Source organism: Schistocerca nitens, chromosome 5 (assembly GCF_023898315.1).
Source record: "Schistocerca nitens isolate TAMUIC-IGC-003100 chromosome 5, iqSchNite1.1, whole genome shotgun sequence".
In the NCBI taxonomy this organism is placed as follows: domain Eukaryota; kingdom Metazoa; phylum Arthropoda; class Insecta; order Orthoptera; family Acrididae; genus Schistocerca; species Schistocerca nitens.
The window spans coordinates 118,803,861-118,948,039 of NC_064618.1; positions in this window are offsets into that span (position 1 = coordinate 118,803,861).

Below are 144,179 nucleotides of genomic sequence, written 5' to 3' on the forward strand. Positions count from 1 at the left end.
ACTGCAAAGGAAAGAGCGGGTAGGCGTAAGGAGTAGCAATAGTAACGACCTCTACAAGGAAAGGAACGGATCTATCAGGATAGTAGAACAAAATATATATCGATTTGGAAGGCTTGGACGACTGAAGATCTAATACATAAGGAATGAAAACCTTCGACAACGTAAAGTGCTACACATTTCATAAATTCTGAAAAGAAGAGGTATAATCTACAGGGAATGATGGGTAACACCCTTAGACAGTGGGACACCAGTAGATACTGTGGTCTGATACAAAGACCGCATTGCCACATCATTAGTTGGCAACGTGAATCGATACCACAGACATAAGTGAGGGCTCGCTGCTGTCAACAACGACATGTGGGAGGCGCAACCTGAAGATATCGCCTCCCCTCTCAGTACAGCAGTGCGCTCATGGTGAGGTCGATATAGCGTCCAGGTAGCAGCAGCTCTTCTCCAATTCGAACCCTCAGCTAGAGTAGTCAACGTCATCGTCTTCTACCCACGAATAGTTAACAGTTCAAGATGAGCTTACCGTGTTATTAGTATTGAACACTGTACCTCAAAAGAACAGTTCGTTAATTAGTGCATCAAGTGATGCTTTGCTAGTCCATGACCGTTGTACGTTATCCATTAGCAAGGAAGTGTCACAAAGTTAAGTATATATTTTATGCGTTTATGTAAAAAAGTGTACTAATATTTCAGGTGTTCTGCTTTGAGTATTTCATACAGAGTAATCGAAGAACCCACAGTTGCTGCCAGATAAATGTGGTTTCGCCTCGTCACCCCATGCGTTAGAGTCAAGAGTAAACGAAAGAAATTAAAAAAAGATTCAGAAGTGGGATTAAATTTCAGGGTAGAAACATGTCAATGTTACGATGTGTAGACGACACTTCTGCCGTCTGTAACAATGAGTAAGAGTTAAAGCACCTCTTGAATCCGATGAACAATCTGTTGAGCACACATTATGGACTGACACCACCGCAAAGAAAGACTATAGTATTAAACAGTAGCAGAAATGCGGTTAGTGACGAACCTAACATCAAAATTGGGGACTACGAAACGGCGCAAGTGAAGAAACTTTGATACCTCGGAAGCAAAATTACACATGACGAGCGAAGAAAGCATATAAAAAGCAGATTAACACAGTGATAGGGGTCATTACTCTCTAAACGATGTCTGTTCGCATCATACATATGTTTTAATTTCAGGAACAAATTTCTGGAACGTATTTTCGGTGCGCAGTATTGTATAGCAGTGAATCCTGGGCTGTGGGACAACCGGAAAAGAAGAAAATGGAAGCATCTCGCATGTGGTGTACTGAAGGATGCTGAAAATTATATCTACTAATCTCATAAAACGTTAAGTGGTCCCTTGCAGGAATGACAAGGAATTATAAGAAACAGTATGTTTTAAGGCATCAGATAACATCTTCCATGTTACTACAGCACAAAAATTGTAGAGGTAGACTGAGATTAAAATATATACAACAAACGATTCAGGACATTTTGTTTAGAAGCCACAGAGAGATGAGGTGACCGGAAAAAGTGAGGGAAACCGTGCCATGTCACATCGACCAGGCTGCTCAGACAGCAAATAAAGTTAATAATACCTTAACAATTTTACCGATTACGACAGATACTCGAAGCCATGCATTCCATAAACTTTTGCTAACCACTGTTTTGTCTTCAAAGTGTCCATGAAACTGGACGTTGATCGAAAGCAGTCAGTGTAAATGCCCCAAAACTTAGACGTTCACTTGTCGACTTTCCAAAACCGCAAAACAGTTGTTATTAGAATTTATTATTACTTCGTTGTCAGAGAAATATATAAGCAAAACAGTAGAATTAGCTTCGATTGCTTTTCGTAAACGGAATTGAGCTTCCCAAACGAAGCTTCCAATGTGAGTGAAATCATTAGTTCTCACCAGTTTCGACTTACGTCAATGAGGCATGGGTCTAACTTGTGAGGGTCACTCAAAACTGAGGATGGCTCAATGAGAAATAGATTTATATGCGACTTACTATTTGAAAGCTAAAAGCCGGTAAATTTGTCTGTGAATAAACTGCAGCAGAGACCTAATTCGACAAGCACAAAAAAATTAAATATAGCTCGCGGGGACATATATTCAGATGTGTGGAGAACTGAAATTTCTTAAAGCATTCGAAGCGGTAAGCAAAGACTCGAACGAGAACCTAAGGATAGCTAATATTTCACATTAGAAGACACGCGAGAGCAAAATGCACGAGGATCACTTAGGATCACAATCCTCTTTGAAAAGTCAATGAATGGCAATCATCCAAAAGTGGATGTTAAATGGCAGAGGATTGTGATGATGATGATATTGATGATCTGATACGAATCAGGGTCAAACTTTTAACAACTGGTGTCGGTATAACTAAAGCTATTCATTTCACACCCAACCTAAAAATCCTCCAAGAAAGTCTGTGGATGCGTCAGAGTCCAAGACAGTCCTAAATTACAGCCAGGTACGTCATCAGCCACACCCGTGTGATTGTCCTCTCATGTCATTTCCTGGCGGTAGGTGAAATCTGTCCTGGCGGTAGGTGAAATCTGTGGCTGTCATGACCTTAGGCTATCGATATCGCTGTTTGTACACTGGAACGATAGGAGAGATTTCATTCTGAATTAATGTAGTATTACTACTACTACTACTACTACTACTACTACCACCACGTGTTAAATAAACTCTTTACACTTTTTTTCTCACAAATTTTAATTTCACCTTTCATTGACTAATTATGCCCAGGGTAGAACCACTGCTTCTGCCCGTTGCGCCCACACATCTTTTGTGTACGAAATTATTGTTTGTTTTCGATCTTGTGTGTGTGGAACTGAAAACATGACAAATTTTTATATATCTTTGGGACGCCTGCCTATCAGCCCAGATACGATCGTACTTTAGTGTAAAATAGTTACAGTACAAAATATGGTTCACAAAATTCAATGCTGAGTACTGTCTGCTTAAAATTATTAAATTACAGTTGGACGGAACCTCAGTGACTATTGTACGACAAGTAGAGGTTAACAGCGAACTCAGTCATTTGTTAATCAAACACATATATCCCAGAAATTAAATAACTCGTTTCAGCAGGCTGTAGATGTAAACAGTAAACAGAGTCTCAAATGCTGTATTATTACAATCTGAAATTAAAGTTTATTGCTAAGATGCTTAATAATCCATCACTAAGGTAACTAAGTTTAAGTACATCCATTACTCAGTTTCACTCCCAGAACTTCTGAATACGGCAGCTGTGGACTCATGCGATTGTATGACGCCAAGAGTACAAAGTCCAGTACCTCGTCACTTTAATGTGTCTTGGATGTGAAATCCCTGGAATAGTTATATCGATTAGAAGTGGGTTTCTATTATGTAACTGTATATTTGCAATTATGGAGTGTGTATTCTGTGCTAGTTAGTTAATTTGTGACAGGAAATTTAGAATTGTGTAATATATAGATGAAAAAAGCAAAATGATTTGTTAAAATAACAAATTTTTAATATATGTGTATGTTTATAAAAAAAAGACAATATTTATTGAAAGTTGGTTCATGCTTAGGGCACGTGTAATTGTAGTATAAAAAAGATATGTGGAAGTCCCCCCACAACGGAAGTAGCAGGGAGCTATGTGAAAGGTGGTTTTGGCGGTCGAACTGGGCGCCTCCTTGGTGGGAACGGTACGCATTATGTGGCTAGTGATAGCACGGTACACTTCGGCGGTGGTAAGAGAGGCAATTGGAAGCTGCTTTGCAAAGGATTTCTGCTTCGGATGTAGATCTGGTTATTATTTGCTATTCTCAAAATGGCTCTGAACACTATGGGACTTAACTTCTGAGCTCATCAGTCCCTTAGAACTTAGAACTACTTAAACCTAAGGATATCACACATGTCGATGCCCGAGGCACGATTCGAACCTGCGACCGTAGCGTCTAGAACCGCTCGGTCACCCCGTCCGGTCTGCTATTCTCGGCAAAAAGGTATGGATGTAATATGTTGAAAATCCGACGCCAAGAAGATATTTTGTAGAGCATTCGAACATCAAGAACTGTGAGTACAATTAGCCGCCGTGTCGCTTGCCACCAAAACTTCGCCATTGCTTTATTAACTCCATAAATGTAGCTATGTGTGTGGGCATGAACCAGTTAATTGTGTGTGGTTTTAATAATAATCCAAATGTTATAAATCTGTGTCCATAAACACATCACGAAACTAAGCAGGGTCCTCACGTAACTGCTACTAAAACCAAGTGTCCCATTTTAAATGAACAATTCTTGCATTCAGGTGTTTAAAAGTGATTTTTTTGTCAAATGTAAAATGAGTAGTAAAAGTTAAAGTTAAAACCACAAAAGCGAATTTAGATAGAATTTTGCTAGAGTTTTCTTAGTTTATTGCAAAGTGCAGGTTTGCTGGAGTACAGTGCCAGATTGTGTAAATGTTGTGTAAAATACCTGCTTCACAGGTGATAAAAAGGACAAATTAGTTAAGCTCATTTTTTCGAAGTAAAATGAGCTCTGTGTTGAAATTTTGTCTTACAAAGTATATTATGAACTACTCCAAGTGAAGTGAAGGATTAACTTTGTTTGAATTAGTCTTTTCTACTGAAATAATCGTAGAGCTTGACTAGTGACACTATACTAGTTCATGGGTCCCCATGATATTCTCCACATATTAGAAAGAAAATTGAATTGTTTCTGCTGCTAAGGAAAACTGCTATATGTAGAGGAGTATAAACAGTGTATCTATGATATTATTTATCTTTATTTGTGGTTTTTTTTCAAATCTGTTAAGACAGAAGCCCCTCCTGTCCAAATTTAGTTCTGCACTTCATGCAGTAACATTTCTGTATTGGTTTAAGTTTTGATCTTGAGTGTAGCTTTTATTGGTGTCAGCTTGGTGCGAATTTGCTTTCTATAATATCTGGCGTGTGGGTTATTGATAACTGCTTCTACACACTGCTGGGAGTGTCCTGTGTCAGTTTGTATCCTGTGCGATGTTCAGAGGGAAATATCAACGAGAGTAACTTTAATAACCAATGTTCAATGTTCCGAAACATGTATTTCCAAATTAATGTGCCTAATTGGGCTGGCGGCCGTTCGTTTTTTTTTTTTTTGTTCACATATGATTTGTACCACTTTCATTAACTCCGAAGGTTAAAGACAGAAAACTGTCAGTTCAATCATATTCAAAATTATAGTCCGATACCTTTGTCCATTAGATACACCTGCAGTGAAAATTCGAAATCCTCTCACAGGGTAGCGTTAGCTTGTTTCACGTGGCAAGTTAGCGTTATACCACAAACGGGGCTTTCCTCCAGGACGCAAGTTTCAATACCCATAACGGCTAAGCATACTTGCTTCTCGTTGGTTGTAACTTCCACTGCTTCTCTTCAGTCACTACAAATTACACGAAATTTACAGGTTCAGAACCAATAGCCTGAGTTAAAATTTCAAAATTAATTAGTCGTGTGCTAATTTATTGCGTGCTTTAAGGTAAAACATGACACAGTTCAACTATTATTCATTAAATAAAAAAATAGAATATTGCACAGATTAGGTTAACGGTCATTACTTTCACAAAAATGATACTACAAATCTATGTATAGGTCATTTATCATTTGTTATTCATAGCATTTCGTGTGATACTGGAAAAACATGATTATTTTTCACTGTTGGCTGCCTAATCACCGCTTTAGATCGTAAGAGGGAACACAAGCCTAACTGCACGTAAACATAAGTCTACTGAAAGAAAAAGAGTGGAACAAAAAGTGTGCCATAACTGCAGAGTGTCGTGCGTTATTTTTATTTCATTTAATATTGCTCAGTGATTGCTGATGTTCTGTTGATATGGTGCGTTAACGATGATGAGTAAATCGCTGTTTGTCTACACTATTGTTCTGTAAACGGAGAGCGATTTGCAAGTGCCATCTTATTATGCCTTGCTGATTATTATATCTGCTTTAGTTGAGCAGTAATATTTTTACCTCTATAATATACTGCTCAAACAAGAATATTAATTGTAACTTTTAAAATAAATAATATGCCGTAATAATTCGCAGATCAGCGTTCGAGACGAAACGGTGCCACCAGGATATAGCGTCACTTTCCCGAAAGCCACTGATAACCGACGTTTAAGGACTGCGTGACAGCTGAGCGCTGAGCGAGGCCATTCAGTTCCTAGCGCCTAATACATCAGCGTTACAAACCGACAGGACTGTTAATAGAAAAAAAAAAAAATTGGAAATTTGTGTTAAGGACTGTGGGACCAAACAGCTGAGGTCATCTGTCCCTAGGCTTACACACTGCGTAATCTAACTTAAACTAACTTACGCTAAGGATAACACACACACCCATGCCCGAGGGAGGACTCGAACCTCAAAGGTGTGAGGTCGGCGGGGGTGAGGGGGATTAGCCGCGCGAACCGTGAAGAGGCGCCTGACACCACACGGCTCCAACGTGCGGCGATTGTTAATAAGCTGCAGGCTTCTCGACGCCCCAGGAACACAGAGAACACCTGAAGGAATTCTTTCTGTTTTCGCAAGAAAATTCGACGCTTCGGCTGCTAAAGGAACCAGGGGCGATTGGCGGCAGGTATCCAAATGGGACACGACGTGAGAGCAACGCCGGAATGCTCATGTAATACGCTAGCCGCCGCTCAGGAACTTTTCGAAGCGAGATCGGAAAGTTTGGCACCATATAAGACGACCGACGGGGGTGATTTCCCAGCATCGATCGTTCATTGGCTGACATTTTAATTTGAGCCCACCGATGACAATGACTATCTGACCGGAAATTTTGCGCACTGATTGACTCAGCTGAGGAAAATGAACAGAATTGTCGAGTAGGGCAGCCTCATGATCAGTTTAGACAGATTAGTTTGGGGATTCTTTGGATGAGGATTCGTTGAGTCAGGGTTTACTGAAAGGTGTGAGAGAATTCATATGCTGTATAACAAAAAGTGTTCAGCATTTGCCTTCTAGAGGCATATACCCAAACTTATATTCGGACTTTGAGTTTGATCCTTGCACTCATTCCGATGTCTGTTGTCGCTCTGCGACATCCGCAACTTCCATTCTGTGCCAGATGACAAACATTTCTGTGTTCCCCTCGTCTAACCTCCACTTCCGAATGCAAAATTGACAACGCCTCTGAGGACTAATTACTGCTCAAATCAGATGCAGCAAAAATGCTGAAAGGCCCCGTGTATCTGAGCCCAGGGAAGAACAATAGAACCACATCGGCAGATGACAGACATTTTATGCGGAGAGCGCTTAGGCCGTTAGTTTGCAACGAGGAGCAAGTTAAGCTGCTGAGACTGTCGTCTACAAAACATTGAGGTCTGAGCTCCCAGCTGTCAAACAATGGACTGGTGACGTCGAAAGAGATTCTGCAGGAAGTCGACACGTCACTCAAACATCACACCATCAAGCCACGTATGTAGCCTACGTAATCCAACTCCATCATGTGGTCAGGTAAAGATGCCGATTCCCCCATTTCTTTACCTGATCTCCTACAATGCTGTCCCTAATTCTTGACAGTGTTTTCGATATATTCCTTTCCTCGCCGATTCTGCGTGGAACCTCCATTCCTTACTTTATCAGTGTACCTGATTTTCGAAGTTCTTCTCTAACCGCAACTCTCATGTTCTGCAATTCTTTTCTGTTCTGGTTTTTCCACAGTGTATACTGTGCTCAAAACGCACATTCTCAGAAATTTCTTCCGCAAATGTTTGATACTAGTAGACTTCTCTTGGCCAGGAATGGCATTTTTGCCAGTGCAGGTCTGCTTTTCATGTACTGCTCCGTCCGACATGGGTTAATTTACTGCCTAAGTAGTAGAATTATTCAACTTCACCTACTTCTTGATCATCAATCCTGATGTTAAGTTTCTAGCTGCTCTCATTTTTGCTACTTCTCATTACTTTGGTCTTTCCCCGATTAATTCTCAATTCATATTTTGTACTTTTTACACTGTTCATTCCATTCAACACATCCTTTAACTCTTCTTCACTTTCACTGATGACAGCAGTATCATATTATCTTTGATACCCTTTCTCCTTGCATTTTAATTCCAATATCCTGAACCTTTCGTTTATCTTGACATTGCTTCATCAATATACATTCTAAACAGAAGGGGCGAAAGTCTAGATTCTTGTTTTACACCCTTTTTAATCCGAGAAATTTGGTCTTGATCGTCCACCCCTATTATTCCTTCTTGGTTCCTGTACAGATTATACATTACCAGTCTTTCCCTATAGCTTACAACTATTTTTCTCAGAATTTTCAACATTTTGCGCCATTTGACATCATCGAAGGCTTTTTGCAGGCCTACAAAAAGTATGAACGTATATGGGTTCTTGTTTACCTTTGCTTCCATTATCACTCACAATGCCAGAATTGTCTTCCTAATACATTTACTTTTCCTAAAGAAAACTAATCTTCATCTAACTGATCCTTAATTTTCTTTTCCATTCATCTGTACGTTATTCTTGACATTAATTTGGATGCATGAGCTGTTAATCCGATTGTGCGATAATTCCCGAACTTGTCACCTTTTCCTATCTTCGGAATTGTGTGGATGATGTTTTCACGAAAGGCAGATGGTATGTCGGCAGTCTCTTACATTCTTCATACCAACGTTTTGTTGCCACTTCCCAGAATTGCTTTCAAAATTCCATTGAAATGTCATCTATCCCTTCTGCCTTATTTGATATTTTAAATTATGATTAAAATACAGGATCACCTATCCCTTCCCTGTCGACTTCCGTTTATTCTTCTATCACAACTATCTTCAGACAAGCCTTCTCCCCGTAGAGCCCTTCAATGTACTCTTTTTACCTATTCGGTTTCTCCTCTGCATTTAACACGGGAATTCCCATTGGCTTGCCACTGTATGCTGAGCCAGTTCTTCCAGTCATATCTTTTTCTACTTCTTCACATTTTACATGGAGGCATTTAGCCTATTTATTTTATTCCTAAGTGGCTTGTAATTCTGTATTCCTGGATTTTACTGAACATCTTTATCGTTCCTACTTTCGTCGATCAGTTGAAGTAGTTCTTCTGTTACGCATGGTTTCTTCCCAGTTGCCTTCTTTTTACCAATGTTCTTCTGTCCCACATCTTCAGCTGTCCTTTTTTACAGGTGTCCACACCTCTTCAACCGAACTGCATAGTGATCCACTCTTTATGGCAGTATCTAAAGCCTCAGCGAACTTGAAGAATATCCCTTCATTCCTTAGTATTTCCTTATCCCACTTCTTTGCGCACTGATTCTTTCTGACCATTCTATTGAATTTCAACCAACTCTGCATTGCTAGTAAATTGTGATCTGAGTATATATTTCCTCCAACGCAACCCATGCAATTCAGTATCGGAGTTCGGAATCCCTGCCTGACCACGATGTAATCTAACTTAAATCTTCCCGCATCTCCCGGCCTTTTTCAAGTATACCTCCACATCTTATGATTCTTGAACAGAGTATTCGCTATTAGTAACTGAAATTTGTTGCAGAACTCAATTAGACTTTCTCTTCTGTCCTTCCTAGTACCAAGCCCACATTCTCCTGTAACCTTTTATTCTACCCCTTCTACAATCTCCCATAGCTATTAGATTTTCATCTCTGTTTATGTCCTGAATTACCCTTTGAATATCCTCATGTACTTTCTCAGTCTCTTCATCTTCGGCTTGATACGTTGGCATGGATACCTGAACTATCGTTGTAGGTTCTGGTTTGGTGTCGGTTCTGATGAGAACAACTCTGTTACTGAATTGTTCACAGTAACTCTATTTCTGCCCTACTTTCCTATTCATACAAACCCGGTTACTATTATACCACACTCTGCAGCTGCTGATATTACCCTATACTCATCTGACCAGAACGCCTGGACTTCTTTCCATTTCACTTTACTGACCCCTATACATCTAGACTGAGCCTTTGCATTTCTGTTTTCAGATATTCCAATTCCCCTACAACGTCCAAACATCTGAAATTCCCCGTCACGTCTTGTATAACGTTATCCTTTCGTTGGTTATTGAGTCTATTTCTCATGGTCACTTCACCCCCTTGGCCGTCCCTCCCGAAGATCCGAATGAGCCAGTACTCCTGAATCTTTTCACAATGAAGAGATCATCACGACTCTTTTCAGTTACATGCCAAATGCCTTGTGGATACACATTATGTCTCTTTAATGCAGTGGTTTACATTGCTGTCATCATCCTCATGCTGTTGATTGTTGCTGAATGTCACATGTGGTCTAGTTGTATCGTCTTTAGTTGCAATCAATACGTTTTGGGTCACAGGTTCACCGCTGCTTAAATTTTGAATAAAGCCATTAGCAATTGGTGGTCGAAGATTTATGGCATGAGAAGTCACCATCGTTCTGCCAACGGCCTTGTCAAATAGGGCGCAGGAGCGGACAGAGGCTCAGAGCACTCCCATGCCTTTAGGGGGGGGGGGGGGGGGGAAGGAAGGAAACTGCCCCTAAAGGCGGAAGAATGCCCCCCCCCCCATACATGCACAGTTATGAGTCGTATCCATGCGTAGTCACATGATTCCTCTTTCTGTTTTCGTATTGAAGGCATGTGACACATTACCATAAAAGGTAAGGTTTTCTTCATTTATCATTTTGAATTTATTACGTTTTAGTGCCCAGCGTGTGTTTATTTGAATTTCAATTCCTAATTTGGCAAATCTGCATTACATTTTCTATAAATCGGCGTTTCAATTTTCTCTTTTCCCTGCTGGAAACCATGTTGTTGTATTTTACACATTAAAATTATACATATATGTTTAGACAGCAAGTGTGTGTTAACTTACAGAGCCACATGTCACTTGGGAAACAATCATACCACTGCACAACTACGTGAGGGGGAGGAGGGGGGGGGGGGAATCTCCGAGATGTCCACCGTCGCCCTGCTCTCAGTCAGTTCGGAAACATAAAGGTTGGTTGATCACTAACAATCTCCGCTCCCTCCCCCCACCCCTCCCCCCCCGTCTTCCCCCCAGCTTTGAAACTCCTGAGTCTGAGGTCCTTTCACCGAGTTTTTCATTAACCTCATAGCTTGGTTGTAGGCGACCGTCCACGCCATACGACTTACAGGCTATATAATATCCAGAGATGTCGAATTCATTTCGTTGGCATCTTAGCGCTTCATCTGGATCACAATTCTTCACGTTATTGATGAAGCTTTTGGAATCCACGTAATTTCGATTTATCAAATTTATTATTTACAAATACAAATTGAAACTTGTACCTGAGCGGGATGCAACGGTTTTCTGTTATCTAGGAACATTGTCGTTGGCTGCAAAGCAAAATTATATTTTGTCTATGCTTTAATCCGAGTCGGGAATTAAATTTTAAGTAAAAATATCATCGAGATTGACGGCTTCGACTACCGGCATATGAAGTCATCCGCGTTCTGTCAACGATCTCATGAAAGTAAGGAGAGAAGGGTAGTGTTGGAAAACTTTCACTTAAAGGCCAGTTAATGTTGATCAAAGGCATGAGAATACGGGTTGTAACGGAAACCAGTGAATTAAAAGTACATAATGTGTATGAACAGAACATGTGGCCAGTTACTGAAAAAACTATCACTATGATCTCTGCATTGACAAAAGATTCTTAATTAGTTTTCCATTCGAAACTTTAGTAGAGTACTGCCAAATGGATCACGACTTCGGAAAAAAATGTAATGGTAACATGCTATGAGTTGCAGCGTGAAATGTCAGAAGTCTGCATGTAATACAGAAGCTTCAACTAATAACTGGAACCATAAGGAACTCAAAGTAAATGCTTAATTTCTTAGCTTCAAGTGTCATGGCGTATGCACGGTGCTACAAAATCTGGAAAGGGAAAAGTAAATACTCAGTCCATTCAGTTTTTGGTTACCGAAGTGAAATGGAAAGAAGGTATTGTTTCTGGTCAGATTAATTTCGAGTAATATCAACAGAAGCAGAAAAAGGTATAACTGGAACACTATTATTTATGAATAGGAAGCTATGGCGAAGATTGTGTTACAGTTCATTGATGCGATTAGTATTACCAGAAACGACAACAAACCGACGCTAACAAACAATATTTCAGGTATATATACCGATGACACAAGCAGCAGATGAGCTACAGAGAGTGTATCACGACACCGAATGGTTATCGCAGTACGTAAAGCGAGATGCTAATCCGATAACTAAGGACGAATGAAAAAGTGTGCTACTGGAAGGAATAGTAGACAAAGTTATGTGAAGCTATGGTATCGGTATTTGGAATGAGAGTGGAAAACATATAATTGAGCTCTGCAGTAAATTTCAGCTAGTAATATGGAATACACTGTTCAAAATTCACAGTAGGACTAGGTATACCTGTAAAAGACTTGAAGACACAGAAAGATATGGTTAAACAGGTAATTCGAAATCAGGCACTGCTAATACAGCAGCAATGAAGGCGTTATTTTCCTGAAGTGCCATTTCTTTGTGCTGTGTCTGGCAACTGCTACACCATTGTGAACGGGACTATATGGAAGAGATGTTAAACGTCGTGAACAATGTAATACTTCCGCAATTTATGTTCTATATTTAGGGAATATAATTCGAGATTCAGTGTCATAAGAAAGTTAATTGTGATTGTGCTTTAATTTCAGCAGTTAGTAGTTTAGATACTATTAGACTGTGAATGAAGCGTACGAGTCTGTCGCAGTTACACATTACTTTCATGAACTATAAATTATTAAATACACTTGCCACAAAGCATTAGCACAAGTAGAATATGATACTTATTGCTCCAATGGATAACTGTTACCTTAAGGAACTCAGTGTAAATGCTCAATTTGTTAGTTCCCAGTGTCCTGGCGTATGCACGGTGCTACTAACGGGATCAATACTGATGGCACTTGCACGGCCATGCTGGTGATACAGTGTCAATAGAAGCTTTCTCCATTCTCCACTTAATGTCATGAATAAAGACTTCCACCATTAGTCAAATGGCCTCCACTCGTGCGATAAGAACCATGGAGAGCTACCAACACCTTAACGAGATGACTATTCAAAATGTAAACGTTTAAAAATTACATACAAAAATTTTAATGTCTAGGAAATTCGTTGTTCTTTGTCATGACATAAGCAAAGTATTACAGTGGTATCCTGAAAACTTATTAGAGTTGTCACGTATCACAGGTGTGTATATTTTCTCATTCTGTACCCTTGTAACGTGAAACATCATTGCTTCCTTAGAGGTGATCAGCATGAGTTCTGTAAATTGTGAGTAGCTGATAAAGATATCATGAACCTTAGCTTGGTTTTCTTGATGGAATATTTTCGACGTTCTCCCTCTGCAATTAGACAAAATCAGTGAAAACGTGTTTTGCAATGGCCAGGTAAGAAAAACACTGTTGTACTGACGTGTGATGTACGTTGGTAAACATATATGCGAATTCAACCAGCTTATTAGAAAACATAATATATATAAATTTTGCTCTCAGTCCGGAATTCGGGGTGTGTTACAGGTTACATTCAGATTTGATTTACAGGACCAAACAAGACATACACGTAATAAAATTAACGAGGTACATTCATATTAACAAAAACGTTGAAACATGTAGCTACACAAGTAGCAATCTAGATATCACCTGTTATTGTTTCGATCATCATTGCTGACGTTTGTTGAAGCATTTATCCATTCCTGTTGGGTTTCAGATACCACTCCGTTTCATCATCTCAAACCGTGGATGATATACATTATGCGCGGTATGGCAGGCTCAGAAACTTTATTGATATTTATTTCTTTTTAGACTCCGTTCGTTGAGTCCTTGCGGGAGTCCTTTGCTTCTTACTTGTTCAGTGTATATGATCTCCAGTGGTCTCCGATATACGAATGTTTCATTTCGGTCTTCCCCATTCTCCCCGTCATATAGCTGTGGCCTGAATATAAGTTCCTACGAAACGTTCTCCAGTTTTAAGGTCAGTGTTATTGAATGTGAGTATGTTGTGACATCAAGACTCTATGCTCTACGTCAAGCGAATGCTTGGAATATGGTTGATAGTTGGAATGGGTACTTTTCTCAGAGAGAGAGAAAGCTATTGCTCAGATACCTGCGCCATGGATAGAGACAAAGAGTTTCCGAGAGTCGCAGATGAAGATAAGGGTGCTGGATGGGTGACAGGTTAGCATTTCACATGTTGGGACTATTTTAACTGTGATTCATTGTTGGCCGAATGTGTAACTTCAAGAATTAATCAGACTTGATCGTTTGATATCGCATGATAGCTGAACAAGTGTGAGCATTCTTTCAGTATTCCAATCGCCAACAATAAAAATTATATCTCAACTTAGAAATAAATGGTTCTTGTAACTCAGACACTTTCGATGTTCTGCTTCATCTATTAGCTGTGAACCTGTGAGTAGGATGGCAATGGGAATTCTGGATACAATTCGGCCTTTAATCCGTCGGTTTGACCCTTAATGCATTACATAATAAGTGGCCTTAAACTATTGGCTTGACGTTAAATGCATGACATCATCGGCTTCCACAATACCTACCGTCTAATCATAGCCCAGCAATCTTCCTGCCATTAAAATGAAACAGCTAGTCACAGTCTAGTATTTTACCATCTAACGAAACAACCAAACAGTATCTTTTCCAGTGCCATCATATTCTTTGTGTACCCAATTTGGCTCCATTACGTGACTGTATCAAGGTACCATTGTACTCATGTCATACAGCACTTTAAATTGTCTGTATTATTTATCAAAACATTAAAGATTTGTTCTAGAGGAATACAAAACATACTCTCCTCCTTCTTAGGTCACACCGCATACGTCTAAATTGCTGAACCAGAGAGAATAAAAGACAACACACACAAATTGAGTTCTCCCCGTCACTGCCCAGTATTTTATCACCCATTAAAGCAGAACAGCCAATCATTATGTACCACAGAGCTGCCATCTTGCTAATATTCGCATAAAACATGCATAGTTTTGTCTCCAGAAAACACACACACTCACACACACACACAGTTCTAGGCTACTACATTTCGATATTTGTACCCCATGTGGTGCAACGGACAGGGTCACTTCGTACAAGACACAATGCATCCCCAAATTAAATGTCACAGTTTTAGTTACTCAGCATATTGTTTTCGGCACATGTGTTTCTCATTCTTATAGAAAGTATTACATACCATTTTGATGCTGATAAATCATTTTCTCACTTAATCTGAGTGACGACAACCATGCTTTAGGTACTAATTCAATCTAAACGTTCAAGTTATACAATAATGCTACTCTTTCATTAACAGACATTTTCCATCGGGTTATGGGTCACACACACACACACACACACACACACACACACACACACACTGAGAGAGAGAGAGAGAGGTGGGGAGGGGGGGGGAGAGACAGAGAGATGCAGAGAAATAGAGAGAGAGAAAGAGAGAGAGAGTGATATCAGGTTATGGCACATGCATGCTGTGGGATTCTGGTGCTGGAATACTATTTCAATTCTGAATGCCTATATGTTTTCCAAGTATCACTGCCTTGCCGCTTATCACGTTATTTTAGGCACATGGGATTGGTACAATCACAAACGACTAGTGTGGAATGTTTAGATGACGAAATAACATTGTCCACTTAATTTGAGGCGCCTCAGTTGCGTTTTGGTGCTCCTTAATACTAATGTCACATACACTAGTAATGAAAATGTCCTGAGTCCTGGTTCGAACCTATCCACTGCTTAAATACGAATAAATGTTATCAGCAACGGCAACTATAGGCTTCCGGTACCAGAAGTCACCCTCGTTCTGCCAACGGCCTTGTCAAAATGGGTGCAGGAACGGACAGAGGTTCTGGGAACTCTCTTGCCCTTAGGTTGGGAAATTGCCCTAAGAGGCAGAAGATTCAGCAATTATCAGCTGCATGAAGATGCAAAAGGGAATGAAAACCACTGCATTAGATTCATGATGTGTATCCACTGGATATGTGGCATGTTAATGAAAAAAAGTGATGGAAATCGGAAATCGGAAATCTCTCCATTGGCAAAAGATTCCACCCTATTCCACCAACAAAAGGGAAGGAGACCATGAGAAGGTGAATAATCGACTAAGGGTATCAGAGGTGAAATGTTAGAAGACTGAAAGTGGTAGGGAAACTAGAAAATCCATAAACGGAATTGCAAAGGCCCTGTGTACATTTAGTGGGGGTCATTGAAGTGAAATGGGAAGAAGACAAGGATTTCTGGTCAGATGAGTAAAGGGTAATAACAACATTAGCATAAAATCGTATAACGGCTGTAGGATTACGTTATGAATAGAAAGGTAGGGCCGAGAGTGAATTACTTTTAGCAGTTCAGTGACAGGGTTGTTCTCATCAGAATCGGCAGCAAATCAACACCGACAAAGATATTTCAGATATACTAGCCGACGTCGCAAGCCGAAGATGAAGAGATAAGAAAGTATGCGAGGATATTGAACTTGTAATTCAGTACTAGACGGAGATGAAAGTCTAGTAGTCATGGGCGATTGTAAAGCAATTGTAGAGGAAGGAGTAGAAGAAAGGTTTATGAAAGAATGTGGGCTTGGTGTTAGGAATGAGAGAGGAGAAAAACTAATTCAGTTCTTCAATAAATTGCAGTTAGTGATAGCGAATACTCTGTTCAATGATCGCAAGACTAGGGGGTATTCTTGGATAAGGCCTCGATATATGGGAATATTTCAGTTAGATTACGTCATGGTCAGGCAAGGATTCCGAAATTACGTATTGGATAGTAAGGTATACTCTGGAAGAAATTTAGACTCACATAGAGTTTAACAACGATTCAAGAGCCTAGTCAGTAAAAATAAATGAGCAAAGAATTGGGATACGGAGGGACTACGGAATGAAGAGGTACGCTCAAAGTTCAGTGACATTATGGATACAGCAATAATGAGTAGCTCAGTAGCCAGTTCATTTGAAGAGAAATGGACATCTCTAAAAATGACAGTCACAGAAATTGAGAAGTAAAACATTGGTACAATCGAGGTATCGGTAAGAAAACTATGGGCAACAAAGAAGGGCTTCAGTTGATCGACGAAAAATTGAAGTACAAAAATGTTCTGGGAATTCAGGAATATAGAAATACAAGTTAATTAGGAAGGAAGTAAATAGGACGTGCATGGAAGCTAAGGCGAAATGTGAAGGAATCGAAAAAGATATGACTGTCGGAAAGACTAACTCAGCATACAGAAAATTCCAAACAATCTTTGTTGAAATTAAAATCCAGGGAAATTACATTATGTGTGCAATGTGTATTCCAGTGTTAAATGAAGGGGAGGTTCAAATGGCTCTGAGCACTATGGCACTTAACATCTGAGGTCATCAGTGCCCTAGAACTTAGAACTACTTAAACCTAACTAACCTAAGTACATCACACACATTCATACCCGAGGCAGCATTCGAACCTGCGACCGTAACGGTTCCAGAGTAAAGCGCCTACAACCGCTCGGCCAAAACGGCCGGCTGCAAGGACGGTAGTGGATACAAGGAAAGAGAACACTGGAGGGGTCTACTGAGGTGGAGGACTTGTCTGAGAATAAATGTGATAGAACCAGTGTCCATAGGGAAGAAATAGGGGATCCAGTATCCTAATCGTAATTAAACAGGGCTTTGGCGGTCTTAAGATCAAGTAAGGGGGTAGGGATGGATGACATTCTATCGGAATTTCTAAAATAATTGGATGAAATGGCAAAAAACGACTATTCATAACGGTGTGTAGAACGTATGAGACTTTCTGCATACCATCAGACTTTCGTAAAAACGTCATCCACATAATTCCGAAGGAGCAAGAGCTGACAAGTGCGAGAATGATCGCACAATCAGCATAACAGCTCATGCATCCAAGATACTGACAGGGATAATGTGAATGGAAAAGAAAATTGAGGTTAAGTAGGATGACGATCACATTCGCTCTAGGAAAGGTAGACGCACCAGAGGGGCAGTTATGACGTTGCTGTTGATAATGGAAGCAAGACTGAAGAAAAATGAAGACTGTCTTGGGATTGGTCGACCTGGATAAAGTATTCGTCAATGTCGAATTGTGCGAGATGTTCGAAATTCTGAGGAAAAACATTGGTAAGTTACAGGTAAAGGCACGTAATATACAACATGCACAAGAAGCTAGATGGAAAAATGAGTCTGTTGCAACAATAGCGAAGTACTCGGATTAAAAAGGGCGTAGGACATGAATATATGCTTTGGCCCCTACTTTTCAGTCTATGCATCCAAGAAGCAGCGACGGAAATGAAGTAAAGGTTCAGGTATGAGATTAAAATTTAGTGTGGAAGGATATCATTAAAAAGATTCACTGATACCATTGCTATCCTCAGAGAAAGTGAGGAAGAATAAAGGGGTATGTTGGTCGTGCTCTTCAGAAGTTTGTGCCTTGTAAGTGGATTAAGGACGGAAGAGTCCCACCTTAATTCTCCTGCCACTGGCATCTACACCCTCCCCTCTCCCTCCTCCCCCACCTTTCCCCCTTTTTGGCAGGTCCCCGGACTCGTACACGTATAGTGAACATTCAAGCGCTGGAGATCATCGCCTAGTGTTTGTGTGTGCCATCGTGTTCGTGTTCCAGTGTTTCATCGTTTGTGCTCCAACGTTCGCGTATGTCATCTCTGTCATCTCTGTGTGTGTCCACGTTTCTGAATGCTTTTATTTTGGACACTGCGCCCGTGAACTGCTCAGTGTGTGTTAATTTTGTGTGTCTACGTTTGTATATCCACCATGTCTGTTCTACGATTGTCTCCTTTTGTATCATTAGTCTTACCTGTGGCCGAAGAGCGGCGTAGTATGCCACTGATGGCCTACCTGCATCAGGTGTGAAAATAACAATAAAGAAAAAAAACAGCTTAAGTTAACCCTCGTTGCCTGTTGGTACTTAGTACGACGTCTTTCGATCCTTGTTTATTTGTATTAAGCACATGTATCCCAAACCCTGGGCTAATAGTGTGTTAAAGTACATGTCTTTCTTGAGTTGGTAACACATCAGCGCATTCTAGTTTGCTGTTGGAAAAGCTTGTATAATCTTCGTTGACAGCTGAAGATTAGATTAGGAGAGAGCATATTTTTTATGTACATTGTCGTTCAATTCTTTGCAATTTTTGTGTTTAACAGCATAGATAAGATGTAGGCTTCTTTATATTTTCTTCTCGTTGTCAAATCTATAATTTTTCTTTTGTTGCGTGGAAATAAACAGAAAACCACATGGTACTTCAGAATACCGTCTGGCTAAGTGTGCCTATTTTGTATACTGCTACACAAGCGTAGTTTTTTGCTTTCTTTGGTGATTTTAATCGTATTTTTCTAGCTTCATTGATGTACGTCCGTAAATATCAGACTCCTTTTAGTCTTTGTGTAATTATCGTTTTTGTAACGTTTTTTCACAGGTAAGCGCCAAATTTTTTGGTGAAATAATCAAAACCAATCACGCTAGTTAAAGGGGATACTAACTGTGGTGTACGAGTACTGAAGACAGAAACGCTACACTCTTGCTCTTGTTACTTATGAAGGGAAAAATGAAGCTCTTGAGCGGCAATTTCCAAAATTATACTTTTTGAGAATGGTAGTTTTAGGTTTATCGAAGAAGATTTGCAATGAGAACAGGTGACTGTACTATGATAACTTTTATACTTCCACTACCACACATGAAAGACTAAAAGTGTAGGAAAATTTAGCTTGTTGCACAATAAGGATGGACAGGAAATATTCCCCATAATGCTGGTCATTTACTAAGGAAATGAAAATGGATGACTTTGATTACAGACTGGCATCCATCGCAGTATTTTTGTGGAAAGAGAACAGAACTGTGTGTTAGGTTCCAGTTACCGTGGACCAAAAGTAACATTTGTGTCCAGAAAGCAGGAGGGTGGCACAAAAATTAACCCACTACCCATCTGTAATAAAGGACTACAGCACGCCGACTGACCTAGATCCGTTTATATGGTGGGAAGAAAATCCAACAAGCGGTGGCGATGCGTGTTCTGGGGCATAATAGAAATGGAATCTGTAAAGCTTTGTATATTGCACTGTGAGCTTCGTGGAATGATTTCATTCTTGTACGCTAGGAACAATATTTTTCAGGGGCTGATGATTAAGACGAAGGAAAAGCACATCCGTCCAATATCCTAGGCAAGTTCTGACAGAAGGAAATACACTCCTGGAAATTGAAATAAGAACACCGTGAATTCATTGTCCCAGGAAGGGGAAACTTTATTGACACATTCCTGGGGTCAGATACATCACATGATCACACTGACAGAACCACAGGCACATAGACACAGGCAACAGAGCATGCACAATGTCGGCACTAGTACAGTGTATATCCACCTTTCGCAGCAATGCAGGCTGCTATTCTCCCATGGAGACGATCGTAGAGATGCTGGATGTAGTTCTGTGGAAAGGCTTGCCATGCCATTTCCACCTGGCGCCTCAGTTGGACCAGCGTTCGTGCTGGACGTGCAGACCGCGTGAGACGACGCTTCATCCAGTCCCAAACATGCTCAATGGGGGACAGATCCGGAGATCTTGCTGGCCAGGGTAGTTGACTTACACCTTCTAGAGCACGTTGGGTGGCACGGGATACATGCGGACGTGCATTGTCCTGTTGGAACAGCAAGTTCCCTTGTCGGTCTAGGAATGGTAGAACGATGGGTTCGATGACGGTTTGGATGTACCGTGCACTATTCAGTGTCCCCTCGACGATCACCAGTGGTGTACGGCCAGTGTAGGATGCCGGGTGTTGGCCCTGTGTGCCTCGGTCGTATGCAGTCCTGATTGTGGCGCTCACCTGCACGGCGCCAAACACGCATACGACCATCATTGGCACCAAGGCAGAAGCGACTCTCATCGCTGAAGACGACACGTCTCCATTCGTCCCTCCATTCACGCCTGTCGCGACAGCACTGGACGCGGGCTACACGATGTTGGGGCGTGAGCGGAAGACGGCCTAACGGTGTGCGGGACCGTAGGCCAGCTTCATGGAGACGGTTGCGAATGGTCCTCGCCGATACCCCAGGAGCAACAGTGTCCCTAATTTGCTGGGAAGTGGCGGTGCGGTCCCCTACGGCACTGCGGTGGATCCTACGGTCTTGGCGTGCATCCGTGCGTCGCTGCGGTCCGGTCCCAGGTCGACGGGCACGTGCACCTTCCGCCGACCACTGGCGACAACATCGATGTACTGTGGAGACCCCACGCCCCACGTGTTGAGCAATGCGGCGGTACGTCCACCCGGCCTCCCGCATGCCCACTATATGCCCTCGCTCAAAGTCCGTCAACTGCACATACGGTTCACGTCCACGCTGTCGCGGCATGCTACCAGTGTTAAAGACTGCGATGGAGCTCCGTATGCCACGGCAAACTGGCTGACACTGACGGCGGCGGTGCACAAATGCTGCGCAGCTAGCGCCATTCGACGGCCAACACCGCGGTTCCTGGTGTGTCCGCTGTGCCGTGCGTGTGATCATTGCTTGTACAGCCCTCTCGCAGTGTCCGGAGCAAGTATGGTGGGTCTGACACACCGGTGTCAATGTGTTCTTTTTTCCATTTCCAGGAGTGTACATACATGAATTGAATGAATTACAATATCCAGTCGAGAAAGATGTAAGATTAAGAAATAAGGTGATACATTTACAGCAAACAGGGGAAGATGTGAGGTATGGAATAAAAGAAAGGTTCTCTCTAGATCACATCAAAAATATTCATTTTGTGGAGTATTTCTCTGGTATAATGGAAAGAAAATTATTTTACCAAATTACAATTCGTGACTGTGTAATTATCTTACTAATATCGGTTAATTTGTAGCCTTTGTTTATTCTAATACATTTTGTTTCGTTAGTTTCAATATGTGCTATACTATTTTGTTACTGTTTACTTCTGTGTTCCACAGAAAAAACTTAAAATTTTATGTGATTTTTAAAGTTCAGGCAGTAATAAAAACGAAAGAGAACTTGCCAATGACGATGGATGAAATTTAGTACATCTGTAAAGGAAATAACAACTACCACAGTACAAACCTTATCAAGAGATCGTGCTGAGAAACCGAGGATTCTGGCCATACGTAAAATCTTTAAGCGGTCGAAGACCCTCATCCAGGCACTCGTTAGCCAGTCTGATGAGGTAATAGAATATAGCCAAAGGAAACCGAAACATCAAATTTCGCATTTAAGAAATCGTTGACGACTGAGCATCGTACAAACATACCTTCGTTTGACCTTCCTAGAGACTCCCATACTGAGTACATAGTACTCGGCCTTCCTCAGTATGGAGAAGCAACTGAAAAAGTAGAAATCATGTAGGCCACTAGATCGGCATGTAACCCCAGTTCGGTTTTAAGCCATTAGCCCCTTACTTACCTTGCATTTATCGTGAATCCCTCGCTCAGCCCAGTGTCCCAAGCGACTGGGAAAAGGCACACATGACTCCTGTAAATAAGAAGGGGAAGAGAACGGACTGGTAAAATGACAGACCAAAACCTGTAACATCGGTTTGCTACAGAATGTTTCAGCATATTCCCAGTTAGAATTGTGAAATATACTGGACGGGAGCGGGCATTGGGTCCAATAAGTGCAGAACGGCCTTTTAAAATATTTATTAACCATCTATGTAATGAAATAAAACACAGTCACGTTTAAGCGTTAATTTGTAACAACAATCAAAGCTTTACTGACACAATTTGTGCTTCTGTACACATTACTTAATTCGAATTGAACTTTATAATCCTCCAAGTTATCTGGGTCCACAGTCACAGTACAATCAATGTAATTGGTTGCCTTTGCTGTATACAATTCCGCCGGCACGAGGCCGACACAAATAATAATAGAAATGATAATCAAGATAAGCTCATCTGGGAGGAAAGCTATATTGAAACCTTACCACAGAAACATTCAATAACAATTACCTTTGCTTGTACTGCCGGCAATTTCGTCTTTGACACAAGCATCTTGAAACCACGAAACCCGGGTTCCCGGGTTCGATTCCCGGCGGGGTCAGAGATTTTCTCTGCCTCGTGATGACTGCGTGTTGTGTGATGTCCTTAGGTTGGTTAGGTTTAAGTAGTTCTAAGTTCTAGGGGACTGATGACCATAGATGTTATGTCCCATAGTGCTCAGAGCCATTTGAACCATTTTTTGAAACCACGAAACTAAATTTCTCCCTCTCGCTTTATTTAATTTTTTACAGCGCAAAGCTAGTGGGAAGAATGTAACGTCAAATCTTCTCCAAAGTATGTAACTGAAAGAGAGAAAACTGTAGTAGTCGAACTTATTTATTTTCAGATCATTTATAGGCAAAATATGAGCGCATTGAATGTCCCATCATTCATCAGTCAGCCTATAATAACTCGTCAAAATACTGCGAATGTCAAAAGATAAAACAGGCAGAAGGAAGAAGACGGTAATAAGAGGAAGTTAGCTATAAGAGGAACAATAAAATTGTAAAACCAGAGAATGAGAAAAAATGGGGCCTTATATAGGATTTTGAAATTAAATAATGATCATGATAAAAGACAGGACGTAGTAAGAAGTACAAAAAAGGTGGCTGTTGAACAATATTAAAATGATTAGCGAAACAGTAAAAATATGTAAGAGTGCAGCTTACCACGGAGAGATGGATGGCTCATGAACTTGTAAATAATATGAATAAGAATTATAGGTTGCATGCATGAAATGTATACATAATGTTAATAACAAAGTGCAGTAAAATGACTATTAACATATTATAAGAATCAGTTACTTACACTGCAGTAAATTACTCACACTGCAGTAAATTAAAATTGCAGAGTCCATTTTAATGCTTCAACTCGCTTTGGCTGTTTAGTTTACATTCTGTATGACATTTCCTACTTCACAGAATCTCTCTCTCTTTTAGTACATTTAAAGTATGGCGTTTGGTCTGACTATACAATATTTTTAAGTTACTTGGAAAATGTGTGATCATGTAGTTCTGTTCACGTAAACGAGTGCTTACCCTAACATGGAATATGTCAGATTGAGTGCTCTCGTAACCCGATTTCAGAACTCCTACCTGTCTATCTTGCATACCGCCGCGGGCAGTTGTCTCAGTGAAGTCAGTAGCCATCGGCAGCAAATATTTGGGAATTATGACGGTCTCCCTACCTCTACACATGTCTTCAAACATATTAATTGTGAGAAATGCAGGAGCTATATACTCGTTTTATTAAAATAGAACCGGTCCAATCAGAAACCTTACCGAGATACAAAAACCTATTATAAATAGCCCCATCTGTATCTTTGTCAGTACTTGTCAGTGTGGTTGAATGACTGTTGTGGGAGCGGAGCCCTAACTTCCTTAAAAAGATTTTTGATGGGGTGTTGACGAAATCAGAATCTTAGCCATTGCTGTAAGCAATATACTGGGTAGTACGATATCCGAATGCCGTAATTTTATGTGTCATAGGATAGTTGCAAGTGCAATGAATTGCAAGATCTTAGTTATTGTTTTCTATATGTGTGTCAGATTCAAAAGTTGAGTTCGTAATATGATTCTCAAACGCAAAAGAGGATTGGTGCTGTCTATGTTATATCGTATACTGGATTTATCTGTATGATGAAACCCAGTTATCTGTCCAACAAAATTACTTCGTTCTTCCCTGATATCCTGACGTGTAGGAGGAACATCATTGACGCCGAAGTACGATCTTGTTAGTGTGATGAGGAATGTTAGTTGTTAGATCATACTGAAATGTGATCATAGATCTATTTACAGCACAGTAATCAAGTGGCGAACCCATTGCTAATCCTTCTTTTTAAATACATGCATCAATTGTAAATTTTAGTAGTTTTATTTCAAAGTGACATCTTAAAGAGCCAATACTTCGTTAATTTCATCAAGCGGTCTGTCACTAAGTCCATAAGTTGTAAGAGATGTTGTCTAGTACATGGCTTAAGTAAATGTTTGTATACATATTTTGGATGTCTAACGACATAACACACAGTCCAGAAGGGATAGATAATTATTTTCAACTTTTCAGATAAATGATCTCTGTTGTATATATTGTAGTGTTCGTAGCGCTGATAGTGTTTGTTCACATGGTCAGCTAATTTATTTTCATTGCAGTAGCCACCCCCTTCTCTGGTATTAACTGTAGGTCTCATTAGAACTTTATTTTTAAAGCTTAATAGTGGCTCTATGTTTCAGAGTAAAGGGCTTCATTGGAATGATGTTCTTTATTCTCTAAGCTTATCACTGAAAACATAAGTCTTACTGAGAAAATTTTGTAAATCAGCCAAATATTTAGAGGTGAAATCTTCCTTGCACCGAAATTTCAGCAAAGAATTGTTCATCATTTTCAACGTAGTTAGCTTCATTAATAACAACAGCTTTAATTTTATCTGCCTGAATGGCAGGTTCCAATCCTGCCTCTGGCATGGATGTGTGTGATGTCCTTATGTTAGTTAGGTTTAAGTAGTTCTAAGTTCTAGGGGACTGATGACCTCAGATGTTAAGTCCCATAGTGCTCAGAGCCATTTGAACCATTTAATGGGACGACATGGGCTAGGTCTGACTGGGTTCGCGAAGTAGCTACAAAAAGACAGATTGCCAAATACATCCGATTGGACCAGCCTTCTCAAGTGGACTCTGTTATTAGACGTCCTGTCATAAATTTGACGGATAAGGATTTGGACGAAGCTACGTTATCTGTCTTAAGTAAAGGGATAAATTTTGCCCCTACGCCAAAGACTTTGCCGATAACATCTTTCCTTAGTGCCATTGAAGAAGATGTCCGACCACTATTAGAGGACTCTGCTGAAGAAATCAGACGAGAAACCTGTCGAGCAATTAAAAAACGTCGTCCACAAAGAAGCAAAGTTTCCAAGGAAGAAAAATGTGTGGTACGAAAGCTGCGTGAGGATACTGACACAGTCATCCTGTGTGCTGATAAAGGTAATGCTACCGTCCTTTTGCCTCAGAGACTCTACAAGGAAAAGATACGTAGTCTGCTTAGTTCTGGTGCATACTGGAAGATTAACAAAGATCCTACTAACAAGGTGACAATAAGGAACGCTGCCTTGCTGAACGCTTCATCACTACCAAAGAAGTTTGAAAGTGCGAGGCGCAGTACCACCGAGATTTTATGGTCTTCCTAAAGTTCACAAGATGGGTAAGGATGAGCGTCTAGAGGACTTGTCTATGAGACCTATAACGAGCACTGGTTCGCCAATGTATTATTCTGCCAAATTTTTAGCTTTCTTATTGAAACCACTGGTAGGAAAATGTAGTCACCCCATTCGTAATTCTATGGATTTTATTCAGAGACATAGCAATGTCTGCCTAAATAGTACGGATATGCTTGTTAGTTCTGACGTGGTATCATTGTACACTAAGGTACCTTTAATGGACTCTTTATCTCTTATCGGACCACATTTGATAAGAATATTACTGCCTTATTTGAACATGTGCTTTTATCATCTTATTTTCAGTTTAATGGTAAATTTTATGAGTAGAGTGATGACGTTGCTATAGGATGCCCCCTCTCCCCTCTGGTAGGTAATTTAGTCATGGAAGACTTCGAGGACAAGGCACTGGTCTCAGCAAGTCTTGAACCATCGGTCTTCTGTTGGTACGTGGACGACACATTTGCGATATGGTCACATGGCATGGATGAATTACAACGATTTCTTGAGCGTTTGAATTCTATCCATGCTAGTATCAAATTTAATATAGAAATAGAAAAAGACAGCTGCCTCCCGTTTTTGGATGTTCTCGTTCGCCGTAAAGTTGATGGCACATTAGGACATGTCGTGTATCGGAAACCAACTCACACAAATATATATGTATATGCCAGTAGCGGCCATCACCCTTCACAGACCATAGGTGTCCTTGAGACCTTAGTGCATAGGGCGCATTGTATATCCGATGAAGATAATTTGCAAGAAGACCTCACATACCTGAGGAGCATTTTTAAATAGAATAGATTTTCTTCACAACAAATTCGCAGAGCATTCAATGCAAAACCTAGAATGTAGGTATGTGTTGGGGAATCATTAAATGATTTAAGTGGAAAATTCTATGTGCTCCTTCTTTTCATTTTTTGGTAAAAGTGATTACTGAGTATTTGCTATCTTTTCGGTAATGATGGATTTGTTGTTAGTCCGATTGTGGGAAGCTAATTTTTGTAGTGGTGCCTCCGTTTCGATGAATTTATTATGTTTACATTGCATTAATAATAAAAACGTTTTAAGTTTTGCAATCAATTTCAAGTAAAAGGATATGACGTTCCACCTGCAGAAATGTACGTAAACTAATTGATTATAATATTTATTTCAACAAAACTGATCTACGGTGAACCACAGCACAAATAATCGCAGTTTACACTGCTACTACAGTATGATTCAAAAGAAAAGAGTAAACTCATGCTATCAATAGTTTCTTAGGGGTCATTGTCTTGAATATTAGTTACTAATTGGAAACAAATGGGACACTGAGAGGTGGAATTACGTAGGAATGCTATATTTCATTATTGGCTTGAGTGGTCGATATGGCAATCAGTCATTAATTGTTCACGTTGAGATGTGATATTCGGACTGTAAGTATTGGTTCTGTGAAGGCAACCGTCAGACTGTGCCCTACTGCGTCTTAAACGCCAATGACTATCAGTGATGATTATCACTTATATTCAAAACCAAAGCCTTGAGTGACTTTCCAGTTGTAATAACTAAAGAGCCTTATTGAAAGGTTTGCAGAAAAACGTATTCACAGTACAACTATCCCTCACGTTTAATTTGCCAGTTGAAATTCTACAACTTCCAAATCAAATTATTTATTAGCAGCTGTTATTCCCATTACTAAATACTGTCTTTTCCTATATTAACGGAAATACTCCTCTTTTAACCAGAAACACATTTTTCTACTTCACTCACTGAAGTAAAAATCGTGATCTGATAACCCTCTATTCTATTACATCGCAAATCTTAGGAGATTCTGTAGCTGAAGCCAGAAACCAAGACAGTTTTGAAGACTTACCTCCAGCGTTATTGTCAAGTGTGATACTTTCGCCTGTCTTCAGGCCCTCCTAGTGCAAACACACTGTATCCCTGTAATGGACTGGCCTGCATGGAAACCTTACCTGAATCCTACAGAACACCTTTGGGATGTTTTGGAACGCCGACTTCGTGCCAGATCTCACCGACCGACATCGATACCTCTCCTCAGTGCAGCACTCCGTGAAGAATGGGCTGCCTTTTCCCAAGAAACCTTCGAGCACCTGACTGAACGTATGCCTGTGAGAGTGGAAGCTGTCATCAAGGCAAAGGGTAGACCAACACCCTATTGAATTCCAGCATTACCGATGGCGGCCGCCTCAAACTCGTAAGTTATTTTCAGCCAGGTGTCCGGATACTTTTGATCGCACGTGTAGTAGTGTCATTCAGTTCAAGTGGGTTTCATAAATCTTACGTTTTTCCTGAGTGACTGAAGGCACATTCATGACTCGAAATGTGTGATGTTATCTGCATGTGTAGATTTCATTCGTTTGGCGCGATCAGGCACTCATTGTAGGTAAGTTTCGAATTTTTACTTTATGTCTGAGTGACTTACATTGCTCTGTTTCTAGCTCTCCACGAAGATTGCTATATTTTCTTTTTCTGTTTGTGACTTGTAGCACTTCTTCTGCGACCAAAGTTTCCTTCTAGATGATGTATTAAGTTCTCTTAAAAAAACTCCTGTCTTAGAGTAGACACTGGCGACAAATTCGTATTGATCTTGAGATATATTACGAAAGACAAAATAAATATGGCATGCACCTGCTTATACGAGGGCTATTCGGAAAGTAAGACTCGAGCGGTCGTGAAATGGTAACCAATTTGAATTTTTTTTCCAACAGTTAGTTACACATTCCACCTACTTCTCTACAGAGTCACCGCTTCGAATTAGACATTAGTCGTAGCGTTCTACCAACTTTCCAATATCCTCATGACAGAATGCAGTCGGTTCTGCTTTCCGGTAATTCTCTACGCTGTTCCACAGTTTGTTGTCAGCGCGAGAATGTGGTCTTCATAGCCATTGGTTCACGTGAGCAGAGATGAAACTAAAGGGAAGCCAATTACCGGTTGTTTTGTGGTTCATCAAACAGTTCGCATTGCAAACGCTGCAGGAGTTTCCTCATTACCCTTTCACTGTGACGCCGAGAACTGGCACATAGAAGGAAACGCCTAACAGTTACGTTATGTGGGCTGAATGACATAAGGCGAAACCTCTCAGGAGGACCTCATACTTAGCGGCAGACAATATTTACGTAAGCATTTTTAAGTGCCCACCATGCGCTCAGAGCTGAAAAGAACGACGAGACGCGATCGACAGGCATAGTAGAGACGCTGCCCAACACATCTGTGCAAAGCCTCATCGGATTTTCACTGTGGTTTCTACTTCGCGCCGGTCAAATCACTTTTCGAATAGCCCTCGTCGTATTCTTATAACAAAGTAAGCTAAGGAAGTATCAGACACTTTGAAATAGGCTAATTAGAATACGTATGTATCTTTGTCATACATCGTGGATTCGTGCATACGTCACCACATGTATATTGTTATAGCTATATTATTACTTCTACAATCAAAGATATTACGTTACATATCTGAAAATAGAATCTGTTTATAGCATCCCCTCCACCATGGTCCATCTGAAGCGGAATAAGTAGTTGCACAGATCGACTAATATTTCCTCCGTCAGCTGTCTGTTGACTGATATGAAGAAAAACGAGTTGTATCTAAGTTGTTTGTGAATAATTATTGTAGATTCTAATATGCCAAGATGTATCTTGTCTTTTTCTGGTGGGCAAGATATAAGCTGTGAGTCAAGATTAGAATCTAGTTTTCACACTGAGATATTTCTAGATTACTCGTTAGACAGTACTGGGGCACTCTTCGCGCCATGGCGATGGTTCAAATGGCTCTGAGCACTATGGGACTCAACTGCTGAGGTCATTAGTCCCCTAGAACTTAGAACTAGTTAAACCTAACTAACCTAAGGACATCACAAACATCCATGCCCGAGGCAGGATTCGAACCTGCGACCGTAGCGGTCTTGCGGTTCCAGACTGCAGCGCCTTTAACCGCACGGCCACTTCGGCCGGCGCCATGGCGATGTTGCTGCCGGTCAGAGAGGAGAAACGTTACCAGTTTCAGAGGGATGTTAATTGATGTAAAGAAGTGTTACGATTTGAAACTGAAAATACAGACTTTTCAATTTCTGGATTTATGCTAGGATGTGATTAAACACACGGAGAACCTTGATGTTCGGAAAACGGATGGAGATACTTTTTCGTTGTATGCATTCCAGACTGATGTGGTCGAGGATTTTAGGGTTGACTGGACAACAGTATGTAAAAAAGTGAACGATGTGATGGCTCAGATAGTTTTAAAAGCTTACAACTGGATTCATTTCCCGTTTCCAATGATGGAAATTAATGCGGCTAAGTTAGAATGACGAAAAACATTTCTACTGTCAACTTTTATACGGGATTTGGATTGTGCCCAAACAGAAAGCAGAAGACGAGCATTACATGGCGATGAATACATAGGTCGCAAGGACTAAGTCCGTATTACTGTGCAGTTCACCGTACGCTGGTGATAAATTTACTGGCGCAAGTGCAGAATGGTATGCAAGCGTCCTGGACGCTGGAATATGGAGACATAGCCCAATTAGAAATGTAATTTCAGTACACAACGGGCATGCTTCCTTTTTGATAATTTAGTGTATGGTAACCTCTCCATGGTTAGACACTCCATTGAAGCCAGTAAGAAACGCTGATTAGCGACGATTAAATTTGACACATACCAGAAAAGTGCGGTAGTAACGTGCGCAGCACCGCACAGCAACTGTATGTACCTGAAAGATCGCTTCCAATATCATTTGAAGGAGAGGAAAGTCGCAGAAGAAGGAGGTGAGGAAGTAGAAGGAAAAGAAAACGAACACGAAAGTGAGATTTATGATGAACACAAGCCTACTGACAGACAAGTCGAAAGCAATGGAAACAAATTTCGTTCTTAACACAAGCGATAGCAAATGTTCGGATTTATTTAGGTTTTTTCCTCTTGGTTTAATTGTGTGATTTTGAGATGTAATAAGGGATGTACAAGTACTGTAATTACAATTTAAAATCACGTAATTCTAAGAGCACAAGAGAAATATCCAAATAATTTTTATTTATTTATATTGAGGAATAAAGAAAAGGAACGGAAAGGATGCAGCAATGCGAAGCGTTTGCAATACAACACTTATGTTTCATATCTTATAATCCGTTCGAGTAGATATCTCCTCTGCTAATTTTATAGCTTTTTCTTTCTGTTTTCTATTTGAAGATTATGTCAATGAAGACAAGTCTTTCGTTCCCTCAGTTCAATTTGCTATAAGGATTTTCTGTCCAGGTCGAATGTACAGGGTGATAAAAAAGTCAGTATAAATTTTAAAACTGAGTAAATCACGTGATAATGTAGATAGAGAGGTAAAAATTGACACACATGCTTGGAATGACATGGGGTTTTATTAGAACCAAAAAAATACAAACGTTAAAAAAATGTCCGACAGATGGCGCTTCATCTGATCAGAATAGCAATAATTAGAATAACAAAGCAAAGATGATGTTCTTCACAGGAAATGCTCAATATGTCCACCATCATTCCTCAACAATAGCTGTAGTCGCGGAATAATGTTGTGAACAGCACTGTAAAGCATGTCCGGAGTTATGGTGAGGCATTGGCGTCGGATGTTGTCTTTCAGCATCCCTAGAGATGTCGGTCGATCACGATACACTTGCGACTTCAGGTAAACCCCAAAGCCAATAATCGCACAGACTGAGGTCTGGGGACCTGGGAGGCCAAGCATGACGAAAGTGGCGGTTGAGCACACGATCATCACCAAACGACGCGCGCAAGAGATCTTTTACGCGTCTAGCAACACTTAGTTTTTTGTTTTCTTGCTTCTAATAAAACCCCATGTCATTCCAAGCATGTGTGTCAATTTTTACCTCTCTATCTACATTATTCCGTGGTTTATTATTCAAATTTATACAGAGTTTTTGATCACCCGGTATATTGAGGTAACCGGTTCTGTTTTCGGTCGAGCAACAATTGGGTACATACTAGGGTATGATACTTCCCACTAATCATTTCTTGTTTGATATGTGCTTGACACTAACCAAAATAGCTCCTGCAATGTTTCTAAAAAAGGATTTTCTATGCGTGGAATACCAGAAAATTCTTTTCCCAGATTTAAGTTTTATCGGTTTATTTCCTCTTCCCTTCATATAGATTTTCTTGTTTTATTCTTCATATCCGTGCACAGTTTATCAAGCTGTCTACCAGTGTAATGTTTGCTAAATCCGCGGGAGTATTGCTGTGCAATAGTATTCCCTGCATTCTTCTTTTTTGACACTACGTTAGGTATTTTGAATTTTTTGCAGCACAATCATGTGCTCAGATTGTTAACTGTCGTCTTGTCGGCATCTTCACTTTCAGTGGAACACATGTCGATAATAGACTCTTCAAGTAGCACAATACTCTACATGCGGCTAACATATGGTATGAGTACAAAACGTCGAGACGGTAGGGGATTGGGAAAGCTGCCTCAGAATAGCTGAGATTTGTCGCGAACAGGCGAACGCTGACTCACAGTGAAAAACAAGATGTATCTTGCCCTTGGGTTTTTCCTACTTCTGTAAAATGTACTTGCATTTTACCAATGAACAGGATACATCTACCTACATTTAATTTCTAATTATTCACTTCAGAAATAATGAAGTCCTATCGACTAATAAGTAGACTCCATGCTTCAGCTACATCACTCAGTACCTCTTCCCCTAGTCTCATCTCAATTAAGTGGGCTTTCATTCAAATCGGCTTTACGTCTTCCTGTAAGAGGATAGTATCTCCAACTCGGTATCTGACAGGCTGTCTCTCAGGACGTTGGGCTTCATGCTAGTTTCTGAGTTCGAGAAGTTATTCTTTCTTCCCTTTCTTTATTAAGTCTGTGACTAGTATCTCTTCAGATATTATTTAGTACAGTGGGTTTGGGATAGGTGGGTAATGTAGTCAGCCGTACTGAACAGTTTAGTATAGTCCTTTCAGTCTCATTTCCTTTTGAAATTTCACAGACCTTTTTTATCTTTCTCTGCTGTCGTGTCTAGAAATACTGTCGCACACGAACATTCAAATAATGTAGTGCCAAATTAGTCAACAGATGGCGCTATCTCGGATTACCGTTAAAGCGATCATTCAAAGACTGTATAACTAGACGAGTATTGCACGGCTTGGCACATGGTTCATTGTTTAAACCTTCTCTGATTCTGTTATCGATATTATCCTGTGCTTGTCTCCCGAAAACAATGCCCAGACACTACCACGTTAAACCGTTGGCGCTCTTACCTAGAGCCCGATGACGTTCTCTTCTAGGAACACCACTGAGAAAATTTAGAGAACGGCATTGGAAGAGGACTGCAGAACGATTCTACTGCCTCCAACATACATTTTGCGTCAGGACCAAGAAGACTGAAAAATGGGGGCTCGTACGGAGGTATATAGGTAGCAGTTTTTCCCTCACTCTTTTTGCGAGTGGAACAGGAAAGGAAATCATTAGTAGTGGTACAGGTTACCCTCCGCTAAGTACCGTATGGTGGCTTGCGCAGTACATACGTAGATGTAGATGTAGATTCCACAGTAAGAATGGCACAGTCGGCTTTGCCTATGTATGAACCTCACAGTAATTGTGAAGATCGCCGCGCGGGGTGGCCGCGCTATTATAGGCGCAATGTCACGGATTGCGCGGCCCCTCCAGTCGGATGTTCGAGTCCTCCCTCGGGCACGGTGTGTGTGTTGTTCTTAGCATAAGTTAGTTTAAGCAGTGTGTAATCCTAGGGACCGATGACCTCAGCAGTCTGCTCACTTAGGAATTCACACACATTTGAACAGATTGAATTGCGAAGTTCAATCAGCATGCATTTGCCAGAACACTAAAGCGCCCTATTTAACATCTGTGCCAATGTAATGTAACTGCACACTGCTCTGCTATAGCCGTCTCCGCCCTTACCTCTATCTGACTACGTGTCGCACTCGGCACTAGTTTTCCGTCTTGCAGCTGCAGTCCCACGCCACCGTAACACAGGATTCTGGGTTTCGACACCGTGTTATAAGTATTGTATTAACGAACAAGGCTTCACAACTATCACTTGCAGCTTTATTATTGTTTCTGTAGCTGAAGGTATTACTTTACAGATATGAATAATGAACAGAGAATTTATATATAGTCGTCAATTTACATTCGATTATAAGAAAAATGTGTACGTTATTTACGTTTTCTGTATCAGTTGATATATTTCTTGATTCACTGGTGGTTAATCATAGAAGTTGCGTCACAACGTGTGTGAAATAATTGATGAATCACTGCAGTTTGATGAAAGACTACATATATACCGAGGTATATGAAGCATTACTTGCCAATAAAAACTGGAACAAGAACAAAGGTTGTAAACAAAAGTATAGTCTCGCAGCCGCTGTATTGATCGCTGAGACAGTTTACTTAACAATTTATGAAGGTGCAATTCCTGGATTGGGCTCCTGAAGACAACGCCCAGACATCAACGAGTTGAGCCGTCGGCACTCTCTTATACTCGTATTTGTTGTACGTTCTCAGTACCTGTAACTATAGAATGTTGCAAATAATTTTATGCACTGATGTTGCCTATATTAACAATTTTAGTCACACCATTAATGCACTCATGCAACTTATCTTAACAGGTTTATTTTTAAGTAATTTCTGCGATAGCCTTGATATGGTATTTAGTATTTCTGATAACTTATTGTTTTGAGAAACTACATACCCTAAATGACTGTGTTCTATTCGATGCATTGTACTGGTACAGCACTATCGTTGGAACAAATAATGTCAGTCGCACGCGCGCTTGTGTGTGTGTGTGTGTGTGTGTGTGTGTGTGTGTGTGTGTGGGTGGGTGGGTGGGTGGGTGGGTTGGTGTGTGTGGATGTGTACGTGTAGGGTGGCAGGTGGGTTAGCTTCCGCAGCCATCGTCGCAGCCAGTAAAGTTTTTATGGGTTTGGTACTGCATTGTCAATATGTAAAACTACCGACGTTTCTTCAGCGTGTTTTCGTTTACTGGTAAATGATTTCTTTCCTTTCTTGTAATTTCATTCCATGGCTAGATATAGGCAGGGGAGGGCTGTCAGTGGCACAGTCCACCGTTCTGCTCTTCAGCCGAGGGACAGTACAAATAAAAAGATCGAGTGATATACATAAAAGGCGATAAAAATGGGGACGTAAGAACAGAAATAAGGGGAGACAATGGGAGTTAAAATATACACTTACTAGATGTTTACTGTACCACATAAAGATAAAAAATGCAGTTGGTGATGTGCATAGCAAAAAATTACACTGAATTCACATGCACAATTTAAAAGTTGGTCACAGTTCAAAACACCAGAACCACGACTAAAAACCGTTGCACGAGACGGAGCACACATGACGAATAGTAAAAACTGGCAGGAGTGACCTGTGGGATGAAAAGAAAGGGGGTCGAGAGGTGCACCAAGGGGCAGGAGACGGGCAGGGTGAGAGATGGATAGGGAACGCAAGTCAGGAGGGAGCGCAGAGATGCAGAAAGGGTGCACTGGAAGGAGAGGGGGTGGAGGAGGGAGGAAAACACCTCTCAGGGGAAGGGAAAAATAGTGGAGAGGGGGCCTGAAGAGAGCTAGGGGGGACGTTAGAGTTGATATGAGGGGTAGCTGTCAAGGCAAAGCTAATCATCCAGGAGGGGTAGGTGCTGGAAGTGGTGTTGGGTTAGGAGATGGAGGGTGTGGAGATGGAGAGAGGGCAGGACACGATGATAAAAGGGGCAGAAGGGGCTGGGGTTAGAGGGGCAGAAGACGCCAGGGGATTGGGGCGGCGGTTGATGTACAGGGTGCGGATGTGTTTGAGGAGAAGATGTTGGAAGGCGATGATGTAATAGAGGATCTGTGTGTGCGACATGAGGTGGATACAAAGGACGAGATACAGAAGGCGAGATGGAGTGCATGATGTTCAAGGATTTGGAAGGCTTTGTAGAATCTGGGTGGAGTGGAATTGTGGTGTCACCGCCAGACACCACACTTGCTAGGTGGTAGCCTATAAATCGGCCGCGGTCCATTAGTATACGCCGGACCCGCGTGTCGCCACTGTCAGTAATTGCAGATCGAGCGCCACCACACGGCAGGTCTAGAGAGACGTCCTGGCACTCGCCCCAGTTGTACAGCCGACGTTAATAGCAAAGGTTCACTGACAAATACGCTCTCATTTGCCGAGACGATAGTTAGCATAGCCTTCAGCTACATTTGCTACGATCTAGCAAGGCGCCGTATTCAATTGATAATTAATATTATGAAGCATGTACCGTAACGAGAGCTGTTCTACAATTGTGGATTAAAGTTAAGTATTATATCAACTACGTACTTTATTTGCAATTCTCAAGATATTGTCCTGTTCCAGACCTCACGCCAGTCAGCGTGTAATTAAACGCGTGCATTTCGGCCTCCTCTAGCAACCCAGTGTTGGCGCTTCTGCCAACACTACAGGAATGCTAGCATAACAGGGGATAGGGTGGATCAATGATTTGTGAAGGATGGTGGAAGGAAGCAATCCCCATATCCGGCCAGACAGGAGTTTCATGAGGCAGAATCTATTGTGGGATTTGTGTTGGATTGTAAGGAGATGGGGAGTCCAGGTGAGGTGGCAGTCGAGGGTGAGACCAAGGTATTTCATGGTAGGAGTGAAGAGGATAGGACGACCATAAATTGTGAGGTAAAAATCGTGGATTCGAAAGGAGTGGGTGCTACAATATCTGACTGGGTCTTGTGAGGGTTGATGTGAAGGAGCCACTGGTTGTATCAGGTGGTGAACTGCTCGAAGAGGGTTTGAAGGGTTCGTTGGGACCATTGAAAGGTAAGATAAAGGGCCAGGAAGCCGGTGTCATCAGAAAATTGGAGGATATGTACAGGCAAGGGAGGTTTGGGCAAATTGAAAGTATACAGGAGACAGAGGAGAGGGGAAAGGACATAACCTTGGGGCACGATGCCAGTGAGAGAGGAAGCACGGGAGTGGGTATTGTGGATAGTGACATAGGAGGTGTGATGGGAGGGGAAGGAAGCATTTAGATGGACGAAATTGATGGGAAGAACGTAGATCTGGAGTTTAAAGAGGAGCCTGGGATGCCAGACATGGTCGTAGGTGTTCTGGAAGTCAAGGAAAATAAAATAGAGCGACACGAGTTGGAGGGACAGAAGATTGGTAAGGTTAAGGAGGTGTTCGTCAGCTGAAGAGGAGGGTAAGGGAAAGGTAGTGGTGCTGCTTATGGTGATGGTGAATATGGCAGGAGAGGAGGAACTCAAAGACCTTACTGAACACGGAGTTGAGGTAGATGGGACAATAGGAAGAGGTGTCACAGGGGGGCTTGTTGGTTTTAGGGAGCAGCAAGACATAGGAAGTTTTCCACAGACAGGGTGAAAGCCAGTGGAAATGAGAACGTTATTAAGATACCAAGGACAGTCAGGAAGGAGGGGGGAAATTCCTTGAGGTGGCAGTCGGTGACACCATCATGACAAGGGATAGTGCTGCATTGGGAATCGAGTATGAACTTGACGTCATGGGCAGTCTGAGGGGCGTAACTGAACCAAGTACTGGAAACTGGGGGCAGGTGGCGGGACAGATATGTTGGATCGTTCAAGGACCATGGGGAAAAGAGAGTAATCAAAGTGAGGATCATCAGTAATGGAGAAGACCTTGGAGAGGTGGAAAGCAAAATGGTTACCATTACTTAGGTCGTCAGGGAAGGGGCGGTTGTCGTGGGGAGGGTGATAATGCAGGGTGGAATGGCTACCAGTGTGGAAAGTAGACCAGTACTTTGAAGAGCTGACAGGGAGGGCGGAATTGAGGGGTGTACATGTCTGGCGCCAGTCCCGGCGTTTCTTTGCTGTTAAGAGGTTTCGGATGTGTCGTTGTAATTGCCGTTGGCGGAGGACTTTATCCCGGTCACAGGTACTGACAAAGGAGCAGTAGAACCCGTGAGATTCGCGAAGAAGGACGGCCTGTGGAGGAAGAGTAGGGCGGTGAGAGTGGATACATTTCAGGAATGTGGGCCTCCACGGCATCAGGAATGGACTTCTTTAGGAAGGACGAAGGAGGAGTGGTGTCTGTGGGATGTTGAAAGCTTACTAGGTGTATTTCGACCTGTGAGACAAAGGGTTTCCGGTAGGCATCCCAGTCGACGCGGGTATAGTCATGGACGAACTACGGACGGGCAGGAGGGTGGGGGGCAGTAGGGGGCCAATGGGGAAAGGAGTTGCTGAGAAGGACTGGGAGGTCACTGCTACCAACGGGGTGGAGGACGTCCCCAGCGATACAACCATGAATGTTGGGGGAAGAGTGCTGAATGACAAAATAGTTTCTTATATACATGCAGACGTGGCTGTTATCTAATTCTGATAGGCTGTTAAGGATGAAAGACAGGGATGTTAGAAGTCCTTTACTGGTGTTTTTATTATTTCTTTTCGTTAGTGTAAATGCGACGTTTTGATTGGTGTTTGCGTTACTGCTTGTGACTGGTGGAAATCGGTGAATAAAGAACCAGGCGGCATTTCTGACGTGGCGTTGTTTTCCTGCTTTCTAGCGCCATCTGAGGCGCGCCAGTACTCTACGTACTCGTACTTGAGGCAGCTGCAGTCTCCCCCGCTCCTGGGTGTATTGCTTCACGTGAGTTGTCGTTCCATGACGCTACTACTGCTGGCAGTCAAGATGTCGGAAGGTGGTACCCGCCTTCTCTGTTCATATTGGCGGTTCGGCTGCCTATTTCTATTGCTTCTCTAATCTTCCTCCTGAAAGTAAGAGGTTGTTTCGCCACGATGCGAGCTTCACCAAAATCAATGTTTGGCGCACTCATCGTAGTGTTTCGCCACCGCTGACTTGGTTGTTGTTTTAGCTGGATATACCTTTCGTATTCAGTTATACGTGTGCTGATGGGTCGCCTCGTCTCGCCTACAAACCCTAATCCACATTCGCACCTGATCTCGTAAATTGCAGCAGCATGTAGTTTCTCAGCTACATCTTTCGTCGTACGAAGAACATCTTTTATTCTGTTGCTGCTTCGAAAAATCGGCTTGACGCCTGCTCGGTGGAGAATTTTGCCCACCCTGGAACGTATGGCAATAGAGCGATAGTTTGTGCCTCCTGCTCTCCTCTGTTGCCTTCATTCTTCGTCGCCATAGTTTTATCTACTGGTTTCATCCCATTCCCACTGACACTAAAACTCGAGGGTTAGTAGTTCATCCCTTAGATGTTCCTTATCGCTCATGCTGTGAGCCCCCTCCGTTAAAGTGTGCGTGGCGGATGATGAGTGGAGGCATGTAGGTATCTGTCAGTACTTGTTGGCTTCTTATATACTCTATGACCAAGTTTACCATCAAGCTTTCTCTAAACTTCCAAGTCGAGGGAAGACATCACCTCATTCTTTTCTGTCTCCATAGTGAATAGGATACTGCTGTGCTGCTGGTTGAGATGTTGGTGGAAATTTCTTAGTTCTTCCTCGCCATGTGGCCAGAGAATGAAGGTATCAACAACATATCAGAGCCTACATTCTGGGCGTAATGGTGCGGACTGGAGTACTGTTTCGTCAAATGCTTTCATGAAGATGTCTGCTGCAATAGGCGCGAGAGGGGAGTCCATAGCTACACCATCTGTCTGTTCGTAGAATTTCCCTTTCCACCTGAAGTACGTGGTCGTTAAACAGTGGCGCACTAACTCGCAGATATCGGGTGCTACGAGTTACTCTGAGATGTTCAAGGTGTCTTGTACCGGTACATTCGTGAATAAAAGCTTCACGTCGAAGCTAACCATCAGGTCGGTGGCCGGGATACATTTTTCTTTTAACAGTTCTACAATCGTTAACGTAGGAATTTGTGTGGGTCGGCAAATGTCGGATATTTGGAGCCAGTCCCTTTGCTAGACTGTACGTCGGTGAATTAATGGCACTCCCAATCTGTCTTAAAGCAAAGGCCTCTTTATAGACCTTCGGCACACCATATAACTTTGGTGCCTGTGGAACTTGTGGAATGAGTCTTCTGGCCTTGCCAAAATTCGTTCTAGTTTGCTTTAGCAGTGCTTGCGTCGATATGATTATCTCGGCTGTCGGATCTCCCTAAAGTTTATAATAATTGGGTTTACTCAGGAGATCCTCCATTTTTTCGTTTGTTATGATCTTCCGTTTCAACACAACGGTCGCATTTCCCTTGTCTGCTCGTGTTATTGCTAAATGAGAGGTGGTCTTCAGTTCCGCGATATCATGACGTTCCTCCATGCTGATATTTTGTGCTACATCTACAGCTACATGGTTACTCTGCAATTCACAGTTAAGTTCCTGGCAGGGGGTTCATCGAACCATTTTCATAATACTTCTCTACCGCTCTACTCTCAAATGGCGCGTGGGAAAAAGGAAACTCCCGTATCATATCAGTGACACTCTCACCCCTGTTGTGCGATAACACGAAATGAACTGCCCTTCTTTGAATTTTTTTATGTCTTCCGTCTATCCTACCTGGTAAAGATCCCACACTGCACAGCAATATTCCAGCAGAGGACGGACAGGTGTAATGTAGGCTGTCTCTTTAGTGGGTTTGTCACATCTTCTAAGTGTTCTGCCAACAAAGCGTAGTCTTTGTTTCGCCTTGTGGTCTTTCCAATTTAAGTTGCTCGTAATTGTAATTCCTAGGTATTTAGTCGAATTTACAGCCCTTAGATTTGTGTGAATTACCGTATACCCAAAATTTATCAGATTTCTTTTAACACACTTTTCTTTGTTTAATGCCATTTGCCACTTTTCGCACCATACAGAAATTCTCTCTAGATCATTTTGTAATTGGAATTGATTATCTGATGATTTTACTAGACGGTAAATTACAGGGTCATCTGCAAACAATCTAAGGAGACTGCTCAGATTATCACCTAGATCATTTAGGTTATTCAGGAACAGCAGAGGGCCTATGACACCACCTTGGGGAACGCCAGATATCACTTCTCTTCTACTCGATGATTTACAGCCGATCACTACGAACAGTGACCTCTCTGAGAGAAAATTACGAATCCAGTCAAACAACTGAGACGATACTCCATATGCTAGCAATTTGACTAACAGTCGCTTGTGAGGAAAGGTATCAAATGCCTTCTAGAAATCTAGGAACATGGAATCGATCTGAGATCCCTTGTCAACAGCACTCATTATTTCATGGGAATAAAGAGCTTGCTGTGTTCCACGATATTTTTTGAATCCGTGTTGTTTACGCATCAATTAGTCATTTTCTTCAAGGTGTTTCATAATGGTCGAGTGCAGTATATGCTTCAAAATCCTACTGCAAATTGAGGTCGGTGGTATGGGTCTGTAATTCAATGGATTACTTCTGTTTCCTTTCTTGAATATTGGTGTGACCTGGGCTACTTTCCAGTCTTTAGGAATAGACTTTTCGTCAAGTGAGCGGTTGTATATGATTGCTAAGAAAGGCGCTATTGTGTCTGAAAAGAACCTGATTGATATACCATCTGGACCGCAAGACTTGCCTTTCTTAAGTTATTTGAGTTTTTTCGTAACACGTAAGATATCTAATTTTAGGTCACTCATGCTAACATCTGTTCTGGTTTCGAATTCTGGAATATTTACTTCGTCTTCTTTCGTGAAGGAACTACGGAAAACCGTATTTAGTAACTCCGACTTAGTGGCACCATCATGGGTCAAATTTCCATCGCTATCGCTATTGACTGTCTTTTGCCACTGCTGTACTTTACATGCGACCAGAATCTCTTTGGGTTTTCTAGCATATTTTGAGACAATGTTTCATTGTGGGAACTATTAAAAGCATCTCGCATTGACGTCCGCACTAAATTTCGAGTTTCCGTGAAACATAGCCAGTCTTTGGGATTTGGCGTTCTTCTGAATTTGGCTTGCTTTTTTCGTTGCCGCTGCAACAGTGTTCTGTCGTGTTTTGTGTACCTTGGTGGATCAGTCCCGTCTCTTATTAACTTATGCGGTATGAATCTATCTAAAGCTGTCGATACTGTATCTTTGAATTTGAACCATATCTGGCCTACACTTACATAGTTAGCTCGGAAGGAATGGAGACTCTCTCTTAGGAAGGCATCAAGCGAATTTTTATCTGCTGTTTTACTTTGAACAATTAGTTCATGAGCCCCCACGAATTATAAACGCTTGCGAATACACACTTCACCTCTTAGCCAGAAATAATCCTGATCGAATAGAGAGCGTCATGACGGATACAGGGACTAGTGAACACAAGGTCATTGTAGCGAGGCTCAAAACCATACAAACCAAAGTACTAAGAATAAACGCAAAATAATCACAGAGAAAGCATTTAGTACAATTTCGGAAGATGTTTTCTGTCTACCACCGGCTTTGAACATGTATTTTCACCAACAAATCGAGGGTAGATTGAAGTCTCCACCAGTTATAACTGTATGAGTGGGTCACGTATTTGTAATGCATGAGGCAGGACCCGTACCGTTTATTGTCTAACCTTCTCCGCCCCAGCTTGTGGTAAATGACGAATCGAAGCCTCGACAGATTCGTTGACGCCTTCTTTCGGAACTCGTTTTGTGCCACTGCGAAAGTCATCCTTTTATCCAGAATTTGTGTGGCTGCATCGCTTAAGATGTGGCTGGAAAGGTTAACCACCGTCCGTCGGGTGCTCAGCATCAGCCCTTCCTCGCTGGTTTCCTGCTGTAGTTTGTCGAGCTTCCTCATTTGATGGGTGTCGGTACTATCGATCGATCTTGTAGCCTGTTGAAAGGTTAACATGCCGATCTTCTCCCAGTCATTCACGTCCAGACTTCCACCAAGGAAGAGGTGCAGTTTACAAAGTTTCCTGTTGTTTGTGTCAACACTTGCTCGAATGTGGCGGATCCTCACCTGTAACAAAGCTCTGCTGGCTTGTACACAGGTATTCTTCGCCTTGTTCGATTTTATATGGGACGTCAGCCATAAGAATTCTGACACTACACCAGTGTCCGTGCACCTCTTCAAAAAGGCAGTATCATTGAGCAGTTTACATCTTCTTAGACGCAGCGTTTCTAACTGCCTGATGTTTCGTAGACTTCCTGGCCATGCAGGTTGGTTGAATACGTATAAAAGTAGGCTTCCGTGGTCGTTGTCACAGTCAATAAATTTTTTCTGTAAATATGTAAATATGTAAAACTGAAAGTGACCCTGAAGAAGGTCACTTGTAACAGTGATCGAAACGTGGGTAGTTTCACGTGTTAGCTTGCGCGAGAGCGTTACAGATATGCTAAACAAACTCCAGTGGCAGACTTTAACGTTGTGCATCAAAGAGAGGCTTACTACTGAAATTTTGCGAAAACAATTTCGGGGAAGAGTCGTTTAACATATTACTCTCTCCCCCCCTCCGCCTCCCCCCCCCCCCCACACACACACTAACATCTCGAGACGTGAAAATTGAAGATATTAGAGCAAACACAGAGGCTTACGACAATCATTCTTCCAATGGTGGTGGCATGGGGAATATGATGTAGATGTATATGTAGATGACTAAAGTAGGGTCGCCAGCCTCACTTTGATCCGCGAGACAGAAGCTAAAAACGTTACTACTCATATATCAGAATATTAGTGTCCTGCAGCAACTCAATTGCATTCAAAATAATCCCAAATCAGGCCATGAAACTGGAAAACGAGCAACGCAAAAAACACGCTACACCGTGCTGAACAGCTACCGACAATGTCCTCCTTCAGAAAAACAGGAAAGCAACCTAATCTCAAAAAGGAGGACACACACGTAGACACCTTGCCGCAAGTTTCCACTGAAAAAATGTTAACTGATTCATGACAGAACAACTTCATAATTTTAAATGAAAAGCTGTTAATTGTTGACAGCCTACAGAGAAAATTTAAAGCTCTTCTATACTCAGGGAGTGAGTGTAGGGTAGCCGCTTATTCCGAGGTTATACTGGAGGTCGCTCACTATTGCATTCCTCCGACCTATTATGTTGTAACAAGCGTGTATCTTCGTTGTGTGGACGACTGTGATGGCTGCTAGCACAGTATAGCGTCGGGTTTTGTGTTGTGGTGGCGAAAAGAAGAGACGGTTAAACCGAGTGCCGAACAGCAGCTGGGAGACCGGTGACCTTAACGTTCCCTTCGACGGGCGGATCATCATCGACGGCGTCACATACCCTCACTTTATCAGACACTGCCGAGTGATTCTGAATTGAGTTGGAGTCATTGGCACAAACAGTGGTAATCAGGAACCTTACTCCATCACCTCTCCTTGTACTACCAAAAATCACAAATTTCTTCTTGGTGTTGCAATTTTAATGGCCAGTAGTGTGTATGAGGAGGTATCCCATGACTTTTCGCACCTCAGTATGCATCGTTAATGAAGACAAATGTAGGAATGACGTGCAGCGCACCTGGCGGCAGGAAGGTGAGCAACACGGTGCAGTAGGTGGTGACAGCAGAGACGAAGGTGATGACAAACCGCAGGTCCATGGCGAGCGTCCCCAGCAGCAGCGACACTGGGCGCCTGGCGGTCACCTGGCGAACTAGCAGCCGCAGCTCGCGGCCCACTGCGCCAGGTGCCGACCGGGAGCTCTCGAGCAGCAACTGGGAGCTCAGTCTAGCCGACCGCCGCGCCTCCGTCTTGGTGAGGTGGGCGGAAACCAGCTGCACGCACAGTAGGCTCAAGTTGTACGCCAGCCAGAAGCACTTCTCCCATGAGAGTGCTCTGCTGCCGAAGAACAGATCGTGTCTGAAAATCAGGTACAGCTGCGAGACAACCGAAAGTATCTGTGTGACCAGGTAGAGCACCAGAAAGTTTTCGTGAGCCGAAGTCACTACGAGAGACAGCTCACAAAGCATTGTATGTACTCGCCTCAGGGATCTGATGTGGAATGGCAGGTAGCTATAACCTGCGATATTAATGTGTCCCTTGTCGTATAATGCATATCTTTCCGAAACAGGTATTCGTCTGCATAGTGTACCTCGAATTACGTCTCTCACGCCAAGCAGACAAATGTTGAAAACGGAAGTTCTGTTCTTTACAATCAGCTGCAGGTTTGAAAACCTGAAAATCGTCAGAACCCCAACCGCATAAGTATTTATGGTAAGTAAACTACATAACACCCGGTGGGCACTAGTATTCACAGAGAACAGGCGCATAAAAACCCATAGACAGGGGAAAAGCAATTCGAATAACTGCATTTTTACGATCTTCCCAACCATTCCATTCTGAGGTTTGCTGTCCAAGTACGTATTCATAATCTTATCACATGACACGATCAGTTTAAGCATTTTTTCATATTTGCATCGATTTAATAAGTGGTCAGTAAGTACAGAGACTGCAGATAAGGCAGAGAAATTTAAAGTGACTGAAAAGTTAAAAATATCTATCGAAGATAGTCGCTCCGTAATACGGAAAAGTAAATACGGTAATCCACAAGCAGAAATTAGCTGATACGTGCAGGCAACAACAGAGATGACTAAGTCGCTCTTAGATGTCTTCAGCGATGCCGTTGTCGTATCCACTGTGAATGGCATTAGACCAAACATTTTGCTTGTCGTGATGAACAGTTTGCTGGCCACCAGAAGATGTCTCGTGTTTTCTTGCATTGGAAAAGACGTTCCCGTAGGTGACACCATCTGCAAAAATAGATATTGTCTGCTCAAATCTCGTTCTATGCTGTCTAAAACTCTACATCCTCAACATCTTTCACGATAAAAATTACAGTTTCCATCTCAATGGTAGTAAAATATCGTCATTTTGTTAAAAAAATTAAAGTTTTTGTACGGTTTTCCTAATTTATGAGCCTCTTACGGTAGTTATTCTTTTCTAGTCATCCATGATAGATGAAATAACGTGTACGTTCTGAAAATTTTTCAGTAAATGCATTTTCAAATGTTACCGGAAACTGCCAATATTCGAAACAGGAGACGATGCGAGCGCTGCTGTAGAAGTCACCACATCATATACTAAGACAGCTGGAAGGTTTCTTTTAATCAAAAATTAAGGCTATCCAACACACTGAGTTCAACCCGAAAAGGTATAATGTAGTTCAGCATCACATTCATGCACTTCTGCGTCACCTTTGATTCTAACAAAAAATGGCATTACTGGCTGTAGTCATTTCTGGCTACATACGTGCAATGAATCCTTCAGCGTCATTGTTTTATTTTCTTTTATCTTAAATGGAAACTTTTGCTGCTGGGCATTATTCTTGAGCTTCACGCTACTTTTCCTAAAGACATTTCCCACAATGTTTTCTTCTCGTAACACACAATCCATACGTATATATTCTGCAGTTCTAATGCTCCTACAGCGTATTCCGCTTCTTCTGTCCCTGTATTTAAGAACTCGTGAAGGCACATCAGCATACTCTTTGCGTGGCTTTGTACATAGCTCTGTCCTCCAGAGAGTTCACATTTCTCATGTGATTACCTACGTAGTCAGCATCGAGTCCAAGGTATTGCAATGCCTTTTTCCTTTCGTGTGCACCAATTTCACTCTCTGGCTACATCTTTTCTCGGCATTACTCTCTACCACAAATTCATTGCTGGCAAGCTGTTGCTTTATTTTACGCCACGTACGTCGTTTATGTTATGTAGATATAAGCAGTCATGTAATGTCAGTTCTGGGTCAAGGAAGGAGCCACCTTCCCTCCCCAACTATTGTTTCAGAACGAACCTCTTGTTCTGTAATCCCCTTGTACTTCTCGAATCCCCCTTTTAGGGTATAAATACATACTTTATAGTGTATTGATGTTTGTATTACATATCTCTGACTAGTAATGTAAATAAATCTGTGAGAACGATATTTGTTGTCCTGTCCATTTTTATGTTGTTGTTTTTGTTGTGGTCTTCAGTCCAGAGACTAGTTTGATGCAGCTCTCCATGCTACACTATTCTGTGCAAGCTTCTGTATCTCCAAATACCTACTACAACCTACACCCATCTGAATCTGCTTAGTGTATTCATTTCTTGGTCTCGCTCTACGATTTTTACCTTCCACGGTGCCCTCCAATACTAAATAGGTGATCCCTTCATTGCTCACAAAGTGTCATACCAACCGATCCCTTCTTCTAGTCAAGTTGTGCCAAAAATTTCCCTTCTCCCCAATTATTTTCAGTACTTCCTCATTAGTTACGTGACCTACCCATATAATCTTCAGCATTTTCTGTTGCACCACATTTCGAAAGCTTCTATTATCTTCTTGTCTAAACTGTTAATCGTCGGTGATTCACTTCCACACAAGGCTACTCTCCATACAAATACTTCCAGAAAAGACTGAAAGAGCACTCGTAACACGGTTCAGAACGGCAACTGATGAAAGAGATACACGAGAAGATACAGATTTTGAGCACTTTCGGAGTCGACTGCCAGAGACGTTTGATCATTTGAGAGTGCTTGACGATGCAGTTAATGATCTGCTTTCCGATACAATGACGCCGATGTCAATAGGTGCGAGGAATATGTAGACAGTTTTGAGGGCATCTACAAATACTAAGGTTAGTTTGTCATCATCAATTACATATCCGACACCAGCTTCAGCCGCGACAGTAACTCTCAAGACCGTGACACATAATGTCAAACTTCCGCCCATCATATCAGTGTTATTTTCAGGCGAAGTGGAGAAGCGGTCTCGATTTTGGAGACAGTTTCAGTCATGCATCGACAGCAGTCCTACGATTTCTACTATAGGCAAGCACGTCTTCCGCCGGTGATGTTTAGAAGATGAGCCAAAGAAATTGGTTGAAAGTATTTCCAACACTGTGGATTAGTATGAGGAAATGAAACTCTATTAGTATCTCGCTACGGAGATGAAATCTTATAATTCGGGTTCATCTCGATTACCTTGAAACTACGGAACCTATGTCACATACGTCAACAGGTACCTTAAACGCAACGTTTATCGAATGTAACAAACTCATACAAGCCTTACGAACCGTCAGGGAAAATGTAGACGATTATGGCTGCATGTTAGCACCCAAAATTCCGCTTGCGTTTTCGGAAAATATAATCAGTCGGTGGGTTACTCAAGCTAGCAGAGAGTTAATTGCTCAAAGCCACATCATGAAACCAATGGAATTTGAGTTGTAGCGTTTCAGATATATTCACATCCACAGCTGCGACTCTGGAGGTGAATACAACAGGGGAGAAGCCAGGTAGAAAGACGAAATGAGAGCAGTCGAAGTGCTCCATGTTTTGCGATTCACATCTTCATTGGGCACAAGAGTGTATATTCACATCGAGCATCAAGTATAGGATCGACAAATTTAAAACCTCACATCGGCGTTTTTTCTCTCCAAAGATGGGACTTAACATAAAAGAATGCAGCAAGAATAATCACATATCTATGGGCAATGAAGAAACACGAGTCTCAGTGGGAAAGATTAATGTTGAACTACCTCCCTTCACGTATCTTCAAACTGCCACTGTTTAGATCACAGGTCCGACTCAATTGAAAAAACGTACACGCTGTTTACTGGACGCTGGGAGCCAATGAAGCTTCATTAACACGAATCTGTTCAACAGCTTGTAATATGAGTCATCACCGACAGCCAATAGCTGTTTTAGGACTTGAGTGTCCATGTATCACGTCAGCAAATCACAGGCTTGTTCATTTCTAGCTGAGAGGAGTTTATGCCAAAAATACCTCCATTTTTTCCACCTTTGAAAGTGGGAACCAGTATTCATTACTTCCTGGTATTCCTCAAGATATTAACATCCATAAGCTGCAATTTGCTGATTCGAAGGAGGAAAAGAACAGATACTGGAAAATGAGAAGAGACGACCCACCAATACGCCTTACTGATTCGACATTTCTTCTTCCGTATAGATTTGGATGGACTTTCAGTGAGTGCTGGTCATTACTGTTAGGAATGTTAGTGTTAGCAACGTGCACCTCAACGAAGTTTCGACGTCCGTAGACAAGGACATGCATCGCTTCTAGGAATAAAAGAAGAACAAGAATGAACACTCCCACCGAAACATGCCGCCGTCTTGCAGATCTTTCGTAATGCGTTCCCAATGGCAGAAGGTTGGAAGGCTAGTTTCATAGCTATGAAAGGCCGATCTGATCCTTTCTTCAATTTTTTGCAACTCAGAAAGACCTTTTACGACGTTAAAAACAAAATTTTCTAGTAATCTTCATTTTCGTCACACGCGTTACCTTCATATTTTGCTTTATATTCAGAGTGAACACACTGGAAGCTACAGCATGCAGCATTCCTCGAATGATGTATTCTGCCTTCCTCACTACGCAGTGAAAAGGCAAAGGCTGGAAATTGAAAAATAAGGAATTGTATTTGTTGCTTCAACATGGGGAAATAATTCAACGCCATTTAATGACGCACTAGATTCGGGACAGAATTTGTTGCCTGAAATAGTATCAATTTCAATTCGTTCCAGGCTGTACCAAAAGGCTATTGTTGGAAATGGAAGTCAAGCAGTCTTACAACAGTCACTGAATGAAAAGGACAGAGATTTAACGCGATTTTCCTGGTTTTATGTCTAGAAGGGAGAAGATGCAATTTGCTAAACACCAAATGATGTCATCAATTACAGATTTACACGTTTACCATTTGGTCTCACATGTAGTCCATTTCTCCCATTTGCAAAGTTGCGTGAACTGGCTATAAGGTTTAAAAGCATTTATTGTATTGCAACAATAATTATAGATAAAAGCATTTCCATTAACCACTTAGCTGCCAGCTACGAGAAAGTCAACGTTCCACATCTGTATAGTATCAGGAGTCACGTATGTTCCAACAAGTAAAATTTCCAATGACCAAATGGACTACAAATTCTACACTGGAAAACGAAGAGCAGTCAGTTAAAGAACATACTACAATGTTACGCATCGATTGGGATACGGAATCAGATTCAAACCTCTTCGATTGCCGTTTCACTACCAATAAATTACAAGATGGATCCGCACCTATATGTGTTTTATGACCTTCTTGGCATCTTCTTCTGATATCCATAATAGGAACAACCTTATTTCAAGATACATGGTGTAAAGGCATACATTGGAATGAGACCTTGCCTCCCGACGTAGCTCCTCGATGGAAGTTTTCGACATCACAGCTTACCCAGACAGATAGACTTGTACTACCAAAAATCACAAATTTTCGCAAATTTATGTTTTTTTTGATGCCTCAGAAAGGGTACATTTGAACATCCGTCACTAAAAAAAATTGTTCCCTTGGTTGGGAGTAAAAACTATTTCTCCTGTCGGAAGGGTAACGCTTCCGTGGCTTGAATTACTAGCTGCTCTACTGAGTTCACGTCTTCTGCGATATTTCTGTCTGGCTTCCGGATTTGACATCGCAAACACAATAATGTGGAACGATTACATAGCGGCACTTGCCTGGATACGAAGAGATCCAAATCACTGGCAGACGTTTGTTGCTAGTGCAGTAATATAAAGGGTAAATTCACTGTCTGTGAACTAGAATCAGAAAAACGGAGTTGGAAGGGGATGGACCAGCAGAAAAGCTTTCAAGCGGAATGCCATGCGCTTAAAAACAAGATCGAGTTTCCAGCGAAGTGAAAGATACAATGTTACTGCCTGTTTCCTCAGGATGGACTCATACGACTTGGACGACCACTTCACTTTGGGGGCTTGAATATACTGGAAAAGCACCCACTACTCTTACAAGGTTCTCATCCATTTACACGGTTCTCATTCGAGAAAATCACATACGCTTACACCACACAGGAACTACTATAGTAGTAACTGAATTACGGGATGAGTATTGAATTTTAAAGTGAAGACAAACAGTAAAAGTAGTCATACACACTTGTCTCCCTTGTAAGACAGACAGAAGTGCCCGAGGATGCGAGAGAGAACCTCCTCTACCACCTGACCGTATTATATTCACTAAGCTTTTCGTCGGCAATTTGTTACGAAAATGCTACATGTTACTATTTACATGTACTAATACAAGAGCTCTGCACTTCGAACTTCAAGATATTCAAATGTTTGTGAATTCCTAAGTGACCAAACTGCTTAGGTTGGTTGGTTGGTTGGTTGGTTGTGGGATTAAAGGGACCACACTGCTACGGTCATCGGTCCCTAAAACTGCGTAGGTCTTCGGTTCCTTGACTTATACACTACTTAAACTAACTTATGCTAAGAACAACACACACACACCCACGCCCGACGGAAGACTCGAACCTGCGGCGGGAGGTCCGCACAGTCCGTGACATGGCGCCTCAAACCGCGCGGCCACTCTGCGTGGCTCACTTCGAACTCGTTTAAGATAACAGCACAGATAAATTTTTGATAGCCTTCAAAGTATTTACTGTAAGTAGACGAAGAAACATTTTGGACTTTATTAGCAGAAATAGAAACCGCTATCAGCTCACGACCAATCGCTTGTGGGGAAACAGATGCACTGAAACGAAGCCATTTCTTAGCAAGAGACCAGTTGACTACTATGCCCACACGTCCTAGACTTAGTCTGCAGAAGGATCTGAGAAGAGAAGCAAAGCTATGAGAAAAATAGCAACATGATTTTAAGAATAGATTTGAGAAACTGGTTAAACGCATAGTGGGAGACATTTTGCTCTTACAAGATGATAAGCAACCAAGATATACGTGGAAGCGAGAGTAGGGAGAGACGGAATGGTGTGGATCTTAACTCTTCGATTATTCGATGGAAGAAATATTACTTGGCCGGTGATACTGGTCATCTCACTGGCGATCCACCAGGTTGGGGAGGATGTTGAGGGTTAAATAAATACTCTGTATTGTATTAAACTTCATGTTATATACCTCTTCCTATAAGCTGTAAGAACTACATATGTTGGCCTGTAAGTTATTATACGATATATAAAACCCCTATTCTTCTCCAGTGTCCCTATTGTTCTCTTAAGTGCTTTTTCATGTTCTAACCTCCTCTGTTGTTCTGGAACAAAGGGTATTGTCATACAAGGTCACCCATTCCCCTTAGGTTTGCACTTTTGGAGCAAATGGTATTGCTTGTATTAGATAAGATAAATACTTGTTCCAAAGATCATGAATGCAACACTTTGTAATGATGTGGAATGTGTCTGTTGCCCCTCTCCCATTTATCTGACATAGGCCAATTGATCTATGTATGAAATGGTGGGAAATTCAAAATCTGGTCGGATTTCAAAATTATTCCAATAATTGTGCTAGTGGATTTGATGCATTGTAGTCATACACTTAAATTTGTATAAATCCCCCACAAAATGCATTGTCTTGCTGGATTTCATGATGACCGACCTGAGTAAGCTGATAAGACTCGCTATTTAAATATTTTTTTGTTGTTGAAATCACCCGCCTTCTCAGAACTCGCCGCTATGTCAATATCAAGATCGGACTGGAGCCTCCGGTCGCAGCATATCTTTGGCGAGTTGGCTTCCCCTCGCGCCGCGAGGTGAGAGAATGGAAGGGGGTGGCTGGAAGTTACCTTTGGACGGTGCGTGGGGAGCGACGACGTCGGTGTCGATGGGCAAGGCTGCTTGATCGGTGTGCCCGCGGAAGCAGTCGGTTGGGGACGGAACGGCGTGGGCTCGAAGATCCTAGTGTGGAGGGCCGGTGGGGTCCCGATGGCGGTCATCGTGTGGTCATTCAAGGGCTGAGAAGTGATTTCTTGATTCTGACTTCGGATTGGGACGAAGAATTACGCAAGTTTGGTGTATGAAGTGATCACAAGATTCCTAGAAAGGTGCGCGTTTGCGGCGCGTATATCCGTTTTGTGAGTGGTCTAAACTTTGTTTCGATACTGCAGACTACGCGGAATTGTGGAATTCCTAAAGACTGACCTTGCTCTCCGCTGTGAGGGTGATAATTATGACTGGTTTGCTTCCTGCGCGTGTTTGCGCCCTGCTGCTCCTATATCGGATTCGGTTCAGCCTTGTGTTGTTGTTGTTCTCTATTTCTGTGTCTGGCCATGTAATTCGAGGAGCCTTCTACTTGGTAATAGTGACAAAGTTGGTAACTGATGGAGTGTTTTAAATTTTGGGGTTTTGTAAACTGCTTTAATGTTTCATTTGTCATTATTTAGGATTTTTGAGGTATATATATATATATATATATATATATATATATATATATATATATATATATATATATATTGTCTGGTACGTTGTTCACTAAATCGCCAAGCTACTTTCTTTAGTTATACAAAGCCCGCAAGCTTATGCGTCTTACCAGGACCGGGACAAATCTTGCTGCATGTAGGGTTGTAATTCCAAGCCGAGCCTGCGTTTACATAGGAGAGCTAACAGTTGGTGTCTGCCATCCATCTATGTTTGCGTTTCATGTGACAGAAGTTTTTACGGCTTACGCCTCGTGGCGTGATATGAAGCTAAGAGTCTGCTTCACTATCAGGTATCAGGAGTAAGTGGGAGGTGGTTGCCTTAGCCATTTACCTTATTAACTTTTAGCAACTTTTCACACCTATTTTGTCGGCAATGCCAGTGTGTAATCGGATTACTAGTGATTTTACTTGTTTTACTTAATAAATAGTTCTCTGTTCATCAGGATATCATTGTACATTTGATATGTTTGCGACGTGTGGCGTTTTCCCACTAATTGCTTAGAAAAGGAGTGTGGTGAGCAACGTATCAACCTGCGCTGAAAAATTTCGGATCGAGTCGTCTGGATAACATTGCCTGACGTGTGGTAGTTTCATATCAAGGAGATCTAATTGTTTTTGTTCCCTTTTAATGAACCCCTTTTCAGGTAAAGTTCATTAATTACTTCTTGTGTTTTTATTCAAACACAATAAAGAAATGTTGTGTACTACCAAGTTGAAGACCGTTTTCTCAGAGTCTTTGAAGAGATTGTTGTGTAACTTTAATTGCTGAAATATTATCTTGCTTTTCTTCTTGTCTCTACTGTAAATATTTCAACAATAGTAATCAGTGGCACAAAATTTTTTATAATTTTTGTAGGGAGAAAAATATTTGTTGTAAATTTAAATTTCGCACTTCGTCTTCCCATGAGTGACTTTTGAAGAGGTGAAAGCAAGTATTTGAGTTAACATTCTAAGATTTTTGTTATTTGATCTCACTGAAACATTTTATGTATTGTCAATCGTTTATCAGTAATTGTCTTAAGTAATTTTATTTAAAATAACAGTTTCGTCTTAGTTTGGCAAAGCGCTGTTGGCCTAATGAATAAAATTATTTTACTGGCAAGTGTTAACAAAACTCTTGATGCGAATGGTGTTCAACCCTTATTTGTCCTGTTCCTTACACTTCCAGGTAACCTTACAACAGTAATGCATACCAGTATAAACACGGAAAGGAAGGCGGAGATAAAGGGAAGCCGAAGTCCCGCTTGCTCGCAGTCATCGTGGAGTGCCCGGTAGTCGAGGTGCTCGAATTGCCTAAGACCGCAAACCGTGACAAGAAGAAGAGGGAGGAGCAGCCGTCCCGCTGCTAGAAACCGGGCCACGTCGCCAAGTGCTGCAAGGAAGACGCGTGTATGATGTGCGTGCAAGTGCACAACACGCGAACGTGAAGGAAGACACGTGACGCCGCGCCGATCTGTGTCAACTGCGGTGGCGCACACAAGGCGAAATTTCGCGGTTGCAGCTACATTATGAGATGGAGCAGCGAAAAGAAGAAAAGTGCAGAAGAAGACCCGCCAGCAAGGCCTCCAGTGAAAATGGGGCGGCTCCCAGTGCCACTAAGCTCGAGGAACTGGCAACCGCCCATCCCAACGCCACCCTCCCACCACCCCGCGAGAAGGGGTGGTGGGCAGTGCCGCTGCGAAGATATGGTCGTCGACAAGTGTGGCATACGCCCTATGCCGTCTAATTTTATCGATGACGCAGTAGCCGCCCTCAAAGCCGCCATGACAGTAGAAAAAGCTGAACTGTAGGGATAAGTGGAAGCAGGTCTCATCCAGCTGCAGCAGCTGCAGGCGGAGCTTAGACTATCTGGACATCGTTAGTGTGGGACCGCTGATCAACAAGCTAGCCTCGTTCCTTCAGGACAGCGCCTATCTTCATCTCCTCAATCTCTACCATGTCACCTATCCCAAATAAACCTACGCTCCCGTTTCCCCATCATCCCAATCCTTCTATCTCTGAGCAGCAAGAGACGCTGCTTAGATTCCTCTCCATTAAATCCGTCATGCTGATCGACGCCAAGGCCCTCTTCATCCCGGCGGAGTGACAACACATCGTTGGCGTTGCGGAGGAGACTCTCCGAATACAGTAGATGATTCACCGCAACGCCATCCATCAGGAAGAGGCGACCACCACAATGGACGAACCTTCCAAGCAGCTGCTCATCGCCAGTAGTTTCGGTTTTACTATGATTTCAGATCAACAAAAGCCAACTCAACCAGAGAGGCCACAAGTAGCAACACCGACAGGATTCCTAGGAACAGCACACAAGTGCACCATCTGAGCCGGCCGAGGTGGCCGAGCGGTTCTAGGCGCTACGGTCTGGAACCGCGCGATCGCTACAGTCTCAGGTTCGAATACTGCTTCGGGCATGGATGTGTGTAATGTTCTTAGGTCAGTTAGGTTTAAGTAGTTCTACGTTCTAGGGGACTGATGAGCTCAGAAGCTAAGTCCCATAGCGCTCAGAGCCATTTGAATCATATGAACCACCATCTGAGGTTGAGGGTATTCCTGGCATTAAAGTGACCTGTGACTGGACGAGCAGACTCAGGTTGCACCAGATGAAGATAATGAGTCACAAGGTCGAAGTGTAATCTATGAATGATGTTGATATCTGGCAGAATACCCGACCCCTCATGATCTTAACAGATCGCCGGGGAAGTGCTCAGAACTACGCTCACTGAATCGTTCGCAGCGAGTGAAGTGTGATCTGGGTGAAGAACTAAGGGAATTAAGAGCACAAGGCGTATGTGATTACAACTTGGAGGCATTACAGGATGTGTTTATTGGCTTCGAAAATAGCAACTGTAAGCAGGAAGCAGTTTTATCGTCCATTAGGCAAGATACTGTGACAGTTAATGGGGAAGTTGAAACTCCTAGCGTTTGGTTAACGGAGGGGTTTCGTACTACACAAGATGGTACACAAAGTTCAGAGTCCATCCATACGCAGTTCTGTAGAAACGAAAGGGAAGATGGTGGATCTATAGGGCAAGAAACGAGCATTCAGAGTTTTGTGAGTCTGTTTTTGGGGGAAATGAAAGTCAATAAGGAACAAGGCAAGAGCCATGACAAAAAGTTGAACGAGCTTACTGCATATAAAGAAAAGTGCATCAGGTAATGTCGCGAAATGGCTGAATAACTTACCAACAAAACCGAGGAAATTAGCGTGGAAAAGTCGTTCCACACACTTAGAATTCAGGTGCGGGAAAAAGTCACGACTGAACGACAGGCGTTGTTTTCAAGGGTGTAGGACAGTATTGAAACAATGGAAGCAGACCAAATGAAGTTATGTGAACAGGTTAGAGCACACTAAGAAACAGTGCCACAGATGTTAGAACTTGTACATGACCGACGAACATGGGAGAATAAGCATTGGGAGGTAGAACATACACTGATCAGCCAGGATATTATGACCACCGAAATACTATCGATATAAATCCGCCGACGCGCTAGCAGCGAGATGAAGTGAGGAATGACTGCTAGTCAGAGACACGCACAGTGCATGGCGGAACTAACATCAGAGATGGGCAGAGTACAAGTGAGTCTCAACACACAGCGCACCAAACACTCCTAATACGGCCCTCTGCAGCCGACAACCCATGCATGTGCCAATGTCTGGGGAAAATTCATGTGGGCATCCATGGGTCCAGTGCTGTTCGTCTATGGTACCATGATGGCCAAGGAGTATCAAAAACTGGTTGCAGACCATATGAGAGTGATTTTATCTCACGCCACCCGCATTCTTCAACATGACAAAGCGGCATGTCACAAGACGAGAAGTGTGATAGAGCGTACAAGGCACACAGTGGCGAGTTCCAATTCATGTGCTGGCCCCCAGCTCGCCAGATCTGTACCCGATCGAATACGTCTGGGATAAGATTGAGTGTGGTGTCACAGCTCATCTCCTACCTCCCCGGAATTTACTGGAATTATGTGATTTGTGTGTGCAGATGTGGTGCAAGATCCCTTCGGCAACCTATCAAGGCCTCATTGCTTCCATGCCACGATGCATCGCCGCTGTTTTCCATGTCACATTTGGCATGTCTATTCGGTTGGTGATCATAATTTTCTGGCTGATAGTTGTATGTCATCCTGTTGTTTCCTTTGGAACCAACATTCACCTGGCAATTTTTTACTCCCACTACACGAACTAGCCCTTTCTCTTGAGTAAAAGGTCTTGTTACATTGCAATGCCCACAACAGCAGAAAAATTTTTCGCTTTGGAAAATTTTTTTGATGCAGTAGGGAATGACCAACTCTTGGGAAATAATATATTGCTCATTTTCCCACAACTCGACGCATATTTTGCACACGGATTTCTGGGGGACCGGGTATTTTAATCCCAAGGAACAGAATATATATACCGAGTGATCAAAAAGTCAGTATAAATTTGAAAACTGAATAAATCACGGAATAATGTAGATAGAGAGGTACAAATTGACACACATGCTTGGAATGACATGGGGTTTTATTAGAACCAAAAAAATACAAACGTTCAAAAATGTCCGACAGATGGCGCTTCATCTGATCAGAATAGCAATAATTAGCATAACAAAGTAAGACAAAGCACAGAGCAAAGATGATGTTCTTTACATGAAATGCTCAATGTATCCACCATCATTCCTCAACAATAGCTGTAGTCGAGGAATAATGTTGTGAACAGCACTGTAAAGCATGTCCGGAGTTATGGTGAGGCATTGGCGTCTGATGTTGTCTTTCAGCATCCCTAGAGATGTCGGTCACGATACACTTGGGACTTTAGGTAACCCTAAAGCCAATAATCGCACGGACTGAGGTCTGGGGACCTGGGAGGCCAAGCATGACGAAAGTGGCGGTTGAGCACACGATCATCACCAAACGACGTGTGCAAGGGATCTTTCACGCGCCTAGCAATACTCTTTTTTTGTTCAAATAAAACCCCATGTCATTCCAAGCATGTGTGTCAATTTTTACCTCTCTATCTACATTATTCCGTGGTTTATTAAGTTTTCAAATTCATACTGACTTTTTGATCACCCGGTATATCTTACGACCATACACTTGAGCCTCTTTTACAGTAGTACCTTTCTTATCTGTTTACAGTAATTAACGATGGTCTCTCTTTCTTTGACTTTTGACTAATAATAATTGAGAAAGTTTTCAATTATAATTTATTGTCCATTACCTTACGTTTAAATTGCTGATTAGAACAAAATAGGAAAAAATGGCTAAAAACAAAGTGTTTAAAGAAATACTTTCAAATTAATATCGTAAACAGAGCTCTTATTTAGAGAAAATTCTGTTTTAAATTATAGTTCAATTTAAAGAATAAAAACTATATTTTGGCTCCCCTTAAGTTCACAGTTGATAATATATCTAAATTTACTGTAAATTTCTTATTACTGGAAAAAAAAGTTCGTGTTTTGATAAACTTTCCTGATCTTCCTGTTCCAGAAACTTCAGACATCAAGTTCTATGTTACTTTAGACGGAACATCAGCTATCAGCAGTTCGTTAACTTAGTAAATGTTAGGCGTGCAATATTTGTATCAGTTGATTCACAGCTTTGAAATACGCAACTTCTATACTTGTCTGCAAGTTGATAAGTGTATTCCAGTTGTTTCTTACCAAGTGACTACTTTAATCAAGTATTTTGTATAAAGTGTTTTGGTGAACCAAGATTTTTGTAAACAGTTCTAATAAGTGAAATCGTCATAATAAAAGTTGAGAAAGAAGAATCGTTTGAGTATGTCAGTCAACTTCTTAAAACCCAGATGTCTATTATTAACAAAAAGGATAGTTATAAAAGTAGCCCACAGACACTGAAGCCTGAGCAAAAGGTAAGTAATTTTTCCATTATGAATTGTAGCACTCATTTCGAGAAAATAATGTTTCACATGCAAAAATTATTTACCACTAAAAGTGCATGCGAAAGTTACACTTATTTTGCCTGCTCAAATTTCTTAAGATAGGATAGATTTTTAGTAATGTACATATTGCAATCACCAATAAAGTATAATCAGAAATAGTTTGAAAAAACCTACTTATACAGAGAAGTATGTTAAGATTTTACTGTCATGCAACAGAGAGTGTATAGAATGGAAACTTCAAAGTGGAATAAAATTATAATTCACGAAATTGTCATTGGTTATTTAAATTCAACAATCATTTCTCCGTACTATTCAGATTCTCTCCACAGGCTCTGTATCTTCCACTCTGATGGCAATGGAATGTATAGAACATGTGTCGTTCATGCTAATAAACGTGTTATATATTTACTGCATAGCAGAATATTGTTATTTTAGTATGTACACACTGTAGCTAAGATTCCAACAGTACAAATAAAGGAAAGAATGCATAGCTCCTCTATTGGCGGAAGATATTCAAAAATTCTAAATTAAGTCATGGTGTTATAATATATTTATATAGCTTAAATAACATTTGGTGAACGTACCATGCAAGACGCTCTTTTGTGATGTAGCTACGTGTTTTCGTCTTGGTAGGCGAGTTAATCGTAATATCCCCGTTTGGTTTCCATGAACTCATTACTTCCTCAGAGCGCTTCTTCCGTATTGGTGCGTTTTAATGCCAGTAAAGCTGCTGAAATGCACTTGAGATGATGCCAACGATAACTGATGAGCGTCAGGTTTAACTGAGAAACTTCCATTAACTAATTACTTGTATCCACCCGATTACAATCGCTAACTTCTTCGACCTCCCTTTTTCCTCAACGTAAGAGCCTTGAATTACGGGAGCTCCCATTTAACATAGGTGCACAAGATTTATAGTATACCCACTTATCAGACAGCGAAACCCCTCTCAAGACGAACAACGCCTGTCAGCTGTTCTCTTAGATTGCTAAGTACTTTCTTTAGCAGTATATTGGACTCAAATGTGTTCAGAGTAGTCGATCTGTAAGAAGGAATCTATACACGCAGAGCAGCCAACCATATGTCTTTCCGAAGACTAAATGGGTGCTACTATTCATTTATTTGATGAAATACTGTGTCGATAAAGGAGCAATTTGCACTTCATATTATGATAGTAATTGACTGGGAATCATCACTTATGCAGCTATGTCACCGGTCACGACACAAAACTCTCTGGTACCATTACCCTCAGGCAGATACGTAAGAGCATGTGTGCCTTATCTCTTGTGGTGTTTTGAGCCATTTGAGAGTGGATAAGGTGAAACACGTGTGTGTTTTAACTGTCAGAAATGTCATTTTCGTCAGCAGAAAAATCATAAAGTCAATAAAGTTTTTCTAAATAAAATATTGTAGACTTTGAGTTCTCTTAGGGTTGAGATGGAATCATATTGTCAACCTGCAATGGGTGTTTCGAGTATTAAAAAGCAGTAGAGTATATTATAAATGGTACAACATGAAGAAGCCGTTTTTAAACAAGCAGTGGAGTACAACTGGCATAATCAGTTTTAGATGAAGAATGTATACACGATGACGACGCCATCCAGAGTAAATGCAGACATAATGCATGCATTGTGGTGTTGCAAGACATTTAAATACAGTCAGTGAAAAAAAATCCAGTCAGACTAAAACAAGACAGCCTGTTATTTAAAGTGACCTTTCCCGTTCAGTTCTGAAGCAAGCCCACAAACGTTCAAGAATCTGACTACTTGACCTTGTTTGCATCGTGGTTACGTAAATATCGCAACAACAAATTTAATGTAGCGAATGAAATTTTGCAGTTACATTTTTGTGGGTGACATATTGAAGTGATTAACAATGCAAGGCAACATGTTAATGTAAGCGCGAGATAAGCCATTGAAAATGTGAAATGTTGGTATACCAATAACCTTCGTAATCACCGGAACATTGAATGTAAGCACGCAGACATGCATACAATGTGTTGTACAGTTGCCGTATGTCAGTTTGTGGGTTGGAGGTCCATGCCTGTTCCACTTTTTCAGGCAATACAGGGACGGTTAATGTTGGTTTTGGATGACACTGGATTTGTTGTCCGATGATGTCTATTATGTGCAGGATTGGAGACAGATCATATTCCCGAGCAGACCAGGGCAACACTCGACACTGCAGAATATCCTGGGTTACAACAGTGGTTTATGGGCTACCGTTATCCTGCTGGAGAACACCCAGTGGAATGCTGTTCATGAATGGCGGCACAAAACGTCGAATCACCTGACTGACGAACAAATTTGCACTCAGGGTGCGTGGGATAACCACGTTAGTGCTCCTGCTGTCATACGAAATAGCACCGTAAACCATAATTGCAGGTGTAGGTGCAGTTTGTCTTGCAGGCCTTCATCTGGCCTCCTTATAACCAACACACGGCTACGCTTAATAAAATATTCAGCGCTATTTTGCCGTGGTCTAAAGGATTTCACTTCAAAACATGACACGGTTACGGCAGAAGAAATCCGCATGGAGGCTGTGAGAGTACTGTCTCGTGCAAGGCCTCCAAAAACTGTTGGTGAGGGGAATGCCTTAAAACGTCTGAATGAGGACGATAGTGGTATCATTCTCACCACTGACAAGGGAAATGAAACTGTTGTTTTCAATGCGACCTACTATCATAGTAAGATTAACGATTTATTGGATGCACAAACATAAAGGAAACTAAGTAAAGACCCCACTGACAAAGTTCTTAGAACTGCTACGCGGTTGATAAAGAAGTCCTCTGTCGAACAGAGCATTAGGAAGTCTGTTCATTTCAGTTGCGCCCGCATCAATAATTTATGGATTGCCGAAGGTGCACTAAGAACATGTTCCTCTAAGTTCAATAGTGAGTGCTATTGGTTCGCCCATCTATTCGATTTCCAAGTTCTTGACAACATTATTGCGAACGTATATGAGCCGATCGGATTCGGATATCAAGAATTCGGCACATTTTATCAGTTAATTAAATGGAATAGTCGTACAGCTGGAGGACATATTAGTTATTCAAATGGTTCAAATGGCTCTGAGCACTATGGGACTCAACTGCTGAGGTCATTAGTCCCCTAGAACTTAGAACTAGTTAAACCTAACTAACCTAAGGACATCACAAACATCCATGCCCGAGGCAGGATTCGAACCTGCGACCGTAGCGGTCTTGCGGTTCCAGACTGCAGCGCCTTTAACCGCACGGCCACTTCGGCCGGCCATATTAGTTAGCTTTGATGTGGTGTCGCTATTTACAATGGTTCCTCTCAATAAAGTATTGCAACAGCTGAATCGGACTTTTTCTCCCGACGTTGCGGAAATGTTTAAATATTGCCCCTCAACCACGTATCTCAAATGGAACGAAGAGTTCTAGGAACAGAGGGATGATGTCGCTCTGGTGAGCCCCTTAAGCTCCGTTATACCGAAATTCTTTATGGAAAAATTCGAAGACAAGGCATTGCAAACTGAGAACAAGAAACCGAAAATCTGGTTCCGTTACTTGGGTGACACGTTTGTTTTGTGGCGACATGGCAGGGAGGAACTGGATCGTTTTCACAAAAATCTGAACGGGATCAATCCAAAGATTCAGTTTACGAAGGAGGAGGAGGCAGGTGGAAGATTAAATTTTCTTGATGTGTTAGTTTTTAAGATAGAATATGGTAGCTTGGGCCACACAGTTTACCGAATACCTATGCACACAGACCGTAATCAACAATGGGCTCAAATGGTGCAAATGGCTCTGAGCACTATGCGACTTAGCGTCTGAGACCATCAGTCGCCTAGAACTTAGAACTAATAAAACCTAAATAACCTAAGGACATCACACACATCCATGCCCGAAGCAGGATTCGAACCTGCGACCGTAGTGGTAGCGTGGTTCCAGACCATAGCGCCTAGAACCGCACGGCCACCCCGACCGGCACTACATCTCTAAAGCTGCTCTGGTCTCAGAGATGGATTGAAGCAAGTCGCAGTCTTGCTGAGCCAACCTAGTCGACGCTGGAACGAGCTACTGCTGCAGCCCGCTCGGTTGCCGTAGCAGGCCAAATCTACTAAAAATGTATATGATTCCCGAGAAAGGTAGCCAATTTTGTAGCGATTTTACAGGAACTCTGTCAAGGTATTATTGTAATCATTTACTTAATCAATGTTGTTTTCCTGTAATTTTTATGCAGTCAATAAAACCGCTCATTTTTTTAAATGTATGATGACGATCACAGTGTTGTTTGTTTTGGGGTTCTAAAAATCCTGTTGTTTGGCACTCATACTAAAAAAACACCCTGATATTCTTTAATCTTTACTAGTGTACATTGTCGGAAGGCGTGACTTGCCAAATAGAAAACTCAAAACAACCTTCAGTGAAATTAAAAGCGAGGGCAGTAATACAGAGAGTTCAGTGGGAATTCCTCTGTTTAATGCAACGGAGAGAGCAGATGGGTCTCTGTGACGAGGAGGGCTTGTCAGATGACGTGACAGAAGAAACAACAGGAGTCGATAGAGAAGAGACAGGGAATCAAATATTAAGATTTAAAAGAGCTTCCGAAGACTTTAGATCAAGTAAGGCAGAACTAACCGATAACATTTCATCGAAATTTCTAAAATCATTGGGGAAAATCGAAAAAAAAGATTATTACCGTTGATGTGTAGTACGTATGACACTCGCGGTATATCATCAGACTTTCGGAAAACCATCATCCGCACAGTTCCGAAGATAACAAGAGCCGTTAAGTGCAACACTTACCGCACAATTAGCGCAACGGCTCTTGCAACCAAATTGCTGGTAACACTGATACATGGAAGAACGTAAAAACAAAATTGGGGTCGTATTAGATGACAATCAGTTTGGCTTTAGAGATGGTAAAAGCACCAGAGAGGCACTTCTGAGGCCGCAGTTGATAATGGAAGAAAGGGTGAAAAAAATGAAGACACGTTCATAGGATATGTCGACCTGGTAAAAGCGTTCCACAGTGCCAAACGGGACAAGTTGTTCGAAATCATTAGAAAAATACGGATAAACTATATAGCAAGACGGTACCATATACATAAGAACCAAGAGGGAACCATAAGAGCAGGGAGCCAAGAATGAAGTGCTCGGATTACAAAAGGTGTAAGGCTCAATGTCGGAAATAAAAGAGAGGTTCAAAAGTGGGATTAAAATTCATGGTGAAAGGATACCAATGATAATATTCTCCTTGCTATCCCCAGTTAAAGTGAAAAAGAACTACAGAATTTTTTGAATGGAATGAACAACCTAACGTGTATAGAATATATAGAACATGGACTTAGGGTATCGAAGACATGAGAATACCGATAAATTGGTGATTACGAAGTAGAGAAAGTAAAGGAATTCTCCTTTCTACGCAGTAAAATAACCCACGACGGACAGAGATGTGGTGCTACATACGAATGTTGAAATTTAGATGGACTGTTAAGGTAAGGAACGAGGAGGCTCTGTGCAGAATCGGAGGGGAAAGGAATATATGGAAAACTCTGACAAGGAGAAGGGACAGGAAGACAGAACACCTGTTAAGACATCAGGGAAAGACTTACATGGTACTAGAGGGAGCTGCAGAGGGCACAAACTGTAGAGGAAGACACAGATTGGAATAGATGCAGCAAATAGTAAATAGTTGAGGACATAGGCCGTAAGAGCTACTCTGAGATGAAGAGGTTAGCTTAACACAGCAGAACAACTCGTGGGGACTCAAAAAAAAAAAAAAAAAAAAAAAAAAAAGCGGAATAAAGTATTTTTTTAAATGGAATATGGAATAACGACCTGCAAAACTGATAGAAAAATCCCTAAATCCCTCTATACCTATGTATCGTCACTAGCAATTTAGTATCTCCTACCAGCCCTCACATCATTACATAAAATTAATAACAAAAACAAAAGATTCATTAACAAATTCAATTTTCTAGGTTATTTCCTCTCCCCTTGGCTTCCTTTGCTTTAAGTACCGAAATTATTTTGATTTAATGAATTCCATTACGCCTGGAGAGTTTGGAATCACAGTGGCACATTTTTAGAATGCGGTAAGGTGCCCTTTAGCAGGATCAGAATAACAAACCTAGATGCTCATAAAAGAGCTACCATAGCAACAACCAACCAGATGACACTCCGAGTCCCGTTTCCTGTTTTGTTCATTGTTGTCATAGCGCTGTGTCTGCGGCAAATACGACAGTATCTGATAATGGCAGGACTGTAGCACTTCCATTTAGACAAGAGACTAAACACACTCAAAAGTGACGTCTTAATGACGTATCACTCTATGCGGCAGACGCCATTTTGATTTTGACGTATTCAGCTCTCTTGTATTACAACCTGCAATATACCATTTGAAGGCAACGGCACCCTGAAGTTTTATCGCAAACGTGTCACCCTTATAATTAAATATAAGTTAATTGTGCATCAACCGTATAATCCTTGAAGAGATACTAAGACACAAAAATCGCATGTCTTTGGCGTAGTGTACTGTGTAAGGACGTGAATTACAGAGTGGAAGGAAGCAAGTTCGCGTCCCACTATATGTGCTAATAGCTGAGGAACCCAGCGTTGTCCGGGTCAGAATATGTGGCATGGGGGAAAGCGTGAGTATCATTCTAGATATGAGATGCGTACAGATGGATATCTCACTAAGGATATTGAGAAGGCAGTTATCCTCCTAGTATGATAGTCTGGTCGCGGTGAGTCGCAGTGGGTGAGTGTGGTGGGTAAAAATCCGAGAGAGATGGAGCAATAAGTACTCTTGGATAAAGCTAACTAATAGATGGTTAGGAACTTTTCAGTATATGTGAAAGCGTTTTTATTGTGGTTGGCAGATATCTCAGTATAATGCGAATGGAACAGTTAGTTCTCTTAGAAGCAGCTGTTCTCGTTAAGTGTCGCTCCTATTCCCTCTCCCATTTCGTTTCTTCATGCTAGTTTTCTTCGCTGCGAATTAACATAAGAGTGTGTTAACATAGTTTTACGTTTCGGCATCTTCTTTGCAAACGAAATTATGTAATTAGTAATATTAAATCGTCATCAGTAACTAATATTCACGAAGAATAACGCATAAGAGGAATAACCTAAGTGACTGGGGAGAACTGTTGATCGTCGGCAAAGCGAGACTGACGAAAACGTGCTGAGAAGTTAAAACTGATACTTGATATTACAAGCCATTATTAAAGTATGAATGGCGAAACCGCGCAGACAACGTATTATGGTGGACGAATGAAACAATAAAAGCATTTTCACATGTACGAGAAAGGCTGTAACTCTCAAAGTATATAGCTTTTCCTAAAAGTATTTATTGCTCCATATCTCGCGAATTTTTTCTCACTCTACTCACCCACCGCCACCCACTTTGACTTTGCTACTAACAGTATGAGGCCAAGGGCTATCTATCACCACAACGAGTCGGTGGCAGTGAGTGGTCATGGAGAAAAGTCTGTCAGTACGTACACACACAAGCCTTTTATACAATCAGTTCCACAAGAAAGTGTACGCCATTATCGGTTTGAAATGAAAGGCACTACTACAAATATTTTACATAAAAATACACATTATTAGTAATTGCACAACTACCTAATAGTTAATCTAATCGCCGCGATTATCAATTAAAACTTGGCACCTTAGTCCTCTCTCCGGTAAATCATCCACCCTCTAAATAACGTTTGACCCACTTCGCAACTAATGTCTTTGACTTTCAAAGAATTTTAACAGCAGCTCCATATGAAAGCTTTGGTCGTTTAGAATGATTTACAAGGAATACTTCCCCGTGAAGCTTAAGATATTTTGCACTCATTTTGAACTGCAACCGACAAAAAGCAAAACGTTCAACTCTCACACTGTTTATCTATACACTGTACAAAAGCTTATTAATTGCACATTCGCGACCACGACCAGAGATGTTGCAAACGCTATTTTTAAAATTATGGCGTACGCTTTCTTGTTGAATTGACTGTATATAGATGTAGATTATCTCCGCAATAAGCAGTTTCTTCAGGTAACACCTCAGCTGCTTATGAGAAGGGATCAGACAACGACATTGAGGAAGCAATCAAAACGTTCAGGATTTGCTGGGATTCCTGTTGAATTTTGTGTAAGACACTTAAGTATTCTAGGGCAAGTTTTACTGGATATTCCTGATGAAATCCGTAATGATGTCAACATACCAGAAAAAGTTTTAAGAGCTTGCATCACCAATATCGGTAAACAAACACCAAAGTTACAGAAAATACGTCCAGTCACATTACTCAACAGTGACTATCAACTAACAGATCGGTGATTTTCTGGGTGGTTAAAGCAAATAATGAAAACAGTGATTAGTCGGAATCATATGTACGCCGTTCCGGAGAGAAACATATATGACGCCTTACTAGCGTACACAGATGGTGTTTCGTACGCAAAAACCGGAATGAAGCAGCGATTTTGTCAGTAGACTTTCCAAATGCATTCGAAGGGGTTAATCATAAATATGTGAAAAAGCCATGACTAAAATGAGCTTTGGCAACATGTTCACGAACGCTGTTTAGAATATTTTTGGCAATACTGTGTCACATTATTAATGGTAGATTAAGTGAGAAAATCTCCATCAACAGGTAAGTCATGCAAGGTTGCCCATAATCTATGACGTGATAGAGGGTGTTCGGAAATTCCCGTAACAAACTTTTTGGACTTGTAGAGAGGAGTGAGTACATAACAGTTTGAAAAGAAATAATGTCCGGAAACGAACCGTTTCTGTGTTACTGCCGTTTCAAAACACGTTCACTAGGTAGATTTTCTTGAGGTAGACATGGGGGAGAGTGCTTACGCCAGACTGGCTGACGTCATTTAACGTCTACCCTACCACTCTCACCTAGTAGAGCCTCATTCATGCGTCTGTGAGTGTTAGAAGTGGTATGGAGCGTGTCTCGATGTAGTTGTTGGTCATCCACAACAAACCAGACGGTGCTAAGAGCAACGTCCATTGCACGCGTAACTGCTCGTGCACTCGCTGGCGTTGTCTCTTCATCACAATGCAGTACGACCTCTTCTAATACGTGTGTGCGGCGTCTCGTCGGAACACCCAGTCACGCATGCCGACGGTGAAGGTACCCTCTTTTTGAAGCCGTTGCGTAATTGTGGCGGAAAAGGTCCGCGATGGAATCGGACGTTGTGCATAACTATCTTGATAAAGGCGACTAGCAGCTCTTACATCACCGTAATCTTCATCATTCAGAAGGATCATGTCAGTGGATTCTACGAAAGTATAGTCAACCATGTTGCTCTAACACTCACAGGCACGTGAATGAGGATCTAACCGGGTCAGAGAGGTGAGACAGACATAAAACGACACCAGCCAATACAACGTAAGAACCTCCCTCCGTGACAATTCTGTTGCAAATCTGTCCGCTAAATATGTCTCCAAACGGCTGTAGCACGGAAACGATACATTTCCGGACATGCCCCTATTCAAAATATTATGTAGTCACTCTCCTTTACAAATGTTAGAAATTTGTATCGGGAATTTCCGAACACCCTGTATGCATTAGGTTCGGATCCTCTCCTCTGTTCCATATGTTGTAGGATGCAAGAAATTTCAATGAGAAATGAATGGCTGATAGATAGAGCTTATGTAGACGACTTAAGTGTTTCCATAGAGAATTTGAGAGATGTTGATATCTTACATAACATCCTACAACGGTATGAAAAAGCTACAGATGCAACTGTTAATCCCAAAAAGATTGTATTGCTGCCAACTGAAAATAATAAATGGATATGCAGAGGAACTGGTTCACTCCCAAAGATCAACACCAAATGTTAGGCGTCAATATTACCAATAACACGCAAAGCATGTAGGCTCTCACCCTGGCGCCTGACGCTACGTAAAATAAAAGCGGCCATAAAAATCCACGCTGACACAAATTTAGCTGTGACAGAACATGTCAATCTAACCAGTATGCAAATACTTCCAAAATAGTAGTATTTAGCTCGGTTGCTCCCGGTGCCTAAAAGACAGGGAGGGCTATGCAGTGCAAGCGATACTTTGCTCTACACGGAAGGGTGAAATTATTCAGGTTTCTCGGCAGGCCTGTAACCTCAGTTTAAATGAATGTGATCTGCGACTTGTAAACTTGCAAACAGAATGTGTGGCATTACTCGTCAGCAGAACTAAGGGTGTAATAGAAAAGGGATTACAATCGCCAACTGCTGTGGTGTTTCACAAATCTTGCCAGACATCGGTGCTAGGACCGGTTAATAATGTCAGTAGTATACGCTGATTAAACTTCGTCCAAAATTATTATCTCAGTAAAAATGATACAACAGAAGATGTACTAGAAAAAGAAAAAGTTGGTAAAATGGCCGTTGCTCTCAAATGATTTCCAGTTTCTAGTAAATGGGAACTGCGATTACCACAGGACAAGTTCATAATCGTGTGGGAAAATTTAGGCATGAAAATAATTCCAGAAGGTGCCAGATCGACTCGGTACAAAGTGGTAAACCGGACAATAGCACAAACAAATGGCTCAAATGGCTCTGAGCACTATGGGACTTAACATCTGAGGTCATCAGTCCCCTAGAACGTAGAACTACTTAAACCTAACTAACCTAAGGACATCACACACGTCCATGCCCAAGGCAGGATCCGAACTTGGGACCGTAGCGGTCGAGTGGTTCCAGACTGAAGCGCCTAGAACCGCTCGGCCACAACAGCCGGCAATATCACCAACACAAAAATTTCCCTACCCAGTTGGAAATGTCGGCTGCATGTGAAAACTGTAATTCAGAGGACACAGTCGAATAACATTTGGCCTGATATGGGTCACGGCACTGGACACTGTTCGTCTGGTTAACAGAACTGGCGTGGGCGATATGCAAATCCTAACGCCACGATACCTGAATGGAAACATGTAACAGTATGGATCATGGAGAACACAATACATACAATATTTGAACTGGCGTAATTATGGGATGAACACGGGCAAGGAAGTCGTTATCGAAAATGCAGGAATATGTACGCGCATACTCTACAGATTGCAGTATGTAAACCTAATGAAAATACTTTCACTGTAATGTGAATTCTGCAACTGCGTCAGCAAAGAAATAATGTAAGATTTCTTACAGATTTCCGTATTGAAGGCTGAAATTTGAACGTGTTGTAGAGCACACACTGACGTGATAAAAGTCATGGAATACCTCGTAACATCGTGTCGGACCTCCTTCTGCCCTCCGTGGTGCAGCATATCGAAGGAATACGTGCTCAACAAATCGTTGCAAGTTCCCTACAGTTCCCTTGAGCCATGATTACCTCTATAGCCGTCCATAACTGCGAAATTGCCGCCGGTGCAGGATTATGTGGATGAACTGACTTCTGGATTATGTCCCATAATTATTAGATTGGTGGCCAAACCATTCGCTCGAACTATCTAGAATTTTCTTCAAACCAGTCGTAAACAACTGCGGCCCAGAGATATGGCGTACTGTCATCCACAAAAATTCCGTCGTTGTTTGGGAACATGAATGGCTGCATAACATTCTTCAAGTAGCCGAACGTAGCCATTTCCAGTCAATAAACCTAGTCAAAAAATTTAAACTTTTTTTCTGCGTCTGGTTTGTAAATGGGTGGATTCACCTAATTTTGCGGTGCTGAATAAACTGGTAAAATCAGTTTTTCTCTATGATGTCCCATTTCCTAGATATAGAGCAGAATAAAAAATGGTAAAAGCGAAAATTGGCACAATTAAGTCAAACAAAAATACACATTCAGAACGTTTGAAATCAATACTGTTTTGTATGTATATGTGGACTTCATGCCAATAAAAGGTCCAAATTAGTTCAGAAAGTATTTTCACCTTTAATTGTCTTTGGTTTTTGAAAAACGCGACGGGGGGCTCTTCTTTTGTTTGCTGTTTCATCACTCTCCCAACAAGACCTCAGCAGTACTCACTATCATCGAAGGGTTCCAAAGGCCTTGGTAACGCTGTTCCATTGTAAGAATATCTTGGTGAAAGCGTTCACCTCGCTCATCGCTTACGTCTCCCAAATTTTCCGGGAAGGCCGGTCGGAGTGGCCGTGCGGTTCTAGGCGCTACAGTCTGGAACCGCGTGACCGCTACGGTCGCAGGTTCGAATCCTGCCTCGGGCATGGATGTGTGTAATGTCCTTAGGTTAGTTAGGTTTAAGTAGTTCTAAGTTCTAGGGGACTGATGACCACAGCAGTTAAGTCCCATAGTGCTCAGAGCCATTTGAACCATTTTTTTCCGGGAAGAAATCAAGGTGAAAATGTAAAAAGTTAATTTTAAGTGACATTCTATACCCCATGTTATTATAGTTGTCCAACAGATCATTCATAATGATAGATTTTGTCTTTTGCGTTACCCAAAAAGGGCTTCACAACTGCTTTAAAAGAAGACCAAGCAGCTAATTGGATATCTGTGAGTCTGGCATAAAAGGTTAGATCTTTCAGCAAATTTCTTATTTGTGGTGCAACAAATATACCCTCTTTCAGCTTTGCCTCGATTTGGAAAACTTTTAAGTGATTGAAGGCCTCACCTTCTTCATCCAGAGCTTTTACAAAGTTCTTGGTAAGGCCCAACTTGATATGAAAGGGAGGCAAAATGATTTTATCGGGCTCAACTAATGGGGTATTGTTCACATTTACGGTTCCAGGAAAATATGACTTGGTTATAGGCCATTCCTTGACTGTATAGTGATTCTTGGTGTCACGGCGGTCCCAAAGGCACAAAATACAGCAGTATTTCGTGAATCGAGCCTGTAAACCTGTAAAGAGTGCAACAACTTTTAAATCACAGCAAATCTGCCATTCCTGATTCTTATATTTGATTGCCTCTAGCAGCAAACTCATGGTCTGATCTGTTTCTTTCATGTCTACTGCGTAAGCCAAAGTTATCGATGTAAATACATTGCCATTATGTAGTATTATTGCTTTCAAGCTGGCTTTGCTGGAGTCTTATAGTCGACACTCCTGTGGATTATGTTGTAAACCTAGCTGTATCACCAGACCATTGACTTCTCTATATACACATATTGAATTCTGCACATCGAAATACTGAGCGTAGGAGGCACCTCTTGATCTGAAACAGGAATTTTTTGTCCCTGGAGCTAGAGGATTCCGTTGTTGCAGTCTCGACCCCAAGAGTTGAGCCTGCTGTTTCGAAAGTTTTAAATCGCGAACCAAATCGTTCAGTTCCTTTTGATTAAAGAGCTGCGGCGAAGTGTCATGATTTTGAGGGCAGTACTCATCTATATGTTCAATACTTTCTGATTCACTTGACATGGTGTCTGGTTCACCGGCTTTGAAGCTACAGACAGGAATAGGCAACCCCTCTTCATGGAGCACAGGCAAAGGCACTGAAGATTCATTTGGATACTTTATTTTATGTCTAGTTTAGCTTGAATGTTCCGAAATATTTGTAAGACAGAAGTAACAGTCTCAATTATGGTCTTTAAGCTCACACCACACCATCGGAACAGCGAATGGAATGGCTCGGCGTTTTCCTTTAAACCACTCGGTAAAGGTTGTGGTACGGGATATGCAGGCAATATGAGGTGGAGAAAGTTTTATCTTGATCGCTAACAGGACAATCAAAATACAATTTCTATGCCTTCTTAACCAAATCAGTGACTGGCTTTCTTTGAGCTTTTGGAGTGAATTTCCCAAACACGTAACAAAAGTTGTTAGGGTGGTTTGGACAGCAACGAGATTTACTAGTTGCCATATTTCTTAGTGTAAGTTTTAAACACAAAAATGTTTGAACTGTCTTTCACAGGAGAAACTCACTGAGGATTTATTTCACACCACTTGAGTACCACACCAACAATTTACTGACGATCTGTAGACCATCTAGCTCTCCTCTGCAAATAAAAAACAAACAATTAAGCAGCAAAACACAATAACAGCAAAAAACGAAATACTGAACACGAAAAAGAAATGACCTTATAAAAACTCAAAAATGGTACCTTCTAGAACATTTTGAAAGGTATATTCGGATTCTACACAACTAAATACATACTAGTTGATGTATCACATCCCAGATGCAAAATGACTGTTGACTAATGTAATCGGTTCAGTTGGACGAGACTCCCAGTCCGTTCCATGTAAACTCAATCCACATAATTATGGAGCCAACACCAGCATGTTGGTTTTCCAGTGATCTAAGGTTGAACCGATATGCTTCTCATATTGATTTCTGCGGTCATTTCACTCTGCTCTTGGTCGTTTAGTGTAGGCCGTCGGCCACTGCATTGTCCGTGGTGACAGGTAATGCCTGAAATTTGGTATTCTCAGCAAACTCTTGACACTGTGGATCTTGGAATATCTAATTCCCTAACGATTTCCGAAATGCAATGTCCCATGCGCCAAGCTGCAAACTATCATTCCGCAAATCCGTTAAAATTCCCGTCGTGCGGACGTAAACACGAAGGAGACCTTTCCACGTGGACCACCTGACCACTGACAACAGCCCCGCCAACGCACTGCCGTTCTATACTTTGTGTACGCGACACTACCGACATCTGTGTGGGTGCGTGTCGCTATAACATGACTTTTCTCACTTCAGTGTATACCTACTTTTTTTTAAAATGAATGTTTCTCTAAGATTTTCTATTTATTTTTGTGGTAATTAGATGTTCTGACAAAATCGCCACATTGTCTACAAGAGTTATGTCGTCTATCCCAATACTGGTTTTTCCTATTTTGATTTGTTCGTCTTTTTTAAGCTCAGTTTTCTGGTTCGCCACTCTTAGACTACTTTTCCTAGGAAACAAATGAAACGTTATGGAGAGATTCCAATACCTCGTGTCACTCCTGATTTAATTTCAAAATATTTTGTGATTTTTGTCCTGAATTTTACCTTAGATTTTGTACTATTTAGTCTGTCACTAGTAATACCAGCGGTTTTGAGGTTGAGATCTTGTTCTTTCAGAATTTTCAAGAGAGAGACTGATGGTCCTCTCAGTCATAGCCTGGAAAGGTTTAAACTATTTTCTTATTATAAAATTTTTCAGGCGTGAGTATTACTTTAAGGACGAAAATTTGTTCTGGGCCAGAAAAGTTTTATCTGAAACCTGATTAGTATTAGCCAAGTTTACATTCGGGTTGTTGCTGTCTTCCGCAAAGGAAATATTGAGATAGAATTTCATCTGAGATGAGACGTAATGAAATTCCTGCGTTATCACTAACAATTTCTGCCTCCCTCTCACATACTGAACTGCAGTTATCCTGTCATTCGGAATTTTCCCAGGTAGACTTAAGTTTTTCATCTTCAGTGTAGTTTCTCTTAAAGTTTTTGGGCAGCTGATTTCAGGAGTTCTGCAGAAATTCAGTCTTCAATAAATGCTTCTTATTTCTTACACTTTTAATTTGATAGAAATTTGATTCCAATCTCGGCTTGTGCAAGAGGATTTGTATTCAGAGGCATTTCTGATGGTGATCGTTCTGTAGGCTCGAAGCAAATCAAAATATTTGAAACTGCAGAGAACTTTACAGTTTTTTTGGTTGTTAAATGCCGATCGTCAATTCTTCTTCTTGAAGATGACCTGGTACCCATTTAGCTTAGTTTTAAATGTTATACAAAGAAGCTGTGGTTTGGTTTTCTTGGATGCTTTCTTCAGTTTCACATAACTGATATCTCATATTATCGTTTTGTTTGTCTGATTAATTTTGCAGCTTCTTTTCTATATTTCATGAATATCATGCACAGTTTTTATATGTTAATGTTTCGTGTTTTGAATGCTTTGTGTTTCAATTTTACTGTGTGTTTAAAATCTTCGTTCCGTCAAGGGTGTTCTTTCTGCTTTCGTAAAGGAATTTGGTTTTCGTACGTTTTGATAAACTCGCATTTCAGCTGTTTCCAGTCTTCATCTTAAGTTTTCTCGAGTTCGCTTGCTAATAGCAGTGGTTGGATTTTACCAGTATCAGATTTAGAGATTTATGACGCCTATTTGATGGATTTTTGGAAATTTAAATTCAGTTTGAAGATGGTAACGTAGCGATGTGTGTCAACATGTTTTGCTCCTTTGCGTTCGTGAATGTTTACAGTCTTCTTGTAAAGATATGGAATTATGATAAGATCAACTGCAAATTCAGCTTTATTTCTGCCAGGAGATCGACGGCTTTATTTTAATGGATTTACAATTTTTATGTTGGAATTTCTACACAAAAGAAGTTTTACTTTAACTAGAAAACTGCCTTCGAGAATTTGGCACGAGTGAATTGTCGATAACTGTACCTGTAAGTCCCAATGATTAATGGCAAGCGATTACGTGGGAAACTGAATTTACGGTCTTCATTTTGTTAATGGAAGTAACAGATAAAAGAGCATCGATCGTTTTACTGATACTGTTGTCACCTGGTGGTGGTGTAACTCAGCTATATAGGAGAGCTCGTATGGTGGGACACGGTGCATTAAGCTGGAGCGTTCTACTATTGCGGTTCGTATGACGGTGGAGGTAAGGCTCTCGGACGCATTTCGTATACCTGTTTCTCTGTTCAGTTGTACAGTACAACAGTATTATAACATTGGTCTCCATCTACGACCCTGAACTTCACACATCCTTCCACCGCCATATTGGTGATTCTTTGATGTGTCCTATCTACCGATTCCGTCACTTAATTAAGTTGTGCTGTAAATTTTATTCCAAATACGATTCAGGACCTCCTAGTTTGTTATTCGATGCACTTCTCTAATCTTCAGTCTTATTCCGTAGCACAGCATTTCAAAAGCTTCTGTTATCTACTTTTCTGAACAGTCTAACATCCACGTTTCACTTTCATATAAATATCTTCATTAAAAGGCTCCCTAACGCAAAAATTTGTCCATGATTTCATGAAGTTCCTTTTCATCGAAGTGTTTTTCTTGACACTGACAACCGGCAGTTGACACCCTCTCTACTTTGACCATCTGTTGCTTTGCAGCCTAAACAGCAAAACTCACCAACTACTTCTAGTGTCACATTTCCTAGTCTAATTCCTTCAGCATCGCCTGATTTAATTCAACTACACAGCATTACCCTTGTTTTACTTAGGTAGACTCTTTTCGAGACACTGCGCGTTCTGGTCAACGGCTCTTTCAGTCCTGTGCTGTCATTGACAGAATTACAATATCATCAGCAAATGTTAAAGTTTTTAGTTTTTTATCCCTGAACTTCAATTCGCTTTCCAAATACGTTATTGGTTTCTGTAAAAACTTGCTAAATATATAGGCTAAATAATATCGACGGTAGACTACAAACCATTCACATTCCGTTCTCAGCTACTCCCTGTCATGCCCTTTGACATAACTGCAGTTTTGTTCTGTATAATTTTGAGATAGTCCATTGCTCCCTATATTTCTTCTCTGCTATCTTCAGAATTTCAAAGAGGCTACTCCAGTCGACATTGTCAAAAGCTTTCCCTAAATATACAGATGCTGTAAACGTAGAGTTGCATTCTTTCAACCTGGCTTGTGAGATACGGCGTCGGATCTATACTGCCTTTCGTGTCCCCACATTTCTTCGGAACCCAAACAGAACTTTTCTTATCTCGACCTCCTTCCTCCTTTAAATAACTTGTGTTAGTATTTTCTAGCCATTACTTGATAAACTAAGGTTTTAGTTTAACAAGGTTACAACGTTCTGAATTCATGAAGTTCAGACATAAATGAACCACTGATGTTTATTCACAATGTTAGGTCTATAGCAAACATAAGGGAAACGTAGTTCATATACGCTACTGCACTTCAATGAAATAATTATTAATCGCTTTCGCCGCATTCTCCATTTAACATTTTCTACACGAAATTGCCACCTAAAACATGGTACACCACACCACTTTAAAATCAATGCTAACCCATTCACATCCAGAGCGCATGCGACTTTGAGCGTTGAAACACTATTTCAGACAAACATTACTGTAGTTACCATGAAAACTGATATAAAGGCGCCCATGACAATATCCTGCTTCAAGCACAGTTCATTCAAAATTTCTCAGATCTCAGCATTATTGAAAGTGTAGTATGGCAATGCAGGATTTATAGCGATTCCACAGCGATAGCCGTAAAATTAATTTTTATCTGCTTTCGGCGTCAGAGAAAATGTCAAAAATATTGCAGAGCAGTCAGGTGAATAGCGTTACTTTAAATCATCTTATAGTCTCCGCATAAGACAAGGGTAAAATATAGGGAGCGAAAGGCTATTTATAATTTGCACAGAAAAAAGATGGCAGTTATAAGAGTCGAGGGGCACGAAAGGGAAGCAGTAGTTGGGAAGGGAGTGAGACAGGGTTGTAGCCTCTCCCCGATGTTATTCAATCTGTATATTGAGCAAGCAGTAAAGGAAACAAAAGAAAAATTTGGTGTAGGTATTAAAATCCATAGAAAAGAAATAGAGGTTCGCCGATGACATTGTAATTCTGTCAGAGACAGCACAGGACTTGGAAGAGCAGTTGAACGGAATGAACAGTGTCTTGAAAGGAGGATATAAAATGAACATCAACAAAAGCAAAACGAGGATAATGGAATGTAGACGAATTAAGTCGGGTGATGCTGACGGAACTAGATTAGGAAATGAGACACTTAAAGTAGTAAAGGAGTTTTGCTATTTGGGCAGCAAAATAACTGATGATGGTCGAAGTAGAGAGGATATAAAATGCAGACTGTTAATGGCAAGGAAAGCGTCTCTGAAGAAGAGAAATTTGTTAACAACGAGTATAGATTTAAGTGTCAAGAAGTCGTTTCTGAAAGTATTTGTATGGAGCGCAGCCATGTATGGAAGTGAAACATGGATGATAAATAGTTTGGACAAGGAGAGATAAAGCTTTCGAAATGTGGTGTTAAGGAAGAATAATGGAGATTAGATGGGTAGATCACATAACTAATGAGGAGGTATTGAATAGAACTGGGGAGAAGAGGAGTTTGTGGCACAACTTGACTAGAAGAAGGGATCGGTTGGTAGGGCATGTTCTGAGGCATCCGGAGATCACAAATTTAGCATTGGAGAGCAGCGTGGAGGGTAAAAATCGTAGAGGGAGACCAAGAGATGAATACACTAAGCTGATTGAGAAGGATGTAGGCTGCAGTAGGTACTGGGAGATGAAGAAGGTTGCACAGGATAGAGTAGCATGTAGAGCTGCATCAAACCAGTCTCAGGAATGAAGACCACAACAACAACAATATAAGACTTCATTAGTAACAAACACAATAATACTTGATTACTCTTTGTTAAAGCAACAGTGCTGTGGCTGCCCTAAGTATAAGGTAAACCACTACTTTTCTTTTAACCACTGACTTCCATTGGCACTGCAGATGTACCAAGAAAGCGAATAAAATATGAGACATTACGTGAGACTCTTAAAATAGTACTGTGTAGATCCACCAAATTGTCCATACGCACATAACAAAGTAACGTGAAGAGTAGAGGCTACCCACTGAGTATGTGTAGCTGTCACAGCAGTGAGACACTAATGCAGCCATGTGAAATTTGTTCCTTTCTAAATATTTTTACTAAGAAAATTCATTATACAAAAAATGAAAGTAAGAATTACGCATAGAAAGTGGTATATGCACTTCAGTTTCTTGGATTAAATGTCTTTCCCTGAAAGTATTCAGTCATGTGTTGTTAACACCAGCCTCAGCACTTGATTAATCACACACATTGCATCTCTTTAAAGACCAATAACCTTCGACATATCAGTAACATGTATGTACTGCGTACCGCATTGTCGTCGTACAGAACACCTAACAGGAAGGGTAATCGTTGTATAAAAATCGTGGTACACGTCTCTCGTAGAGATCTCATAAGATCAGTAAAAGGTGAAAATACTAAGAGTAGCTAATGGGACCTACAGGTACAAAAGGAGCATAAATGTAATGAAAAATTACTCTGTATCAGAAAACATGATGCGCTACCAAAACATAACATGAAATGAAGGGCTTATTTTAGTAGTCCTACAAGTCCATTTTTGTTCATTTTGGGATACACAGTCCTAAAGTTAAATGAGAGCTGAAAAATCTGCCGTTGAGATACTAGAAATATTCAAGCATATGGTTTCTGGCTCTGTTCTTTTCGAAGTGAGTTTCAGTGCTCCATCCAAAATAAAATGTATCAATAATTTAATCTCTTGTTTGAATTTTCAACACTTACTGTAATACGACCATTGTAAATTATTTGTGAGACATCAGACAAGATATTCAAGTATTTCTCCCAGGTCTCACTGACAACTGGAACACCATCTACGTAGAAGGCAACCATCTTTAAAATCTCATTACGTAGCACCTGATTCAATGAATGCAGCAAAGCGGCTGCTGACAGAAGCAAAACAAGACGCGTTAGTCTAAATATATAGCTCATTTAAATATAGACAAAAACATTCCACATTCTGGCTTCTGATGTCAGTTGACAGTAACTACAAGTACTGTGTCAACTAGTGAAATATCTCAGATCTTTAACACGTTACAGTAACTTTTCCTGACTTCATGATCGAGATAACAGGGGCAAAAGTATACGATTAATCGTTCTTACATTTATGACTCCTATCATTGATCCATCTCTCTTCGGAACTACACGTAAAAAGCTACAGCCTATTCCTCAATGAGATCTTTCGGTAGCGTACACTGTATTTCAGATTCCATGGCAAATCTTGAGTAATTACTTATTGGAAAACGGTTCATATTCACACGTGGGTTATATTGATCAGTAATATTTTACTGTACTGTACGTTGTATTTCAGTTTCCATGCCAAACGCTTCAGGGGAGGGTATGATGCACTACTTGATCAAAAGTACTGGAAACGCCGAAAAAGATACTTTTTTCATGTTAGGTGCATTGTGCTGCCTCCTACTGCCAGGTACTCCATATCAGCGTCCACAGTAGTCACGCAGAACTCACGGACTTCGAATGTGGTCAGCTGATTGGGTGTCACTTGTGTCATACATCTGTACGCGATATTCCCACACTCCTGAACATCCCTAGGTCCACTGTTTTCAATGCGATTGTGAAGTGGAAACGTGAAGGGACACGTACAGCACAAAAGCGTACAGGCCGACCTCGTCTGTTGACTGAATTGTGGAAAAACGTTGTGTGGAGTGACAAATCACGGTACACAATGTGGCGATCCGAATGCAGGTGTGGGGTGTGGCGAATCCCAGTGAACGTCGTCTGCCAACGTGTGTAGTGTTAACAGTAAAATTCGGAGGCGGTGGTGTTATGGTGTGGTCGTGTTTTTCATGGAGGGAGCTCGCTGCCCTTGTTATTTTGCGTGACACTATCACAGCTCAGCCCTACATTGATGTTTTTAACATCTTCTTGCTTCCCACTGTTGAAAGGCAATTAGGGGATGGCGATTGCATCTTTTAACACGATCGAGCATAATGTACGGCCTGTGGCGGAGTCGTTAAACGTCTATAACATCCTGTAAAGGGCTGGCCTGCATCTATAGAACACGTTTGGGACGTTTTGGAACGCCGACTTAGCGCCAGGCCTCACCGACTGACATCGATACCTCTCCTCAGTGTAGCACTCCATGAAGAATGAGTTGCCATTCCCCAGAAAACCTTCCAGCACCTGACTGAAAGGATGCCTGCGAGAGTGGAATCTGTTATTAAGGCTAAAGGTGGGCCAAGATTATATTGAACTGCAGCATTACCAGGTGTCCGGATACTTTTGATCACATAGTATATATGACTTGCGGTGAAACGGCTCACGTTCACACTCTTCGAAATGACACGCACATCCATTTAGCTGCTTTGGATTCTTTGAAAAGGCTGTCCGATTAACCCTAAACTCTTCTGCAAGCTTCACTGCTTACAACTGTTGCTTAATTTTCGTGAGTTCTTTCCATTGAAATATTGACTTTCATCCTATACATTTCAGCTTTCAATATTGTTATCATGACGTACACGTTCTTCTTCCTGTGTCAAGTTGTCCTTATGTCTTCTTTGCGAGAGTATTTCATAGTACTCAATTTGTCCCATTCAATTTTCCTCTTCTCTTCTCTGGTATGACCTTTCTTTTCAATCCCTCCACTTCTATGAAACATTAGACATTATGATTATTTACATCCGCAGGATAACGCTCTTTGAAGCCTCGAGTCTAATAATTAAAGTAACGATTTTCTTGCCACTGAGATTCCTCTTCAGAAGATTCTATTCAGCCCGATAGCAACTAAAAACTTTCGATATTTATTGCACTGTGCCAGCAACAGCTTCTTAAAAATTATAATCAGCATCTACTGAAGTAGCATTTCTATGAATTCTACCTCATACATGGGATCGTAAACATTTTCTTAATGTACTTTTAAATTGGAAAATCTTTCTGGCTGGTAGAGGGTGGCGATACCAAATACGCCAACACGTGTACAGGAACATGAATTCAAACTAGCGATAATATTCGCATATGGCAATCAGTTTGCTGCACTACACAAGCATTTCTTCCTGCCTCTATCCTGTAGAGAATCTAATCTTTTTCTTTTTGCCCCAGTACATTGATATTGCGTATCAAAAGTGTTGCAGATGTATTTGAAAGACTGAAATTGATAGATACTCAACTAATTATCACATGTGACATTAACAGATGTCCAAGACCTTGCGTACGTTTCCGTCACTCAGCTATTTTATGAATTTTTCTGTTGGACTGCTACTCGCAGTCTTTCCATTACTTGGCTTTGTAGACTTTTACATTGCTGTTATAAGCCTCCCACAACTTTAAATATGTCTCTTTTGGCAGGTTGACACCTACTTCTCATAGATACTCCTGCTAGTTAACTTTTAACCTCAAAATTTAATTCTGTTCAATTCTTGTATGTTCTTTTCTGCCCCAAATTCTTTTCAGATACTCTCCAGCTACCTACCAATCGCCAAGAGTTCCTGGTGAAATCCTCAGAGAAAACACTGAATTATTTTATTCACCATACCAGTTTCTTTGGTTCAAAATTTTGCTCCTACTTTGTGCATCTGCTCTTTCTATTTCTTCCAGTTTCTCGACTGTTCCATTAGATTATAGCTTCATGCTGATGATTTTTTGTTTCTCTTTAAATTTACATTCATTTATTCATATCATTTGATAGTAAGTGCCTTTGTCTCAGATCTGTTATTGTTAACGCTGAGTGTCACGATAGTAATAATCTACTGAAGAGCATTTTCACAATCGTTTTCTGGGAAGTCCTTGCTAAATCTTATGTTGATATGAAATTCAAAAAATATAGGGCTGTGCTTTAGCTGCTCACTCTACGAATCAAGTCATCTTGTGATCGTCAGCTTCTGAAGAATGTCCAGCGTTTTCTGTCATCAGCTTTGTGCTGGCCAAATGACATCCTTGTCATTGCTGCCACAATGTATGGCGAGAACGCTGTTTACATCCGATGCACGCCTCATGTAGTAGATATTAACTATTAGTATCGAGAATAGCTTACTTTGATGAAATTACGAAGCCCAAGCATGTATTACCAAATAGCGTTTATTCGCAGTGTTTGGTCTACTATAAAGAGAGGAAAAATGCTGTCTCTATATGCCTCTAAACAGTATGTAATAATTATTAATCAATGCCATAATTTTACATTTAAATTTATCTCTGTCAAAGAGTCACACAATTGCGTAATGCACCGCGTGACTTCAAAACCAACAACAACACGTGGGTGCCCTGAGCGACTAATACTCTCCACGATGTCATGGATTAATTGTGGTTGCCGTTTACTTTATTACAAGGGCGATGACGACAATGACCTTGTTGTAAACATGGTCCACTCACAATTTATAAAAAAACAATGCATTAATGGAAGTATCTTGCGGTAATACGAGAGTTACAGGTACCTTGTACATTGTACACATTGATTCACATAGCCTTTGGCACGATTGTTTTATGCATCTCCACTGCAGGATGTGATTTTAGTAAGCGACTACAAGTTTTTGTGCTTGTGATATTTTGGTAATTTTCATGGTTACTTAAAGCAATAACTTTGTTTTTTTTTCTTCTATCTCAGTTATGTTGCTAAGATTTTTGCTAATGAAGGTGTCTTCCTGTTGAGGTGTATTTCTGCTTCTGACGAAGGTATATTTAGATGTACCGAAACCGTGGTCAAGGATTTCAATAAATCTTTAACTCGCAACTGTTTGCGTGTTATCATTTACCGTGAAGAACTCTTAACACTCCGTCATGAGTCTGACAAACCTGTGATCAATCGTGCTGACGTTTTTTGTCTAATTTGGTTACCCCCAGTTACTCCTATTAGGTACACGTCCTACACACATCAGCAGTATTCTGGATGGGTTGCACGAATGTTCTGAAATCACACTCCTTTCTCGTCTGCATGCATTTTTATCTACGACTGAATCTATGTAATCGTTCCATGTCATATCACTGTATCCAGAGATGAGTCGATAGAGAGATCCAATTATTTTTATGCTCACGCTTGATACTGAGGCTGAACTTATGTGATCGTTCTAATTCTTACCACTATATCTGGGGATGATTCGATAGAAAGATCCATTTATTTTATGCCAACCCTTGATACTGAGTCTTGCCCATATACTCGCATGGAGCTCCAATTTCTGTCTAGGTGGATGCGAGTTTCTTTACTGTTGTGATACGCACTCAGTCGCCATTTCACGTTTGTGTATCGTTTTGACAAACAATTAGATTCGCCCAAAATCTCACAGCTGTCTGTTTCTAGCTACGTTTCTGTCCTTACTACAGAGTGGCCGTAAATGTTTACCCTGATAACAAAACAATGTAAATGAAACTTGCGTTATACCATATATGCATCTACTTATTAAGTTTTGAATCTAACATAAACATTTAATACCGGTAATAACGTTGACATTTAAATCACTTCAACATGTGAACCATTGGTAGAATGTATAGTTTCGAGACGGTATTCAACCTCTTGCCACACATCAAGCAACATGTCTGATGTGATTGTGCCAATGACAACTCTGATGTCTTATTGCAATGTCACAGTAGTAGGAACTGCTTCTTTGAACTCCATATCTTTCTCATAAGCCCAGAGAAAAAAATCTAAGTGGGTAATGTTAGGTGATCTCGAGGGCTATGAAATTGGACAGTCTCTACCAATCCACTGAGTGGGGAAGCTTTCATTAGGAATATCGCGGACTAGTAGCGCCCCTTGAGTGGGAGCGCCATCTTGCTAAAAGATGATAATGTCTTCCATAACCTGTAGCTCAGCAACAGTGGATATTTTTACTTCGACATATTGATGAATTATAAGCATATCCACTTACATTGTTCAAGGAAGGAAAATGGGCCAATCACTCGATCACACATAAACCTTTGGACTGTCCCGAATAAGATCTCGTACCATATGACGACTTTCTGATCACCAGATCCGGACATTATGACAGTTAACTGAGCAACAATCATGAAATGTAACACAATTGGAAAATTATAAACGCTGCAAGAAGTCATTGATCTCATACAAACAGTTCAATATGTCCATTTGCAAATTTTTCATGTTTTGCGCGATCGCCTATTTGTAACGATCGAGCAGTTTGGAGTTTGTACACATTCAATTTAAGACGTTTTCCGACCACTTTATGCACTGCACTCTTTGGCTCCTGAAGCATATGCGTAGCTTGTCTAATCGTTTTCTGTGGTGACCTCGTGAATGCTGTTTGAACTACCTTGCACAGTCTCCTTTGAAACAGATGGTCTGCCGCTGCCTGTCCCTTTCCGAACAGACCACGTTGCTAAAGAAGTTTCCATATTCCGATTTACTTCACACCAGGTGCTTGCTGTCCATAATAGGACAGAAACTTTCGCTACACAAAAATCGTTGATTTGGTTTCTGCTGACCACACAGCACGTGGAGCTTTCTCCAGGGGGGAAGCCATTTTACAATATAGCTCACACAGTGCTCCTTGTGCTGAAAGTTGTGAATGAAACACGGCTGTACAGAAACTTCGTCCGTTCCCTAGTAGACCTGTAACACAAAAGAAACGATACCATTATACATATAATTAATATTTAGTCTTGAAATCAGGTTAAACGTTTACGGACACTATGAATTATGTGATGTCCACTGATTTTTATATGTGCATAAAATTCTGGCACTCTTTTACGAATGCTTTAGCATTTGATCACTGGAAATTTAATATTCTCGTCGACAGGGGCACTGTCACGGATCTTTCACTCACATATTGGGGTCTGTTGCACCTATCAGTATCTGTACTGGATGGAGAGTCACCTAACCTAAAAAGCCTTGTGTTCACCCCATACGCAATCAGCTAACTGAGTGGCACTCTCTGATGTATAGTGTAGACATGAACCGTTTACGGTGACCTAACAGTTTCTAGTCCTTTGGCCCAAGTGTATAAATTCACGACCTCGCTTTTCACAGAATCATCAACGCCTTTGGTTCGGAATCAGATCACTACGATCAGTTCACATCCCATACGCTAATCAACACAAATAAACAGACACGAACACATAAAAGGCACACTTGAAATAATGTAGCTAAAGAGCATTAGCACACGAAGTTCATATTTCAATTGCGAATTGCCTTTGACAATCCGTAAACACGGAAGTCACAAAGACATGAAGATGATTTAACATTTACAACGTGAATATGTGAACAATTATGATGTAAAAACCATTTTGGAAACCGTGGAGCTGTTGAAGCGCAGAGTACTTGTATAGACTAAGCAGACGTTAATGCTAAATAACATGCTAATGGATGGGTATACTAAATTGTGTCTGTAAACCAATTAACTACTTAGTAAATCATATATATTAAAGTGTTACTTAATTCTTGAAATAAATCATCCATACTTACAGAAACGGAGGGTGTAAAACAGTCTGTTCGTGACGATCCTAACCTCTCTCTTCGTAAGCGTGCAATATCTTTAAGTATACGTAGAACGTCACAGCGCCGAATTCTATAAAACGACCTTAAACTGCACCCTTACAAAATCCAATTCATACAAGAATTAAGCATCAGGATGCCAGACATAGGCTGCAGTTCGTTAATGATGTGACTGAGAGAACTTCATTTACCATCTTTTTGGCGAGGCTCATTCTCTGCCTCGTGATGACTGGGTGTTGTGTGATGTCCTTAGATTAGTTAGGTTTAAGTAGTTCTAAGTTCTAGGGGACTGATGACCATAGACGTTAAGTCCCATAGTGCTCAGAATCATTTTGACGAGGCTCAATTTCACCTGACCGGTCAGGTCAAATAAGCAAAATTGCCTCTACTGTGGTGCAACGAATTCTATACAGAAGCCTGAGAAACCCCTTAATTCACCAAAAGTTACTTTGTGGCCTGCGATGTCGGCTAGCGGAATAGCTGGCCCGTACTTTTTAGAGGACATGAACGGTAGTGCTGTTATAGTGAATACGGAACATTATGTGACGATATTAAATGACTTTTTGTTGCTTGAATTGCAAACCTTTCGTAGTTATAACCGAAGAAGACGATTCAGCAAGACTGAGCAACAGCACGCACTTCCAATGCGTCTATACCGCGAGTTTGTCAAATTTTCCCTGGCAAACTGATTTCGAGGAGGGTTGCATAAAGTGGCCCCCACACAGTCTAGATATGAGCCCAATGAATTTTTTCTTATGCGAATTATCGATAAATGGGTATGTTCTTTTGGTGGCTGATTGCAGCTCTGCCTGTAGCCAGGGGAAAGGTGTTGGTGTTGCCTGTGCAATTAGGAATAGGGAGAGGTTTGGATGGTTTAATAGGGTTTGGTGAAAGTTTCATTTAAAATGAAGGTGCGGACTTTATCTTTAGACAAGGTATGCATAAATACTGATTTTTTTTGGGGGGGGGGGGGGCAATGCACTTCGCAAAATAGGTGGGATGGGAGCCGCTGCATGTGTCTAATGTGGGAAAGGGAAGTGCGGATAGGGAATTATTTAAGGAAATGAGTAGCAGTACAGTGTCGCCATGTGAGTGAGCTTTAGCCGTCGGCTATGAGGTGATCGTTGTAAAAGATACATTTTTGGCAGTGGCAAGGCTGAGATCTGGAAGGTTCAACTTTCTGGCAGCAGTGGTATACCAGGGCTTTCCCTTTAAGGAGATGATCTGATGTGTAAGTTTATTCCCTAATAAAAGGATTTAGGTAATTGGGACCAAGGGGATTGCTTATGCAGAGGGCTTTTCGGATTTCTGTATCAAGATGGAAGTCGAATTCATATTCTAGTCCTTTATATTTCGTCTTGAGGTCGTCATCACAGCAGTAGGTTGGGACTGTTTAGTTTGGGTGGTGGTACGGAGACGTACTAAGCAGGCTTTGGAACTATACTAATGCGAGAGGATTTTGGAGAGGAGATTATTACAAAAGATGAAATTCGGGGTTCTGTTAGGACAGAGCAATTCCTAGGAATGATTTGTTGTATTTGGTGGTTTGAGAGGTACTTTTTTAAGTTCTACTGTGACATATTTGAGGAATTTTGAGTGTGCCTGGGAAAGGATGAAGTTTTGGGGGGAATGCTTATCATTTGCTGTGGAGGTCCCAGTCCCCAGATGGGACAGTAACATAAAAACCTCAGTATTACTCAGTATTAAATATATTAGTGTGATTATAAGTGTTGTATTTGCTCTTATAGTTACTAGTGCCTCATACATAAAAAAACTGTCCAATGACCTGAAATTTGGATACCACTGTACCAAAATCTGTAGACATATAAAATGTTTACAAAGAATAAAACATCTGCACCTACTTCATCTACATGCATACTCTATCAGGCTACCGTATGATACATGGCAGAGGGTACCTTGTACCAATACTAGTAATTTCCTTTCCTGTTCCACTCACCAATAGAGCGAGAGAGAAATGACTGTCAGTATGCCCTCATACGAGTCCTGACTTTGTGGTCCTTAAGCGAAATTTACGTTGACAGAAGTAGAATCGTTCTGCAGTACACATCAAATGCCGGTTTTCTAAATTTTCCCAATAGCGTTTCACAAAAAGACTTCGTCTACCCTCCAGGGAAGTTCACGAAGTATCTCCGAAATAATACAATATCTCCATAATAATCGCATGTTGATCGAACCTACTAGTAAAAGATATAGCAGCACGCCTCTGGATTTCTTCGATGTCTTCCCTTATTCCGACGTGGTGGGGAACCCGAACAGTTGAGCAATACTCGAGAATTGGTCGCACCAGTATTCTATATGCGATCTCCTGATCTATTTTAGAGATGAACTACACTTCCAGAAATCGGCAGTTTTCCATCCCTGCTACAGTTCTCACATGCTCGTTCGATCCCATGTCGTTTTGCATCGTTTTACCAACAGTCGAGACGTTCTAACAAGGTCCCTGACGGCTCGTAGCCCTGCTGCCAGATTTCAACTGTGAAACGCTAACAGTGCAGGCCTATAAACAGAAGCCGTCTACAGACCTGTGACAACACTGAGGCGTCGCCATAGAGACGTTTACAAAATCGGGATACTTTATTGTTTAAGGTAGGGGCAGAAATCTACCTTCCTCACTACACTGCAACAGTCAGAGATCAACTATAAGACTGAACTATAGATATGTCAAGACGTGTCAAGCAGCACGATGCTATATTGCACCATTACGGGATTCTCTTTCCTACTCATCTGCATCAACTTAAACTTTTCTACATTTAGAGAAAGGCTGCTGCCATCCATCACACCGTCTAGAAAGCTGGTTTAAGTCGTCTTGTCTCGTCCTACAGTCACTCAGCGACAACACCTTCCCACGTTTCACAGCGTCGTCAGCAAACAGCCCCAGACTGTTGCTAATCCCGTCTGTCAGATCATCTGTGTACACAGAGAGTAAGGGCTGCCCTACCGCACTTCCCCCGGGCACTCCTGACGATCTCTTTGTCTCTGATGAACACTCTCCGTCAGGGGCAGCTTACTGGTTTTCATCACTTCTTCGGGTCACTCAGATATCTCAGAACCTATTCCGTATGCCCCTACTTTCGTTAACAGTCTGCAGTGGAGCACCGTGTAAAATGCTTTCCGGAAATCTAAGAAAATGGAACCTACATGTTGCCCTTTACCCATGGTTAGCAAGATATCGGATGAGGAAAGGGTAAGCTGAGTTTCACACGAGCGATGCTTTCTAAATCTGTGCTGGTTTGTGAACAAAAGCTTTTTCGTCTCAAGGAAATTTCTTATATGCGAGCACAGAATATCTTCAAGAGCTCATACGCGAAGTCATGTTAAGGATGTTGTTCTGTGATTTTGTTGGTCAGTTATTTTACCCTTCTCATTTACAGGAGTCACCTGGGCTTTTATCCAGTCGCTTGGGACTTTGCGCTGGGAGAGAGATTCACGATTAATGCTAGCTATGCAAGACGACAATGTCGTAGAGGCTTCTATGTAAAACCGAACAGGGACTCCATCTGGACTCGGAGGCTTGTTTGTTTTCAACTCTTTCAGTTGCTCCGCTACGGCTGGGTACCTGTTCTACGTTCTTTTTACGGGAGAGTATGGAACGGTCAAATGATGGTATGGTTGTATGATGCCGCTGTATGAATAATTTCCTAAACGCGAAATCTAAAACTCCATCTTTATTTGCTTTCTTCTATTACCTCTTCAGACTGATCAACGAGTGACAGGATAGAAGCCTTCGACTCATTTAACGATTTTTCGTAGTACCAAAATTTTCTGGGGTTTTCGGGAATATATTTTGCTATGGTAGTACCATCATAGCTGTAGCTTCGGGCATCGATCATCCTAGAGACGCTTGAATTTCTATTAACTTTTGCCTATCGCCATTTGTCAGTTCTTTTTTGAACTGAGAGTATGGAACGGTCAAATGATGGTATGGATGTATGATGCCGCTGTATGAATAATTTCCTAAACGCGAAATCTAAAACATCTTTATTTGCTTTCTTCTATTACCTCTTCAGACTAATCAACGAGTGACAGGATAGAAGCCTTCGACTCATTTAACGATTTTTCGTAGTACCAAAATTTTCTGGGGTTTTCGGGAATATATTTTGCTATGGTAGCACCATCATAGCTGTAGCTTCGGGCATCGATCATCCTAGAGACGCTTGAATTTTTATTAACTTTTGCCTATCGCCATTTGTCAGTTCTTTTTTGAACTGAGTTTGCAAGTCTGTACTTCATAAGCTTTTTCCAAATTTTGTTATTAACCACGCACGTTTCTTTCCATCCTTAATCCACTTACTCGTCACACACTTCTCCTGACACGATTTACAGTCCGTATACACTTTGTCCGTAAATCCTCTAAGTCCATCATATTATAATGTGATTAATGCAGTTTGGAAGCATTTCGATCCTGCCTTAGGACCTATTATTTGCTACCAGAGGTAGGTCACTTGTTGGGCAGCCGTTGGGAACTCCGCTGACACAGCAGACGTGAGGTGAGTTGTGGTCCAGTGAACAGCTGGAGAACATTGCACAGTCAGCACATTCCACTGCAGCAATTTCCAAAAAATTTCATAAACCATTAAACACTTAGGAGTGAATTTCTTCTATTCATCTAGAATTGTTTGTGGTTATTTCTTGTTATGGGTAAAAATTTCAAGGTCCTCCATATGTCTAAGACATGTCGTTGAAAAGTCCTGTCCAACATTTTCTTGATTTCACTCATCCGGCCTAAGATTTACTTCCACATTTTCAAGAGCGTCGTCGGTACGCTACCAATCCCATCGCAGGAATGTTCTCTGAAATTTGTAGTGAACCTCCTCCTGGTTTGTCTTACATAAAATTTTCCATAATGGCTAGCTTATTTTATACGAGGGGCGTTCAAAAAGTAACGCAAATATTTTTTTTCCTGAAAGCACGTGCTTTTATTTAGGATTCCAGTACGTATTGTTCTCCACTTTTGTGGATGCAAAACGTTATTTTTCAACGTAATCTCCGTTCCATGCGACGGTTTTACGCCACCTTACACGGAGTGCCTGAACGCCCACATTATGCCACTCTATTGGTCCACGTCGGAGCTAGCGTCTTGCGCCATCAATCACATCCAGATTATTCATGTTCTGCTTCCTGCGGAGTGCTTCCTTCATTAGGCCAAACATGGGCTGTAGGGTGGATGAGAAGGGAAAGTCAAATGAAGATTCGTGAGCTCCCCTCGGATGCGCAGAATTGTGAGCGGCCTTGTATTGTCGTGGAGGAGGAGAAGTTCGTTTACAAGGCGTTCTTCAATTTGAGACCTTAACTTTTCCGATATTTTGACAGGAGCACACCCTGCCATTCTAAAGGCCCAACTGCAAGGAGGAAGCACTCTGCAAGGGAATTTAATAACTCGGTTCACAGAGGAGAAACAAGGAAGATACCAAACACAGAAGAAGTAACCGCAGAGTCAATACACAACCAAAGATACCCAACACCAGAAATATCGATAGTGACTATTAATCAACAGGTGAGGTAGCACTAATTCTGTCCCTCTGATTTTTGATGAGAGACAGCGCCGGATTCCAAGCAGCATTTAAACAAAATCTACCATCTCTGTTTATTAGGTTGCTTGATAGTTTGATTTCAACAGCTTCCTTAGTAACACTATCCCAATAGCTTGACGTGCAAGCCAGAATCTCAGTGGTGTATTTCATAGGATGACCGGTGTCAAGGAAATGTTCTGCAATAGCGGATTTGCTCGGCTGTTGTAAGCGTGTGTGACGCTTATGTTCAATACACCGGTCTTCCACAGTCCTGATTGTCTGACCAATATATGACATGCCACAACTGCAAGGAATACGATAGACACCAGCCTTACGCAAACACACCACAAGGTCGTCGTGGTTAACCTGCAACTTAAACAATCGTCATTCTATCCGGTTCTAGACACGCACAAATTGGCGACACGACTGCCTGCTTTGAGCCTTCGGGCTCGTTTATTTATACGTGTTTCCCTACGCCTCTATTTCCTGTGAAGGGGACAACTGGAGTGCTCTTTGATAATTCAACGTTAGCCCACTTCAGCACTTACACACGGGTCACTAAGCACTGTGTTAACTGCTACGTTATGGGTTCTCCACAGCACGTCAATGCCCTGTGGTGCCGCCGGCCGAGGTGGCCGAGCGGTTCTAGGCGCTACGGTGTGGAACCGCGCGACCGCTACGGTCGCAAGTTCGAATCCTTTGGCTAGTTAGGTTTAAGTAGTTCTAAGTTCTATGGGACTGATGACCTCTGAAGTTAATTCCCATAGTGCTCAGAGCCATTTGAGCCATTTGAGCCTGTGGTGCCCTGATTACTTCACATTTGTACACAGTGCCTGACAGCAGTGTTGAGAACCTGTCTCTCAGAATCGTTTGCAAAATATCAACATTCCCTGCGCCTGCCATCCAAAGTGCCACTCTGTCCCTTACCTACTGCCTTCCAGCAATTGCTGTTCGAAATTTACAAGAATTCCCCAAATCTACGACTGCATTTATTAGTGGCGCAGCAGTATGTTAATATCCGTTTCATGTATCCATGTGTTCCTCTGTAAGTATCAGATGCACAAAGTACAGGCTATAATTAAACATTTCGCTGGACAAAAACTATACTGTAGTACGCTGCACATGGACTTGCTCGAGTGATGTAGGGCTGACTGAAGAATAGCGGGAGCTGTAGAGGGGTGAGAGAAGAGTGATTACAGATTGAGAGGGGATGTGCAGCCTGTAATAAGTCCGTCATCTTGTACACACAGAAATAGGTCATAAAAATACATGTAAGCTTAAAAATACGTTACATTTGGGCACTGATGTGCCAAAATATTATGACCACCTGCTAATAGCTTGTTTATCCATGTTGTTGCCAGGCATGTGGAGTTATGTGGTGTTGGTGTGTTCCTATGGGACCAATCTGCAGAGTTCATTGGTCCCTGGGCTTACACACTAATTAATATAACTTAAACTAAGGACAACAAGCACACGCATGCGTGAGCGAGGACTCGAACCTCCACCAGGGGGAACCGCACGAACAGTGGCAAGGCGCCCAGGCCACGCGGCTACCCAGCGCTATGTGGCTTTAGATGTCTATTCATGTATCATGTACAACACATAAGTAACAGGCCGCTGATTTGCATATGTGGTGATGGCGCCAGATTGCGGCCCAGATGTGTCCCTTAGTATTTACATCAGTCGTGTTTCGTCCCCGAAATTTCAACGTGCGTTCAGTTCAACGCTCCTCAAACTACTGTGGCACGGTTCTGGCTCCGAGACATGGACAGTTATACTGCTGAAAGATGACATGGCCTTCGGGGAAGACATCAAGCACTAAGGGGATGCAGGTGCTTCGAAGGTGTCAGCATGTCTTTAGCATAACTGTAGTAGCAAGGGAGGAAAAATGGCTGCTAATGTTAACGATATATGTGAAAAAATACCAAAACAAAAATTTCTGAAAACGCTGATTCTTCGTATTGAAATATCTACCAAAAATCAGTATTAACTAATTTGATAACTGTGTCTCGTCCTTTTTCAGATGACGACAACAAATGGACTCGAGTTTCAAGCAACACAGCTCACTAAGAACTTACTGCTGGCGTGCAAACCATTCCACTGCGCGTGCAAGTTGTTTGGGCTTACCCCATTCACTATAGATGTGAGGACCACATCGCTCAAGCAGTCCAGATCGGATATTGCCATCCTAATACTCGCTATTATTCTGCAGCTGATATCTGCTTTCATATTTTTAAATTTTTTTTGTGGCATGATAGACACATTCTCTGCAGTAAATTATGTTGTAGTTATAGGTACTTCACAATACCCAATCTTATCTTTTACTGCAATAGTTACAGATATTTTATGCAATACACACAAATACATGGAAATATTACGGTTACTAACGTTATGTGACAGAGTTCTGATGGTCCATGTTAGGTCGGAAAAGACAAACCAGAAACGGTTCGTCAAACTGCAACTGTTTTTATTGTTTCTCTGGTTTTGTCTATTGCTCACTCGACCTTTTCGAACTCGTGTTGGTTGGGGTGCTGTTGGGGCAATATTTAGTCTGAACAGCTTGGGAGCTGGTATACTAGTTATTTTGAAATACATGGACTTGCAGCTCATTATCAGGCAAAGAGTTTCGCTCCTAAACATTTGCCTCCTCAACATGCGAAACGAGGTTTGTGGGACACCTTGCAAGAAAGGCTCGGTAACAAGACGGGCGTCATAAGTGAACAGCCAAAGCGCATGTTGCAAAGCGTCCTACTTGCGTTCGCTCAGGCGGGCCTATGCAGCACTCTGTGAATTGTCACTGTTGGTTACCTCCACCCATACCAGCGTGTTAGTGTTAAACTTTGCAATGCTCGCGCTGACAACTGTAGTAAAGATTTATTTCATTCTTCGTAAATTGTCATGGCCAGGCACGGCTTTCGAGGAAATCTTTAAGGAGTCGGGGATTGGACTGATATTCAAAGTGAGCACGCTAGCCCTGCTGCTACTGCCTGGCCACTGGACAGCGACCGAAGCCAGCGTCACCCTCCGGCTGTGCTCGCAGCTGCTGCTGGGAGGGCGGCGTGTGGGCGGCGCGCCCACCGCGAGCTGCGGCTGCTGGCACGGCAGGTGTCCTCTGGACGCCCCGTGGTCAACCTGCTGGGCGTGCTCACGCTGGACCTGCGGCTCGTCGCGGCTTTCGTCTCCATCGTGACCACCTACAGCACCCTGTTCCTCACGTTCATGCCTTCAGGTAATCTAATCGTATCTTTCTGCCCTGTCATCGATTCATCAGCTTCTTTAGAGAGTGTGTCAGTAACACGCTGCTTTCGATTTGTCATGCATATTTACGTGTGGTGTGCGTACTGTAAGACCTTCACTACACACCATCAGATTATTTGACTTGTCGCTCTAACGAAGTAGGCGAGTGTCAGCAATATGTGTCGTGATCTTATCGTGGCGTGTTTATCTTCTGCCGTTAGGTCAGACGATAGAAATGCCACTTGCACGCTTAGAGTAGCAGATTGACAGTGACCAACTTTAAACAGAACTTGACTAATTTTTACACACGTTTATTAAAATAATAACAAGCATAAAAATTACTTAACTTGGTTCTGGATGCTATTTACAATTGACAATCTCAAGTTCCTTTGGTATTGGTACGTTAATCTTATTCTCACATATATATCTGATACTTGACAAAAGTGTCTCTACATTTATCTTCATGGCTATGTACAGGAATATGGTAATCTTATTAGGTGCAGACTGAAACTTGACTATAGACTGGTACAGACAAATGTAGAACTCGTACAGACTGTTGCAGACAAATGCAGACTGGTACAGACTAGTGCAGACAAATGCAGATTGACTAATCGGAGGTTTGTACACTCGTTATAATACCTCGTGCGTTCATGTATCACTGCGCGAGTGTGATCTGCGGGGAGAAAAGGTTCTACGTTAGCAGCAATCTCATTGGCTGCGTTACATATTAAAACGCAGATCGGCGGAAGCAGAATTTGGTCCGTCTCTATGGCAGCGCCATCTCCTAGTGCAGAGACGGACGAGCGCTGCGACTGTGCTGTTGTGCTTAGTGGGGCGCGCTCTAGTGGGAAAGTTGTGTACGCACTGACTACACATAACTATGTACACAACATTACGCTATCATATTCAAGCCCAAATTAAATTCGAAATTTTTGGAGAAGTATTGGGTGCGGCAGCTACCAATGTGGCAAATTTTCTCATATATTAATGTAACTTTTAATGTTTATAGTTGCCAAATTATAACGCCGACTTTTTCATGGAACTATGCATTTCTTCTGTATCATAGACAGAGCCTTATGAGAGGACTTCGATGGCCCAACAAGCATGGTACTTGATAGAACAGTAATAAGCTAAAAGTGGCACTACCTCCTGTGTCATCGACTGGAGGAAGTTGCAGAAACGTGTGCCATACTGCACCAAATGTATGTGGACACATAACTCAGGTTCGGTTCTTGTGTTCGTTGTAAAGACTGTCATATAAAGTGCTCAGAATCTTGAGGCTGAGCATTGGTGCAAGCGATAAAGCGGTTTCGGTTGGACAATGCTGCACGCTGAATTTCAGTTTGGTGTATCACAGCACAGGTGCGTGTTATACAGAATTTAATGCCTTCAGGAGTTGTCTATGTTTACTTGTAGACTGTAAGGGATCCGCAGTCATCAGTCAACTGAGGAGTAGTGTAATGGCGTAGCAAGATGAGGCTTATCGTATTGCTGAGCGTTGCATGGGGGCTTAATTAAATTAAATGAAAATAATTTTAATTTTTTGATTTGGTAGCTGTCTGTCCGATTACGAAGTCTCGTAAACGGTTGGCCCTGATTAGTATTATTACGCAATCTGACTGCATAGAACAACAACAAAGAATGAAATGTAAATTTTCATTAACACAATTAATTAATTAAGTCCCCAGCAACTATAAAACCTACGAAACCAAAGCACAAGTGTAACTGTTCTGTGTGTGGAAGTATGACTCAACGTACGCATCTGACACGGTTCTTCTTCAATAACACAAGAAATTTTAAATATCATTTATACTGAATTAATTAAAGAAAATAAAAATACCATAATTACTCAAGAGAACCAGAATTACACTCTAATCCAAGAACACAAGCCAGATGCTTTGTTGACTGAATCTGTAATGACGCATTATGTAAGACACTGAAATAATGAAAAAAAACACAGAATATTTTACCTTCATATATATTGACGAAAAGCACTCTGATCATTACAGTATTTCCATTTGAACCATCTGCTGTCTATCCCATCAACAACTGCATATAACATGGAACAACATCTCGACAAACACTGCCCACTAGCACATCTCAACACACACTGACTACTACGAGTCCTCGACAAGCACTGCCCACTACGACATCTCAATAATCACTGCCAGTGGAGGCGGCGGAACAATACTCTCTAGCGCGATCTCTGGCGCTGTGGCTCAGTGTAGCCACCTTTCATATGCCCTTCCTCCACGGGCTAGAATTTGATGGTATTTTTGCCAGCATTGGTGGTGAAAATACCACCAAATTCGTCAAAAAAATACAGACAAAAATAAAAGATAATATTAATGCGTAAATATCATATAACTAGATAAAATTTTGGCTTTGCACTGACCTTTCAATAACCTAATATATAGAATACAGTAAGCAATACAAATTCTTTCATACATGTGACTTTACATAATAGTTTACACAATATTATGAGGTTAAACAGTTCAATCAATAGCGTCAGCAATGACGAATATGTGCAGGTAAGAGTCTCATAACTTTTCACAACAGTAATACACAAAAAATCAGTTTATACAAATATTCACATAAACGCTTTCCATAGCCCAAGAAACAAGTAGTTGACAGTTCCAGCAGTAGCACCCAGCAATGGTCAACAGGTGAAAAAACCAACAAGTGATATTTTTTCAGTAGAAACAGTCCATCAGTGGCACCCAGTAATGTTGAATAGGTGCAGACACCAACAAGTAACACCATTTCAGTAGAAGCAGTCCATCAGTGGCACCCAGTAATGTTGAATAGGTGCTGACCGCAGTCCATAATATTCACTATCACTAATCACACTGTTCATCAGCAGAAATTAAACATGTCCTAGTGGCACCAATCATGTAGAAAAAGTGCAAGTAACAGTCCATAATATACACTGTCACTAATCACACAGTTCATCAGCAGAAATTAAACATGTCCAGGTGGCATCCACCATGTTGAATAAGTGCAGGTAACAGTCCATAATATTCACTATCACTAATGAGACAGTTCAGTCATGAACAATAGTTTGAATGTACACACAATTAACAAAATTATTATCAATGCTCTTACACTAAACATACAAATCATAATAAACGCACAAATGATATCAGGTAGTTGTCATATTAACTATTACAATACACAAATAGCAGTAAACCTATAATATTTATGGGTGTCAGTGCAAGCCACAACAAACAAGTAAAATAATATTTAGGAGATAGGTTGGGATCACTTTTCTGGGATTATAAAAGGAAAACACACAAAACACACTCACTCATCTTTCATCCACATTTAGTGCTACTGTGTAATTGAATAGTGTTAACTGTGTAAATGCAATTCTGTAAAAAATTTATGTTCATCATGTGTATCAAGTAGTAGTGGCAGCAATGTATAACAGTCAATAATAGTTAGTCAACGTCATAGTCATCATGTCAAGTCCAATGTTTGCCAAGCCAGATCAAATTGTACGGTTGCTGAACAACTGTCAGTGTGCCAAGATATGGAAATGCTTCCTCTCTTCGAAAAAAAAGTATGTACTGCTTATTGATTTAACAAAGTGTGTGTAGACAATCTTCCTTCTACTTAAGTGTTCTAGTCTGCCATCTTCATCCTCCTTGTTCCATATAGACCAACCAAAAAAAAAAAAAATATGCTCCTCACTTACTTTACCTCTTATCCACCAAAACTCCAATAATCATCAGCATCGCATAATCTCAATACTTCAATAATGCCTTTTACGTCTACATATAAACCTTATCATCAATATCATCAATAATACATCTTCAATACGTCGATACATATAAACCTCATTTACCTTACCTCTTGTCCACGAAAACTCCAATAATCATCAACTTCACACAATCTCAATACCTCAATAATACCTCTTCAATACGTCGACATATATAAACCTCAGCACCAATATCATTTCACTTCCATAACAACTCTTTCCTCCAGTCAGTCTCCTCGAACAAGTACAGACAAAATCCTAGTGCAACTTCAATTCATCATCCCATACAATCCGAAGACACAATGTCAACACACAACCTCTGTGTAATCCATCTGACCCAAATCTTCTACTCATTATGAATCATAAAATATATTTTGGTTACTTTGTCCATCATTAAATAAAAGAAATGCATACATGACCTCTAAAAGCCTTTAGTTCGAAGAACTTTCAGTAAGTAAGTACGATTACGAAGTGTGAATAATCGTGATATTTCAGTGTGTACACCACTTCAAGAATTATAGCAAACAGAAGCAAACATGTGGAATATTTCTTGTGTCAAGTGTCACTTACTATTTCAATTGCTCACGAAGAATGCCGTGTAATAACTGTCAATGGTCTAACCCTAGTGTTGGTATGTCATGTCGTTAGCTTCCTTCCTATTAGCATAAATTTATACAGCTTCCATAAAACCTCTAGCTCATGTGGCTTCTATGAAGTTTCTCGTAGTAATGTCGTTCGTCGAATTATAGCAGTTCATTTTCTTATCTTAAAAATATCAGGCACTGAGCGTAAGCAAAACATGCAATAGCGAGTAAATATACCAGTAGAGAACAGAATGTCAACAAGTGGATGCAGCACAATTCCTACAACGAGGCTCTGCCAAGCGAACAATCTATAATTAATACCATGGTGTGACCTAAACTCTATGTTTGTACACACTATATCAGCATTTCTACATACAAAATTAAAGAGTACTTATGACAACAAAACAGAAATGTGTAAATATGCAATCCATATACACAGCAGCAAACATATGTCTTACACAATAAACAGGTCATTAGCAACACATCGACATAAGCAAATAAATGTTCATATGTAATCTTAATAAGTAAACATGAAGGCGCAAGCAGATAAATCACAAAGTGTAGCCTACATACATAACCATAGTCAGCACAATTAATCAGTTGACAATTACAATTTAAATAAATAAGCACAGCAGGCACATAGTAAAAAAATATAACATCAGTGAAAAAGCATAGCAGCCAAGCGATGCATAATATACATAAGTAACAACACTGTTCATTAATCAATAATTGTCAAAATCAGCAAATGTACACAAGCACGTCGCTTCACAAGTAATTTCATAGAACATGAAATTTAGCACAAAGTATGAATCACGTAATCGCGAGCAGCAAATTACGTCTAAATTACGTACCTAAGTGGAAATATGTTACCTGAAAAATAAACTCAATTAATAGTTACCCTTTTTAATTTATTACTTTTTTTTCTTCGAAATTACATTCTTCCTGAAATTTTCTCCATAGCAAGTCGTCTTAACGTCGGACACGCACAGAATTTACTTGAAGGTCTTAAATATTTTACACAACCGTATCCTGAAAAATACTGAACGTTAATAACATAATTTATAAAGTCACCATAGCTTTATACTGAATTTAATCGAAGAAATTAAGACTGTGTATTTGTTTACGGCTGTCAGTGCATTCGCACTGAGCGCTCGATCAGCTGTAGGCGCGTGACGTAGAAAGTGATTGTTTGCGGTCAACGACTGCCTTGTGCGGCGCGCAGACTTCACTGTTTCTTTCAGTATCTGCCGCCGCCGGAACACGGCTCGGTATCCTTGCATTCTCCGCATGTTTACGTATAACTGTTGGTTTCTCAAAAGTAAGTCATTCCACAAAAATTTTAACGTTTGATATATGATGTATTCCCTTAGAGCGCCGAGATTTAAGAGTTTCTATTTCAATAGTGTTATCATGAATAATTTTGCGAATTCTATACGGACCGTTATAAAGCAAAAAAAATTTGCGACACAAGCCTTTTCCTTTGTGAGACAAACGATGAGATTTAATTAATACCTTTTGACCAACTGACAAGATTTTTAAACGACCAGGACGTTTAGCTGATTTCACTCTTCTTGCAGCCGCAGACGCAATATTTCGTAGAGCCAGGTTGACAACTTCAGAATGCCGCAGGAACGATTTCAGAAATGCGATTTGTTGGTACTTTATTTTTTAATATCAATAGAGGCGGTAAAGAAGTTGAGTCATTAGGAAGTTCATTCAGAATGTTTTGAAAAATATGAAGATAGTGATCCCAAGTTCTGTGATTCTGATGACAATAAAGACGGCACAATTTATTGATTTCCTTCATCCATCTCTCTGAAGCGTTAGGTTGAGTGTGAAAAAGTGAAATAAAAATTGGTTTAATCTTACGACGCCGTAGAGTACGAAGCCAAATTTTAGAGCGAAACTGTGATCCATTATCTGATATAACCTTATCAACATGACCAACTTCTTTAAGAAAATGTTTGATGAAAGCATTAGATACTGAACGAGCTGTTGCTTTGCGTAAAGGTGTAAACACACATATTTTGATGTCAATTCCACTGCTACAAAAATGTACGCAAAACCATTAGTAGAACGAACCACTGGACCGAACAAATCGATTGCAGCCATGTCCTTTAATTTCGCTGGAATGATAGGAAACAACGGTGCTCTGTGAGAAACAGTTGGCGGCTTAGCCTTTTGACATAAGCTGCATTTGGCAAGAACAGATCGAATACGTTTTTCCATATTACTGAAGTAGCAATTTTCTCGTAATTTATGAAAGCATTTTCTGGGACCAAAATGTGCATAACTGAAATGTGTAAACTAGGTGTGGCCAAATCATCCAATCTAACAAGCATCTAAGAAAATTACAGACACCAAGGAAACTACGAACATCACGTTTTGTGGAAGGAACAGCATAATTACGAATAGCGTCTAGTTTCTCTGGATCAGGAAGAATACCTTCTGTAGAAATATGACGAAGAAATTTCACCTGAGAACGACCAAATTCAGATTTTTCCAAGTTCACAGTAATACCAACTCTTGCAAAAATACGTAATAATGAATCCAAAATTTTGTTGTGCTCACTCCAAGAACGTTTAGCAATAAGAATGTCGTCAACATATGAAGTAATATTGTCACGAAGATAAACAGGTAAAATTTCATTTAAACTACGAATGAATGCTGCAGAAAATATAGTAAGTCCAAACGGTAATTTCCAAAGTCACTTTTGGGTAAAACAGTCAAATCCGGTTAATCTTTACCTACTGTCTAGATAGATGGATAGTTGAAGAGTTGTTTTTATAGATGCAAAGAATAGTATAAGAGTAGGCAGCGGTGCAGAAAACTAAAAGGGAAATAGCACCACTACAGCTCGGGGCCCTGTGAACGCTACGGCACATATTCACTTAGTATAGTGAATCCCCTGAGGACATTAATAGCTGCACATAAATTTCAGTTTGTGAATTAGTGGCAAATTTGGCGGAAGTGCGTACGTAAATTGATCTAACCATGAACATGGATGTATGTCATTCTTAGAATTGCGGAAGATCTTAAATTTTCGAACAGTCAAAAAGTGTTTATAGTCAAAGTTTTCGCCTCGTGGCGACAAAGACCTACCGCGACTGTTCCAGTCCGAATGTCGATTCTTATCAAGTTCGCGCGCCTGGCGCTCTCTTGTTGCGTCTCGTAAATGAAATAAATTACTTTCTTGAAACCCCTCTGCTATCTGTGATTCTAAATTTCTTTTGCTGTCTTTTCCTACGATTTCGCCTTCAGTTTGTTTGACTTGCATTCGTAATGCCTCAAATTCCTTTTTAACGCGTTCATTAAATTTTGTCGGATTTTCAACATGCTTATTTATGCTCTGGTACTCTTCTGTTTCTGCAAATGGTAATGAAGCTGTATCATCCGAATCTCTGTCCCCATTTAAACTAAGACTTGTCAGTTTATCTGAAATCTCCTCAACTCTTTCCGATGAGTCACCTAATTGTTCTTTCTGATTATTTACGTCTTCCGTAAGTGTCGCGACTCGGTTTTCGGTATTGTCACATTTAGTAGTTAACTGTTCACACTGTTGCGTTAAGTTATTTATTCTGTCATTTAGTACGGATTCCTCGATTTTCTCAAATATTTCTTCCTTATCGTGTGCGCGTTGTAAATTTAACTCTGAAAATTTTTGTACTATCACGCGATCTTTTTCTTCCCGTTCTCTGTCCTGTTCCTCTTGTCTGATTTGTGTTGAAATTAAACTATTATTGTGAGCATTCAAAATCGGTTGTACTTCTTCTCTAATTTCTTTCTTTGGTTCATCATTCATGTTTTTGAAACATGTCCCTGTTCGTGAGCCTAACTGAGTTTCCATTGTTCCCATATCAGTTTCTAATTCAGATCGTAACTGTGATCCCACTGCTTGCATCTCGGTTTTAATTGTTCCTATTTCTGTTTTAAATTCAGATCCTAGCCGAGTTTCCATTGTTCCTATTTTTGAGCATAACCGTGTTGTCATTGCTTCCATCTCGGTTTTTAATTCAAATCGTAACTGTGATCCCAAATTTAATATTGCACTCATCAACTGCTGCATCTCTTCTGTCGTTAATCTCGTATTCTGAAAATTTTTCGATTGTGAAAAATTTTGAACTGTTTCCGGCCTATTTTCCCGACTTATTAAATTGTTTTCAACTCCATTATTCATCATCCCTTTCTCCTGTGTTGGCGAGTTCGCCATGTTAATAATTTCGTTATTCTCACTATTCATCATTTTTTCCTTTTTCATCGATCGCGTAATCCTTTACACAACATACAAAACTCGTCACAATACGAAAATTACAGAGAATATAACACGTTGTCACCAACAATACCATTCACACGAAATGCTTCCCTCAAACACGATTAACGAACAATTGAAATAATTGCACTAAATTATCAAACCCGTAGACAAGACAACAAAAAAAAATAAATTTTGAAAAAAATGCCATTAGAAGAATGCCAATTACCAAATCTACACATGCAATATAGACTACAATTACTAAACTACAAATTACTACAACAATCCTACTGTCTACTATTTCTACAATCAGAAGAATTCGAAGGGACGATCCGAAGCAGCGGTCGCCACGTGCATGGGGGCTTAATTAAAAAAATGAAAATAATTTTAATTTTTTGATTTGGTAGCTGTCTGTCCGATTACGAATTCTCGTAAACGGTTGGCCCTGACTAGTATTATTACGCAATCTGACTGCATAGAACAACAACAAAGAATGAAATGGAAATTTTCATTAACACAATTAATTAATTAAGTCCCCAGCAACTATAAAACCTACGAAACCAAAGCACAAGTGTAACTGTTCTGTGTGTGGAAGTATGACTCAACGTACGCATCTGGCACGGTTCTTCTTCAATAACACAAGGAATTTTAAATATCATTTATACTGAATTAATTAAAGAAAATAAAAATACCATAATTACTCAAGAGAACCAGAATTACACTCTAATCCAAGAACACAAGCCAGATGCTTTGTTGACTGAACCTGTAATGACGCATTATTTAAGACACTGAAATAATGAAAAAAAAAAACACAGAATATTTTACCTTCTTATATATTGACGAAAAGCACTCTGATCATTACAGTATTTCCATTTGAACCATCTGCTGTCTATCCCATCAACAATTGCATAAAACATGGAACAACATCTCGACAAACACTGCCCACTAGCATATCTCAACACACACTGACTACTACGAGTCCTCGACAAGCACTGCCCACTACGACATCTCAATAATCACTGCCAGTGGAGGCGGCGGAACAATACTCTCTAGCGCGATCTCTGGCGCTGTGGCTCAGTGTAGCCACCTTTCAGCGTCTCTCTCTGTCTCTGTCTATCTCTTTATCGTATTGCTGAACGTCTCTCTCTCTCTCTCTCTCTCTCTCTCTCTCTCTCTCTCTCCCCACTGCCCATCGCCATGGACTGACACTAAGTAACATGTAAGAATTACACTGACTAACGATGAAGTACATATCACAAAAAGTGATTGTAAAGATGGAGTGCTGACGTTACGCATTCTCATCAACCACATCGACCAGTGGATTGCAGTGTGTATCATGTTTGCAGATTATAAAAGTGCCGGCCGCCGTGGCCGAGCGATTCTAGGCGCTTCAGGCCGGAACCGCGCTGCTGTTACGATCGCTGGTTCGAATCCTGCCTCGGAGATGGATGTGTGTGATGTCCTTAGCTTAGTTAAGTTTAAGTAATTCTAAGTGTAGGGGACTGATGACCTCAGATAAGTCCCATAGTGCTTAGAGCCATTTGAACCATTATAACAGTGTGTGTCAGTATTTCGGTGAATCTGACCTGTGCTTAGACATTAATGGGCATGTATGATGAAGATGGTGACTGTCTACTATTCTGTTTGATGGTAATATATTGCCTTATTTAGTGCAAACTTGGTTACAGAAAACCTCTATTCCTTCAATACAATATTACTGACAAGCCAAAATCCGACTGAAACAGCTCCCCTATCAGTTAAAACTGATCAGCTCTTATGCATTAGGTAACAGTCATTAAAATAAAAGGTTAGGCTCCTACATTATTCAATCGCTAATAATAAACAATTTAATCACGGGTATTTCAGAAGCGCCAGTTTTAATTTTCTCTCCACATAATAGTCCAGACCTATTTGGTCTGGTGAGAGAGCAGGTCATTTTGTGTTTCGCAAATGACTGATCCAACGACCTCCAAACGTTTTGCTAATAACGGCTGTCATTATCTATGCTGATTGATAGGCTTCAAATGGCTCTGAGCACTATGGGACTCAACTGCTGAGGTCATTAGTCCCCTAGAACTTAGAACTAGTTAAACCTAACTAACCTAAGGACATCACAAACATCCATGCCCGAGGCAGGATTGGAACCTGCGACCGTAGCGGTCTTGCGGTTCCAGACCTGATTGATAGGAACATCAGTCTAGATGATAGCGCGTAGGCTACATTATGACCAGTAGGCGGTCTTCCAATAATTACAGAAGAGCCGGCCGAAGTGACCGTGCGGTTAAAGGCGCTGCAGTCTGGAACCGCAAGACCTCTACGGTCGCAGGTTCGGATCCTGCCTCGGGCATGGTTGTTTGTGATGTCATTAGGTTAGTTAGGTTTAACTAGTTCTAAGTTCTAGGGGGCTAATGACCTCAGCAGTTGAGTACCATAGTGCTCAGAGCCATTTGAGCCAATTACAGAAGCAGATATCTATGTATCCGTAGATAGTCGTGAATACTTGGAGTCCCTTCCTTAAAACAGGAATCATTGATGTGATTCTTGGAAAGCACGTCCCGCACATTGACAGATCAATGTTGTTTTCTATCAGCGTGGATTTGTAAGTGGCTAGTAGTGCATACCGCGAAAATTTATGTGCATGGTTTGTAGAAGATGCTTCATCTGTAAACAAAATTTTGCCCGCAAAAATCAACTCACCTACAGTCTCTGCAGATCTGTAACTGATTCTGAAAGTCTGTTACAGGAAGCTGTAAGTGAAGCGAAGTATGAAAAGAACGAAATGCGTTGAATTATAATATTTGCAGGACACTCCAGTCGCTTATCTCACTCACACTTTCAGGTACCTTCTACATGAGGTGTTGATTTTGTGATACTTCCACTACAAATTTAGCTGCATTTCTTTCATCAGCTGCTGTCCCTTTTTGTGGGTGTATTTTATATTCCACAGACTCAGTTTCTTTAATTTTTAATAGAATTTGCAAAGGCAGGTTGTAAGGGCTTGGCAGGAGCAGAACACATTCTCGCTTACACCTTCACAACCCATTTAAAAGTTTGGTGACACTCGCCATAAATAAAAACCACATCCACTTCTTCAGCTGTTGTACCCGTTGAAAAGTCTGAGTACCCTCAAGAGCGGAGAAAAGACTGGTGGGTTTCAAGTGCACAGGTAAATAAACAAAGTGAACCTGAGTTAAATAGTTGGTTACATTTGAAACAGTAGGGAGATGTCTGTAGGACCTGTATTCCTGAAGGCGGATGGTATGCGGTTCTGTTGTCTTCTTACTGCGTGTTCAAGTTCCGTGCATGTTATGTCTCTAAAGTCCTCTTCGCAGACCCTTGCTTCAGGAAAAAGGTGTATAAATTCCTTTACAAAAAGTCAGTGTGATAATTTGACAATTATAAACGTTAAAGCAATGTTAAAAAATTGTCTACATTGTTCGCCGTAGTTCAGCGAAAACAGCACAGTGCATTGTGTGGCTAAAGGTCACTGATCTTAGATTTATGGGGTGGATTTGAAAATGGAACCGATACGGGAACATAATGCAGGGTAGATCTACCTGTTTCAACGCATGCTGTTTGGAAATACTCGTGGCGGGACACTGGCTTCTTTATGCTCTCCTCGAAGAACTCTCCCGCCACCTCCTACCCCCACCTCAGAACCTTCATCTGCACCTGCTCGTCGGTTTAAACTTTAATTCCACTCATATTTGCCTTCAGGAAGGTGAAAAGATGATAATATGGAAGCGCCAAGTCAGGGAGTAGGGGAGGGGGTGAGTTGGGATGGGGGGGGGGGGATTCGAAACATTCCAACGAAATGGGTTCATGAGCGCCTTGCTGGCTAAGCCTGTGTGAGGACGGGCGTTGACATTCAGCTTATACGTATCGAGGATGAAGCTATACAGTCCATTCTTGTAACCTGTGACAGAGGCGACACGGTACAGTGGAAGTCACAATGAGGAACGAACAAAAGACTCCCTGGTGGGCTACCAGATCCTTGTGGTAAACATGCATACAACAGAGTTGACGCACCAGATGCGTGACTGACTGATTCCTGGAGACATGAAGGGAGTCTAAATGCTGAGTTCAAGGGTTCAATTCCTTACTAGCCTCCCGCCTTGCCTACATTAAAATTATAAAAATATGAAGAATAACTGGCTTCAGGACTGTCTTCGCTCGCCTGCTCAGGCTGGTTCTTACTTTTCGACATTCTAGATTATTACAATTTTAAATAATTTAAAAAATGAACTTTTGTTTGTGTTTAGTCACGTAACTTTTTTTCTGTTTTCACATCTTTCCCTCTTTAAATGAGTTAATCTATTATTCTCCTGCTTCCAACATTGATGCTAGTGGTGCACATGGTCAGGTCACCCTGACTGAGACCAGTTTGTGAAAGCTTTCCTACAGTAACAGTTGAGATCGTGTAACACGTCGCTGGAAAGCTCCCTAGCAAGTCGAGATCCTGATTCAGAGTGCAATTTTGAACGTCAAGGATTGAAACGTCCCCTTAGAAAAATTTGTGAATGATTGTGCTGGAAAGCCTTTTACATTATTTGATTTTTAAACAGCTGAGCAGAACTGAACGTACTCAGACATTTCGCTCTTTACTTATTCTGATCAACACTGAACTGACACACAATATTTTTAGCGCAACGCAATCTGACTTTCTATAATCCCTACAAAAGAATGGCCCTGACTAACAATAACCTATTAATAGTGTTCAAAAGTCATTATATATATATATATATATATATATATATATTAATATCAGTTCATGACATCCAGTCTTACAAATTTACTGTCTATGATGGACACACGTCCAGATTATCCGCTCTCAAAACTCCGCCATCTCTCTCACCACATCCACCACTGCTGGCAGCTCACCTCCAAATGTGCAACGCTACGCGCTGTTAACAGCCAACTGCCCAACATTACAATAGCGAATATTACAACAATGCCAACCAGCCACAGACTGCTCACAGCACAACCAGTGATTTTCATACAGAGCGCTACGTGGCGTTACCAATAAACAAATACCTAAACAGCCTACTTACAGGATTCGCTGAAAGTGGCTGGAGGTGGCATTACTTCACACCACTGCCACCTACTGCAGTACTGGTCACTGCAGTTCGTGGACGACGGGTTCCAGAGATGTGAACGCTGAGTCGGACGCCTGGCCATCTCCACTCCGAGATATAACGACAATTTCGTCCAGCAAACAGGAGTCATCGGTTGGATGTCGACTGGTAGCCATCGCCTACACGTGCTGACCACCTGTATTTTGCTGCTTTAAGTTACAGATGCTCTGTCTGCCGTCTAAAATTTCCGAATGTCACACTCCGGCTGGAGGCAGCGATACAGATGTACCACGTCTATAATAAGTGAGTAAAGTGTCTCATAGTCGGCGTAAAATTCGAGGTGCACTTGCTCTACCGATGGAAAGTCTGGAGTACAAAATTTGTGTAGCTGTGTGTCGAGCAAGTTTTCATGTGGAATTCCGGCTACAATTGAGTGTACTGTAGACAAGCCATCCTAACATTGGATGGAGGTAGTTATTCAACAGCATGGCGCAGAAGACCTTGAGGAGCACAGCACCACAGTAGCTAAAATGCGCGGCAGTACTGTAATGCGGCCAAGACCCACATCAGAGGCCTGCATCAGGTACAAAAAAGACAAAAAAAATTTTCGCGCATCATTACTCGCAAGAGATTTTCCCACGGCCGAACTCCACCAAATCTCGTGGGATTAAATTCTTAAAGAAAGGTCAAACACTATGATAAGGCTGCGTTATCTACAATCTGATGTATCTATAGGCCACGTACGAGTATATCTAGAAATGCAGCCACAAGACTGTTATTGAAGTCATAAAGATTGTATGTGTTTTTGCATGTTCAAGTGTATGAGAAACTGATATCGCTGTACTTGGATATGGTAAAAAGTGTTAGCACGCTGCAAAGGTTTTGGAAAACAGACAAGAAAGTCAAGAGACAGGTATAAAACTCTTAGTGCAGTGTTTCAAAGAAAGAAGTGTTTTCAAAAAAGACAGCTTTGAATGTGCCAATACAGTGATCGTAACGACGCTATCCCACTTACCAACATACGTCGGGCCAATGTCTGATATGTTACGAAAAACTTTGGTCCGTCCTCTATCTCAAGAGTCGACCAAGTACGTGCCTCACATTTGTTCCAAAATTTGAAGTTTTATTTTCAGTGGATGAAATAAATAAATTTCCTTGGAGTTGTAAATTAAGTGCACTAACAAAAGCAATCTCACTTTTTAGAGATACACACTTCTCCCGTAAAATAGCAATTGTCAATTTCTCCGAAACACTCCTCTAACAGGACGATGACTTCCTCATATGGGCAGAATTCGTCACCTGAAGCCATTTCATTTTGAGAACAAGAAGGAATCTCAGGAAGTCATATTTGGTGAATACGCCGATACAGCAGCAACCTATAATGCATTTCACGTAGTTTTACAGTGACAGATCGATATGAATGTGTTGGTGCAGTGTCGTACTGAAACAGAACTTAACTTTATCCTTCGCCAAATGGGCCACATTTCGTTCAGATATCTCACTGTAGTAGTTTGCAGCGATTGTTTTTACTGTTTGTAAGAAATGTATGAGTGTGACACACTTTGCATCACAAAAAAATTGTTGCCACGAATTTCTGGCACCTTTCTTGGGAGGAAATTCAGTTGAGACAACCGGATGTTTCTATTACAGTTTGATTTCCAGGGTTTTAATTATGATTTCATCGATGTTGACAACACGACGCAAGAAGTTCTTCGGATATCCCAATTCCTTTGGAGTCGAAATGCATACCCGGTTCTTGCCAGAAATCGCGGCAACCGTAGAGCCCCCAGCAGTTTATCATAAATTTATCGTGTGAAACATTATTTGTCGTTCCCATCAACATACTTACAGACTCCTACAAACCGATTTTCGATCACTTTCATCCAGTATCTAACCATCACCATTGATGACTTCAATTATACAGAAATTTTCTTTTTTCCCTTGTCATGTGTTTCCCAAACAAACTTCAAAAAGCGAATTACTGAATAATAATGCACTTTTTCCACCTCAGTGAAAACCACATAACACAAATTACTGAAATAACTGCCAAGTGCAAACTAAGCAATTTATCAGAATCATCTCAATTTTTGCGTCGTCAAACAGTTGACGGCCACGTTGGTAACGCCAAGCTGCATTTGCAATGGCGGATACCAATCAAAACCCCCTCTAAGGGGAAATTTGTGTTATACAAGTTTTCACAGTGGTATCCCGCAGCAGGTAGTGGTACAGCAGTAATTAGCCTTTTACTAGATTTACCACTATTCCTTTCTTCCATTTAAACCATCTACTAGTAACCATACCTCGTATGTGGGAAACCTCTTGTCTTCATAATCGGTAAACATGCGACAGCGTACGCTACCCAATATGTTCCAAGAATAGGATGTTTGCCTCTCTCATACCTCGGGGCTCTGTTGGCGATAGAAAGATTGGCGCAAGTGTTTTGGATAGTCCTTGGGCTATGGTCCATTTGTACCCAACAGAAGTATCGTCTTACTCCAGCTTAACCAAATGAAGCAAATCGGTTTGGTCTTCTTTCGTTAGATGTGTTCTACGGTGCACCTAGAGGGGCTTATGGGGATACAATTTGGTTCATGGGCGTTTTCATAAGAAAACTCAAGAAACATGTTTTCTGGGTACAAAATCTGAGCCACGGTTTTCAAGACGGCAATATTGCTGTAATTTTTAAGATATATTCCTAAAATCCCAACTTCAAACCACCCTGAAAATGTTCTTGTTTTCTTTACCTGTTTATCGAGATACGGAGGTTAAAAATTACCCTTCCTTACACATAAAATACGCATGTAAAATCCAATGTAAGGCGAAAACATAGTTTATAAAGCAACATAACAAGGAGAGATATGCTGAAAGTGTCTCCCTTACGGTGAGGAGAATTCTGGGAAGAACATGCAGAATTTTTGTGCACCCAAAATCCGGCCTGAGGTATGAAAGCATGTAGTTCTGCGTTGTTCCAATTCCCCATACGTAAACTATAAAAATTTTATTGATACGCAAAATTCTTTTGATATGAATGACATGCCCTACAGTAGCAGGGAAAAGAAGGGAAACAGCGGAAAAAATTCCTATCAAAGCAGAAAAAAGGCGAATACGCTACTATTTATTGAAAGCTATTTCACTGTACCTTCCTTAGCACCTTTAAAATTTTTCGCTAAAATTTTGGATTGTGGACGTAATTGTGCTTTCTATGCTGAGAGAGAGGGAGCCAGTGGTAGAAGGAAAGACAGAAAGGTAGCGAATACTGGAAGATAACTCACAGGGGTTATGGCACAGAAAGAGAGAAGGAGACAATGGCATGGTTGGAGAAAGGGAGGGACACAGTGGCAGTTATAGTTGACAGTAACAGAAGAGTAAAAGGAAGAGTGAAGGAGACAGTGGCAATGGGAGACGAATAAACAGAAGGAGAAAGTGGATGTGGCTGAGAGCCATTGATAATGAGAGACAGAATCTATGACAATGACAATGAGGAAGAGAGGGATGGTGACAGAAGAGACAGAAGCAGTGGAAAGGAATGAATGAGATACAAGTAGTAAGAGAGTGAAAGTGGGAGGAGACAGTATCAATAGGACAGAGCAAAGGAGACAGTGGGTGTGAGATACGAGACGGTGGCAGAGAGACACAAGCAGATAAAGGCAATGAGTTAGGCTGAATGAGTTAGTGGAAATGGACACTTGGAAGTGGATGGGTATGAGATATTTACAACGATGGGCTAGTGGGTGTGTTGCATTTTGAAAAGAGTGCACGTACGTTCGCATGCCAAAATTTTTGGGAAACCAAATCAGTAGATCCAGGGGAATGCTACTTCAGTTGTGGTGAAAACGTCGGTTTTATTCATTCTGGATAGTTAATTTACAACAAGGTAAAATTTTGTTTGAAGTTTAGGCGTACTACAGTAACGGATGTTTTGCTTATGCATGACTACAATGTGTTGAGGATAAGACTAGCATTTTCTGATAGAAGTCAATATTATCACATAGAATAGTAATAAATACTGTATGTTAATAAAGACGAATATGCTCCTCTTTATTAAAAGACTTCACCGAAAAGTGTCTGGGTGTTCGACAAGAAGATTTTGTGTTTGCTCAAAGCAGAACAAGACTTCCATAATTATATATTATGAAACAAACGTGGACAAACAGACAGCTTCAATCACGAATGCAACAACACAGCTCGCAGCACCTGAATAGGGCAACTTAGTTGTTCATCAAAATATCGTGCAGAAAAGTGGAATCAATAACACCTGAAAACACACCATTTCCACTTGGTAACTGACAGGTTGTTATCAAAACAAAACGTTTCTTTTATAGAAAATCGATATTGTGAGAGAGGGTTTAAGTGGTATCAGGTTGAAAGTAATCGTTGGGAATGCAATGTCTCGAATTGACTTATTTCTTGACCATGGAACGCTGTTTATCATATCTCCAATTATCACTTTGTGTTCAAACCCATCGCGATAACAACCGACGTACCACATAGGTACACTTTATGAGAGCAAGAGCGGAAAACCTAAGAAAATGCCGAAACAGGAATTTATCGACGAAAAATTCGGAGGTAGCCAGTATAATTTAAACACTGGTTCACACCACACAGACAGTACAAGTATTAAGCGCGGTAATGGCGACGTAATACAAACCTATTCCAAAAGAAGTACAGTGAAATGTTGCTATATATATTGTGCTCACTGAAACATGAACAAGGTAACCAGGACTCCTACTCTAATAAACATATCTGATACGCCTTGGAAATAACCAAGTAATAAGTAACATTCGTACAAAATTCTGGCCATTAACCAATACACATTTCAAGACGATGACGCGAGTCTTCACATCGCCATAGACATTACCAACGAAGGTAACTCATCCATATACATCTACTATAATCCAGACACACGAATAACACCTGTAACAACATTATTAATATAAAAGTTGTTAATATAGAAGTTTTCTGGCTATGGAGCAGCATCATATTGTAAAACAATTATCTCTTGATAAATAAAACGGACGTTTCAGTCACTGCTATCGTTGACGTAACGCCGATTGTTTTCCCCAGAGACGTTATTTTACAGTATGGCGTGGAAGTCAGTAGATCCAGGGGAATGCTACTGCAGATGTGGTGAAAACGTCGGTTTGATTCATTCTGGATAGTTAATTTAGAACAAGGATTGGTTCTACACCCTGACACAGGCTGCAGAAGCAGACAAATAACATACTAACGCTAACTCTGATTCATCGGTTGTATGAAGCATAGTGCTGAAAATTCAGGGTTACATGTGAATTTCTTCATATTGTTTAATCAAATTCTGCAGATCTTCCTTTCAGCGCAGCACCCTTTCATAAGATTTAGACTTACGTTCTATAATCTAAATATATTTCTGCTTGTTTTATATCTAAACTGTTGTCTGTTAACGCACACTACAAAGCAAAATGAATTCTACAGGTATTTTCTCCGTTAGTATTTGCACGTAAGTTTCAGTTTTCAAGAATTTTGTTGAAACGAAGATATTAGAGCGTTTAGCGGTATTTATTTTAAAATTCAATTGAAAGCACATGAAGTGCCAAACCTGATAAGTAAAAATCTAATCGAAACCATCCAGGCTCTCCCATGTAACAGGGAAATTACTACTAGATGTCACGAGAAGCCGACCCACCAGTGTAAAATGAGGTGGGGAGCATTGTGTTGTCAGAGTGGATCGGTCAGAATAGTTCAGCGAATTGAGACAAGTACCGTCTGAGTAACAGATCCATCAGGGACATTTCAAGCCTTCTAAAGCTGCCCGAGTCGATTGTTGGTGATGCGACTGTGTTGCGGAAACTAAGACGAGGCGCACCTCCATACTAGCTAAAAATAGATCAGGCATCGCTCAGGCGCTGACGGACAACGACCATCGGACATTGCAATGGTTGCTGTAAGAAATCGCACGAAATAAAGGAATCACTGGACAGCTCCAAAGTGCTACAACCAGTCCAGCTATCACCAAGAGTGTGCGCGGGGATTTTGAAACTAACTGCTAAGGAACGCATCAGGTGAGGTAAAGAGTGATGCCACCCACTGCATAGTGAACGACTGGAAACGAGTGGTTTGATATGATGAATCACATTATAACCCACCCTAATCCTACGAGAGTGGTTTGACGAAAGGGTAGTGCCAACGGTGAAGCATAGAAGAGACGGTGTAGAGGAGACGGTGTTTTGGTATGTGGGTGTTTTTCGTCGCTAGGGTAAGGTCTCTTTATTGAGCTTAAAAAGCTCTAAAAGTGGAACAATAGCAACAGATTTACAGCATTGTGTGTGGCATACAGTAGAGAACAGGTCTGGAGACGATGAACCTCTGTGTCAGCTTGACAATGCACCCTGACATAAAGCAGCATCTGAGAGACAATGGTTTGTGGATAAAAACATTTCTGTAATGGACAGGCCTGTCCAGAGTCCCGACCTGAACCCAATGGAACACATTACGGATGGCTTAGAACGTCGGCTTCACTCGAGACCCCAGCGTCCAACAGAGCTACCATCTGTGATTTTTGCTCTTGAAAATGAATGGTCTTCGGAGATACTCAGACTCCTCACTGACAGTGCACCCAGAAGGGACGAAGCTGCCACAAAGGTGAAGGGTGGACACACCCCGTACTGTGTCCAGATGTTTTTCATCAGATAGTGTACTGTCGACAATGATAGGTTACTATTTGAATAAATCAGTTCTTCAAAAATTTACTCTTCATTTTTAATTTATTGTTTGCAATGAAACGTGGAAGCACTGGCTCACAAAAAGAGTACGTTTTCCTGTACTCACCTACTTGTGTTGAGTTAGCAAACTTCCACCTGAAGTGTCTAAAGAGCGGCCAGATGCGGAGGAGGATGTGGTCCAGTATCTCACTATTATCGTCGGGCAACATTCTAACTCTCTCAAGGTTCTCCACTATCTATATTTATAAACTGAAATCGAAAATTCTTTCCTACACTGAGAGAGACACTTTAATTTACCATTAACACTTCCTTTAGCACATTTACTGCTATTTAAGCTTATAACCTATTTAATCACAATAAAGGAAATCAGGCTGTTGAAAGAGAAAGGATAATTTAAACAAAAATACTATACAGGCGGCACGAAGTGCTTATGTTATAGGAACATGTCTATTTTATATCATATTGTGTTAGCTTGTTGAATTATTGCATGCCGAGAACTGACACAGGATAAAGTGATTTACTTACATTATAAATAAATTAATAAATTAATTTGGTGTAACATAAGAGTATCACATCAGTAAACTCAAGTGCGGTGTTTCTTCCTTGCAGATCCTGCAGATCTTGCGGTGGTGTGAGACAGTCCTATCAACAGCACGCTGGTTTTTATTCAAAGCACGATGTTTTGCCATCAGATTTCACCAGCAAAAACCAACATATGTCATCCCGTCTTTCAATCATCCTTCAGTCAACAAAATGCTGCAATACTATTACATTTCCCTTAAATGTCTAAAATTTCACTATGGTTCCATTCTGATTTGTTATTCATAATGTATATACCTTAAGTATCATTAGTGAATCAGCAAAGAACATAGTGACAATTTATACATACAAATTTGAGACGAGTGGTAATTAGTCATAGATTATAATTCATTGGTTGTTAATTTATACGCAGTAAGTGGCGACAATGATTTTACGAACTGCTGTAAGCGATACAATTTGTTTGCATGTCCTGACACTAGGTTATGGACACAAGCGATCTGTAATAGTTTACTATAAATTTATTTGTCTTGATCGCAATGCAAAGTAGCAGTTAGATAACCGGTTGCGATAGCTAAACACCGATCAAGATAAATAAATTCGTATGCAATATAATTTTTGCTTAAGCTAAATGAAAAACAATGCACTAATTATACGGCAGACCTCTTCTGAAAATTGTTAAAGAAGACTGAACTCCTTAAAGGTGACCCACGTGACTAAAATACCGTATGTTGTGTTAGTAACTCTGAGGCACTGTTTCTCTCAGATGGATCATTCTCCGTGGTTAACTGATTAGCGCATTTCATTTGGCCATATTGCACAAACTATGGTCGTGATATTTTTTGTGTGGTCCTCGATATCTTGATGTAAGAAAATAAGTGTGGTATATTTAATTGACGGTTTGTACAAAGTGAGCAATATGGTTCTTTCAGATTCTATGTAATGTATATTTCATTTTAGAACGTAAGTATCTTTCAAATGACTCTCACTATTTGCACTTTTGGAAGATTTCTTTGTGGTCTCTAATAGTATTACAATTGTAATAATTAAAGTGAAAACAATTTTTTCACTCATAAAATATTTCTTCAGTATAAAGAATTGGTGTGTATATTAACAATGACTTAAAGCTTAATTGGATATTAACTTACGCATAATCGTGAGAATATTATTTGGTATTAAAGGTTTCGTTTGTAGCTCCACATTGTAAATGTGATGAATGTTTATAACACCTGTTAATCACAAATGAAATAAATGCTACAACAGCAGGAATACAATACAGCATATTTCTTTCGGAGCAAAGTGAGATTTATTTTCTTTATCATTTACAAACCTTATACTCACACATTTAATGCACTTCCATCACAAATCATAATTTAAAAACGGGAACAATAATATGCCAATGTGCCAATGTGCCAATGACAGCACGCGCTCAAGATGATCATATGAAAATAATCCAGACCTCAGTTCACAAAATACCACCGTACTATCTAGCACAATATAACACACGATGAAATCCGCTGCTCTCTAAGTGTCTTCAGTTTTACAATAAGAGGGCACAAATGAATATACCACAAATAATAGAGCATCGGAAAAGGATGACAAGAACAACCACAATAATCATATATGAACTTTGACTACAAAATTCCATAATACACTTCACCAAAAACCGACACCCAAAACTAAAATAATTAATGAACAGGAAAACAGAGTGTAAATAATAAATCACAGCAACCAGGTACCCACTGCTGACCACAACCCAGAACAAATGAGAGAGTAATTGACTCATCAGCAGAAGTAAGACTACAAAAACACGATAAACAATATGGGCAGAAAATGAAGAAATGAAACAAAATTTGTGCCAAGACCAGGACTCGAATACAGGTCTCCGACTCACTAGGTAGATATGCTATCCACTACGTTGTGGCTAGCACAGCTGCACGGACTACCCTAATCAAACACCCTCCCTAACACAAACTCCAATTCACTCTTCAGCCCATCTTTACTCTCCCCTTCTTAAATCGTCAGTAAGTAAAAAAAAAATACAGATTCTCAAGTTTTAACACTCTATTTCCTTCAGCAGTGTAGCCAAAAACACAGTCAACTGCGTGACTAAGGTCTGCACTGGTTACCAAGGGCACCCATACAATAGTTTCTAAGAGGGGGAGAGGACTAGACGTGGGGGGATGGAGTACCTTTAATATTTTGGAAGATGAACGGCAGCCAGAAAAAAGTTCCACTTCCGACCCTGTTATAAACCTGCACAGTACCAACTTCTAAACAATTTTCTTGAAAACAAACACTTGACTACATCATATTTTTTTCCTTTTCAGAGAGCTAGTGGTTGGGGAGGGAAGCAGTCCCCCTTGCTCCCGGTATGGGCGCAATTGCTGCATACAACCTTCACTACCTGCTTTATCAATCGTAGGCAAGAAAACACCACAGCTAAAAACAACTTGTAGCCTGGCGGCACCACGTTCCTTACATCCACAAAGCCAAGCACAGTCCACTCGATCAGGTGGGAACTGATGCCCCGTGTAGACAGCAGGCCACCGCAAGCCCAGTCCCAGACTTGTGCGGCTGCCTCCGCTGCTTTGTTTCATCAACTTCTGATCCCCGTCTTTCCGCCAGCTGCCCCCTTAGATAATCGCTAGCTGTCTTCCCTTCTTCGTGACTGTCTTTGTACTGCCGCCTCCCCTGCGTGGTTCCCTCTGGTGACGACATTAGCCGCCCCATCGTCCTAAAACAGGGCCCGTTGCCACCAGCTAAGTCCACGAGCAAGTCGCACCAGGACATAAACACTTCCCACGTAATGATCTATCCTCCCACTTCTACCAGCTCAGTAACCATAGGCTTAGTTGTTTGGTTATGTCAGTCTCTGCAACGCAAAGATCCACGAGTACAGTGTGTGTATTCTAGTGCTTTACTTCAACTTCTTTTAATATTGTAAATATTCACATAAGGATAAAAGGCCAAAGGGTGCTGCAAATGAATCTGTCATTTCACCTCTTGATGGAGAACTAAAATAAATAAAGAAAAAAAAAGTACACCATCAATTAGTCTAGTCATGCGATGTACAAGCTAAACGTACACGCAGCGCTCTCTCTCTGCACTAGCATCACTGTTGAATCCATCATCATTGTACTTGGACTCTGTGAGTCACTTCAGAGTTCTTAACGTCACAACCAGTGTGTTCACTTCTCCACCAAGCCGTGGTCTGTATCGATCTCAAGCTGTACGCAGTGCGTGTTACGTAACATCTGTTTGTTTGACCTTTTAATCTAAAGAAGATCTAATGGCTGACCCAATAAAGTGAAAATTTCAATTCCAATGGGTTTATTAGGTATCCAAAACAATCACATAAAATTTGACTGGCGCCACATGGGCAAGACTATTTAAGAGACTTACATCACAGAAAATCATAAGCTAATTAATAAACCATTAGGCAAACATTGAGATCCACCACTGAGGCAAAATATTTACGAAATTTACATTACATAAAATCATAAGTAAATAAATCATTAGCCAAACATTAAGAACCGCCACTCAGGCAAAATATGACTATAACTTTAACAAAACAACTCTAGTTAAGTCAGAACAGAAAATGTATACTAACCGAAGCAAGGACCAAGGCCGAAGTTTAACCACGAACGGTGGAACCTACTGAGGGAAGTAATACTTAACTTCGAACCAAGACGTGGCTCCGTTTGCAGCCCACGCCGAGTAGACCACCAAAATGTTAACAACCGCCGACCGGCCTCAGGCAGGCCGTCTTAGCTTCTGTCCGCCAGCCAATCGCAGACTCGCGCACCGCGGCGTAACGTTCTCAAAGCGTTGTGTCCTCTCCCCTACTCACGGATGTCACTCCCTTATATCTCGAGCCGGCCCGACCCCAAAGACAAACCTCTGCACTAGGAAATCGATCGTACTACTGGCGCCAGTCTCACGACGGCTCTGTATTTTGTTTTTCTATCGTTTCTTTGCACTAACTACTCAGCAAAAACATATTTTTGTTGACTGTATTTCTTCTATTCGTTGCCATATTTTTGTGTTTCAAGAAAATGTACATGATGTTTCGACCTAACGAGATGGGTCGATGGCTAATTCGCATTCTGCAGAACTGGGGATTAGAAATAACGGCTGGCCATCCAGACTGACAATGATTCCTGTAATTCAGTTGAGGCGACTGATGAGACGACTCTTTTCGAAAGCCCATGATCAGCTTCCCGTCGCATTCTTGTCCAATTCGCGCTCCATCTGTAAGAACATCGTCAGTAGTGGGGCGCTGACATACGAGCCCAAAACGCTGATTCAGCAACTGCCAGCACATTTTCATTAGCGGTGTCGTATTACAACTGAGACAACTTTGCATGTCACATCAGCATCAGAAATTCCTTATCTTCAGTGTCATTCGAGGAATCATTACATCACCATCATCACATCTGGGCACGTGCCAAGGCCTTAAATGGGGCACCCCCGTGCACACTACACTTGGCAGCCGGATACATAAAACTGCAGCCAGTCAAATATGCATCCAACCAGAAAGCTGTGAAATTTGCACCCACTAACCTGGAAACTACGTGCTCAGTACGATACGGCCTACCTGCATACCTAGTCGTCGCCCGCCCGCTCCCTGCTCCTACTGTGGAGTGCTGGCCCTGCTCGAGCCGCGTCGACGCCGCCTTGCAAATGACCAACGCAAACAAAATATGCTACGGTCAGAAGAAGAACAAGAGTGCCACCAATTGCCTGCATAATGTTCTGCGATATTACTGCTTAAATACGCATATGGCACTGATTCTACTCCTTTTTTTCGTTTGTATCCTACACTTCCTCCTTTTATGATGCATATTTACATCTACATCTACTACTCTGCAACTCAAACTTAAGTGCTCTTTTTGATTGTTGCCGACTTACGTGGTGGGACTTAATAAAAATGATATTCCATTGAATTTTGATTTTACGGTTAAATGCTTTCCTGAAGTTCTCCTTTTTAACAATATTAATCTCAAATTATTTGTTACGTTAATGAATGTTAGACTTGCTGCATCTTAAAACATGAGCATACAAGCTGAACAATGTAATAAACTTTCCATATTAATTTCCTCGGCTAGTCAGTTCACTATAAAGCAAAAGATCTTTAGTTATTAATTATAATTACGGCCCACACGCGCGCGAGAGTATTTTTCTTACCTCCGTTAACCATTGTATTGTAGTCGGATTCCTGGCTCTAGCTGTCGGCTACGGTACTGAAAATAAGAATTTTAAAGCTACATATTTCTGCAGCTTCGTGCGGCTGTGGAGAAAAATTAATATTACGTTAATAGCGGGCGAGTATTTCGCTTCCGCTAATTTTCATAAGTTAATATCGCCACGTAATGGCGTCGTTGGCTGCATCGGCCGCTGCGATTGTTGAACTGTAAATTACTCGAATGCAGGTTAATTCAAGGAAGGCGGACATGAAATCGGGATCACCTCTTACAAATTAAAAGTGCACAATAATATTCAATTAATACATTATCTGCTTAACTCATACAAATATGCTTACATTTGTCAGCACTCGAAAGATGTCCGTCTATACACACACAACACAAAAGAGGATGTGAAGTCGACTAAAAAATTAACAAAAGAGTGTATCTTGTCGTCTCTTTAGATCATTTTGTCATAAATTATTTCTTTGCAATCTAAACCTACACAGAGAAATTATTATTTTACGGCTACATGATAAAAATATATTATTCAATTTTTTAATGTCTCTTCTTTATAAATGCTGTTTTTTATGTCTTTTCGTAATATAGCACTGGGGACGCTATATTGCCCCCCGAAATATTTATGTCATAAAAAATTTTCGTGTTTTTTGACATAAATATTTCCTCTTTCATGTCCACAGTGTCCACACGCAGATTTTTCTTTCACAGTCTACATATCTCACATCGTATGTTTACACCGTAGTAATTACTGAGGCGTCTTGCATACAAGGTGTAATACAGATGAAGTTATCTACATACACTCCTGGAAATGGAAAAAAGAACACATTGACACCGGTGTGTCAGACCCACCATACTTGCTCCGGACACTGCGAGAGGGCTGTACAAGCAATGATCACACGCACGGCACAGCGGACACACCAGGAACCGCGGTGTTGGCCGTCGAATGGCGCTAGCTGCCCAGCATTTGTGCACCGCCGCCGTCAGTGTCAGCCAGTTTGCCGTGGCATACGGAGCTCCATCGCAGTCTTTAACACTGGTAGCATGCCGCGACAGCGTGGACGTGAACCGTATGTGCAGTTGACGGACTTTGAGCGAGGGCGTATAGTGGGCATGCGGGAGGCCGGGTGGACGTACCGCCGAATTGCTCAACACGTGGGGCGTGAGGTCTCCACAGTACATCGATGTTGTCGCCAGTGGTCGGCGGAAGGTGCACGTGCCCGTCGACCTGGGACCGGACCGCAGCGACGCACGGATGCACGCCAAGACCATAGGAACCTACGCAGTGCCGTAGGGGACCGCACCGCCACTTCCCAGAAAATTAGGGACACTGTTGCTCCTAGGGTATCGGCGAGGACCATTCGCAACCGTCTCCATGAAGCTGGGCTACGGTCCCGCACACCGTTAGGCCGTCTTCCGCTCACGCCCCAACATCGTGCAGCCCGCCTCCAGTGGTGTCGCGACAGGCGTGAATGGAGGGACGAATGGAGACGTGTCGTCTTCAGCGATGAGAGTCGCTTCTGCCTTGGTGCCAATGATGGTCGTATGCGTGTTTGGCGCCGTGCAGGTGAGCGCCACAATCAGGACTGCATACGACCGAGGCACACAGGGCCAACACCCGGCATCATGGTGTGGGGAGCGATCTCCTACACTGGCCGTACACCACTGGTGATCGTCGAGGGACACTGAATAGTGCACGGTACATCCAAACGGTCATCGAACCCATCGTTCTACCATTCCTAGACCGGCAAGGGAACTTGCTGTTCCAACAGGACAATGCACGTCCGCATGTATCCCGTGCCACCCAATGTGCTCTAGAAGGTGTAAGTCAACTACCCTGGCCAGCAAGATCTCCGGATCTGTCCCCCATTGAGCATGTTTGGGACTGGATGAAGCGTCGTCTCACTCGGTCTGCACGTCCAGCACGAACGCTGGTCCAACTGAGGCGCCAGGTGGAAATGGCATGGCAAGTCGTTCCACAGGACTACATCCAGGATCTCTACGATCGTCTCCATGGGAGAATAGCAGCCTGCATTGCTGCGAAAGGTGGATATACACTGTACTAGTGCCGACATTGTGCATGCTCTGTTGCCTGTGTCTATGTGCCTGTGGTTCTGTCAGTGTGATCATGTGATGTATCTGACCCCAGGAATGTGTCAATAAAGTTTCCCCATCCTGGGACAATGAATTCACGGTGTTCTTATTTCAATTTCCAGGAGTGTAACAATAAAATATACAATTGGTTATGTATACAGTCATGTACAAAAGATAAGGACAGAGAATACAATTAGTTCCATTTTGGCTGCTTCTTTTTAGGGTTGCAACTTTTGCAGTGTTCAAAGGTATACAATCAAGAGTTAGTCCATAAACTTGAAGTCCCAGGGGTGTCAACTGTTCGCTCCCCATTTGGCGGGGCCGTAGGGAAACCTGGGGAAAACATCGGCGGAGCGACAGACTAACTGCTTTGGTCACTTTCACTTAAATGTTTCTGGGTTGTCATTGGAGTACAAGATGTGCATACATTACAAACATTTTTTTGTTGCACTATGCAAAGAATGAGGTCACTATAGCAATTGGTTGCGGTGTCGATGATCTACGCCGCGACGTTTAGCTTGCGACGGCGCCGGTTGGTGTGTTCGGTGCTCGTCGTCCGCGGCGGCTGCGGAGAGGTCAATGCGCGCTCGTCGCCAGCGTGTCTCTCGCCGTCGCGGAACGTCAGAATCAGCTGATCGGCTGCACGGTTGGCGATGCGCTTCTGTCTCGCCCAACCGTGGCGGAGTGGGATGATATTCGCCCCCCGCGCTTGTTGGCAGGAGTCAGCTCTGCTACGCATCTCCGACGTAGTACATGAAACATACACACAACCAACGTAATATTTGTTTCCCGCTGCAGATGGTTACACTAGTGGGAAAGAAGCATTTATTAGTGCGGCAGTTGTTAATTTTTCGCCAGTTTCTGAGTGTCAAGCTAGCACTGTCTTGCAGAATACATGACATGGATCTTCTCCCGTGAATAAAGTTTTGATGCGCCACTGTTTCCATTACACGTTAGTTTTTGTCTGATAAAATTATTTATGTTTTCTCCGCACTCGCAGGCACTGGTGAGGGTCCCAGTACGAGCTTAGCACAAACATTCGCCGTTCCTGCGGTCGCTGTTTTGCAACAGTCCACGCATCGCATTCCAATCTCGCATTATTGTACTCACTGAAATTACAGTCTGTCCCAAAAATATTCACTGTGGGTTCACTTCACGTTAACAGTTCACATTTATAAGCAAATCCACAGTTTTTCGTGCGTAATATTGGCGTTTGGCGTCCTTACCGCTGTTGAACGTTCAATACTAGGACTTCACTGTCCGTATCACAGTTTCACCTTCACAGTTTTTCACACTGCTTAAAGTAACTGTTTCGATTAGTTCACAGACACTAATTGTTGTGTCTAGACCATACAGCCCAGACACAATGCTGTAGTCGATAGGGCACGCAAGGCTAACGCAGACGGGCGTGAAGTCTGGAACATGAGACTTATAAATGCACTAAAGAAAAATACGTAGCTTATTTAATACTTAACTTTATTCTCTTGTTGGAATACATCTCTCCAACATACTCGTAAGCTATTGGCACTGATACAAATGGCGCCTTGCTAGGTGGTCGCCATTTAACTTAGCAGAGGGCTATTCTACTGTCTATCTCTCGGCAAATGAGAGCAAGGCTTAGCACGTCCAATCGCTAGCTGTGTTGTCCGTACAACTGGGGACGAGGTCTCCTCAGTCTCTCGAGACCTGCCTTGTGGTGGCGCTAGGTTTGCGATCCCACAGTGGCGACACGCGGGTCCGACATGTACTACAGGACCGCGGCCGATTTAAGTTACCACCTAGTAAGTGTGGTGTCTAGCGGTGACACCACATTCCTCCCCCGCAAATCGGCGAACGGTCGTGAGATAAGGCTTCCGCCCGCCGTGGGGAGGACCGCATGTTGACGTATGCGATGAGGTGGGGAGCCTAACAACAGGCGAGGTTGTGCCACCCGCACCCGGCCATTCGGTCCGAGGGGAGCTAGGAAACGCCTGAAAACCTAGTCCAGGGTGCACGTCAACATGCGGTGTATGCGCACGGAATGAGACAGGAGGGGCCGAAGGGTCGACCTCCATTGCGTCGGGGAATCCGACGCGCGGTGACGACATCTGGTCCGGAGCGGGCAAGAGGTCCATGGCGGAGGACGGCTGGTCACGGGAAGCGAGCGGCGGCGCGTGACCCTGGGCGGCGGCGCGACGCCATGAGGCAAAAGGGAAGGCAGCGTCGGTAACATCTGGGGATGAGACGAGCCAGTAGATGGGTCCCCAAGGCGCTGACCGGACGGCTCCGTCGCTGAAAGCAGACGGGGAGCGGCAGAACCCAGGCGACGACAGAGGCGCAGCTGATTGAGATGCCGACGCACCTCACCAGAGGCCCCCAAAACCAAATACATCGCGCGGCCGAGGCAGCGAAGAATGCGCCCTGCGAGCCAACGCCGTGAACCGCGATAAGTGCGATAATAGACAACGTCGCCAGGAGCAAAAGCAGGAGTCTGCCGCTGCACAGGAACCTGATGTGGCGGATGCAGCAAAGACATCAAGGTGCGATGAGAACGACCATGGAGCAATTCAGCCGGCGAGCGACCATCGTGGGGCTGAGAGCGATACGAAGACAAAAAGAGCAACAAAGCGTCCTCCCGAGAATGCGACTCTTTCAATTTCAACATCTGTGACTTGAAAGTCCGGACCAATCGTTCAGCGGCACCATTTGACTGAGGCGAAAACGGCGCGGATGTCAGATGTTGAATACCATTGGCCTCGCAGAAGGACTGAAATTCTGCGGACATGAATTGTGGGCCATTGTCAGAAACAATAGTCTGCGGAAGACCTTCAATGCAAAAGATAGCAGACAAAGCTTGGATTGTGGCAGAAGACGTCGTGGAAGACATCCGGACAACAAAAGGAAAATTACTGAAAGCATCGACCACAACCAACCATCGAGCATTCCAGAATGGACCAGCAAAATCGATGTGCAAGCGTTGCCAAGGGGAAGTGGCTTTCGGCCATGCAAAGAATTGCCGCGGCGGTGCGGATTGCTGTTCGGCACACGCCACGCAAGAGGAGCACATATTCGTAATCGCAGCATCGATTCCGAACCAAGTACAGTGCTGACGAGCAAGTTGTTTCGTACGCACTATACCCCAATGTCCTTGGTGAAGAAGCATTAAGACAGAGGACTGTAACGAACGTGGGACCACGACTCTGGATTGATCATTATCGGAACGCAACAACAAAACACCACGTCGTACAAAAAGTCTCTCCTTGTGATCAAAAAAACGGCGAACCAAAGGATCCTCGATCCGTGACTTTGACAAGGGCCATTGCGTAGCAACAAAACGCAAAACAGTAGCAAGGACAGGGTCAGCAGCTGTGGCTGTAGCTACACGACGAAAATCAATCGGAAACGATTCGACCACGTCATCGGTTTCCGAATCAATGAACATGCAAGCAAGTTCGGAAGAATCGAATGCTTGATCCTCAGCAACAGGCAAACGGGACAACGCATCAGCGTTTCCGTGCTTAGCAGTGGACCGATACAAGATATCGTAGCAGTACTGCGAGAGAAAAAGAGACCAGCGAATGAATTTCTGCGCTGTACGTGGAGGTACAGGCTTGTTCGGATGAAAAAGCGATGTCAAAGGTTTGTGGTCCGTGATGATTGTAAAGTGACGACCATACAAGAAATCATGAAACTTTGTAACACCAAACACGAGAGCTAAAGCTTCTTTCTCTATCTGGGAATAATTTCTTTGCGCAGATGAGAGCAATTTGGATGCAAAGGCAATAGGGCGATCATGCGAACCATCTTTGTGCGCAAGCACAGCACCGATCCCGAAATCCGAGGCATCTACCATCAACAAAAGAGGTTTTCGGGGATCGAATGGCGTAAGGCACGTATTTGAAAGTAACGCCGATTTCAACTGGCGAAAGGCGCGGTCGCATTCCGTCGTCCAGACGAACGGAACACCTTTACGGCGTAAGCGATGAAGCGGAGCTGAAATGGAAGAAGCGCGCGGCACAAACTTTGCATAATAATTAATTTTACCCAACACACTCTGTAGCTGTTTCAAGGTCCGCGGTGCAGGTAAATCCTGTATGGCACGGAGGTGCTCTGGACTCGGATGTATACCTTGGGCATTTATGACATGCCCCAGGTAGGGTAAGTCACGAGCAAAAAACACACATTTGTCCTTCCTCAAGCGAAAACCATTCTGACGCAAGACCTGAAATAATGTTCGGAGATTTTGCAAATGTTCGGCTTCTGTCTTTCCTGAGATCACAATATCGTCCAGATAGTTCGCAGCAGTAGGGACCGACGCACAAACAGTTTGTAAAAATTGCTGAAACAAAGCAGGGGCGGATGCACACCCGAACGGCAGTCTTTTGAAGCGATACAAGCCAAGATGCGTGTTAACCACTGAGACGCGCTGGGATTCTTCGTCCACAGGTATTTGCAAGTACGCATCTGCTAGGTCCAATTTGGAAAAATATTTTCCCGGACACAGTTTGTCAAAAAGATCTTCCAGGCGGGGCAAAGGAAAAGTGGCAGTCAGAAGTTGTGGATTCACTGTTGCCTTGAAGTCCACACAAAGTCTCAGTTTACCGGAAGGTTTTGGCAAAATTACTAAGGGTGAGGCCCAGAGAGAAGCCTGCACACGTTCAATTACACCTTGAGATTCTAAAACTGCTAATGTTCTGGCGACCTCATCACGCAATGCGTGGGGAACATTGCGCGCTCTGAAAAATTTCGGTTGCGCGTTTTCTTGCAGTTCCAAATGCGCTTCATAGTTCTTAGCGCAACCAAGGCCCGGTGCAAAAATGTCTGCAAATTCTTCACAAAGACTAGAAACACTGGCGGAAGGCACACTCTGATTCACTGATAGGACCTGATTTACTATAGACATATTAAACAATTGAAATAAATCTAAACCAAACAAGTTCACTGCAGAAGTAGAACGAAGAACGTAAAATGAGACATGGTTTGTCTGTCCCTTGTATGTGGCAAGAAGGCTGCACTGTCCTAACACAGGTATATGCTGTCCAGAGTAACTATGTAACTTAACATTTGCGGCACGCAATGGCGGTTTGCCCAGTTGTTTGTACGTGTCGTGATTGAACAATGAAACTGCAGCTCCGGTATCGAGCTGGAAGGGTATCACTTTGCCTTCAAAGTCTAAGTCCACAAAAAGTTTATTGTCCTGCTGACGACAAGAGCGAGTGTCACGTGCAATTTGAACTGATACAGGTACAGAAGCACTTGCGACTTCACGGGATTTTCGGCGACGTCGACGCACACTGTTTGTAGGACGAACACAGTCACCGTTAGCTAAAGTGTCACTGGACGGGTGGGAATGAACTACATGAATGTCCATGGGCGAAGGTCCACGAGCCTGATTGTCCTGGGTTCGATTCCGGCGCGAAGCAAAGGGCCTGGAATTATTGTGATTGTCTGATCTAAGCTTTTTCTGGCAAACACTTTGAACATGTCCTTTCTTTTGACAGTAAAAGCAAATAGCTTGGCGTGACGGGCAATTTTCACGCGAATGTCTAGCTGCACACCGCGGGCATGATTTCACTACAGTTTCTTGCTTACGCGGCGCACGTGTTTGCAAGGTAGGCTGCCGCTGCTGTGACGGGCGCGAGGGCCGCGTAGCGTCCCGTGCAGCGGGCCCGGCGGGCCGGTTAATGTGACACACTGCTGGCGAAGTTGCAAATGAGTCCTGAGCAGAGTCAAGTGTGTCTTGCCTATCCAATATGTCTATCACTTGTTGAAGGGAGGGATTTACTAGTTTCAAAATCTGTTCCCGTATGCGAACATCAGAAACGTTCTGTGCAATTGCATCACGCACCATAGTATCTGAATAAGGGAGGCCACATTCACATTCAAACGCACACTCCCTAGTAAGTCCTTGCAATGTCGCAACCCACTCCCTATTAGTCTGACCGGCCGTACGTTTTGTACGAAAGAACGTATACCGTTTTGCAACAACATTTACTGTTTCTTTGAAATAGGCATCTAACGCCGACAAAATTTCTTCGTAGGACAGAGTTGCTACGTCGCGCCGGGGAAACAACTTCACTATCACACGGTAGGTGCACACACCGACACAAGAAAGCAAAAACGGCTGCCGCTCATTACCTTGAATTCTGTAGGCGGCTAGATGAAAGCTGAACTGGCGGGACCATTCCGGCCAGGACTCCAAGGAGGAGTCAAAATGACGGAAGGGCGGTGCAATGGCGTGTTGTGGCTGCGGTAGCGATGAAGCGGCGGCTGCCGCATCGTGTTGCAGCACACGTTGACCCTGGACGAGCTGTCCCAGGGCATCCAATAACGCCTGCGACTGCTGATTCTGCAAGCGAAAAAATTCGGACAGTACATCCGGAGATTGTGGCGAAGCCATGACACAAACGAATTAATACAAACTCTTTTTCTCGTCGCCAATAATGTTGTGTCTAGACCATACAGCCCAGACACAATGCTGTAGCCGATAGGGCACGCAAGGCTAACGCAGACGGGCGTGAAGTCTGGAACATGAGACTTATAAATGCACTAAAGAAAAATACGTAGCTTATTTAATACTTAACTTTATTCTCTTGATGCAATACATCTCTCCTGCATACTCGTAAGCTATTGGCACTGATACAAATGGCGCCTTGCTAGGTGGTCGCCATTTAACTTAGCAGAGGGCTATTCTACTGTCTGTCTCTCGGCAAATGAGAGCAAGGCTTAGCACGTCCAATCGCTAGCTATGTTGTCCGTACAACTGGGGACGAGGTCTCCTCAGTCTCTCGAGACCTGCCTTGTGGTGGCGCTAGGTTTGCGATCCCACAGTGGCGACACGCGGGTCCGACATGTACTACAGGACCGCGGCCGATTTAAGTTACCACCTAGTAAGTGTGGTGTCTAGCGGTGACACCACACTAATGTATTTCATTCAGTCTGAACTGGATTTTGGCTAGTGCTGGATTTTACCAGTCTCTCGCACTAATTATCTCTTTTCATTTTCCACTTAGAGTGGTACTTGCCTTCAGATTTTTTTGACTATACAATTGTATTTCCGTCTCATCTGAGGTAAGTCCCCATGCCATGTCTGCCCACTCATTGCGTACTTGCCCTCCAGAGCAAGGCTCGACTTTACAAAACTTTGCCTCTCGCATTATTGTAGACATTTTATAATCTAGGCCTAGCGTGCAAGTTTCTAGATTAATGTTAGATTTGTGACTTTTGTTTACACTACAAATTCGTGCAAATCTCTGCCTTAGCAGATGGCAATATATTTTAACAGTGCTTAGCGGTAGTCGCGTTTACTGATTTGCTTTGAACCTTGTCCACAACACATGAGGTACCTTGGGTGATGTACACCCTGCACTCATATTGTTAAGTAAATTATGATTGAGCATATTTCAGGATCTGTATAGACATAAATACATGGAACAACATATACACTATAATATTGATTTTCATAAGTTTCATTACTACTACAGTTCAAAAATATTCATGACACACTAATGAAAAATTCTTTCATCATTACATGCTGTTGAATTTTTTTTAAAATATTTTTTAAAGCATTTTTAAACATGAAATTTGTAAAATATTCTTAAACCTACGTTCATTTTTTTCTTCAAAATGCAATTGCTTAAAAATACTATTATTCCTTAACATCTACAAAATTTAATCGCACTAATCTTGTGTGCCTCATTGTCTTTTAATGTTACACTAAAATCTGAACATTTACACACAGAAAAAAAATACACTATAAACTTAACCTATTATTCACACATGTAAAAGTTGCTCTACTGAGCGAACGTCTTTAAGTCTTTGTAAGTATTTTCTTTGTTTCCTTCGTAATTGCCTCCTTATTTGAGCACAGGATGGTGTAGTTTGCGTGACAGAAAGTATCGCGAGGTACCATCTCGATGTTATAGGTGTAGCCCTCGATAACACCGGGTTTTTCCCAAAACACATGCTCATAATCTGTAAGTAGCTGAGTCAAATCATTTTGTTGTGCTCCAGTCAAATGTTCTGACTCCCTAACTTTCATGGCTATGAGTTTCCTTTTTTCCTCTCTGTCTTCAGTAATAAACTCTTTATAACATGCTTGTCTTGTACTTAAGTCAGAATATAAATTCATTACCTGTATTCCTTCGAATCTCGACTGAAAGCTCCGGCAATATTTACCGTGCACTTCCCGTGTCCTCAACAACGGCAAAATTACCCATCTACCCTCATTCATAAGGCTTGCTTCCCCGCACAAGAGGTCGATTTTTGTGTCCCTCTGGCGTAAAAATTCCATCCCCAGGATGCAAGCAACACCTAATCCTTTAACTACTAGGAACGAGCTTTTCATTGCTTCATTTCCTACCGTAAACTCGACTTGCACCTGGTGCTTTATGATATGAGATTGTGCACCTATTGCACCTGTTACACGACAATTTTTCACTAAATACTGGTATTCTATTATTTTGACTCAAGTACTTGTAAAAATTTGCACTCATGACATTGGTTGAAGCGCCGGTATCGACTATTATCCGTATTGGTGCTCCGTACATATCTGCTTGCAATATAGCCTGCACAACACTTTTGTCAGTTCGGTTACATTTCTGCGGTATGTCTACAAGTTCCTTTTCTATTTTTGTTCCCTCATTGTATCTCAGCATACAATGTTTATGGCTGTCATCCGTGGATGTGCCCTCACTACACCGTCCTGCAGCCAACAACGGAGAGCTGTCTTTAGTTTAACGGCTGAGCATTAGTGGGTTGACAGTTGTCTGTCACTTCCACTAACCTCACATTGTGGTTCTGGTTGTTTGCTACTGTTGGGTTGGCCACCCTGCCTCCCCGATGGTGTAATTTGATATTGTGTATGGCTCTGGTTTTGCGGTGGTCGGTTGTAACTCCCTGACATGTTCTGTGACGGACCTGGGTTGGCGTTCCATTGTGGCGCTGTGTTTTGTTGCCACTGTGGTGTCGGTTCATTACAACCACGCCACTGGACGGTTGTTCCGCCATTGCGGATTGCCGTTACCATTATATCCATTAGTCATGCGTCCATCATGATGTCTCTTTCGATTTTGACGATTATAACCGTTGCCGTTAAAACCATTGCCATTGTTTGTGCCTCGATTCTGTTGCTGGTGCTCTTGCTTATTCCCGTTGTTACTACCGTTATTGTGGCTGCTATTGTAATCGGCTTTTAGTTGATTACAGCCTGCATGGTTCCACTTGTTTTCGGTTTTCATATCTTCGATCAATAAGTCAACAGAATCCACTATTTCCATGAATTGTTCTATATCGTATTCCGGCACATTGATTAAATATCTTTTAATTTCACTGGGCAACTTCATTTTTATCAATCTGATTATGTCACGATCGGACATTGGCTCGTCCCAGTACCTGGTTTTGTTTATATACTTTTAAAAATATTTGCGTAACGTTCCCATCTTAGGAGTGTACATTTCTGGACTGTACAACTTCTTTCGTAGTCTTTCTTGGACGCTATCGGACCAGAATTTTTGCAAGAATGCACCTTCAAACTGTTGCATCGTTAGACATTTTTCGGACACGTCGGTGGCCCACAGTGCCGCGTCACCTTGAATAAAGGAGACCACGAACTGTATTCTTTGTCTTTCCGCATGTCCTGGGAAACACATTCCTGAAGCTCTTAATAAATACCACAAGGTGGACATTTCGTTTTTCGCTATTGAAGGGTTGGAATGTTCTGTGTTTTATTGCATTGTCCTCTTTTTTTCACATCTGATTGCTACATTCTGTGACATTCATTACTTCGTGATGTGCGCTGCACGGTATCGCATGTTGTTCGTGCCCGTAATTCACATTAGGTTGCGGTTGCGCACTCGCACCCTGCATACAGTCTGCATTATTATAGTAGTCAGTACGCGGAGTCGGATTCATATGTCCGCCACTGTTTACATTGCTTTCCAACACAGACAGTCTCCGCGTGACCTCCTGTGGCCAATTTGGCAACTCCGCTGTCACACGGGATTTGATCTGTGTTAATTCAGCGTGCAGTGCGGCAGCGCTAGCGTCAATATTTACACTCGTGGCCGCAGTCGCTTGTTCTACAGCTGTTTTTACATCGCTTTCAATCTTTTCAGATATCTCGCGATCCTTTACTTCTAGCCATTCATTGAATTCTTTGTCGACTTTTTGAGCTTGCACTTCCAAATATGTATCAATACTTTTCCGTGCCTCTATCTCCACATTATCCACGTGGGTGGTTAAAGTCTGGACATTGTCTTCAAGCCTAGCCTGTGATATCTGTAGCTTTTGCATCTCGCCGGCTAAGCTATGCACAAGATCGGGTATTTCTTTGCACGCGTCCCGCATCTCGGCAAGTTCACTTTGTATACGGTATAGTTTCGCTTCACTGCGCTGCTCTTGCTCACTGAGCTTTTGCGTAAATTCTTTCCCTTGGTCATGTAGCATTTGCGTTAATTTTTTCTCCTGCTCATATAGCATCTGAGCCAGTTTCTCGTCTCTTTGTTTTTCCCTCTGTTCTGATATTCTTTCTTTTTCCCTTTCTTTCTGTTCTCTTTGTTGCTCTTGCTCATAGAGCATCTGAGCCAGTTTTTCGTCTCTTTGTTTTTCCCTCTGTTCTGACATTCTTTCTTTTTCCCTTTCTTTCTGTTCTCTTTGTTGCTCTTGCTCATAGAGCATCGGAGCCAGTTTCTGATCTCTCTCCCTATCTCTTTCTTCTAACCTGCGCAGAAATTCTGCAAATGGGTCTGCAATCGGTGAGCATACTGGTGCGCCACTTAATCTAGCACTCGATTGGCCCCCTTGCCCAGGCAGTGGAGTTGTTACTTTATTCCCATTCTGCTGTGGAGCGTCATTCACCGTCCACAGATCCTCGCCCCCCACTCCGGAAATTATGTTATCCGAGGTGGTGGCTAGGGATTCGCTTACGTATTGCAAATGACCCTCACTTTCCATATTAACAAAATTTTGTTCGTCTGGTACGGATGCTTTAGCTTGTCCTGTCTTACCCATAATAAATTCACTTTAAGCCAGTGACGAATCTTTAACACTGATATACACGCAAATAATTATCCCCTCCAAAAATAAACGCATAAATACACAAAACACCGACGGTATCTCATGTGTACATGGGTTCGTTATTCCGCACAGAGATACACAGGATGCTTGCACAATAGGCCTTACCTTACTTATTTTTCTTTCTCGCAATCCTTTTCTACACTTTTTCTTCTCCAGATCTCCTCAGGGTGTGGTTTTGTTGTTGTACATGTAAAAGAATTCATATAGGCATTAATATTTTACAACAATTAGACACATACATTATTACATTCCTTGCAATAGTAAGTATTATATTAATAAATCTCGAACTTTCTTTGATCGGGCCCCAAAGTTGTGGCGCCAATCTCGCGTCCGTCGGCCATCGTAATTTAATATATTATTATTGTTATTATTATTATTTTTTGATTGTTGGCGACTTACGTGGTGGGCCTTTATAAAAATGATATTCCATTGAATTTTGATTTTACGGTTAAATGCTTTCCTGAAGTACTCCTTTTTAACAATATTAATCTCAAATTATTTGTTACGTTAATGAATGTTAGACTTGCTGCATCTTAAAACATGAGCATACAAGCTGAACAATGTAATAAACTTTCCATATTAATTTCCTCGGCTAGTCAGTTCACTATAAAGCAAAAGATCTTTAGTTATTAATTATAATTGCGGCCCACACACGCGCGAGAGTATTTTTCTTACCTCCGTTAACCATTGTATTGTAGTCGGAGTCCTGGCTCTGGCTGTCGGCTACGGTACTGAAAATAATAATTTTAAAGCTACGTATTTCAGCAGCTTCGTGCGGCTTTGGAGAAAAATTAATATTATGTTAATAGCGGGCGAGTATTTCGCTTCCGCTAATTTTCATAAGTTAATATCGCCACGTAATGGCGTCGTTGGCTGCATCGGCCGCTGCGATTGTTGAACTGTAAATTACTCGAATGTAGGTTAATTCCAGGAAGGTGGACATGAAATCGGGATCACCTCTTACAAATTAAAAGTGCACAATAATATTCAATTAATATATTATCTGCTTAACTCATACAAATATGCTTACATTTGTCAGCACTCGAAAGATGTCCGTCTATACACACACAAGACAAAAGAGGAAATGAAGTCGACTAAAAAATTAACAAAAGAGCGTATCTTGTCGTCTCTTTAGATCATTTTGTCATAAATTATTTCTTTGCAATCTAAACCTACACAGAGAAATTATTATTTTACGGCTACATGATAAAAATATATTATTCAATTTTTTAATGTCTCTTCTTTATAAATACTGTTTTTAAGCCTTTTCGTAATATAGCACTGGGGACGCTATAGTGCCCGGCAAAGGGTTCATCGAGTTACTTTCACAATAATTCTCTACTGGTACAACCTTGAGTAGCGCGCGGGAAACGTGAACACCTAAACCTTTCCGTGCGAACTCCGATTTCTTCTGTTTTACCACGATTTCCATTACTCCCTATGCAGGTATACGCGAGTAAAATATTTTAGCTTTCAAGGTAGAAACTTGGAGATTAAAATTTCGTGAAAAAATCCCGCCGCAACAAGAAACGCCTTTAAAAAAAATAAAAAAAATAAAAAAAAGGCATTCCACACCAGCTTACCCGCGGTACTCTCATACCTATTTCACGATAATATAAAACGTGCTGCTCTTCTTTGAACTTTTTCGATGTCCTCCGCAAATTCTATCTGGTGAGGATCCCGTACCGCACAGCAATACTCTAGCAGAAGACGGACAACTCTAATGAACGCAGTCTCTTTGGTGAATTTGTTCCATCTTTAAGTATTCAGCCAATAAAATGCAATATTTAGTTCGCTTCTGGGTGACGTTATCTATTGGAACGCCAAATTAAGTTGTCTGTAACTCTTACCCCTAGATATTTCCCGAGAGGTCTAAGGCGCTGCAGTCATGGACTGTGCGGTTTGTCCCGGCGGAGGTTCGAGTCCTCCCTCGGCCATGGGTGTGGGTGTTTGTCCTTAGGGTGATTTAGGTTAAGTATTGTGTAAGCTTAGGGACTGATGACCTTAGTAGTTAAGTCCGATAAGATTTCACACACATTAGATATTTCCTTTAATTGACAGCGTGTACATTTGTGTGATTTATTGTGTAACCGAAATTTAATGACTTCCGTTCAGTAATCATATGGATGACATACATTTTTCATTATTTAGAGTCAATTCCCACTCTTTGCACCATACAGATATTTTGTTTAAATCATTTTGCAATTTGTTTTGACCATCTGATGACGGAAAATGTCAGCATCATCTGCAAACTAACATGCGTGCTCAAATTGTTTCCCAACAACACTTCTTTGGGGAACTACCAATATCAGTTTTTTTTTGGTCAATGACTCTCCGTCGACTACTACGAACTGTGACCCTTCTGACAGGAACTCACGAATCCAACCGCGCAACTGAGACGATGCCCCATTGGCTCACAGTCAGATTAGAAGTCTCTTATGAGGAACAGTATAAAAGTTCATCTGATAATTTAGAAATATGGAATGAATTTGAGAACACCTTTCTACATCACTCACAGCTTCGTGAGAATAAAGAGGTAGCTGTGTTTTGCGAAAACGATTATTCTGAATCCGTGCTGACTCTGTGTAATAGATCGTTTCCTTGAAGGTAATTCATACTGCTCGAACACAGTATATGTTCCATAATCTTACTTCAAATCGACGTCAATGATACAAATCTGCAATTCAGCAGATTAGTTCTGTTTCCTTTCTTCAAAAAATGGTTCAAATGGCTCTGAGCACTATGGGACGCAACTGCTGAGGTCATTAGTCCCCTAGAACTTAGAACTAGTTAAACCTAACTAACCTAAGGACATCACAAACATCCATGCCCGAGGCAGGATTCGAACCTGCGACCGTAGCGGTCTTGCGGTTCCAGACTGCAGCGCCTTTAACCGCACGGCCACTTCGGCCGGCTTCCTTTCTTCAGCACTAGTGTGACGTTTGCAACTTTCCCAGTCTTAAGGTTGTATAAGTTTGCTAAATAAGGAGCTAATATATCAGCATACTCTGAAAGAAATCTAATTTTTATTCAGTCTAGACCGCAGGACTTGCCTTCATTAAGTTACTTACGGTGCTTCGCTACACTGATCATAGCTACTTCTGTGCTATTCATGTTGGCAGCAGTTCATGAGTCGAATTCTGGAATATTTACTTCGAGTGTTTTGGTGGAGGAATTTCGGAAAATCGTGTTTAATAACGCCACTTTGTGGCGGTAACATTACCACGCTTATTCTTTCCAAATACGAGAAATCGTTATGATTTGTCACCTTAAAAAAATTGTTTTTCTTTTTGTTACGTAAGTTATGATGTTATTTCAGTTGTGATGAATACTATAATCTTCTAAAGTACATCTCACTTAATACACAACTTAATAATGTTCTTGTATCTCACACTTCGCAATAACGACAGTTATAAGCTGAATACCTAGGAATATAGCTCTTACATAATTCTCGCACCACTGGTGTCTGTGGGGTATGGAAACCTGATATCGTTGAAATTTAACAAAGCTTCAGTACCCGATAGAATTCCTACCAGATTTTATACCATATTTCAATCTGAGTTAGCCGGACTTTTAACCGTAATGTATCATAGATCCCTCGAATCGGTGTCCATTGGTTGGAAGAAAGCACCAATCTACAAGAAGCGTATCAGAAGTAAATGACAAAAATAATATCCAGTATCCTTTAGATCCATTTTTTGTAGAATTTTAGACTACATTCTGAACTCAAAAGTAATGAGGTATCTCCTCCATGCCACACAGCATGAATTCGAAAATTTAAGTCATCTGAAAGCCAACTGCCAGTCTTCACCCATGACAGACTGAAAGCCATGGACCTAGGCACTCAGGTAGATGCACTTTCTCTCAAGTTAGGAAAAGCATTTGCTTCACCACCTAATCTGCACTTACTGTCAAAACTACGATCGTATGGGATACGAAGCGAAATTTGTGACTGGACTGAGGATCTTTAGTAGGAAGAACAGAGCAATTTATCTTGCATGGAGTGTCATCAACAGAAGTGGATGTAACTTCGAATATGCTCCAGAGAAGTGTGTTGGGACCCCTGTTGTTAATGTTTTATAGTTATGACTTTGTTGACAATATTTTAAAAACGTCTGATTTTACACAGCTGATGTAGTTATCCATTATGTGATAGTAAGTGAAAAACAGCTGCACAAATATTCGGTTAGATGTGGGCGAAGGAGTCTAGTGTTAAACGTCGTATCCACAACAAGGTCATTAGAAACGTAGCACAAGCTCAGATTGATGAAGGATGGAGAAGGGAAGCGGCCAAGCCCTTTCAAAGGAACCATTCCGGTCTTTGCCTTAAGCGATTAAGGGAAATCACGGAGAACCTAAATTAGGATGGCTGGATGTGGGTTAGAACCGTCGTTCTCAATAATGCGAGTCTATTGTGCTAACCACTGCGTTTCCCCGCTTGGTGTATTCGGTTAGATCTTGATAAGATTTCAAAGTGGTGCAAACATGAGAAACTTGTTATAAATGTACAGAAATGTGAAATCCTTCACTTCAAAAAATGAAAATAACGTGATACCCTACGATTACCATATCAAAGAGCCACAAATTGGTATCGATCAGTTTATACAAATACCTGGGCGTAACGGTTTGTAGCGATAAGAATGGAATCGATGACTTAGGATCAGTCTTAGATATAGCAGGTGACAGACTTCAGTTCAATGGTATGATACGTGAAAAATGTAATCGGTATACAGAGGAGAGTGCATACAAAAGAGTCGGGCGACCCATCCTGGAATACGGCTCAAGTGTGTGCGACCCGCATCAAATGGATCTAACAGGGGATATTCAACGAAATAGAAAAACGCAGCACTAACGTTCACAGGATTGTTTGACCAGTGGAAGAGTGTCACGGAGATGTTTATGAAACTGAACTGGCAGATGTCTGACGATCGAAGCAAACTGTCCCGAGGAAGCCTAGTTAGTAAATTTCAAGAACCAGCTTTCAATGATGAATCTAGGAACACAGTACAACCCCCACGTATCGGTACGTTGGGACCGCGATTACCAGCACTCCATACGTCAATGGAACGTTAAGAAAGCTTAATAACAGGAACAATGAGAAGTACCCTCTGCCACACATCACACCGGTTTGCACAGTACCGACGTATATGTAGATGTGGAATTATTGTTATAAAGAAAATTGTTTTCAAGTTTTTAAGTAGCATATATAGGAAGCTAGGAGAGGGGGAAGAAGCTAAGTACAACTTGTGTCGTCCATACAGGGCGAATCAGAACTCCACTTACAAAATTTATGAGATTGTTCACGGATTTTTCTGAGTATTGTCTCTGTTTATGTGAAAATGCTACTGCAACCGTAAAAAAATCCGATAATTCTGAATCAGCAAAACGTAATAGCACCAAAGGATCCAGCTTTTCGTGGGCACCTATGCACAGATGCAAAACTGATGTTTTGGTTGCCGTCGCTGCGGAAATTGCTGAAGATACATCATCATTGTACAGCTTTTCCGTTGCATTGAGTGAACCGAAAGAGGAAATGCATATTGACCCATTCGTCGTCAGTTAACCCATCCATACCCTTGTGTATCACTGGTGACGTACAGGTGGCACTGCTGGAAAAACTAACCACTGGACCGAGCGGTAGAGAATGCAAGCCTCGGGGCGAAGATAAAGTAAACATTAATGTTGTTAATAGCAAGTACCGTGACTAAAGGGAACAGGTTTGTTTTCTAACAACACACACAGCGCATATAGTCGACATTTTCACTGACGTCAAGATATTTTCAAGACGATGCCGTTATAAGAGATGAGAAATCAAACGAAACGTAATTACGCTGTAACCAGTTACCGGAACCAAGGGTACAATAAACGAAAATACTCGGAAAATACTTGCATAGACCATCTGCGTAGAATGGTAACTCATCTTGTGTACATTTCCTGTACTATATGTTGTTCCACGAGTATCGGCCATATTTTATTTTAAAGTATTCTTTGTCGAGTAGAAGACACAAGATTTTTAAAATCCGTGTTTGTAATTCTGTTTTAATGTTATCCTCGATAGTTCCTGCCGATCTGGATGCAAGTAAAAATATTATTAGGTCTGAGTGAAATTACGAAAATTATAATCCTCTCCGAGTTAAAATTTAGGTGTTTCAATTCTTGTAACATACTTTGCCAACATCAACATCAGCGCTTTATTACCGTTTCGGGAACCCAGACACCACACGCCCGCTCCCATGCCCTGCATGCCCGCCAGCCGACACCATCGCCTATGGTGTGCAACGTAAGGAGTCCCCATCGTTTTTCGAACAATATGCTCTCCATTCTAGCACAGTGCTCAGAAACTTGTTATAACAACAAATTGATTTACTATTGCCTAAAAGTATTTGAAGGATCTTATGATGCCGGCCGCGGTGGCCGAGCGGCTCTAGACGCTACAGTCTGGAACCGCGTGACCGCTACGGTCACAGGTTCGAATCCTGCCTCGGGCATGGATGTGAGTGATGGCCTTAGGTTAGTTAGATTTAAGTAGTTCTTAGTTCTAGGGGACTGATGACCTCATAAGATAAGTCCCATAGTGCTCAGAGCCATTTAAATTTGATCTTATGATGTCACACACACTCCTGTGTAACATAAGGACAACATCGATAAGTAATTTAGTGCTCAAAAGTTCCCTGTAGTATTTATCAGCCATGTGCTGTTGCTCTCCATTCAAGGTCCCTACTGTGCAGTGAGATCCAGACTAAGGTACTTAGTCAGTATGAAATAATGACGTCAGAGAATAGTCTGTAAAAAACAAAATAAATAAATAAATAAATCGGAATAGTCGAATGGCACCAAAATTGGAAATTGCTGATATCAGCTGTTTGGTGTGACCTCAAATCCGGAAAAAAAGTAAACTGGCTGTTGATAATTCCACCGCAACTGGGACTGCCTGATCTACATCGAGCAATATCGTCTCCATTCTAGCTCATTGCTCGGGTATTTGTTGTAACAACAAATTAATTTTATTTTGCCCATAAAATATACCCAAACGATATGACGACATCTCACGCAAATCGGAGTAACGTCTCATCCACGTAAAAAATGGTTCAAATGCCTCTAACTATGGGACTTAACATCTGAGGTCATCAGTCCCCTAGACTTAGAACTACTTAAACCTAACTAACAAAAGGACATCACACACATCCATTCCCGAGGCAGCAGCGCGGTTCCGGTCTGAAGCGGCCACAGCGGTCGGCCGTCCATAAGTAATTTAGTGCTCAAAGTAACTTTAGCATTTATCAACCATGCACTGTTGGTCCCCATTCGGAGCCTCTGCGCAATAGTAAGGAGCAGAATAAGATCCTCTGACACTATAATGTAATAACGTCATACAGGTAAGAAACGAGCCCTTTTACCTACATAGCAATGACGCTCTAACGGCGAGAGAATATTGAAAATCACTTCAGAGAAAAAATAGATTCCCTGTGGCTCCTAATATGGAGACGAGTTTTGCGTTATTATTAGCACACACCATCAATACGAGACAGCCTCCTACGAGAGAAGCAATGTTTTAAAAAATTATTGTAAATATTACGAGGTAAGGTACTCCAACACTGCAATGTTCGTGTGACATCATGAAATAACTGGTTTGTAGAGAGACGATAATTTCGACGTAATAATACACAGAAACAGGCATGAAATAATGCAAGTACAGCAGCAATACTGGTAGGGAATTGCTAATAATTGATGCAGTAACGTAATTAAATTCCCTAAGGGAGTAGTGAATTGACCCACCAATACGCATTGTCTATAAAAAAAATTTGCCATAAGTATAACTTTCTTCCCCCATGAACCATGGACCTTGCCGTTGGTGGGGAGGCTTGCGTGCCTCAGCGATACAGATGGCCGTACCGTAGGTGCAACCACAACGGAGGGGTATCTGTTGAGAGGCCAGACAAACATGTGGTTCCTGAAGAGGGGCAGCAGCCTTTTCAGTAGTTGCAGGGGCAACAGTCTGGATGATTGACTGATCTGGCCTTGAAACATTAACCAAAACGGCCTTGCTGTGCTGGTACTGCGAACGGCTGAAAACAAGGGGAGACTACAGCCGTAATTTTTCCCGAGGACTTGCAGCTTTACTGTATGATTAAATTATGATGGCGTCCTCTTGGGTAAAATATTCCGTGGGTAAAATAGTCCCCCATTCGGATCTCCGGGCGGGGACTAATCAAGAGGACGTCGTTATCAGGAGAAAGAAAACTGGCATTCTACGGATCGGAGCGTGGAATGTCAGATCCCTTAATCGGGCAGGTAGGTTAGAAAATTTAAAAAGGGAAATGGATAGGTTAAAGTTAGATATAGTGGGAATTAGTGAAGTTCGGTGGCAGGAGGAACAAGACTTTTGGTCAGGTGATTACAGGGTTATAAATACAAAATCAAATAGGGGTAATGCAGGAGTAGGTTTAATAATGAATAAAAAAATAGGAGTGCGGGTAAGCTACTACAAACAGCACAGTGAACGCATTATTGTGGCCAAGATACACACAAAGCCCATGCCTACTACAGTAGTACAAGTTTATATGCCAACTAGCTCTGCAGATAATGAAGAAATTGATGAAATGTATGACGAGATAAAAGAAATTATTCAGGTAGTGAAGGGAGACGAAAATTTAATAGTCATGGGTGACTGGAATTCGTCAGTAGGAAAAGGGAGAGAAGGAAACATAGTAGGTGAATATGGATTGGGGGGAAGAAATGAAAGAGGAAGCCGCCTTGTAGAATTTTGCACAGAGCATAACTTAATCATAGCTAACACTTGGTTCAAGAATCATAAAAGAAGGTTGTATACCTGGAAGAATCCTGGAGATACTTATAGGTATCAGATAGATTATATAATGGTAAGACAGAGATTTAGGAACCAGGTTTTAAATTGTAAGACATTTCCAGGGGCAGATTTGGATTCTGACCACAATCTATTGGTTATGAACTGCAGATTGAAACTGAAGAAACTGCAAAAAGGTGGGAATTTAAGGAGATGGGACCTGGATAAACTGAAAGAACAAGAGGTAGTAGAGAGTTTCAGGGAGTGCATAAGGGAACAATTGACAGGAATGGGGGAAAGAAATACAGTAGAGGAAGAATGGGTAGCTCTGAGGGATGAAATAGTGAAGGCAGCAGATGATCAAGTAGGTAAAAAGACGAGGGCTAATAGAAATCCTTGGGTAACAGAAGAAATATTGAATTTAATTGATGAAAGGAGAAAATATAAAAATGCAGTAAATGAAGCAGGCAAAAGGGAATACAAACGTCTCAAAAATTAGATCGACAGAAAGTGCAAAATGGCTAAGCAGGGATGGCTAGAGGACAAATGTAAGGATGTAGAGGCTTGTCTCACTAGGGGTAAGATAGATACTGCCTACAGGAAAACTAAAGAGACCTTTGGAGAGAAGAGAACCACTTGTATGAATATCAAGAGCTCAGATGGCAACCCAGTTCTAAGCAAAGAAGGTAAGGCAGAAAGGTGGAAGGAGTATATAGAGGGTTTATACAAGGGCGATGTACTTGAGGACAGTATTATGGAAATGGAAGAGGATTTAGATGAAGATGAAATGGGAGATAAGATACTGCGTGAAGAGTTTGACAGAGCACTGAAAGACCTGAGTCGAAACAAGGCCCCGGGACTAGACAACATTCCATTAGAACTACTGATGGCCTTGGGAGAGCCAGTCATGACAAAACTCTACCATCTGGTGAGAAAGATGTATGAGACAGACGAAATACCCACAGACTTCAAGAAGAATATAACAATTCCAATACCAAAGAAAGCAGGTGTTGACAGATGTGAAAATTACCGAAATATCAGTTTAATAAGTCACAGTTGCAAAATACTAACGCCAATTCTTTACAGACGAATGGAAAAACTGGTAGAAGCGGACCTCGGGGAAGATCAGTTTGGATTCCGTAGAAATGTTGGAACACGTGAGGCAATACTAACCTTACGACTCATCTTAGAAGAAAGATTAAGAAAAGGCAAACCTACGTTTCTAGCATTTGTAGACTTAGAGAAAGCTTTTGACAGTGTTGACTGGAATACTCTCTTTCAAATTCTGAAGTTGGCAGGGGTAAAATACAGGGAGCGAAAGGCTATTTACGATTTGTACAGAAACCAGATGGCAGTTATAAGAGTCGAGGGGCATGAAAGGGAAGCAGTGGTTGGGAAAGGAGTGAGACACGGTTGTAGCCTCTCCCCGATGTTATTCAATCTGTATATTGAGCAAGCAGTAAAGGAAACAAAAGAAAAATTCGGAGTAGGTATTAA